Raw genomic sequence first — 136,775 nt, forward strand, 5'->3', positions numbered from 1 at the left:
TAAACTGACGTGGTTTTGGTCTTCTTTCATTAAATCTCTATCACTCTTTATTGAATTATAATATCACTAACTAATCGTGGCTTTACTGGTCATAACAGACTTTTATGCACCAGGATCGATAGATCGCGGGGCGTTTATTGTTTTTGTCCTGTCTGTCTGTCTGTCTGTCTGTTTCTCTGCAAACTTTAACCTTCGCCATAACTTTTGAACCAAGAAAGATAGAGACTTCATAATTGGTATGTGTACTCCACTTATTAAGCTCTTTCAAATGACCAAGGAAAATGACCTAGTGAGCTTGACTGTGACCTATATGCTAAAAATAGCTTTTTCGTACCTACGCCATAACTTTTGAACCATAGGAGATAGAGACTACATATGTGGTATGCAAATTCCACAAATTAAGGTCTTTCTAATGGCACCAAGTTCAATGAATGTTACCTTGACTGTGACCTGTATGCTAAAAATAGCTTTTTCGTACCTTCGCCATTACTTTTGAACCATAAGAGATAGAGACTTCACATTTGATATGCACATTCCACTAATCAAGTTCTTTCAAATGACCTTATGACCTTGATTGTGACCTGTATGCTAAAAATAGCTTTAAAAAAAAAAACAACTTTGTTGCCGCCGGGCACGTAGTGTTTCACGAACACATCTTGTTAAAAGATAATTTAGTATACATATAAATTTGATTCCGTCATTTGGCCCCACCTTACTCCTCAGGGACCGAATTTGGTATCGGTATTATCAGTAGGAAACAGGTATATTACCAATCAAGACTGCTGTTCTTGGAAATAAAAATAAGGATTTTTTTCTTTATGTTCCAGCATACATACAACTTTCAAGCCCTTATATTTCTTCTCAAAGGGGGAGGGGGGGGGGGTGTCATAATTTGAACAACCTTCAAGCTACACTATGTAATTTAGCTTCCACCTATATATTTTATATGACATTTCTTGCCCAAAGGTTTTAGAAAGATGCTATTGAATTTTTACTAATTCTTAATTATCTCCCCTTCAAAGAAGGTGTGATCCTTCGTTTGAACAAACTTGCATTCCTTTCACCCAAGGATGCTTTGTAGCAAGTCTGGTTACAATTTGGCCCGGTGAATCTGGAGAAGGAGAAGTTTACAACCAGGAAAATGACAGACAATAGCCATATTTTCCTTACTGTAAATAAAATCAAAGCGAAGCAATAATAGAGATTATCTTTAATTGTCATATTCAGCTGTTCATAATGTACAGATATTTTATTATGCCCAAGTGTAAATTATCACAGAATTATTGACGTTATTTCAGTATTAGTATTGCGACATCAACTACTGAATACAGGGAAATTTTGCTCCCATTTCATTTTCTCCCTTTTCATAAGTGGGCAAACTTAGTATGCGACAAATCTACAAAGTACACAGTATAACTGTGATTGGTTGAATTTAAAACAGACAAAATTGTTACCAAGTTTAAAAGTTTGAAAATAAGATGGGGCGAAAATAACCCTGTATAGGTATACAAAGTAAATTACTTAATCACGATTTGTACTTTCATATAGACAACTGGTATATTTTGCACAAATATTAAAGACAAAAAATATTAGGAGGCTTTTGACTAGATGCCACATAACAAGAATATCTTGTGTATCTATAAAAATGTCGTTATTAAATATATTATTTTTGTTAGCTTTTGTGACTGGAACAGGATGTTTTGGAGTTAATGATCTCTATAAGATTCAATGTCTCTTTAGATATATGTTGCTGTTTTTATGACCCCCTTTCTAACTTTGTCTCAATACCACTTCCTTTGTCTGTTTTTCTGTTGATTATTTTGACAAACCCATTTAGTCAATAGAACTTTTGAAGGACAAGATTGAGAAAGACAATGGAAAAAAAGAATTATCCCATTTTATAGTTACATGCGATGTACATTTGAAAAAATTAGACATACAGATGTAAATATGGTTTAATAAATTCCTTTTTTGTAACAAATTAAAACCAGCTGCTTTTTCTTAGCTCATACTCCCTCCCTTTATTTCTCATACAATCACTTTACACAAAATACCCCGATATCAACTTAAACCCCTCCCATTTTCACAGAAAAATCTTTACCATACAGGTATTTTCAGATTTTATATGGTGTGATTTTCAAGTGTTTTTAAAAATAATTGTAAAAAAATGCCAATTTAGTCAAACCTAAACAGCAAAACACTGTATAGAATATCAGTTGGAAAGATGAATTAGGGAAATTATTTCTGTAAAAATAGATGCAAGGATCTAAGACTTCCATAAAAAAAAGAAAGAAAGAAAGAAAGAAAATACAAAAAAAAAACCCAGCCACTTCCAGCCTTAAATTTCAAACTCCTTAAAACAAAATTAAGTACTAATGCTGTTTTTCATGAATTCTGTTGACTATTTAAACAAATCTCTCACATATTTATCAGACCCAAACCCTTGAAAATTGTAAATACCAATAATTTAAATGAGCTGAAAGTCTATTGAAAGTCAACAGTTAATTGTTTGATTTCCCCATAATATCCCTCAGCACATTTTTTTTTAATTTGTGTATAACAGTTATTATAATTGTATTCACATGTGTTCACACGTGTTCTTCATAACAGCCTACACAATGATAGCTAAAAATTAGGGTTGGGCAAAAATATCGATATTTCGGTATATTGCAATACAATGACATAAAATATCGTATTGCAATACATTTTTATATTGATATACTGACAAAATGCTTAGGCTAAGGAATTTTACCATTAATTATAAAAATAATTATAAGAAAGGTTGTTGTTGAGCCAAACAGTGAGACAGAAACTGTTTTATGGGTGTATTTCAAAGCATGAATTCAATAAAATCAACAAGAATTTTTTTCCTTTTGCTTACTTATCATAGTTATGTATATTCTGCATGTAAATTAAAGTAAAAATAACGAGAACATGCTGTTTTAATAATGTTAAAAATATTGCAATACATATCGCAATACAGGTAAAAATATCGCAATATATTGCAGTACGAAATTTTTAGTCAATACCCAGCCCTACTAGAAATCTAAAAATATAAATTTTCATGACTGACTGTTTAGGATCATCAAAAGATGAAAATAATTGGTCTTTTAGTTAAAAAAATTGGTCTTAAAATATCTGTTGTATATGCAAGAAGAAAAATCGAAAGAGCGTGTATATAAAGTTGTCCATAATATTAAAAATCAAATAGGAAGCATTTTAATGACTCTGACACATTAGAACAAAAGTACAAGTAAGTAAATCAACAAAATGCATGATATGTAAATGTGTTTGACACACTAGTCATCACTTATTACAATTACATGTACTACATGTAGTGCAGAAGACGATATTTTCATTGAGATGAAATTTCATTTACATGAGATCAAAAATTGTTTCATGGGGATTTGATTTCATTTTTTCAAAATTAAGAAAACAATATTCAATATAAAGCCATATTAAAATTTCGTTTGAGATTTCATTCACTGACAATGCTTAACAATGAAATAAAAAAAATTTAATCCCCAATGAATATTTTTGTAAATTTATCTAACGCTGCATCATTTTTATACTGCAAAGATTCAATCATTTTTCTATGCAGATATAAATTTTGAAATACTGCAGAAGTACTTTTATCCATGTAGTTTTAATTTATGGTATGCATCTTACAACAAATTTTCTGAGAAAATGCCATCTAGCATACTTTAAGTACATTAAGGGCATATACATGTAGTAACAATTTAAGAAATCCACATAATTTTCTACCCACAAATTGAATAGAAATTGTGAATTCCACAGAATTTTAATCATGTGGAAAAAAAAAATCACATTTATAGTACATTATTTAACGATACTTTATGAAACCCAAAAATAAATCTCAGAAAAACAGTTGATTTTTCAAATCCACACAAAACAAAAAAAAAATCTTGCGGAAAAAACTTGAAATATTCAAATGAAACTAAAAATAATCTCCATGAAATATACTAATCTATAAACATTATATAAATAAAACTATGACCTATCACCTATGTGGTATAATTTCTGAAAGCATGTATATGGCTAAGCTGCTAATGATGAAAACCCCTCCAGGAAATGTACTGAACAGGGACGGCTGGCTTCCTAATCTTGCAAGAAAAAAAAATATTCATTTAGTTCGTCAACAGTAAAAAGACAAATTTTCAAATCTACGTTTATTCAATTTACTGTAAAACCTGTCTTATCTGACATGATGGCATTAAGAGAGAAAGTTTGTGTCAGAAAAGATACGATGTTGAACTGCCACAAAGTAAAAACTAGAGGTATTGTGAGCAAAGAGCTCACTAAATGATACCCCCCGCCTCCCATGGTTACAATGGCAAAGTCCATGATTTGCTGTGTGCTGTGTTAGACAAATTTTAAATCATATTTTAATTTGTTTATGATAAACTGATTAATGCCTTTTTTTTTAACCATTTATGATTGCTCTGAGTAATCGATTTACTTGTTGCAATCCAGATTTGTGATAAATTAATTATCACCCTCCTTGTAGAGGTTAACCAAACACTCCTACAATATGGAAATAATTTACAGCTTACGCAAGGAGATGTTTTTTGCCTAATTCGCTGACAGTAATCGATAGAGAAATGTTTTACCGGTTATTTCCTCGGCTGTTTCCCAGTGCATTGATCTCTGGACGGCTAACTTCCAGCGGCTATATCTGGCATCTCGCTCTAAATTATAAACAGGAAAACAAATTTAAAGAAAAAAATAACTGGCAGAAAAGATATCATTTTTTATAAATTTTTTTTACCGAAAGAATTGAAAACAAAACATTACATTATCCACTTAAGAAATTGCATCAATTTTGTGAGACACTTCTCTGGTCTTTTTAAGCTTACTTGAGCTTTGAGCTCGTATGAGCATTTTTATTGGTCTGTCTTGTTTTCTCTGCAAAGTGAAACTTGTCACATCTGTTACTTTTTCTCAAGAAATATCGGGCCAAGTTCACAGAAAAGATATGCCCCCCTTTTCAAGGGGAGATAATAAACAAATTGTTAAATAAGAGAGGGCATTAAAAAAATCTCCCTGGAAACACTGGAACAGAGAAGACTACAACTAAAAACTAAAGTGGAAGTACACAATACCTCAGCATCCGATACCTATGAGTGATCTTACCTTTGGGTATCCGACAATGACCTTAACTTTCTCCGTAATACAGGGAGTAAATGTGTCTGTGGAAACTAATGTAAAACTTACCTTTCTCTCTGATACAGGGGGTAAACGTGTCTGTGGTTATGGTACTAAGGTTCTTAGGATCAAGGCTCCAAATCCCCACCCCCTCAGCAGCTCCGGCAGCCATGGCTGCTCCTAATGCTGTTGTCTCAGGCATGGAGGGTCTTACTAATAAAAAAATAAAAGAAAATCAATGTCACATGACATTCAAATCTAAAAATATCAGTTTGCAAACTACAGGGTAATCAAAATACTGTTTTCATTCCAGATGATGTTTACTGATGTAAGCTGTAAGAATGTGTTCTTTACATGTGGAAATAAACAATGACATGCAATACTACATAAAAGTCTTGTATATCTCAAGAGTGCAATGTTGTAAGTTAATCATATAAAACAAAATAAAGATACAGAATTTCAAACACATCCAAGTACTATCAGTACTTTGATTTTCCCCTTTACGTGCTGCAGGGCATTGAATAAAGGTAAAATGAATTTTTTGAGTGCTACGGGGTGCTTACCTACATTAATGCCCAACAAATCTGCCTGTAACTGCATCAACAGCTGATTGGCCGTCATTCCCCCGTCTACCTGTAAGGACTTCAGTGGGATCCCACTGTCCTCCCCCATGGCCTCAAGAATCTGAAAATTACAGGATGTTTTGATGGGATTAGCAACCTTGTAACACAAAAAACATCCTGTGTTTATTACAACACCATTAACAAATTTTTTATAGAGATAACATGTATTTATCAATGCTGCTAATAACACGTGCTTGTGTTTACAGCAAAACTCGTTTATTACAAACACGGATATTGCGAATTTAGGGATATATCAAAGTCATCTTGGATCCCCAGCTAGTATATAAATTTAATGAATTTCTTGTACGGTTATAACAAATTACGGATAAAGTGAGTTATTTCATAGGTCCCTGTGTCACTTCGTTATAACCGAGTTTTGTTGTGTTTATATCTGTAATCTATTGGCTGTAATGCTGGTCACCTTGTCAGGTGACATTTAAATATTCATATAAATATTCGGGTTTTAACTGACCGCTGTCAGCACAGAATATTCTAAAGCCATTCGAAGGCTCTTTTCAGTGCAGATAACTGAATCCCCACCCATCTGCCCTTGCTTTATATGTTTTAAAAAGATTTTACATTAAACATCTTGTTTTGTTTTGTAGAAAGGAAGACAATTAAAGAAGAGATGTATTTGTAATGATTTTGTACTTTAAGTAAACTGCACTATCAGAGCGCTTCACATCCTAATATACATGTTTGTATTTATTCTATAAATTATTTACTGTAAATGTATTTTATTTAGCGTGTACGATATTTGGCGGAAATTGAGTTTTGAACAAGTTAGCGAAGATTTAATTTAGCGCATTTCTTATCGTTCTTATTTACGTATATAAGTACAAAACATTTAGCGTTGTACTTGGAATTAGCGTATCTCCTTTTTCATGGAAGGGATGTTGATTAATTTTCCGCCAAAAATTTTTTACCTTTGGTAAGCCAATGGTACCAAAGTTTACGAAAAAAGAATACACAGCCAAATGTAACTTTTTTAATGACGTTTACAGTATGTTACAAAACGTTACCGGGCGGTATTTGGTAAATTCTAATAAATTTTATGCATAATTGAGTTCATTTTTACTCTATAAATCGTTTTCTATCTATAGAATTAATATTAACAAGATTATTCTATGAAAGTTTTTCATCGGGGAAAAAGTTGAAAAAGGAACAAATCATGTAATGTTTTTACTACACCTAATCACATAAACTCTGTGTATATATGTGTGAAACGTCAATGAAAGTTTCAGAATATTTATTTTAATAACTTTAAAGTGTATTTAATGTAAAATCAAAATTTTACATTTGACAATAAAGACAAGTTGGAGAAAAATTCATGTGGAGAAGTTCTTACCTGACCAAAAATTATAGCATTCTCTTGCTGCAAAATGATGCACGAAGCAAGAATAATAATCTTGGTTTGAATTTTTAATCTGTCATTGTTAACAATGGTAGTAATGGTGCCATTGTTATGATCAACTCTACCCAAAACTCGTTTTAAATTGTTACCATTGGCCAACGCACCCCATCAATCCACTTGAAATCTATTACAAAAAATAAAGCAAATGTCGAGATTTTATGAGAGTGGCTTATGGATACCCAAGCGAACCAAAAATACTTTAGACGTAGCTTTTGTAGAAAAATAATATTTGAAAATATAAATCGGGAGAGTTAACATGTATGCTAATTTAAAACAGTAAAGTTATATCACTTATTTTTCGTGGAGAACAAATGTGATATCAAAGTTGAAGAAGTGTTAAGTTTGTTTCTTTGCTGCATTTAAGCAAGTTGCAAAGAATCTGGGGGAATAAGACAGGCGAAATGCCCGTGCTCATGTTGCAGCTATGCAAGCCATTCGTTTAACAATATTTACTCGTTTGTCTCTCTGTTTTTAAATCATTTTTGGGTCATTGCTATCTTTATTGCTGAAAATTTGAACTATGTTTTTCATACATGTGATATATACCGGCTGTACAGGAAATATCCCGTATTTTCGACCCCCATCACGGTGTCCCGGCCATACACCACAGTGGCATAGCATCGTTTTTGAAAGTGGGGGGGCCAGCCATAGAAAAAAATTTTTTTACTTACCTGAAAAAGTTGACAAGCAAAAAAAAAAAAAAAAACTTTTTCTCAGTAACAACTACTTTCAGTACCAATTCTAATACTACATTTTCGGTACATCACTAAAAGCTTAAAAGTGGGGGGGGCCAACCAGGCTTTCAATTAACATTTCGTATAGTATAAGTAAGGTTGGGGAAAAAAGTGGGGGGGCCAGGCCCCCCCCTGCCCCCCCCCCCCTGTTGCTACGCCCCTGCACCAAAATTCACGGGAAATGAGAATGTGTACCATAGTTTGAAATGTTTACCGGAAACCGCCTCTCGCAACACCGGAAATCTCCAACTATGCGTGGCTTACTGCGCTTGATTAATGTAAACAAAACATCATGAACGAAGGTGTGAAATATTCCCATGATAATTACATCGTAATTAGGAGATATCAAAGCGTTTTGTTTGACTGATTGCTTTTTAATTGGATCTTTATCAAGGATTTTTAAAACTGTAATTTATTAAAACTAAAGACATTTCAAAAAAAATGCCATTCACAAGAATCGGAGACATTTTGTGACAGCAAAACAAAATTTAGTCCATTATTTCATGAGGCATACGTATTGTTTATCAAACACAGATTAAGAGAAATGTTTTTTTTAGTACAATTTAAAAATTGCAGGCTGAATGGAAATGACCAGACTCATACAATAAACTGTTTTTATAAACACTGTACTTTTTACTAAGTTCAACATTTATAGCATAGTTTAATGCCGAAATTCAAAATTCTTCAAGAGTTTCTTGAAATGAATAATAAATCATAATACATGTTATGCAGTGGTGCACCTGTACATTGATTTGAAATTAAAAAATAAACACCTTACATTAGTTTTTTTTGGTCGATATTTTGTACCGTTCTTGGTACAGTTTTTTTTATTAGCAATGTACAGTATTTTCACCCAAATTCCAGTATTTTGAAGGCTGCGCTGTACAGTATCTGGGTCTAGAAATTATCACATGTATGGTTTTTTGTTTCATCTTGGCTTGAACAAGGATTCAGAACACTGAACATAAGCTTCTATCCTGGAGGTTTCTATGTAGAAGGTGAAAAAAAGATTTCTATTATCTGACCTCTCTGGTCTGGAAACACACGGCCTCCAATGCTGCTCTGGCGATATGTTCTTTAGTCGTAAACTGGGTCAGTCCACAAATAATGCTGAAAAAAGTTAAAACTTCTCTAATAATCTGCACATAAGTACAAACAGTGCAATTGATTACATAACTGATTTTTTTCTTCATTTCATTATGTAAGAATCTTTAAAAACAGTTTCAGTTTCATAAAAAGTAACTTTGAAAAAAAAAAAGTACCATCAGAATACCCTATATGCATGTCAGGGAAAGGTTCAATTACTGTACCGTACATGTATCTCAAACCCACAGAGTACTCAAAAGGAATTCAGTTCAACCAGTTCCAAACATGAAATCATTTATGTTTACAATTTCACACATATACATGCTTAATATACAAAAGTTCAATTAAAATAAAATTTTTACAATGGTTGTCCAGTTTTAACACTTAAGGGGGCCGACTGTAGTTTTCATTGTGCAATATTTCGCGCATCATAGTAAAATGACGCATATTTACTGTTTTAAAGCAACTTTTTTTTGCTTGATTCATAAAATTAAGCAAAATTAAGAAATTTCAGGTTTAAAAATGTAATTACAATTTTATATAACTGAATTTTTAACCGATTTTGCAACTGATAGGTAGTTTGACGTTGTTATAGTGTGTTTTTGACGTTATATGATAAACTGAAGCCCTTTAAGAAAGGGGTTATAAAAATGTTATTAAATAAAAAGTAATAAACATACGTTCTTGAAATTTAAAACATAAAAATTTTAGAATCTCTCCATTATTCTTATCATTTTATCATATAATACCTTTGTGCCCGACATAATTTGTAGTACTCTATAAAAACAGGAAAATTCGTTAATTTTTTGCCTTTTGAGATGCCCCCTCAGGTAAAAATACAGTAGAATTTTGTGTTTCTTACACACAATGTACTATATAGTATTACTCGTCATATATTATAGTTTGAACAAAAACGCTATTGTAGTATTTGTATAATTTGCGTTAAAGTGCTAAAAATTGGCTCTTTCCCATAAAATCCTATAGTAAATATACCTATATTTTGAGATGGTCCCTTAAAAATACCTGTAGTCCTTTTCACAAAAAATCTTAAGTTTTTGCTTATGATTTTAACTTACGAATTTCTTAAGACAAATCTTAAGCGCTTTTCACGAACGCATTCGTAGCAGATTAAACTTAAGATTTTACTTACGATAGACTTCGTCCTTAGCAACAGTCTGAATATGCTTTATAATTAAATTAGTAGATGATAATAAAAATATAGTCAGTTTTCATCATTTATCAGCAAAAACAAATGTTACTGACAACAAATAACGAGTGCAAGCAAGAAGTTTGAAATGTGACGTCACAATCACAAGTCTGACGTAAGAGTAGGTCGTACGAAAATCTTAAGTGAAACATAAATCGTAAATATTTTGTAGTGTATTTCCTATCATTTCTCCAAAATAACCGTGAGAAAAATATAAAATAATATTGGAAGTCACTTTTACAAGTTCTATTTAATGTGTATTTTGATTTTTGTGGTTATATTTTAACATTAAAATCGGTTTGAAAAAACTTAAGAGAGGGTACGTGCTCTCGTAAAGTTACGATAGATTTTGAACTTAGGACTTTCTTAAGAATTTTTGTGAAAATGACTTTTATCGTAAGTTTTTACTTAAGATAAAAATATGTCGTAAGATTTTTTGTGAAAAGGGCTACTGGCCAGTAGATTTCGCCCAAACTTTGCATGTACACTTAAGTTAATGTAAGTTATATATGGTATATAAATGAAGAGTTTCGCTAATTGTAGTTTTCACGCAATAAAACCCCAGTCGGCCCCCTTAAGACTGTTTTTAGCGATATTAGTAAATGATTATTTTCATTCAAACTTTTTAAAACACCACAACGACTTGATATTTTTCCAAATTATACTCAATAGTAAATAAAACATGCTCACAACAATTAGAGCTTTTTATTTCTCTCTCTTCAATATAAGGCCCAACGACCCTAACAGTCAAAGGAGCATTATGTGGCAAAATCTGTTTTAAAATTCCTTATTTTACACAAAAGTTCTTAATTTCACAAAATGAATTGTAAACATCACATATCAAGAAAATGAACTAGTAAATGGCAGTTAATAAAGAGTACTTACATGTTTTTTCAACAATGTCAATTGTGAAATAAATCAATTTAGATGAAAAACAAACATTATTAAATTCATTTATTCAAAGTTGATCCTATGAAATTCTACAATAACAATATGTCAAAAAGCCATGACCCTCATTATAACAATGTAATTAAGAGAGTAATATGACATCAGTTTCCTCCAACAGAGAAGAAACCATCCACTTGGGAGAGAAACCTTGTAAAAGCCAAGTCAGACAAAAACACAGACAGACATCCACAAAATAATTCTATTTTGCAAATGATCATGTTTTGCAAGCAATCACAAAAAAGTAGGCCTGGATCATTACTATGTTTATGACATTTAGGAACTGCCTTTCCCTTCTTGTAATTTAAGAAACTACAGTGTAGTATAATTCAAACAAGCAAAGAAAATTCATACATTAGCCGTTTATGTTTGATTAAAGTCCTCATTTTTTAATTATGCAAGTTTTTATGTTTTATACAATGACCTTGTCAGCAAATACAATCTATCTAAGCCAAATACTGTCCGATGTTTTTCATACCTATTGTTAAACCATTTTTTACACACTGAATTGTTTAACAGATTTTTCTAACCCTTGCTGGTTTGTCCCGTTTTGCACACATTTGAATTTCAGGCATAGAAAAAATGTGTGATCATGATAATTTGCCAAGGAGGAGAGGTGAACATATATAGGGTTTGTTCCCGTTTTGCACACATCTGAATTTCATTTCAGAAATCCTCCATGACACCTGATTCCACCTCTGATGTTTCCGAAGTCTGTGTTTGCTCTGCTACTGACTTGTATTGTTTCAGTGAACAGGGGATGCTTACTCCTCTATGGCACCTGATCCCACCTCTGATGTTTTAGCAGTCTCTGTTTCCTCTGGTACTGATTTGTATTGTTTGAATGTTCTTTTTGAGCTTGAATGCTGTTCGTTATCTCCATGTTTCATATAAACTGGATCTCTAAATTCAGGTGATTTAATATCTTTCTCTTGTTTAATTAAAACAAAACCATGTCATATAAAAAGAAAATATTTACCCTCTAGCATCCATTTGCCAGTAGGGACAGAACAGACCAGAAAAGGCAGGAACGAAGTAGCAGCCATGTGTACTATCAACTTTGGCAGCCAGTACCTCTGAAAAAAGCCTTTACATATCAAATTCAATTGCTTCTGAAATCAACATCATTTTTGATTTTAGTGCAATTTTTCAAATTCAAAGTAAAATGGTCAGTCAGGGTCACTGTAAATAAAATGGATCACTCATTTAAAAAAAAAATCTATTTTTTTGTTAATAGCTGTATTTCTATATCACAACTCAGTCTAGTAAATCACTGTTTCATTTTGTAAAATACCATTTACCAGATTTTGGGTCATCTAGAAATAAACTGTATACAGGGTTATTTTTGCTCTGGTTAATTTCACCCTTTGATATTTGGAAACAAGTTTGTCTTGTTTCAAATTTTAACCAGGAAGATTGCTGTTTAAGATATTATACTGTTTACTTAAAATTTGCCCCGTTTTAAATTTGCCCATTTTTGATGAGGGCGAAAGGGGCAAAAATAAAACAAGGGCAAAATTTTCCCTGTATACAGTAAATTTTTTAAACTTTTCAATAGAACTCCTTTACCAAATCCCTAATTTCTACAGCACTTCATGTTTATATACACAAAATTTGTACCCACCGACTTCCTCAGATGTCTTGATGACCCCGAGGTTGTCTCTCAGCCACCTAACACAAGCTCCAGCGATGGCCACCGCTCCTTCTAAGGCATACACCACAGGCTTGTTCCTACCCAGCTGGTATCCCACAGTGGTCAACAGCCCCCTCTTGGATTCCACAGGCTAAACAAAAATAGGTGGTTAAAACGGCAAGTATTATTTTTTCAGAATACGGAAAATTGCTTTTTTTGTTGGAATAACATTTTGGTGATTTGTTATTCAAAAAAGGTTTTGTGAGCATTAAATTTCGATGTTTTGAAAGTAAACTAAAACCATGTGTAGTCATGTAAAAATTTTGTGTGCAATTTATTTTCATTACTTCTTGTAAATAATGAGAGAAACAAAATTTAATCCCCCACAAATACTGTATGTCTGTTTTACAGTAAAATAAAAGTACATGTACTACAATGAGAGAAAATAATATAATTAACTTCATTTCCTGTCACCGTAGACATAAAAGTTCAAACGTGTGAATTGAAAGCCGTCACAACAACACAGTGACTTGCTAATTGTACAACTTTACGAAGGTGAAAATTAGAAATAGTCTCAAAGAAAATGTGTGAATTTAAGTTATTCTTGATAAGCAAACAAATTCATTATTTCAGTGAAACAATTTTCTTACATTAACAGCTTTTACTTTCACTAGTCTTGTGTCAAGAAAAGCATTTATTTTTATTTTTTTAAATAATGAGAGTTCCATTCTATAAAAGGGGTTCCAAATAAATCATGGATAGAAAAAGTGCACTTAAACTAATGAACATACTGTAGATCACTTAATTTTGTGACACCTTTTTTTTCACAAGATAATCATTGGCTCTTTAACAAATTTTTTTTTAGGAATTGTGGTTATTGCTCTATATAATCTATAGGAATATTAATATAAGTGAAAATGATATTTTCGCAACTATACTGTCTCGCGTAATTACACAAAAATAAGGTTCTTGCGAATAAAAAGTGATAAACAATAATAAATTTGCCTGACTTTTGGTTTATTTTTTCATTTATGTTAGACAGAATATAAAAATGATCAAAATGATCATGATTTGGAATTCATTCAGAATATGGCAGACAGTGATAATTAAACATCCAGTCTGGTTCTGATGTGTCACGGGGCCCTGGGCCCTACCCTTAAAACACGTTAATTTACGCGCAGAATAACAGTGATATTCATTCATACATGTACAGCACAGGTGCCTGACGTTTTTAACCTTTCTTTTTTAAATAAAACTATCCCCAATACTATAATACAGGGGATATTTTTTATTTATAAAAAGAAAGGTTTACAATGTCAGGTGCCTGTGATGTACAGTAACAAAGAGCAGGTAAACAAAACTCTCTCAAAGATTTTCGAAAATATTGCCTTAATGTCAGAAAATTAAAAACATTTATTAAACTCATTCTTATCAGAAAATTCATTTGGAAGTGATAACAAAGGATTATTTACATGCAGTACAGAAAAGTTATATAAAATGTTATTCTCTTTAAAGTAATAAAAATTCAATTTGCTGCATCTTTTTCGCAAGAATTTTCTTGAAGCTATTATAACTTTCAATGATCAGACGATCTTTCTGCACATTAATTAATTATCACATACCTCGTTACCAGTATTCATTAATAGGAAACACCCTGTTCCATATCTAAAATGAAAAAAAATTACCAATAAGTCTAGCAACTTTATTTTCCATGAACTGTATGAAATTAAAACACATTATCTAAATGCCAAGCTTTTCTAATGTCATTAAGAGGCCAACCAAACTTAAATAAGTGCACAGTGGGTGAGTGTATAGCATGTACGTAGATGTTAAAAACAATAAAAGTACTGAGACAGTGCTGAAAGACGGGGTCAAAATAATCTTCATGCTAGATTTCACAAATGTGATTTTTTTTATAAAGTTTTGATAACAACTAAATTTTAATAATAATCATACTAAAAACAAAACTGTGAATAGTTTATCACCACGTTTTTCATTTACTTTGAAGTAGAAAATTCAATAATTACTAAGTCTAGAAACCTTTTTGGATTGTCCGAATTTCACCGGGTCTGAATTAATATTTTTCCAGAAGTAAACAATGGATGATGTGTATGCAGTCGTAATAATACGCAGGAGAGTACTTTGTTTACTAGTGTGATTTACAATAACTATTTTCAGTTTTAAATTGTCAAAATGCTTCATTAATTTGAGTAAAAAAAAGGTTTATATCACTTTCGTCAGCTTGATACAGAATGTTTGTGTCTTGATCAAAACAATTTCTGCACTATTTCATTTAGCGTAGATTTAATTCATCTGTTCTCCCCACGGCTTCCGTTTTGAGGCCTCAGACAGTAAACTAATAGACAGGGTCACATGACCCCGTCTAAAAATTAGACCCTCTTTTTGAAAATGCAGAATACTGTAAACCAACTTTTATTTTGATGACTTTATTTCGCGATTTACTGGGGGTAATCTAGTTTGAGATGATTAATTTTCGTGATCAAGCTTATGTAGGTTCTCTTGTTAATAGACACAAAGACTTTAAGAACCGGTCCACGGTGAGGAATATTTGCAATGACAAGGCTCTCGCGAACTTTGCAAAAATTTCTTGCATGCCAATAAAAGTTGGTTTACAGTATCAGAAAGTTAAATGATTCACACAATAAGTCTAACCAACGATGTCACATTTTATAATTCATTTGGTTTTGGAAGTCTGTTTTCATACAAAATAATGTCAGGGGATCAGCCTTCATAGACAAAATCCAATAGTATACATTTATTGAATGATAGTGAGGGAATAATGAAGATTACTTCAGCCAAGAAAAATCATATTCCCCGAGGGCTCTGCCTGCTTCGTCGGGGGACATAACTGTTTCCGGCGAGTGACATAACTGTTTCCAGTGTGATTCAGTATTTTTCAGGGTTTATAGCGAAACTTATTACATTTGTGACATAACAGGAAAAACTTATATAAAATTGTTTTATCATTTATTATCGACTGCTGTTGGTAATTTTCCTTATTTTTACCTCACGAAAGGATGTGTGTTTTTTACAGTTTCCTTATCTATTATCCATAATGATTTTTTATCATACAAGATGTGTCATCTACAGAAACTGCAGGTTTATGTCAAAATCATAGTTCACTTGTTCACTGGATATTGTATTATAAGGAACACAGAAAACTTAAAAGTATAAAACAGATCACCAACACTTTGTGTAAATGCAGCAGTAAATTTATTTTGTTGACCGGTTTCGACCTGAGAAGGTCGTCATCAAACATAAATTTATCTATTGAAGTAAAAAATGCAGATGACGTTGCTATATATACAATAAAATGCGGATGACATTGCTATATACAACATGAAATGCAGAATGTTTTGAACATAGAAAAGTTTACTCTGTATGTAGTTGCATAACAAAAGCCAAAAATATGACTTTGGGCAAATTTAAAAATGAAACACATTTAATGTGTTTAACAAAAATAGGCAAAGAAATGGAGGATTAAACTTCAGTACATGTATACAGTATATAAATGTTTGTCTTCCATTTCAGGTCCAAGTGGAGGTGTCTTTTTTTGTCCAAATTTGCCCCGCAGGCTATGCTTTAATTGTTTGTATTTTACTTAAAAAGTGCTTTTCATTAGGAAAATCATTAAGGTTCTAGCAACATTATAAATATAGGAGCGGGCAGAAGGTTTATGAACCTTAAAATCATCAATATGAGAATTACTAACGTGTTTTTGGCTTGGCCTGCATTAAAACACATCTGTCCAACCATTGCTGACTGCTGATCACCCAAAATCTGTGACAAAATTATGAATCAATAAAGATTTTTCTACAAAGCCATTACCAGAGTGAAATAATTCATAACCTCATCACAATATTTAGTTTAATACCAATAATTTATATCCAAAATATTTTCTTTATTTTATCCTCTTTTGAGCACAACTTAGGCTTTCAAGATAAAGAAAAGTATAAAAAAAATTAAAAAATTTAGATGCAATTAGAATAAAAAATCATGTATGTAGAAAATCATGTATGTAGAGACTACCGGGTACTTAAACCCAAATGTTAAAGATCATACCCTTTCATACATTGCAACTAATTAACTAAAAATATTCAACTCAAATACCCCAGAAATAGGCAGATTCTGCAAAGGACCTGTCTTCATTGAACCATAAACCTCTGAAGAACTTCGAATTTCTGGTAACACAGAGACTGGGATTTCAAAGAAGCTGAAAAAATCGAAGAATTTAATTAAGAAAATAACTTATGGAGGCTGGAGGGTCAACAAATTAACCATCTGATATAACTTATTTTCTTTTATTAACTTATTTTCTTTTATGATATCTTTAGCTGTCAACCACCATTTGGCAAAGAAAATTTCATACATTTTAGTTTTAAAATTTCATCACTTTTGTATATCTTTATATGGAGCTCTTCTTCTAAAGGAGATCAATATAGTCTAAAAATGGCCACAACCACCCTGCCCTCTTAAAACACACACAAAAAAGAAAATACTTCAATACAAAATTTTCCGTTTCAATTTTATGTAAATTTTATACAATAAAATTACCCATAAAGCTTTGGGTCCCATTTCAGGCTATGAATATTCATTAACATGGTACGACTGGCATTAGTAACATCTGTAGCATGTATACCTCCCTTGGATCCTCCCGTCATATTCTACAGAACATCAAAATTATTCACGTTACGTCTACGCTTAAATTTAAGTCAAGGTTAAAGTTTGTCAAAGATTATCTTGACTCCATTTATTTCAAAATCCAGTAATAGTCTAGCATGCATTACATATCCTAATATTAAAGACAGAACAGATCATCCAAAGTCTCAAAAACCTCAAAACTACCGTGGTACATGTAAACCCTATTCTCTGCACTTCCCCCGGAAAACTGGGTGTATTTTAACAAGGTAATTACTTATTGTGAATAAAACTTAGATGCATTCGTAAACCATATTTATATTTTTCTCCAATAAAATCAAATAATTTACCCATAATAACCATGAGTCGACCGTCCCAAACAGGCACCTGTCCTCAGCTATGGCTTTCCTGACTGCTTCTACATTATCCATCAACCATCTTAACTTTACGGCACTAAAGTATGTTGTTATTGGCAGACCACAATATGCCTATTCAAAGAAACAGAAGATTTTTTTAGCAAAAAAAAAAAAGAAAAAAGAAATAGTGGTAACAAACTATAAAAGTATATTTATAATTACCATATCAAAAATAAATTATCAGTTTTAGACCAATATCTTTTGTAGACTAATATCTTTCGCAGCCTTCATATGAAATATAGGTCCAGTTAAAAAAAAACGCACCCTTAAATGGTCTTTGTCTTTCTGAGGGGTTTTAGCAATAAGCTTGTCAACTGTTGAAGAAGTCCTTGTGTCCAACCAAACTATAGCAAATAGAGTGACATTTTCAGCATTAACTCAGACTATACATAAATTGAAAGCCTCCGTGACCCAATTTTTGCATTTTTAAATCTGGATAAGTTCAAAATAAATTGTGATATTTTAAAATTTTTAAATAATAAATCATTGTAATTTATTGTTAAAATATTTCTATCAAATTTGGATAAGATATGACTTCAAATAAAAAAAAGATATGACAAGTTCACGATCTTTCCGAACAACCCTTGTATACTTAAACATAGTCAAGAAATCAAAATATAAACACATACTGGTATATATGAAAGGTAGAATGAGAACGAGAGAAATTATTTTAAAAAATATTTAAAGAAACAGACATACAATGAAAACTTTTCAAACTTATTTGTCATGTATTTAATATAATTACAGACAGACAGACAAAGCACTACATGTGTGACACTGGTAAAATCTATAGGTGCCTTGCTCTTATAGTAAAATATGTACAAAATATGAAAGTGTCATTGAAACTGGTTTAGAATACACAACAAAGGTGTTGGAAGACAGATTTACAGATAATATGACCACTATAGACCTCCCATTCCATTTGGGGGACCCTAATAAGATAAAATCTTATCAGCTGGTCTTCATACAAATCAACTCGGCATGAGTTTTTATATAATACCTATTGCATTGTATAGGGGTTTCCCTGTTTTCTTGTCCCAAACAACAGTTGTTTCCCTTTGGTTGGTGATACCAATGCCTGAAATTCAATAAAGGCACAATAAAAAGAGATTTGTATAATATAATTACATATCATGGAAAGAGAACACTGTGAAATCACTTTCCTGGTGGTTTCATTTTTCATTGTTTTTGAGGTATAAAGAGACCCACAAATTCATGTCCACCACGAAATGTAAAATGTTACATACATAACTACTAAACAATTCTTCATCCACGAAATCAAATCCCCACATACCAGAAGTTTTTCCTCAAACGATGAAAATTTGACCCCATAAGCTAAAAATTCCTGATGATTTAATTTTCTATATTTATTAAGGTTTAGCCATGTGAACTTTAAAAGATGCATAATTATAGCCACTTGTTAATTGAATTTGCAAAGTATATAAAAAAAAAATTCATTTAGACGCATGTTTGTTAATAAATATGTCTTTAAACCTCAGCAATATGTCTTTAAACCTCAGCAATTAATCCCTATATCATACAAAACATGTTTACAGCAAATATCTCTTATTAGTTATTTCCTATCAACACAGACAAAATTGAATTTTATGAATGGGTCATGGCTAGAAAGTTTGTGATAATCCTGTTCGCACGAAGGGACCTTACACTTGATGTCGGAGACAGAGAGATTGAGGGCCTGTAAGTTTTCGACAGCTTTCTCCATGCAGAGGTGGACAGACTGTAGGATTTCCTGGGGGTCTTCCTCCACCCACCTATACAAATGAAAAAAATATTCATTAAAAAATTAGCAAAATTAAATTTAAAAAAAAATTAACACCAAAGATCTTTATCATTCTATTAATTTTACCTTACATGATAAATAAAATGTTTGTTTATTGCAACCCATAAAAAAAATTGTTAATGAGGGTATCCTGAATGCGAGACTTATTATATAAGTTTATGTCTGGATGTCTTTCTCAAAATCATGCATGTATTAAAACAAGAGGCCCAGGGGCCACATCGCTCATCTGAGCACATCAGCTAGGAAAAAGCACATATCAGATCAGAACTGAAAGTTTATTGAGGTGGGGGGGGGGGCTTGAATTTTATTACTTTTTGAGAATACCTTCATATCAATAGAGCATATGACTTTGTTGTTCTTGATAAAAAGATTTCTTTTTAAACATTTTGTTCCTATATATTACTTCGTAATAAGAATGTATTCACTTTAACAAAAGAATTGACGTATAGGAGACAACAATTTCCCAGAAAAAGTGACATTTTAAAAATCAATCTTTATTTGTTGTTTTCTACCGTATAATATATGTCTAAATTTTTCAAATTTGTATTTTATACCTAAAATTTATTATATACAACTTTACAATAAACCTCCAAAGTTGATCGAAACACCATTTTGTCCATAAAAGCGTTGATTTTTGCATGAATTTTGGCCTTGAAGTCCATCAGGGCAGGCCTGCCCCTAAATAAAATTGTGATATTTTGATAGGTTAAGATGTAAGGAATAATTTAAGATAAGATTTTTTTAGGGGCACCCCTGCCCTTGGGTCGAAATTCACAAAAAACCTATAAAAAATAGGGAAACCTGATTTTCATAACCTGCTTTTAGTTTATGCCTTTCATTATTAGAGTCAGACTAGCTCAGTTGATATATGTGCTGACTTTCACACCTTGGATACTTTCTTTTTAAAGTCTGGGGTTCGAATCCACCTGGTACAACACTTTTAAAGTTTTAAATTTCACCTTTTCAAAGACTATTTTGATTTTTTTTTTATAGACTTGTGTATATCTATCCCTTATGCATGCCCATTCTTGATATAAGAAACACTAAAGAGATATCAAATCGTAACAATCCAATGTACAGTTGTCAGTCAGGCGGAACGAACCTAAGTATAAGCACACTTTCTCCGAGGACAAGAATAACTCACTATGTGTTTCTCAATACAGGTATTCTTGGCAGCATTGAGTTGCGATGAATTTCAATTGCATATATTCCTTAGAATTTAATCACACTGATTTTGGCTATATATTTCAGTAAATGCACTCACTTGGATTTCATTTAGGCCTATATAACATATTAATGACATGTTTTATTATATGCACAGATAAATACCCTAGACATAAAGAATAGAATTTCAGAGACAGCAGACATTACCTTTATGCACAATGAGAAGCAAAGACAAATATCAATTATTACATCTGGGGATAACAAACTCAGAAAATCAATGAAAGGGTTCCTCCTACCTCTATTCACTGAAATAAAGATTTAGGAAAAACAAATTGTTATATGTATTCAGCCTAATGTCATTAATTGGAACGGAAATTGACAAGATTTTTGTATAGAAAAAAAAACCAAGCCCGGTCCTATAGGTCAAATCCCTATTTATAATGAAGTGACCCTTTGAATTTGATCCCCCAATGTTTCCCTCCCTACCCCAAAGGGCCATGATTTGAACAAATTTAAATCTTCAATACATGAAGATGCTTACATGCTAATATGACTAAACATAGTATTTCTGTTCTTGGGATTTTCCCCTTTCTTTTTCTTTGTAAAACTTTGATCCACCATTGTGGTCTCACCCTACTCTGGGGGTTATGATTTGAACAAATTTAATTCTACACTACCAGAGAGTGCTTCCATATAAATACTAGTATCACTAACCATGGCTTTGCTATTCTTGAGGAAAAGATTTTTTTTTAATATTTTCAAATGTAAAACTTGGATCCCCGGTGTGGCCCCACCCTATCACTGGGGGTTATGATTTGAACAAACTATAATCTACAATACCTGAGGATGATTCCATATAAATATTATATCAGTATTAAATCATGGCTTTGAAGTACTTAAGAAGATGATTTTAAAAGATTTACCTATATAATCCTACATAAAACTTTGATCGGCCATTTTGAACCCACCCTTCCCCCGATTAGAACAAATTTGAATCTACACTACCTGAGGATGATTTCACATGAGTTTCATCTTTCCTGTCTCAATTGTTCTTGAGAAGAAGATTTTTAAAGATCTTTCCTATTTATTCCCATGTAAATCTTGATCAGACATTGTGGCCCCACCCTACCCCTGGGGGTCATGATTTGAACAAACTAGAATCTACACTACCTGAGGATGATTCCATATAAATATCACTAATCATGGCTTTGAAGTACTTGAAAAGAAGATTTTTAAAGTTTTCCCTATATATTCCTATGTAAAACTTTGATTGACCATTTTGGCCCCACCCTACCCCCGATGTTATGATTTGAACAAATTTGAATCTACACTACCTGAGGATGATTTCACATGAGTTTCATCTTTCCTGGCCCACTTGTTCTTGAGAAGAAGATTTTTAAAGATTTTTTCCTATATACTCCTATGTTAAACTTTGATCCACCATTTTGGCCCCACCCTACCCCCGATGTCATGATTTGAACAAATTTGAATCTACACTACCTGAGGATGATTTCACATGAGTTTCATCTTCCCTGGCCCAGTTGTTCTTGAGAAGAAGATTTTTTAAAAATGCCATTAATTTTTCCCTAATTCATATTTATCTCCCCTTGGAAAAGGGTGAGGCCCTTCTCCTTTACCCAGGGATTCTTTGTAGCAAGTTTGCTTGAAATTGCCCCAGTGGTTCTTGAGAAGAAGATGAAAATGTGAAAAGTTTACAACGACGCCAACAACAACAACAACAACAATGACAACGATGACAGACAACAGACAAATTTTGATCAGAAAAGCTCACCTCAGCCTTTGGCTCAGGTGAGCTAAAAATGTACACTAGCTGAAGATATATACACTGTATTGTTATAAAAATGAAACAATGCAAACAGAAATGTTGTTTCATATCATCATTTTTTTTTAAATGTTGTGTTGGTTCAGTGCAGACTTCACAAATTAAACCAAATCTAAAATTATAAGCTAACATGATTAAATGAATCCATAATTTTACATGTCAAAATGTTTGCACATGTACATGTATTTTCTCAATGAGAAGAAATGAGAGATATGACATCAAATGCAGGTACACAAGTAATACCTGTATAACAGTGGGAAAAAAAACTTTAAAATTGTGTTTGAATTTCAGCATAGCATAAAAGCAGTCTGCATTCCACCTCTAACATTTACCCTTCTTTTGGTAGCAGTTGTTTGATCTCAGTTTGATGGTACGTTATCAATTCCCCTGTTTTGCTGCAAAATATCTAAAAAAAAAAAAAAATGAAAAGAAACATTTAAATTAAGATCTTTACCTCAACAAGATCAGCTTATATTTAATTATTTATCATTTATTTTAATGCCATACAAAAATTACATTATAAATACTTATCTTTATAAGTGCCTATGAAAACATTTCACAATTATACCATGTATTATCAAATACACTTGTACTACACTGGCTTGCAACATTCAAGTCCTAATCAGCAACAATCAATATTGTATTTAATATTCAAATCTGTGTATAGTTTGTGTAGACAAGTATAGAAAATCATCATTCTTTTGTATTCTGTATTAGTCTAATTAAGTTTTATTGAGATTATCCCACAAGGGAGATCGGTTTGTTGGGGAGAGATGAGGCAAATTTGTTAATCTTTGCCCCCCCCCCCCCTTCCCCCGTCCATTGCAGGAGTAAATAAAGACTGAGAGAAAGCTTCATCAAGTTGATGAGAGCAGCTGGAGGGGGTGGGGTGGGTGGTTCCAATTTTACTATGTTTATCACCTGTCTTACTTGTTAGTTTAAAGCAACACCGAATTTTCAAGATCTTTGAATCTCGTCTCTGAGACTCGCGATGAAATAAGATGGTGTTTTGCCTTATCAAGCACCCAAATGTTGAAATTTATGAGTTTTTACACCATATGTTGTTTTTTTTTTCATCGCACGTCAAAGACCTTAAATTATTACAAAGTCTGGAAAAAAATCAGATATTTTGGAAAAACACTATAGTAGGCCTACAGTTACAAAACTTTACAAAGATGCATTTTTTGCTTCAGAGAAAATTTACCAAAAATCTAGAACTGCTTGTTCCCTGATCAATGGCTCCTACAAGGGTTCTACTTGACGCCATGGCTGCTCGTTCTGGTTGCTTGGCTAACAATGTTTACATTTTCCCTATCTTATCTGCAAAGTTTCTGCAAATGGATCGCTTTCTCGCTCTGAAAATCAGTAGGTCAAGTACATCAAAATCAATCACCGGAATATCCCTTAGGCTCGGGACATACTAAAGACCTGATATACTAAAGACCTGATATTGACCTGATGGAATTTTTTTTAAATAATATTAGAAAATTATGAGTTGTTTATGATTTTTCAAAACTAATTATTGATTATTAACCATAATTCAATGATAAAACGTGCTTTATTTAATAAAACATGCATAATTTTATGAAATATTCACTGAAAACGTTGACCTGATAATTTTCAATTGACCTGATAATTTTTGAATGACCTGATAATTTGTATTAACTTCATAAATATGCTTGAATTTATGTTTTAATTGACCATATATATTTTAATTACATTGTTTTACTATAATATAAGTGTTTTATTTCAAATAATATAAAATATTGATGCAATTTTATGAAATATTCGCTGAAAACGTTGACCTGATAATTTTCAATTGACCTGATATTTTTTGAATGACCTGATAATTTGTATTAACTTCATAAATATGCTTGAACTTATGTTTTAATTGACCATTCATATTTTAATTACATTGTTTTACTATAATATAAGTGCTTTATTTCAAATAATATAAAATATTGATGCAATTTTATGAAATATTCGCTGAAAACGTTGACCTGAATAATTTTCAATTGACCTGATAATTTTTGAATGACCTAATAATTTGTATTAACCTGATAGATATGGTTAAATTTATATTATAATTGACCATATATAATTCAACTGCATAGTTTTACTATAATATAAGTGTTTTATATCAAATCATATAAATATTTGATGCAATTTTATGAAATATTCGCTGAAAACGTTGACCTGATATATTTTAAATGACCTGATTATTTTTATAAATCTGATTAATATGGTAAAATTTATGTTATAGTTGACCATATTTAGTTCAACTGCATAGTTTTACTATAATATACGTGTTTTATATCAAATAATATGAAAATTTGATGCAGTTTTATGAAATATTCGCTGAAAACGTTGACCTGATATATTTTAAATGACCTGATTATTTTTATAAATCTGATTAATATGGTAAAATTTATGTTATAGTTGACCATATTTAGTTCAACTGCATAGTTTTACTATAATATACGTGTTTTATATCAAATAATATGAAAATTTGATGCAGTTTTATGAAATATTCGCTGAAAACGTTGACTTGGTAATTTTTAATTGACCTGATAATTTTTGAATGACCTGATAATTTGTATTAACTTCATAAATATGCTTGAATTTATGTTTTAATTGACCATATATATTTTAATTACATTGTTTTACTATAATATAAGTGTTTTATTTCAAATAATATAAATATTAGATGCAAATTAAGAAAATGACATTATTTTTTATATGACCTGATCATTATACTAAAGACCTGATAATTCCAATGCCCTTATATTATTGGATTGCCTGATGATTTTAAAATGCCTGGTATATTTATTTTTTTTCTCCTAGAATTAAGACTTATCTAATTATTATCAAATATATGCCGATTATCACAAATTATATTTTTTTACGGCATGACCTGATAATAATACTAAGGACCTGATATTTTTAATGAATGGCCTGATATTCGAGGATAATCTGTCGATAATTATTAAGATTTTATAAAATGTAAATTAAAACGCTTTTATATACAGACTAGCAGGAAATATAGAAATTTCCTGATATTTTAATCGACTTGATATTTCTTATAAACCGAAAATTTAGCGAATGACCTGATAGTGATAGTTTAAATAGTTGACCTGATGGTTTTAAGTGACCTGGTGGTTTTTAATTACCTGATATTTTTTAAGTTACTGTAAAATCTTGATAGTGTTTTTTCAGATAAGAACTCTTAGCCATACATGTAGGGAATATATGGATTTTATTTTTCAATTAAACCGTGTGAAGAATCTCCAAATAAAAGAAAGTGAATAATATAGATTGGAGAATCTAGATCGTTATAAACTTAACATATTTATTTTTATTTTTTACTAAAGTGAAAAGAATTTTATATAGAAAACTTCACCAATATTGTAATGATCACAAAGAATTTTTACTATCAGTGTTTATGGAATCATTTTTTTTCTTAATTATAGAGAGAAACATTGTTTAATCTCTTAATAAATTTTCAATTAATTTCACATTCCTCTGCTTATCAAAACATGTGGGGGCATTGTTAATTGTCAGAACACAGGTGTGTATATCTTATCACTGTATATACATACCCTATCGATTAGGCAGTGTGTATATACAAACAGCAGGAGAGAAACCCTTTGACACTCTCGTCAAGATAGTATTAAATTTTTACTACCAAAGTAAATATATTTAACAAATTCTGAATAAGACATAAAAATATATCTTTGTTATTATCAATCTTTTACGATCATAAAATCCATATTTTGAGTTTCAAAAATTTATTCAATTACATGTAAGCAAGCCAAACTTGTCAAATATGACCCCGAACAGCAGAACTTATACTCATTCCAGAACGATGATATTACAATGATAAATATTGAAATTATTTATTACTTAAAAAATAGGAAATTGCACGCTGCGACAAAAGCAAGATAAATACGATAACACACAGTACTCATCTTGAAAAATCAAGAGGAAATGAAAAATCTAGATATTTTATTGCCTTATAGTATTTTAAGACGATAATTAGATTTATTTCCTCCCACGTGAATTGAAAAACGCCAATGAATTTGTTTATTCTTAATTACTAATTATTCTTACCATTAATAATAAAGCAATATGTAATAGAGAGAGTTTAATGAGGTTAAAATTTTTGTTTGCAACTTCAATCAAGCGGCAGTTTTTTTTTTATATGGTTTCTTGATTATGCTGATCACTGTATCAATCAATCCATAAACAATTAGTTAATGAGTTTGCGAGTTTTGAAAAAAAAAATACTAACCTGCACACTATGATTAATGATAGTAAAAAGTAGTTTTTACAAGAATTATTATTCATAATATTTAGTTCTATGCAAATAGCCATGATTACACATCTATCCATTTCAGAAAATAATTGACATTAAAAAAAAATTAATTTCCAAAAATTTAATACAAATATTGAAATACAATTTTTAAAGATATATTTTTTTTTACTTAACAATAAAGGTGTACATTAGTTTATGAAATGTATACAAATACAATGCTTTGAGTTATTATCCAATACACCATTCATAGAAAATATCAGGTCAATAAAAATATCAGGTCATTACTTTCACATAGTTTACTATTGAACCGATTTATAACAATATCTTTAAAGAAAAACATCATACTATAGACATACCTATCTATATACTTATCTGCACTTTCCCCCAGAAATAAAAGAATAAGAATAAGAGAACAACAAACACAGAAAACAAGGAGAATTTATAAGTTTTTATTTCTATCAGGTCAACGGAAAAATCAGGTTAAACGATTTTCCTAGTTTATGTCTCGTTACACATAATTATACCAACATTTTTAAACATAATTATGCTTAAAATATCTGTCCTATACCCCAAAAATATAAAAATAACCAAAACATCACGATTCGGAAAATTTATTTCTATCAGGTCAGTGGAAAATATCAAGTCAATACACTTTCTTACTTTACAGCTCGTTACGTACTCATAATTATACCGATATTTTATAACCCAAACATACCTAATGTATCTGTCCTATACACTAGAAATATACGAATAACCAAAACTTAACGATAAACACCAGAGAACACGGAGATTTTATAAGTTTTTATTTCCATCAGGTCAATATCAGGTCATTAAAAAAATATCAGGTCAAGCCATTTCCGTAGTTTATGGCTCGTTACGCATAATTATACCAATATTTTTACAAATAAGTATGCCTAAATATCTGTCCTATACCCTAGAAATATAAGAATAACCAAAACATAACGGTAAACACCAGAAAACACGGAGATTTTATAAGTTTTTATTTCCATCAGGTCAATATCAGGTCAATAAAAAAAAATATCAGGTCAAGCCATTTCAGTAGTTTATGGCTCGTTACGCATAAATATACCAATATTTTTTCAAATAATTATGCCTAAATATCTGTCCTATACCCCAGAAATATAAGCAAAACCAAAACATAACGATAAACACCAGAAAACACGGAGATTTTATAAGTTTTTATTTCCATCAGGTCAATATCAGGTCAATAAAAAAATATCAAAGTAGTCAAATATTGCCGTCCAAACCATTAAAATCCGGAATACTTTACCGAGTGGGTGAAAAAATCCAACTGTTCTACTGTTCGACGTCACGATTTTCCTACTGTTCGACGTCACGGTTTTCACAACGAAATAAAATCCCTTGAGCCATTTATTTTTCCTAAAAACAGGAAAATTGACCCCAGAAAAATAAATGCTTTACCCAGATACAGAGTCAGAGTATTGTTTTTGAAAGTAGGAGGGGGTGGGGTTTCTTACCTTTTCAATAATAATAAAAAAAAAACTTGGAACTTTGATAAGCCAAAAACAAGATAATTTTCCAAACTTGAAATACCTATTCATATTTCAAGATTGAAGAAGACTTTTTAAACTCTCGTTCACAGTTGTATTATGTTCATGATTCTTAAAAAAATAATGTTCGTACATGTATAATTTTTAAAGTTATTTCAAGGTCATTTTAAGGGCCAAGGTCATTAATCTTTTTTCAGAACTGTTTTAGTCCACAATTTCTTAGAGTCACACTTGATTTAGTGTGTGTGCCATAATTTATATGATTTAAGATCAAGAATATATAATAATGATTTTGAATCCGCAGAATTATATCCTGGCCAAGGACAACGAATCAGTCAAAGAATTCTGATTTTGAGATGAGTGATTTCAATGTATGTCCAAACAAAATTGCTTAATAAAAATGATTTAGGCTTTAGTTCAAATTTTCTAGGTCAAAAGTACTCACATTTTATTTATTAAAAATTAATCAGATCGTCTGATCCATATTTGTGAGGTTACAAATGCAAATGACTTGATGCACATCAAAGCTAATATGATCTCATATATCTTTAAGGCCAAGAGCATGCATTACTGAAGTCCAGCTTAATTAACATTCAATGAGAAACAATCTCTATAACATCAAAATTAATGATTCTGCTCAGTAGATATTTCAGTTTCTGTTTTATTTTCTGGAATTGAGTTTTTTTCATTCACATTTATGTTGGGTATGCAGGGAAATTCTCATCTGACCAATCAATGCCAAGCTTTCTTGTTCACTTCACAATTCAAGTGACTTGAACATGGTAAAATGCTTCAATAATTCAAATACAGCTGAACTCTGGAATCTTGAATATTGATATTTAAAATACCATGGCTATGTCACACTCTTCTGAAAGTCCCAACCACTTTATTCTTTTACCCTGTAAATCTCAATTTCTTGGATACTCAAGGTATTTTCTCAGTCCCATTGAGTTCAATATAAAGAGATCTGTCACTATGATTACCGTATAATCCCTATTAACCGCCCCAGGCACTTAGAAAATTGCAAAAAGGGGCGGTTATTTTGGTATTCTCTTTCTAATATTTAATATCATATTTCAACTTTAAAAACATGAGGCCCATGGGCCACATCGCTCACCTGAGTAACTTGGGTGATGCAGTTCTTTACCAGATTTCCCCTCTTGTTATACCTATCGTGCCCCCCCTACCCCTCCCCTTACATGATTTTAATATTTTAGAATCTACACTACCCCAGGATGCTTCCAAATAAGTTTCAGCTTTCCTGGCCCAGTGGTTCTTGAGAAGAAGATTTTTAAAGATTTGTTCTATACATTTCAATGTAAAACTTGGATTCCCTATTGTGGCCCCACCCTACCCCGGTGGTCATGATTTTTACAATTTAATATCTACATTACCCAAGGACGCTTCCACATAAGTTTCAGCTTTCCTGGCCCAGTGGTTCTTGAGAAGAAGATTTTTTAATGGCCAAATTTGGTCCATTGGTTCTTGAGAAGAAGTTGAAAATGTGAAAAGTTTACAAACCGACGACGGACAAAATGTGATCAGAAAAGCTCACTTGAGCCTTCGGCTCAGGTGAGTTAAAAAACTGAAAAAAAAATACAAAAAAACACTAAAATTAATATGTCTAACTTTACTTTAAGTGAAGATAATCTACCCAAATTATGCTAAATGATTCATTTTCAGCCGAGAAATAGGATAATAGACAAGTTTCATTTTCACTTTCTTCAAATTTTGGCAGACTTTTGATACGATTCTAGATGATTTTAATCACTGTACAGGGGGCCCTTATTTCCTGATAATTAAAAAACAATAGGGGTTTATACGATTTCTAGACCTCACATAAAAAAACTGCCAAGTTAACATATGAGGCAAACATTTTTATATAATTTATTTGTTTTTATTTGTCTTTCTTACAAATATCTACAATATTGATACAATTTCATATATTTGAATAAAAAAGCAACTTGTAACAATATAATGAAATCAAGACATTGAATTCCATAAATTAAACAATATAACTTGTTAAGAAGCATATTTATGATTTTTTTTTTTGGTTACAAAAATGCAAGTTCTTCTTGCCTTCAAGGCACAAGATGATAACAAAATGATTTAATCAAATATAAAGTATGAATATCAGTGGCTAAGCTGTACAGACAAATTGACTTTGATCAACAAGACATATAAAATATGTACAAAGTAAAATGAACAATAGTCATATATGGTAATTTGATTCAAAACTGCAGTCTATATTTTTTGTGAAACAATGTAAAATGTTGACCTTTTTTTTTTTAGTTGTTAAGTCCTCATTTTACCACAACCTTCAACATTTTTTTAAAAAAGTTTTGTCAAAGAAACATTGAAATTTTTCTTCTCCTTTTCTACATTTCTTGTTTCACTTTTTTTTTTAAAATGACTGAGATTATACTACCTCAACATTCATTTTGACCGATGCTTTTTAAATTGCTTTTGGAAAGAAATATGACTTAAGGCACTAGAATGTACAATTAAACTACTGTAACAATAAGAGCTTTTGATTCTTTCAAATAATTTTGAATTTCTTAAGGGAATAAAATGAGAAGGCAAATAAAAATGAGTGATAATAGAATAAAAATATCTAAAAATTGAACACATCTTTTAATATATTTCAGGGGAGAAAACTAAAAAGATCTTTGAATTAAAAAGACAATTGCACTGAGAATTTTTTTTTCAATGCTTTCATGAAAAATGAAAAGCATAAAAAAAAATGCAAATGAACACAAAAATAAAGTGGCTAGAAACATTCCAGGCCACTAAAATCTCTAGAAATGTAAACACTTTCCTTTGTTCATATTAAAACATGAGAAATGAAATTAAAAAAAAAAATGAACACATTTGGATTTTTTTCTGTCACATCTTTCAAGATATATGCAGAGGAAGAAAAAATACTTGACTAGGGTAACAATAAAAATGATCAAGGACCTGTACAGAATTATCTTTAAAATTTCACTGTCTAAAAATATGCAATAAAACCTAACTGAAATCTTTCTCCTACATTTAATGTTAGATTAATAAAAAACAGCTTCTGTTCATAATAATAACATAATACACAACAACTCTGATGCTAACAACATCATTATTATTATTATCTCAGCACTATATGTAAAATATATCAAAATGTAACAAATCTGTGTATGATTTTTCCAGAAAGGCCTCAATATATACACATAAATAACATGCACATATAATAAAAGAGCAAGCAGTGCACGAAATGTATTGCTTTTACATGGCATCCTTCTCAAAGGAATAGAAAAATTCATGAATGGAAAAAAAAATGATTTTTTAAGTATTACATAAAAGAGCCTGGATGGACTGTATAGGCCGGCATGCATCCTTTTTGCATAAGTATAGAATCTTTGCAAAAAGAAGAGAATGGTGCCTATTTTATAGTCAAATGGTAGCCATGTTAAGCAGTGGAATGCATCAACAATATGAAAAAAATTATATGCATATCATATTTATTGAGAGTACATGTACTTACATGTCTGTTCACTAGATACTAGCTGCCTATTGCAATTTTATTTCACCTTGAATATAGTTTTTGTTTTTTATCTTTTCATATGTGAGACCTGTTTCTGTACAAATCACTTCATTATTTGTTGCTGCTCATAAAGCAATAATATAAAAGTAGTTTCTTTCCTAGAAAAAGCGAACAGATATATAACTATTTACATGTAATGTTGCTGTAGTTATCCTGGCCTTTTATAAACATCAACAAAAATAATTCAAGGCCTTTTTCAGAAAAAAAATAATATAATAACATGCCATTTTTATAGGAAAAAAACATCCAGCTTGAAAAAACTGAGATCAACATATTAAGAAAAACAACAACGTGACAAAGACGTTTGTTGACAATCCCGACCGATATCATCACATCTTTTTAACTTGAACATCACAAAGATGACTTTTTTCTCAACTCATCTGAAATTTTATCACAAGTCCTTTTTAACATGACCATCTGAAAACTCTACTGCTTTACAACAAAATGGGAGATCTCATCTACAGTACCACAACAAGTGCCATCAAGGTTTTAGAAAAAGGATTTTGTGAACCCAGAGGTTAAAAAGAGCTTCCAAATGAAGCATCATGGGTAAGTGATTTTGACTCACTTCAAAATTGATTTCCAAGCACCTCAATGACTTGGACTCTCACTCATCATCTTTGTCAGCTTGAGGTTTGATATCACATGCTTCGAAAAGTTCTTCTGGGGTATAGCCGAGAAGACTCTGCAGATCACACACGAATCGGTAAACATATCGCTTTCCTGCTGTTTTGTGGATGATATTTTTGTCATAATAATAACGAAGTCCTCTGCTCAGTTTCTCATAATTCATTTTAGGTTTGTTTTTCCTAATGCCCCATCTCCTGGCTACTTCGTCTGGATCGGACAGTTTGAACTCCCATCCGTCCCCAGTCCAGCTGATGAAATGTTGACAATTCTTGTCGGTCAGCAGCTCCAGAAGAAACTGCCACAACTGTATTGGTCCACTTCCTGTAAAATAAAAGGAATTTCCAATTTACTTATCTTTGTAATATATAAGAAATGTAAACATAGAAATTTTAAAACAGTTGCACTCTTTAGTCAATAATCTATGATATACAAAATTCTAAATGTATGTACGTAACTCAATTTCTCTAGACAACTTCAATTTCATGTTATGTTTATGAAATTGATACTGCATGCAAACATTTTATACCATATACTGAAAACTAGGATGATCATATGCTTAGAAAGAAGTGATGTCATTTATTTATTAGAGATTTACTAATTGTGAAGAAATTATCTACTGCTTTACATCACCAATGAAGGGATAAATAAAAGGGAGGGGGCATATAATTTTTTTTTTCAAAATATTTTTTGACTTACAGTCCCTGAAACGTTCTACTTTCCCACCTGAACGGTGAACGCAAAACTGTGAATGGAGAGCTAACGCACACTGAACGAACGGTGAACGAATGATGAGCGAACAGAAAAATGGGAAAGTAGAAGGTTTCAGGGACTGTATCAGACTTCAGAATTTTAAATATGAACAATATAAATACCCTATTGGCTCTTTCGTGATAACTTGCATTGTTCTTTTGCAAGGCAAATTAAGAATGTTTGGCAAAATTATTGTAGGCTGATAATAAGAGAAGGTTTATTTGACAGTTGTTAATCATATATTTGACCTAACTTTATCATTTTGATCTGCAATAGTGCATGAGTACCTCATTTATATTGAAAAAGTCTATTGGAATTTAAAAGCAAACTAAAATTATATTGTTTTTCACAAATTCCCTCCACTCATGGTAACATTCAAATGAAATCAGTAGCCAATATCTTATCCCTGCTTCACTCCTTACCAGAATAGCCCACCATGGCTGGGAAGTTGCTGGGCTTGACCTCGGACTGGGGGTAGGAGAGATCTGTGGGGGAAGATTGGAGGCTCCTGGACACCCCTATGTTGATTCCCCCGCGGTACTCAGATGACCAGCTGTCATTAAGGCTGCTCTCGGAACAGTCGGACCACAGGTACTCCTGTTTGATGCTAGGGACCATCTGGTTCTGATAGACCTGACTGTATTGCTGGTACCGGTTATCCTGCCTGATGTACTGACCTAAAATAATCAAGAATTGGTCCATAAATTTATGCTAAATGGGAAAAAGCCATGAAATTCTATTCTTTTAACATCTGGGTATCTGGAAAAAATATTTTAAAGGGTACGTTTAATCTCATTTTTTTCATGTTTAAATACTGGTATATCAAAATTTTTGGAGGCTTTGATTGGTGGAGAATCTTGCCCCATCTTTGACACAGTGTTTAGATTTGAAAAATGCATTCTTTAAATGAACATTTTCTACATCTTGCATAACCTTATTGCATAACACTGTAAATTTTTAGATAAATAACTCGACAAGCATTGCTGTAAACTCTTACCATGACAAATGTCTGGTATGACTGGGGGCTGGAATTTTTGTTCAGGGATGGGAGGATAGAATTCTGTGGTGGGGCTGTTGTCGGAGGAATAGTAGTGAGGGACCGTCTCTAAACTCTGGCAGTCTGAGTGGTCGTCAAAACTTCCACTGTTTGGGGAATCGCTCACGTCATTCAGCGTTTGCATGGATTCTGTTATTGCTCCATATGCACCTGTAAACCAAATGGGAAATTGTTTTTAAAATTTGTAGAATACATCTGCTTTTCATTAAAGATTGTACTAACAACAGGAGGTTTTTCTTCTTTGGAATTAAATGAGAGATTTCTTACATGTTTGGACTTTGACATCACTGAGACCTGTGTAAGCTGATACTTTATTATCACCACCATGACCAGCAAATCCTGAAAATGGGGTAAAAAAAAAATGTAAATCCTGGTTGGATGAACTATATTTAATACTATCAAATGGTTTCAATGGAAGATGCAGTTCATGCATATAAATAAATACAACACACAAGGAGCAAGGTCAAATAAACCAGACAAATCAAGTTATCATTATAATGTTATGAAATTGTCCCTAAATGGAGTCATTTCTGAAATTGCCATGATGGGTTACCTTGGGCAGGGAAGCGATCTCCGAATTCTGGCATGCAGACAGGTTCGCTATAACTACTAGGTGCACTACCGAGGCTGGGGTGTTCATGTGTAAAATCTAGAGAGAACACATAAAGTAAAATTATCCTTATGCCAAGTTTATTTGAATTCATCTTAGACTTTTTGTTGCTGATGTTTTGATGTGGAAATTAAAAAAGTAAGTTTTTCCTTCACAGTTTACATAAAATGTCTACCGAAGTGAGTGGGATAATTTCAAACAACAGTAATATGTTAGCATCTTCAACTACAACTGTTATACATGCGAAATACAGGGAAGTTTGAAAAAAAAAGAAATTTATGTAACAACCAATAGAAGCAACACCCCTCACCTTTCTTGAGAATTTCCAGGTGTTCCCACATGATTTCTCCCAAATAAGGGGGAGCCAAATCCAAGAACTGGTCACGCTTCAGTTGACAGAGGTCCTTGCCCCTCATGGAAAAATTGGCGGGGTTGATGCCCAGAATGTTGAATTCTTGCGCAATCCATTTCAACCAGACCATCACGTGACTTTCTGACCAATGGGCAGGATCTGTTAAGAAAATAAATTCAACAACTGATTTGAATGGCTAATTAAGGTTCATGGCCCTATGATAAGAAAGAAAACTTGCATGTGATAAATGACTTGTTTCCCTTTAAAAAGAATTTTCGTACTAAGTAGATATATGTGAATTTTTTATGCATATGTATTGCAGAGTCAACCCTTGTTATCTTAAACTTGATGGACCAAGAAAAAAAAACCCTTTAAAAATAAGTGGTTGTGACTTCCAATTGCAAATGATTTGACATATCCATGTTATTTCAGATAATGGTGTTCAACATTTATTTAGAAAAATCACTACTGTATTATAAATGAGTTAATAATGGGATGATAAAATTTTGAAGTGTTTATCTTTTCTCTCACTGATGAGTACCAGAATATTCAAGATGATAATTAATTAACAATAAGACTAATTGTTGGTCTGATCCATTTGTGGATTAATGGTAGTTGGTAAATATCTTATGAACTTAAAGTAAGATTTTTTTTAAAAAAGCTACACAAATTATAAAAAAAACAACAAAAAACAAAAAAAAAAACTTAAAAGAAAAAATCATGATCTCAAAAACAGTTAAAATGATTCTTTGCAAGATCGAAAGTTCTGTTCTTTGAAAATGTCAGACATATGTTAATTCACCAAGGGTGTTTGTCATTGAAATTTAGTTCACTGCATGTGTTAAATAATTTCAAAATGAAAAACATGTCTGTTTGCAACTTGAACCATCATAAGTATGCCATGCCAATTTAGCATAATGACTGGATTAGACCCTGCATTTAAGTCTACTGACCCACTTGAAAATACAAGACTACATCAAAATGTCACAGCAATTAAAGTCAGGTCTTCAGCAACCCTTAAATTTATGAAACCTGTCATCTTAAAAAAGATTTATTTAATGCCTAAACCTTAAAGCCATATGATATATAATTTACAGAGAAGAAAATTATAAGGAAAAGCTGTAATTATTTACCATTAGAGATATGGTATTTCTGCTGCTCCCTCTCAAAGGTCTTGAAACTCTCGTGGACTGCTTGGGACATTTTCTGTGTTGTCCCAGGTGTTAATGGTGGAACAGTTGTAGTGGAAGGAATATCTGTAAAAAGAATTAACACCTATGAATAAAACTGTCAACATTCATACTTTCTATATACTTCTACCACCTGGACCAGGTACTGAAACTTAAAGACTTAAAGTATAGATCAAACTGAAATTCTGCAATACCTTAAAAATTACAAAAAAAAAAAAAAAATCCTTCCTGGAAATGAAAAATGCATACTTTTAAAGTAATCCAACCTCAAATGACCAGTTAATTAAAGAATTTACCCAAGGCTTGTAGCCATCCAAGGCCTCTTCTCCCTAACATTTTGGGTTGTGGAAAAAAAAAATTCTATCCACTGGAAGTCATTAACAAATACTTCTCGAATAAACCTGTATGAATTTAAAGACTTTTTTTCTCTCTGTATATCTATATATGTATTTTCCAACTAGAGTGAGAGGCGGATACATATGACTAAAAGCATTATGATGGGGAGTTTTTCAATCAGTTTGGCACTGAAAATTTTTTTAAATTCAATTAACACATTAAATATCAAACATAACTTCCTACGTGATCTACACATCATTAGATAATTTAAAGAAGTCACGTGTATTTCACGGGGATATGGCAAACAAAGTTTTTCTCGAGCTCTCATTTGAAAGTTTTCCTTTTCCAATAACAGTTTTTTTTGATGATGTAAATCACTTATTGAATACTTAGACTATTAACTTTTAATTATGAAATGCTTAAATTTGTGTCTCAAACAAAAGAAGACCAAAGTTTTGCTTTACGAAACAAGGTATATTGCAAACATTCAGGTATTTTCTATCAGGATAAACGAGAGAAAAATCAGAATTCTGCCTTTTAAAATAAATCCATATTGAAAGATATTATTTTAATTAATTTTCTTTTTTAGAGGATCTCAATAATTTAAAGTAAAATTGACACAAAATACTTTACCTCTAAATAGATCTGCAACCATGTTTGTTTTTAAAAAACTCTCCTTGGAACACTAATTGCTTTTCAACTTTACGCAATTGTTGAAAAAAATTTCAATTCATAATGCGATATCTAAAACAGTTTGTAGTATCTCTAGAATACGTTAATTAGATTGTAGAATGATAATCAAGCCTCAATACATTCACTGACAGTACATCAACCCAATCCTCGCAGACAAGTTTTTAGACATCAGTATAGATCAAAGTGCAAGCTATCATTGCTCTAATGGCCCATGAAATCACAGGGTTGTTCAACCCATTTTTGAACATCTTTAAAATTTCACTTCAGCCAATCAGAGCCGAGCATTAGAAAGTTTGGAGAGGCAATTGTGTGTGTTTGTGCATTAAGACATTAATTAAATTCACACATAAAAGTGTTATGTTTGTCTCAAGGATTAAATGCCCCAAATCAGTTTCCATTGTAAAGCCTGTGTCATTCCTTATCTCGAATCCATTGTTCCACCATAAAAAGAGATATAAGTATATACTTAACATCTAACTCCTAATAAAATAGTCATCTAATGGCTGACCAGTTGAGGGACAAGTGCTAGATTATGGGGGGTCTTTATAAGAGGTGAGATCCCATCTTAAGATATCATCTGTGATAAACAAACTCAGTAATACATTTAGCAAATAAGGAAAAAATCTCTTAGACCAGATTAGAATGTTATTAAAAAATTAATACCAATCTCAGACAATGGAACAGAAAGTTGTTTTTATACAAAAACAAACATTTAAACCTTTAGGAGAATTGTTAATGTTACACAATTTAATGTACATACGTCTAATCACATTGCAAAATCAGCAATTAGCCGATTAAATCATTCAATTATTAATTTGTTCAATGAGTGATTGACCTTTCTGTTTATACATATAATCATTAAGTTTATAGCCCGAATTAACAGGTATATGAATTTAAAAGGGGGGCTATGAAAAAAATAAATAAAATAAAATAAATTGAGAATTTTAAGTACTTTTACTTTTAATCTGATCATAATATAATTATATAAATGTCAAACTTCTTTTTCCTCTCTCTTAATTTTAAAAATATTTTGTTTATTTCTTAAAACTATTTCCTTCCTCCCACACAAGTTTATATCTACAATACCAAACATGCTAATGTTTATGCACAATATACCTACAGTCAGGTTTACCTCTTGCAAACTGTAAATTAAGCTCTATAGATCAGAGAGGAAGGAATTGTGGAAGACAGTTTTATTTCAGATAATGGGGGTGAATTACTAATGAAAACCACACAAACTGACCATCTTCAAGTGATTTAATGGATGACCATTTAATTTCACTTTTATCTTCCCATATCTGGGCTCTTTTTGTGTCCAGTTTAATGGCCCCGCATCAAGATGAGAATTTTGCGATAAGCATCGCCATGACGTTAGATGTGTTGGCATCTTCATATCAGATCACGTAACATGAAAGGCTTGGACAGAGAGCAGGCAGTTGCATCAGTCCGTTTATCTTGAAGGTTATCGCCAAATCTTCAACTGATTGTAATCGAATTAAGGGAACAGCTAGGGGCTTTGCTTGATAACAATGCACATGTTAAATGTAATTCAACATCAGAAACTTCAGAGCTTCTTTTTATGCAATTACTTCAACAAGCAAACTAAGGGATGCAAACCAACCCCTCAAATAGACCATGAATCTTTTTTAAAAAGCTCAACTTTATTTCAAAAGCAAATTTTGCTCATTTTTAATATTTAGGAAAAAAAATTCTCCCCTTTAGCTCAGTATTTGATGTTTTGTAAAGGGAGAAATTTTGTCCAAATTATTTACAGATGAATTCATCATGTGGCTAATACTAGATATGAACCTGACTTGTGCGGCATAAATATTTACTATTACCACGGGGGCTGGACCTGAGGTTCCTTCAGCGAAAAATGTGTGCTGCATGCACCGACTGTTAGAAACTTGACATGCTCCCCACTTCTGCACTGAGTCAGAGGCATAAAACTTGCCAAATTCAATTCATCTTTTTAAATTTTTTTTCTTCTTTCAAATATTCGTTCATTCAACAAGATTATGATGTAGAATATAGTTTATGCATCATCCAAAAAAGTTGAATTGCTGTATGCTTAGCTTAAAAACATTAAATTTTGTATTTTTTTTTCTTAATGCTATTTTTTTATTTGATAAGATTCATTCACAAAAGCACTTATAGTAAATGTCATTCTGGGCCCCATATCATCTTCCCGACATCCATCACTCAACGCACACTGTGTTCTCATAATCTGACAGAAAAAACAGTTTTTATAACAATTTATCTTCCTGGCGTAGGAGATATCTTATTCTTTTTCGCAAAATAAAAAATATATAGAAGAAAACTGGCAGATTTTCAAAGTAATCCACCTGGATTGTATAAAGATTGTTACTCAACTTTCTTTTTTTAAACTTTTTTTTAATCTGTTTTTTAACAAGGAAATACAATGAAAATTTAGAAAATGGTTTATATTGTGATAAAATCAGAGATAAAAGGAAAAATAACAAGTCAGAAATGGTCTAAATAATGAAACCATGCAAACAAAAGTGCTAAATTCGAATTTTCCAAAATCACCATTGCCCAATAAATTTTTATTCTCTTTTTCTTGTTTCTGTTCCCAAAGTTATCAAAAGAGCTTCAAAAAAACTGAAAGTTGTTATGTAACATGAAATACAGTCCAAGACAAGATAGAGAGAAAAAAACACCTGAAGAACACCATTAATTTGACGTCTGACAAGCCTTACTTCAGGTAAAGAGATGTTGCCAGTGTTAAATCAGCAAAGCTGAAAATTGTACAGAATTAACAAATTAAACATTAAAGGACTTGGCTAAAATGACAATGGTCCTTAAATGATTCATTAAAGTGACTTTCAAGTGTCACGTCTCTCCACAAATGAGCCTACATTATGCAGGGTATATTGTGCCTCTCTGGTGTTTGCTCTTTTGGGGATTATAGAAAATTTAGTCCAACAAGGGAAATCAAGTTAATACTATATTTTGAATTTAATTGTTACAGAATGCTATTATGAAGAAATTTGATTGTAACTTGAATTTTATGCAATATTATTACAATGATTATCTCAAGATATTAATTAATTAATGAGATATCAAATTTGCATGGACAGGTAAATTGTTACCTATGGAATGCAAATTATCATCAAATATGAAAAACCAATTTTCAAAGCTTTTTGGACAGAAAATGTTACATAATATAATACATATACTGATTTATTTTTCCATTTTTTTTTTTTCATTCAAAATCATTTGCTTCATTTAAGACTTCATTCAATGGGATATATTTTTGAGAGTCAATCCTACTTACTGATACTAAAAAAACTACTGTACATATACACTTAACTAAGTACTTAAAAGAACTCAACCAGTACAATACATCTGATATCTCTAAGTTAAGTAATGACATCCTTTTAGCCACTTGACAAGTATGACAAAATACAGGATAGAACACTTCAGCCTCCGAGAACAAAATATTTAGAGTTGTATGAAATCGTACGTTAATGAACGCCACTCCACTTTTAATGAGGGCAGAATGATTCAAGTTGCACAATTATTAAAAAAAATCTACTATTTCAATCATGCATGTGCTTGTTGGAAGTCCATGCATATAAAAAGTCTCAGTCATGTTTTTAAACAAAGAAAATTTAAGTACTTGAACTCTTTTCTTTCTTTTCTTAAGATAGAGAGAAACAAAAGTCAAGCCCTTTTAATTCAATTAAAAAATAAAATAAAATAAAATAAGACTGCAAGGGGAGATAATGCTCTTGCCATGAAAGGTAACTCTGAAATGTACTAGGAAATATTGTTTTGCGTGTTTAAAGATTTGATATCAGTAATTCTTAATCTTACACCTGGTTGTCAGGGTATTTAGCAATAAATAAATCCCCCGATATTTCCAAACGGTGACCTTTCACTTTAAGGAAGTATATTGACTTTGAAATATTAACCATGCTCCCTTCAATCATTTTAGGATAGAAATGTATTTAAATTAACAAAATGCAATAATTGTTATAGTCACATGGTTCTCTGATCTCTATATGATTGGTCAGTTAATATAAAACCCATTATTGCAAAGAAATTTGAAAATATAGAGGTTAAAGACTGGCCTAATAACTTTTTTTTTTTGCAACACAACAGCTGCATCAGGGCTGTCATTTCTTGAGGGATTTTTGAGTTTGTACCTGTTTCAGACAACTCTCTCAATTTTATGGCCTTGTTCGTTCCTTGTTTTTTTTCACTCTTGATTTGAGAGCATACATGAAAAAACATCTTGAAATGAATGAAATTTTATTTTTATTTGACCCCCATTTGACACCGTGGTTTCTGTTTTAACAAAAAAGAAATTGTGTTTTAGTAAATTTTTATTATTGGGCGATAAATCGTCCTTGCTGTGAGCCGTTATGATAGACATTATACAGTGTCCTAACCTATAAAAATGTAATTCAAAACTAATCTTTTGACATCTCGTGATGGCTATATGCAGCACACTAAGTGCTATACAGATGTCCCCCTCAGTTCTGAAGTTTTCAAACTTTACCCAGTCATATTTCTTGACAAGGCATAAACCTGGGGTCATAAAATATTAATAAAAATTGACATGGCGATGTATTATTACGGTAAAGTGGATGGATGATTAATACAGGGAACAAAAAACCTCTGTATTTGCTTTTTAAATTTTTTTCAATAAAACCTTTATAGGGTATTCAAAACATGTCAGTATGCCCTTAAACTTTGCAAAACGATATGCCACAAAAAAAAATTGAAAAAAAAAACAAACTTAAACATCAAAAGCTATTGTTGCAATATTCTTACCATTTTTCACAGATTCGTTGCTTTGGCGACCGTTAGTGTGCCAAGAGGGCAGGAGAAAGATGCCCTTATTCTTAGTTTTGGTTTGCATCTTATGGGGGCACAACATCTCGCTCTCTAATTTTTCCTTTATCATTTTGTTTCGGTACAGCAGCACCTCCGACTGTATCTTTTTTTTTTGAAGTAATATATTTAGCAGTGATGAATGGAAAATGATTTTTTTGACTGATTGATGCTCAGGCCTGGAGTACTTAACAAACTTTGATCCACATCAAATGCGAGCAATTAATGTAGAAGTCTTGCCATGCCATGCGAGATGGTTTATGTAAAAGAGTCTGCATGATACAGCATATGGGATTTATCGGAAGAGTAGAAGCTGCGGATATTCCAAGTTCAAAGTCACTCACAGAAAACTATATTTTTCAAGCAATCCTTTAGATGCACAAAACACACCAAGAAAAAAATCTTCAAGATGCAAATCTTTGCAGTTCAAAAAAAAAAAAAAATTCTGACATCCACTGAGCCTTGTACTAAAATCTTCCACACTTTGGTACAATGGGAGTGATTAGGCCCTGATGAGGTGTGCTCCAACAGAAAAGGGTCCCGACGGCTTTCTTAATCTTCTACTGTTTCTTCTTATTCAAACATCAACACCTTCCTTATATCGCATGGTTAGCAAGGTAACAGAATTTTCTTTGACAAATGTAATTATACACCTTTCAGGATTATCAGTGTTGCTTCACAAAGTAAACGCACACCTGAATGACCAGAAGAAACTCAATGGAAGCACTGAATGTTCTCACAATGCTTTACCCATGTTAAGCAAACTAATGCTATTGTAGAACCAAGCTTTCTGCCTCCATTCTAATTTCCAATTTACACATTCGCTTGCTGCATGGATGACTTGGTACCTGTTCTAGTTTCTCGATTGATAAAATAACCCCTGGGAAAACTTTACACCAGGCTAACCACTACAGCTAATTTTATGAATGAAACTTCTCTGCTGGCAAGTGTCCCATAAATCACCTGCACCAATCAAAATCAAGCTCATTTACATAATGCCTTTTTGAGCCCCTCCTATATAGTAAAGCGTACAGATTTTATGAATGAAGGCCTCTTATCAAGATTTCCCTGCCAGCATATAATTTGAAGCGTTACTGACCCAATTTTAATTTTTTTTCTAAACAGAGTCAATTTTCAATTTAAATTCATTCATAGACCCAAGGTTCATTTACATTCAGCATTTCTTTTCTTTTTCTCTATTTTTAAGCACTTCTGTAAAGAGATCTGGTGATCTTTGGACTTTTTCAAAGACTTTTTTGTAACTCACAATTACAACTTTTTGACCACAAAACACCACATGAATCATCTGTTTGTATAAGAGAACACTATCTAAAATAAGGAAGAGAAAACGGAGAATAATTTATAACAAAAAGATATTTATAGTGGCTTACAGATTACATTACCGTTTTATCCTTGGAGTGAACTTGTAAAATTAAACCACATGAATGGAAACTCCCAGCAAATGAATGCAGAAAATAGAAAAAAGAAGAGGGAAAACAACTTTACTGCATTAATTTCACAGTTCACTTTTTTTTGGTTTGATGTCAAGATTTCCTGATTACTACTTACATGAAGACTACATTTTAACATATCCTTTATAAATTACTTGTATACACAAATTAAATCCTGTAAAAAGTTTTATCATTTCCAAATCACATCAAAGCTTGTTAACACCTTGTACAAAGCACTAAACCACTATCTACATAGACAATTTATTCAACTCTGTAGTTCTACCCTTATCAATTAATAATCTACAGCTAAATCTAAAAATGCATCCAATTAGGGCCTCCGAGACATAAAATAAATGAAATGATGATATTTTTCACAATTTTCAGCCATAATCCATTTCAGGTGTGATAATTGACTAGGTGCCTTGGCCCAGAATATGTAATACTCCCCCTTTAGGAAATATGACAACCCTTTGTTCCAAGCAGCAGCAAATTGTACCTTGACATATAGCCCATGGAGAAGAGAAATCATTCATAATAGAGATGTATACAAAAAGCTAGCTATGTCATCCCATAATTCTAATTCAGAGGTGTACAGACAGACATGGGGAGGGTGGTGGCACTTGTGTTAAAATCTCTGAAAAATCAATCAATGCCTGTTAAGTATTGGCATGAAATATCATGATGAATGGGACAGGCAGAATACTGGATTTGTATCACTGTGATGAGAATATTAATTAAACTTTTTTAGCAAGAAAACTTATACTTCACATTTGAAGAGGCTCTATGAAATATTTCTTGTTTAGAATTTCTTGACACACAAGATTTTCAGTCAACCTTCCCCTCTTTTAACTATAGTGTACTATCTTCACACTAAGTACTAATGACTACTAAAGTAATTTTCAACTGAGCCCCCCCCCCTCCCGCAACACAATTTGTGCTTTTATTCTTTAATTTCCATACTCATTCAATTGACAAATCTAGATTTTAAAGCATTTTATGCCTCTTATGTAAATTAATTAATGAACAGTTTTCTTAATCTACTAACCCTGAACAAATCTACAAGAAAACAATCAATATCAATTAAATTAACGTTCTTAACTCTACAAACATTAACTAGCTTAGAATTATGATTTTGATCAATTGAAAACCTTGGAAGTTTTTAACTTCATGATCTATAAATACCTTTTTTTTCTATTGAAAATAAAATTGAAGAAGAAAAATGTGGAATTGCATATCTCCATTAATCAACAGAGGTTTAAAGAAACTCTGATTATTAAGTGCCTTAAATTGTTTATCAAAAAAAGTTTCAAAACAAGTAGATTACAATGTCTTGAAGATTGAAGAGTAGTATGTTGTCACAATCCTCATTTTATATTAAAAAAAAAAACAGTGATGGTTATCAATCTAATGCAAATAAGAAATCAAAATTTTTATACAGAAATTGCCCACTTTGATATATTGATTTAACATTTAATGTAATATTTTCCCACTAGCATTTTAGACCAATTCATGATTGAAAATTGTGATAATTTTAAGAATTTACAGCTTTATTTTCTACCACACTTTTATTTACCCAATCATTTACTGTACACTTTTGAATTGCAGCAACAACCAGGTTTTATATTAATTTCAAGTGGTAGTGGTACTTAATTTTTTTTTAAATTTTAATATGTGGAGTATTTTGAGTTAGAATTGTTTTCCACATCCAATCAAGTGGACAGTCTCCATTTCAAAGACCTTATTTTGAGACTTCAGTAAAGATATGGACTGAGTTTCTGTTTTACATGCATTTTTAATTCAGAAACAATAATTAGTGAGAATTTCATTGTAATTTTAATCTTCTTTCACCCAAGGTACACATGCAATTGCTTATGTTTCAATAATGAAAGTTACAAATAAATACATGTATGTCAAAAGGAATGGTTTATATATTTTTTACTAAATGATGTACAATAGGTGCAAAAAAATCCAAATCAAAATCTTTTACAATAAACCAATGTACCTTTGACAATCCTTTGGTTATTTGAGAGTTCAAATCTAACCATTAAATGTAAGCTCTCAAAATATACAGACCCCCATTTAATTATAAAACTCTAGTCATACTGCACGAGCTGTAACATTACGGAGCATGGGAAAAATGTCTAGAACCTCTTGTGACAATCATTTCGCTGTAGAGGCACTTTATAATCGAAGTGCTTCAAACTTTGTTCAAAAATTTCATTTTTTAATTTCTCGTCCATGGGAAAGCTCTGAGACTTGGTAAGTTGACTTGGGTTGGGAGTCATGTGACTGGCCTCATCCCTTGTTTCCTTTGTGTCAGAGGCAAACTTCACCCTCTAGGACCTGCCATATATTTCAGAACAATTACAAACAACCACCACTGCAATTTAGCAAGGTGAAAACTTCCTCTTGATTCCGACTTTCTGTCTTTGGGGCCTGACTTTACAATGGTGTTTTACATAAAATCAATTAATTTCCCTTCAAATCTTCCTCAACTTCATTGGAAAGCCTTCAAGAATAATCATGTTGCTGCTTATTTCAGGACCCTGTATAAATTAGGCTTTCATTACCGACATGGAGTTGTGCTTCTAGTTTTTCAACAAGTGAGCTAAATGTGGTCTATATATAAAGTTTAAACAGGCAGTGGTGCGGTTCCCCAGAGCAATATCCCACTTGCTAAATTAAATTGCGCACACACATCTACACTCCACATCTTGATAAGTGTGCTTTTTTATATAAACCAACTTCTGAGGAGATATCTAAATTTTCATCTGCCTTGGCAAGTCTCTAGATTCATATTTCTGGGTTTTATGAATGAAAAATTGGTGGGAACCATATGGCTGAGGCTCCAGCGGGTTTTTTTGTCAGTCTGCCATTAGCTAAATGGCGTAAGGTGAGCTCATACACATTAACAAAAAAGTCTCAGTTTAAATGGGGATGAAGTAGATTAAGTTACTAATATTATATTCTGACATACAAAAACATTTACATCTGAAGGGTGCAGAGTGCCCTACATTACGACACACAAGTTAGCATCGCTTCAGACACAAAAAAACTGATGAATAGGGGAAAAAAGACAACAACTTGGTCGTTGTGGAGACAGTGTGATTTATGGAAAGGACCCCAAGGGACCGTAATAAGCTGCCATACAACACATTTCGGAGGTTCCCTATGAGGAGAGAGAGAAATTACAGAGCCCTCGCTTTTTTTTATATTAAACAAAAAAATAAGCAGGCGAACACTCTTTGTAACTCAAGACTTGACCTTGCCTTGACCTACATTAGCAAGCAGGTGCTTTTATCATCGGCAAAACTACCGATTACTATAAACAAGATGTTGAGGAAAAAGTGTGAAAGAAAATATCATTCACTCATCTCCTGAGAGATTACTTGGACATTTTTAAGATCCATCTGGATTTAGGAGTATCCAAATCATACTAAATAAAATTTTGTTCTCAATGCCATTTTGTAAATTTTTTTTAAAAAATTCAAATAAAAAGGTAAATGTTATTACAGTAAAAGTAAAACATGCTTATAATGAATTGACACTTATAGCGAAGTGATTTTCATTCCCCATGACATTAAAACAAATTGTTAACTTAACTGATAATTAACAAATTATACTTATAAGGATGCAAAATCGTCCATCCCTGAAACTTCTTTTAATTCACATGTTTTATTGAAGGTGTTTACTAACTGATAATTAAGGCTGTTAATTTCAAGACCTTATAATCATTTGAAATTTCACAATTGTATTTTATGGTATTTCTTGTGGGGGTGGATGCAATTGGCTCACAGTAGTCTGACATTTTCATAAGATTAATTAAGTATTAAAAGACATACTAATTAGTTCAGTTAATATGAAATATTAAAATGAAATGAAATCAAGACATTTCTTGAATAAAAAAGCCAAACAGACAGACACATTTGAAATGAGGACATTTTAATCAAGGATAAATATGAATGGAAAACATGCTGCACTACACATTTATTTTAAATGGAATAAAAAATATTTGAAGCTTTTGGCAGAAGTGACGGTTTTAAAAGTTTTAAGTGTAAAACATGTGGATTTGATAAAAAAAAAAAAAAAAAAAAAAAAAAAAAAAAGCACAAGCCAGTGCAATTTTAAAGGCAGACCAGATGCCTATCTTTTATAATGCTATTAAACAAAAACTGCCTTTCTAATCACTATCAATCAACTAGAGAGAGCAAATGGCTCTAGTAATTTAGGAGTGGTAAAAATCATATAGGACAATGTCCCTTTATAAAAATGCCCATTTCAGTCCTTCCAAATTCACTTAACTGCACTAATTTTTCTTAATTAAAAAAAAAAATCTTAAGACATATATTTTTTAAAGCTTGAAATTTGCTTTGGTTGAAATCAAACAAATCAAAGCTTAAAGAAATATTACAACTGCTGGAATTATTTTGTTTGTATATATTTTTTAAAGTACTATGCAAAACAGATAACCCAACCATAAGGTAACATCATTCAAAATTTACCATTCATCAAAACATAAATCATATTTGTTAAGACATTCACAGCTGCATTATTTTTCAGCAATCTTGATTTTTATGTCCAAAAATTAATTGACTCTTTCCGCTCCTCACGTACTGTTATATTGCAAGTATAAAACTAATGTGTTTGCAATGTTTTGTACATTCTATCTTTGAACTCAGGACCTTCAGACTCTAAGCCTGTCTTCAATATACCCACTCCAATTAACACTCCCTAAATGACCCAGACATTGGAATTATTTCTTGTCCAATACATTTTCTATCTTCAATTATATGATACTGGCATAAACCAATTAGAAATCTCATTTTCATTTTTATTTTACAATCATCGTTGCAAACCACGGCCAAAATGTACGCTCCTCACCCATCATGCCCATCTGGCCGTGGTTGAACAAGGAGAGAATTCTTCGTAGCTCATGAAAATATTGACCAATGCGAGTAAGATAGCCGGATGATGAACTTTATCGTGACCTTTCAATACCCAATCGCAGTATAGGAAATATTTCTTGTATTCTGTTGACGTCAGTTGTTGATTTCGATTGCGATGGAAACAAAACTTGTCACTGACTGAATATGACGTCACAACAGAGAGGCGTAAATATTCAAGATTACGACACTTTTTGTGACCAGGCAGCCACGGGTAGGAGAGAGCTATAAATGCGGATTCCGGACCGTGGCTTGAGACGATGTTTTACAATATGCTGCAAGAAAATAAATAATTTTTTTTTTAAATCTAAAATGATATCCCATTTTATTTTGCATGTTGGTCAAAATCTCTACACAGCTTATGCTACTTGTTTTAAAAATCTGCCTTTAAAATTTTCTGATTCTGATGGTCCCAAAATTAAGGCATAATAGTTACTGGGATTTTTTAAAAATCTGTCCACAACTTTTAAACTAAGAGGAGACACTAAAGAGACAAATCTTGACAGATGCTTGGTATAAAAAAAAAAATATTTTTTTTTAATTCAAACCTAGAATCTTATCTAGAATTATTTAAATTTTGTGCCATACATTGTGACATTTAATAATAATAGTCCCTTTGACCTTGGAGTTGAAGTGTTTACGTCAGTGTTTAGTGTCACAAAAGTCCCCCAGAATTATTTATCGCTGCATTACCTACTTCAGAATGTAAAAATGTACATGAATATGCAACTTGCAATTTCTCCGGTTAATGATCTAAAATGTTAATTCAGCTTTAAGAAGCAATATTTTATTGGACGCATGTTGCAAAAAGAGATGCATGTAATTTCAGAGTTAGTAGGACTTTTTCTTTTTTTTTTACATAAATTGTTGGAAATAAGCACAACCTTGCCAAGTTCAGTAGATTTATATGTTCATTAAGAAATTGCTTTATCCTCCCAAATTCAACAATCTTTTTTTTATGAAAGTCCAAGATTCATAATGGCATATGTGAGAAGATCCAAAAAAACTTTAAAGGCCTGAAAAGAAAACTGTATAATGAAAAGAAAGAAACGGAAATGTAATTGATACAGGTTAGGTTCCTAAAATCCTCCTTAAAATCAACATTTGGTTCTAATAAATATACAAGAAAATTACAAATTATCGTCAGTCAGCTGAAAATAAATTGATAATGAATTGTCCTTAAAGCAAAATGTCTAGTGGTGGAGAAAAGTTTACAACATTCAAATGATGAATTGCAAAGCTTGTAGTGTATATCTAAATATATATCTAATCCCTAAACACATAAACATTTTTTTTTATCATTTTAACATTTTTATGTTATATTTATGTAACCAAGATTGCAGTAATTAGTTGCAATAACCCTTCAGCTCAATAAATGAATCAGAGATGCACTATTCTAAAATCCAACAAAGAAATTTTATTTACATAACAACTCAGTGCAAATAAATCGAATGAAAAATTTTGTATCAGAGAGTTCAAACAGTAGCACATGTGCTAGCTTAAAAAACATGGGTAAAGCCAAACTTGAAATTCATTGTCAAGAAGCTAACCCTTTCAAAGTAGCCGAGTGCATCCTAAACTCTATGATCCATGCATTGCTGTTGCCAGCCACAATTTTTGCATATAAACTACCTTTTTAAACAGATATGTCCCTAACACCCCCACAATCTCTTGATACAGGAGGACCCCCCTGACCTCCTCTCTACTTTTTCCAGTCCCTAGCTGCCATTTCGATTCTCAGGGACAACCAATTGGCCAAAAACCAATGGCTTGCAAAGATTATCATCTTTGCAAGCCACTGGTTTTTGGCTAATTGGTTAATATTGAGATGATGACTAAAACAATGATTTAAAAAAAATTCAGATGATGAAATTAGCAAACCTTGAACTTCAATGTCTAGAAGGCATACACCTAATGCTTCCAAAGCAGCCGAGAATGCATCTGGAACCTTCTGATCTTCTTTTGCAGCAAAGACCAAAGACAGAGCTTCTGATGAAAAGACACTCATTATTTCAGCCAAAAATCGTAAATGTGGGCCAAAAAAGAAGTGGTCACCATTATATATAAGATTTATTTGAGATCATTTCTGGAAATCTGGTTTAGGTGACGTCTGCAAACATTAAACAAAAGTACGGACAAAACTAGAGTCATGCACATCCTGAGTATCACCATGGCAACGCAAATCTCTTTAATGCCCCGATTCATTTAAATAAAATTATGACGTCAAATTTGTTTCTTGATACAATTCTTGACTCCTTGAAGGACATTTAAATCTTTCGATCAACAGTTAATCTCAAAAGCTTTATTGACAAACTCTTATTTAGCAGTGTAAGTTTCACATAAACAATTTAAGCTGCACACAAAATTCTGCGAATTTCCAAAAATGAAATATTTATGACCTTCACCTTGGACACCAAGTCAAGAAAATTATGCTATTTATTGGGAAAAATTTACATCAAATGATCATTATTTTTCATTTGCAAAACCTCATGCATGGAAACGCATGAATTAAAAAAAAAATCAATAGTGCTTGATGTTATAATCTGTCATGTAAAAAAAAAATTGGGATTTTTTTGCAGTATGATCAAAAAAATGTCTGCCATAAAGACTAAAAGTATGCAGACAATTGACAATTAAAATTTTTAAGCAATTTACATTCCAGTATAAATTCTGAAACATTCTTCACCTTGCAGTACTTCTGACCCTGAAATTTATTATAATCTGTTTCATGTCATTAAAGATGGCATTATAGTTTTTGGTTTTCAATTTTTTCAGAAACTTAAGTTGCAAAGTACTTAAACCAAAATACTTAATCATTTCAAAGTTAGGAACAAAAACACGGAAGGCACTTTGATTAGAAATTTAACCTAGGTCAATAAATCGAGGACATATAATGCAAGGTGCTGATTCATGTAACAAAAAACTCATTGACAAATAAAAAAAAGAAAAGAAAGAAAATCAAATGTTAAAATCTTAATTGTATTTCAATGAAGAACACTGCAAAGCCAACACATGAGTAATCAGTAATCACAAAGGAAACAAAATATTGTGATTTCATTTCCTTGTCAATATTGCTCATGTTCATTCTAGAGGGTTTTTGATTTTTCACAATTCAAAGATTTAATACTGATGATAACAATCATGGGACTCAAGTCACTTATTTAGACAATATAAGTCAGTTGTATAGCATTCAAAGTACTAAGTATTTGTATTCATTGATGCATCATAATAAGAGCTATTTGGTCTAGATTTAAGATTCTTATTTACTTGCAACCTGGACATACTTTACAGGGGCTATTGCAATTGTCACGGTTTGTAAAGTAACAAAGGTAAAATGAGCTCATCAAAATGAAAAAGGCAAGGTTGAAAAGGAAAGTAAAATTCAAAATGATGAGGTCAAGGTTGTAAGGGAGAAGTAAAACCAAAGGGTGAGGTCAAGGTCGCAAGGGAGAAGTAAAACCAAAGGGTGAGATCAAGGTTGTAAGGGAAAGTAAAGACCAAAAAAAGTCAGGCCAAGGTTATAATGGAAGGTTATAACAAATGGATAAGGTCAAGGTTGTAGCTAAAAGGATGACGTCAAAGTTGCAAGGGAAAGTATATCTCAAAAAGGGTTAAGTTGAGGTCATTACAAGGAGTTTTACAAGGCTTGGCAAAATAACAAAACAAAGCATACTAGCTGGGCCTTGCACCTTCATTTGCCTAATTTAATTTTTTGAATAAATAATTTTCAGTAAAGTGCACCTTGATATTGCTTATTGACCTTCCTTATTTTTCCTTTAATAATAATACATTTAAATCAAACACTAGAATGCTAAAAGAAATGTTTTTTGTTGTTTTTGTCTCTTTGTAGCTGCATCTTTTAGCATCATTGTAAACATGGCAACCACATAAAGCTGTTTACATAAAACTTTTGTAAGGTACATTTATCAATTTGGATATTTTTTTCTAGATTTCTTTATTATTAAAGCAGAGTAAAAATACAGAATCAGAGGTAATGAAATCATAGTTCGACCTGCAAGCACATTTGCTATACAGTGTATATTATATAAATCATATCTAGGCATTATTAAAAAATACCCTAAGCTATATCATTTTAAAGATACCAGTGTGTTATCATACTATTTCATTTTTAAAGGTGTCTCCAACCCTTGTTAACTCAGAAAGTACCACTTTGCCTATACAATTGAAAAAAAAAAAAATAGAATAGAGTGAAAAAAATATATTGGCTTTCAGATCATTCAATTATAAAACAGAAAGCATCAAAAAGTGGTTTAGATTCCTTGCCATAATCTAGCACTCTAAGCAGGCTAATCAAGCCAGGACAACAAGTTATGCAATGTTAAGACTCCGGCACTCCCCGGCATATGATAGAGTCTGCTGATAATGAAATGAAACTGTGAAATATAGGGGCATTACTTTGATAAAAATCTCTCCCAACTACAAAAATATCAATAAATGCTCTATCTCCTTCAGAGCGTTAACTACCACTTTGCATAATAAACCTTTTCTTTATGACATTTAAAAAAAATATGATCAAGAGAAACAATATCTTTTTTTTTTTTTACTAGAGTTCTAGAAATGATTGTTGCTTTGTGAAATTTGAAACGCTGAATGAAAACAATATCGAAATAATGAAACTGAAATAGAGCATATCAACAATTACATTATTTCATCTGATTCAGTCTATGGAAGTTAAAATTTTAATGGATTTGCCTCAGTAAAATAATCATGAGTATATGCTCATAAAATATGCAGCGAATGCTATCGTTCACATAGATTAAGTCATTTATCAGTTCTTTTTTTAGTGACTCCAGTTGCCATTTAATGATCTTATATTCTTTCTGTGTCATGACATTTTCATAAATAATAATCGACATAATGACATTGTTAGAACTTTTCTGCACTGATCGATTTAATTCTTGAACCAATACCATAATATTAACCTATATATAATCTCTTTTACGAAGGGAAAATGGTGCACTTATCTTTTAGAAGTCAAAATAAAACCGTTTACCGTATAAGTGGAAATTTTAGCGAGAGGCAAACTTGTCCTTAAAAACTGGTATTTTATTTTTAGTGAGATATAATTTTAGCGATTTTAAAATGCTCACTAAAGAACCTATTACAGATAAAAAGCAATAAATTTTTAGCGATATTCAATTTCAGCGATCTCAGCACCCTCGCTAATAATGCCAAAATTATAAATCCTCGCTAAAATTTCTACTTATACGGTATCTAATATGATATGCTCCAAAGTTCTGATATACATGCATTTTAAGGACATAAACATTTAGGAAGCATTTAGAATAAATAATTAAATGCATGATATGTATTTAATAAATGTCATAGTCTCTAAATAGGATTTAAATGACATAGCTCACCGGACCTAACATCTTTTTTTTTTTTAGAGTTCTGAAGTACAAATTATTCTCTGCTTGGAGAAAAAATCCCTCTCTGTAAATTTTATCATTTGATTTCTATGATTGCTAAACTTAAAAAACGATAACCTGATATTTTCTTGTTGATAACGGCCCTTTAATAATTTACACACACTTTGCGATGCATGTTTACTTCTGAAGTTGTTCTAGAAGAGACCCTTATAAACGGCACTCGAGGGAGCAGAACTTCAGTCTTTAATTCAGAAGGAGAAATTGCCAATTAATACAAATTAGCTCAAAGGCTTGTAAGCCAAAATAGGTTATCAAAAAGATCTTTTCAGAAAAACTTATGTTGTGAAAATAACTTCAAGTTCCTCTTGATCCTGTTTAGTGTTTATACGGCCTTCAATTTCAATTTTTTTTTTTTTTGAAATTTCAGAAATGAATTTGTGCATTTGTAATTTTTAGGAAAATTTTTCATAACTTTTTAAAATTTTGACCCTAGTAAATACTTCTCTATCACATACATATAGACACCCACAGAAAAATCTCATGAGGTCTTCTTTGCATGATAAATATCAATTAACAAAATTAAAGTGTAACATTTAAAGGCAACAGATTACTGTACAATAATTGCATTATATATCTATCAATCATTACTGTATTTCTAAAACATAATTCTAATAATTTAGATCAAGGAAAAATTAAATTAAAGCATAACACCAAAGCAATAAAAATATCAAAGATTTTTTAAGAGCCAAGAACATTTTGTGCATATGGAACTTCAGTAAATTTATTTTGTCTCTAATGCAAAGTAAGCATTTAATTATATAAAAGTATTAAATATATATTTATTTCTTCATGCAAGGTTGTTTCCACACAAAGAAGTTGCATTTTGGATTTTAAAATTTTAAATATTTTTGAATTGCCCTTTTGAGGCCCCCTCCCCCTCACTTACAACTTGAACTAAAACCTGAATGAATCCATGCAAGCAGCTGCCATTCAGTGTTTAAGTGAACTATTCTGTGATGTAAAAATCTAAAAAAAAAAATTTATCTTTCTACCCTTTATCATCTGGGACGCAAGAAACATTTCCAAGGAAGACTTGATTGCATAAGGAACTAGAGTTATCTATCTTGAAACACAATAAAATATCTTACATCTTGGAAAATAAAGGCTAATAAAAAATCCTTTAGTGTGCATTGAATGTCAAAGCTAATCATTTCAAATGCAATCTGACAGACATGGTTGCAAACAATTCTCAAATCAATCTTCAAGAAAAGTGCATCTTAAACAGACAAAAGAATATAGGCTTCTGCCGTCTGCTAAGTGAAGGTTACGACCCCGGCACCCTGCAGTATTTAAACCATCTCACTTCTAATAAATCCATCATATGCTGCCTCAAGTTTTTACAATCACTTTTTTTTCAGAAAAAGATCACAATAGGCATTTGATGTATATGACTCAACAATCTTTTTGTTTCTCTGGATAGTGAATAAGGGAATAAATCAGAGAAAAATCATGATGACCAGTTCCTTATTATCTTAGCCGTATTTCTTATTAGTCACCATGCAGTCACTATTACTTATACTATTACCTACATATACTGCTGAGGCTTTTTGGACATTAATTGAACATGCTAACTATTGGAGACACTAACAGCTACATAACTGTCAATATGGGTATAAACCTGCTCAGTGATATCATTTGGTCAGCCATTTATTTCTTTAATTATGAGGTTTAAGTCTCCAGTTTGTCTTTCTTCTGAAATTCTTATTTGGGAATCAACACAGGATTACATAAATTTGCAGCTCCATGTATTTTTACATGTAAATGCATATGTTTATACTATAATAGCAGTACAAATAAATGTATTTGGAAGATGAACAATAACATTCTGCTTATAGGGGAGCACTGTTGACTTAAATTTATAGTATTTTTGTTATATCTAAATTTCTTTATATCTAACAAGCAAGTTTTGTGATTGAAGAGATAGGGAAAAGATTATAACTTCCTTATAATCGAGAGTTCCTTACATCCAAGTTCCACAGAATCTGATTTTACTGTATCTGAATTAAAATTATGCTATTGAAAGAAAATATATGGTAAAAGAAATGAAGAAAACAACTACAAAACAAATAATTAAAAGAACAAGACATTCAACACAGAAAAATCACCCCTTCAAATCTCTCTTACAATACTTGCTAAAATGTTCTTTTTATTCTATAAAAAGAATTAACAACACTTTGTGGAATATAAACCAGAGCTAATTTAGCTTCAAAAGAGGAGGCCAACTAAATCAAAGGACAGATGAAATTTTCAAGTCATTGTGAACAACACCATGTACTTTAGGGTTACTGAAATCCTACATCTGACACAGGGGATGGGACAATTTCAATGAAATTTACAACTTCAAACAACCATTTAAAACTTCTAAAATCAACAGCTAAGAGCTTTACTAGTTGTAATTTGATGTACTGCTCTGGGCAATACACAGTAATTAATACCCCGCTACAAACAATTACCGTCAAGTTAAATTAAAATCATCTTATTAAGGTTGACAGTCATTTAAGGGTCTTATTTCGTTTTCCGTATACACATGCACTGTAAAAATCATGCTACCTTTTCTGGGTTAAAACTTGCCACTTTGCAACCTTACATAGATTTTGTATTGCGTCATACAAAATAAATGACATCCAATAAAATGTTCCTATTGAAATACCAGTATAATTTTTCTAGGATTGTATTTTAAATACTTCATTCACTTTCTACGTGTACCCAAACTGGCATGGAAAACAGAAGTTTGCAGAAAAGAATGATAGATATTTTTAGTGCAAAATTCAAAATTGCTTCCCAAAGTATATTCTTATTTAAATTGTGACATAGCCAACACTGCGAAATCTTAAAATATATATAAACTAATTTTTCAGCAAATCAAATTATACTTATAAACTGCCAAAATTAAACTATTTTGGCATATCTACAACAGAACACTGCATAAATGCAGTTATTTTCAGCCCCGTTTATTTTGCCTACCGGTAATAGCACTTGCAAAGGATTTTTTCCTGATTAAAAATTGCAGACACATCTGATTTGAAATAAAGATAATTTTGTCTTATAATATTTGCCCCATTTTCAACTCATCAATTGCAGTAATGATGAAAGTTTCAGGAGAGAAGGGGAGCAAATATTTCTCTTTAAAGATTTTAATTTGAGCAAGATTTTTTTTACATGCTCAAAACTTGCATTTTTTTATGCATTAGGTAAAATAAAAGAGTCATTCAACAGGTTTTTGAGAGAGTGTCAGAATTACCTCAAATCATGAATGAATTTGATGTAAGGAGAGGCAAGTAATATGATAATGGGCATTTTCATATGATAAAGGCAATGATTAAATGTGTTATTTGTTTTAAATTCACACACAATGTGAAATAAGGAACTCTTTTATTACAACAGCTGCTTCTCCAAATGTAAACTAGAACAACCTGGGTTTTTCAAAAGTTTTTGTATAATAAAGATATGTATCAAACACAAATTATAAAATTTTTCTTCCAGTGACCTTGAACTTCCCCACATGACCTTGGGTCAAGGTCATGACACACCCTTGGGTCATGGGTAATCTTTGTATGAAATGAAAACCTACCAAGTTTATCCTTAAGAAAGATATGGACCGGACACGAATTATTAAATTTTTCTACCAGTGACCTTGAACTTCCCCAAATGACCTTGGGTCAAGGTCATGACACACCCTTGGGTCATGGGCAATCTTTGTGTGAAATGAAAACCTACCAAGTTTATCCATTAGAAAGATATGGAACGAATTATGAAATTTTTCTTCCAGTGACCTTGAACTTCCCCAAATGATCAAGGTCATTGTCATGGGCAATCTTTGTGTGAAATGAGAACCTACCAAGCTTATCCATAAAAGATATGTGTCAAACATGAATTTTGAAATTTTTCTCCCAGTGACCTTGAACTTCCCCAAATGACCTTGGGTCAAGGTCATGACACACCCTTGGGTCATGGGCAATCTTTGTGTGAAATGAGAACCTACCAAGTTTATCCATAAGAATGATTGACCGGACACGAATTATGAAATTTTTCTTCCAGTGACCTTGAACTTCCCCAAATGACCTTGGGTCAAGGTCATGACACACCCTTAGGTTATGAGCAATCTTAATGTGGAGTAGTAGATTCTAATGTCCCTCTGTAAGAAAGATATGATTGCTAAGGGACGGACAGACGGACATACAGACAGACGGACAAGGTGATTCCTATATACCCCCCCAAACTTCGTTTGCGGGGGGTATAAAAATGTACTTGAAAGGACATAAAATGGCACAGAATCATACAGCCTTACCATCATCTGTCAAGTCTGATATGAAAGGCACTTTCTGGATGTTGCTTAGGGATGGAACTTACATTCTGAATGTTGCTTAGGGATGAAACTAAACATTCTGTATGTTGCTAAGGGATGGAACTTACATTCTAGGTGTTGCTTAGAAAAGGAACTTACATTCTGGATGTTGCTTAGGGATGGAACTTACATTCTGGGTGTTGCTTAGGAAAGGAACTTACATTCTGGATGTTGCTAAGGGATGGAACTTACATTCTGGATGTTGCTAAGGGATGGAACTTACATTCTGGATGTTGCTAAGGGATGGAACTTACATTCTGGATGTTGCTAAGGGATGGAACTTACATTCTGAATGTTGCTTAGGGACAGAACTTACATTCTAGATCTTGCTTAGGGATTGAACTTACCATCATCTGTCAGGTCTGAAATGGAAGGCACTTTCTGGATGTTGCTTAGGGATGGAACTCGGTGGTCATCGCTGCTCTCTTGTCTGGACAACAGAGGGCGCTGTTCATCATAGCTATACTGCCGAGTCATTACCAGGTGGTCATCGCAGCTGTTCTGCCTGTAACATCATAGCAGATGATTTCTATATTTAGTAGAGAAACTCTTATGCAACCAAAAAAAATTCTGTTTGGTGCTATTTCACATTAACTGTAATCAAAACATTAGTTTTTCTAGAAAATTCTATTTGAGATTACTTCCTTGTTTTAATATATGCATTCTGAAGGTCTAGGTATCCTATTTTTTTAATGCGTATTTGTAAAAAAGAAACAAAAAAAATAAAATAAAAGAGTTTCTTTTTTGCACTTGTTTCTGGAAGTCACATAAAACCACTTCAATCAAGCCCAGCACTCAAACATACATGCAAATCTCAAAGAACATGGAAAACCAGTCAGTTTATGAATGAAATCAAACAAAGCAGGAGTCTAACGATCAAACAAAGCACAGAACGACTGACAAGATCCTAAACATTAAATAAATGTCACAACTTTGGGTAATGGGTTCATAAAAGTTCCAACTGACAACACAGGCTAAAGCCTAAGGTAGCAATAAGTCATTGAATCAACCTTGCTTTTTGTTTTAATTTCCAGTGAACGATCTGCTAATGATCTTGATTGGAACATGAAATGCTTATAATTGCCATTAGGTCAGATACAAATATGTCAAATCAATACCAGTAATGGCTAGGAAGAAAAAATACAGTTATCATGTGATTTACAAAATGCCTCACAATAAATGAAATTAGAATGAATGAACAGATACGTAATGGTTTTTCAGAGCTGAATTTTTCCCAAATAAATTTATTACGTCGGTTCATTCCTTAGGAAAAGTTCTCCCTTTTGTACATTAGGCTTTCAGAATGGTTCTGCAGGCAATAAAATGTTATCGACATTTTGACTCTTATATTCCAAAGCAACATTCTTACTGGCAAGGCTTAATCAAATGTGATTTTCAGTGTACATGTATGACATTACTATTGGTAAAAACATCCAATTACAATTATACAAATCAACTCAAATATCTCAAATATTGATATCTTGAATACCGTGAATATGTTGTCATAACCATTTGATATCTCAAAACCTCTGATATCTCAAAGTGATTTCTTGCATGGAAAATTCTTTTTTTTTTCCTCTGAGTTTGATATAAGCAGGTTTGACTGTACATTTAAGAAGCCTGTGGACCACAATGCTCACAGAGGATCCAAGATTTTCTCTTTTCATATCCTCACCCTTGTCCCTCACAGAGCCCACACAAAATTTAGACACATTCATAATTATACTGTATACAGGAAAATTTTCACCCCTTTCACCCTATCCTCCTTCAGCGAATGTAAACGATTGGGCAAATTGAACGAGTACAGTATAATTTCTTAAACAAAAGTATGAATGGGCAAATTTAAAACGGGAAAAAATTGTTTTCAAGTGTGAAAGGGCGAAAATAACATGAGGCGAAAATAACCCTGCATGTACACAGTATATTAGATGATGAACTTTGAATATCAAACCAAATAGGCATATTGGATTTCTTAACTTGAATAAATAGCACAAACACTCCAGATACTGAATTAGTTGCGAGATTTTTCTGGCCAAGCCCAGATCTGTTTGTTTAGGTGGGTCCCCCCAAAACATGTTGCCATCCTGGTGTTTTTTTTTGTTGAGGGTGTGAATTTTTTTTAAAATTCTTTTTTATTTTTGACTATAAAAACTTCCGACTCCTGTGGAACCACTGAGTATATTAATCTCTCCTGGTTCTAAAAGTCAACCATTTACCACTGAAAACCAAAATGATCATTTTGTACAGTAAATGGAGAAACCCCGTTCAGGGGTTCTTCAGATCCTTGTGTAGCAAGCGGATCAAAGGATCTGATTTTAATAAATCAGATTGAGTAAAACAAGAGTGTGATGCCTTTACCTGGACAAAAGCAACTGGTCATCCATGCTTCTTTGTCGAACGGGAAGCCCCAGCTCTCTTTCCTGTTGTAGAACATTATTCAAACGATAGATCTCCTGGGTCAATTCACTACTGTATGTCACCTGAAAGTATGTAAGATATTTTAAATTGATCTTATTATTAGAAATCTCTAAAGACAGTATGATTGAGTGGAAGTACCTACACCTTATATAAATAAAATCTGCAACAAAAATAAAAGTGTTTTTCAATATTGAAGAAAAATGTCAAGGCCAAGATAAATTCCATTGGCTACTACAGTAAAACTCGTTTAGTACGAACACGGATATTGCGAATTCACGAATATAACGAAGTTATCTTGGATCCCCAGCTATATAAATTTAATGAATTCCTTATACAGATAAAACGAATTACTGATATAGCGAAGTAATTTCATAAGTCCCAGCGACTTCGTTATAACCAAGTTTTACTGTACATATAAATCCTTTTTCACATATACAGTGAAACCTGTATAATCTGACATGCACTAGTGTGGGACAAACTTTATTTTGGACTAAACAGGATGCTGGATTATGCAAATGAATTAATTTACACAATTTTTAAATTCCCCCACCTGTGATTAGGTCAAAAGAGGCAAAAATATTAAAGATTGAGGCAAAAAATTCCTTGTATAGAATTAGTAAATTGGGTCCAATCTGATTTGCTTTATCTGATTAGTATAATCTATCAACCAATCAGATGGAGTAAAATGAAGTAATTACACCAAAACCTCTTGTATCACCAAAGTAAAATTTATAGGTCTCCATGTGGTGAAGTCTTTATATTAGTGAAAAAAGTATTGAATAGGATACAAAACAACATAAAAATTAATCAATAAATCTTACTACTTTGTTTATGGTTTGAACCTTTGACCAAATTGGGGAAACTTATGTTGGAAAAGTGATTTTTTAAACAAATCTTTCTCAACAAATCAATATTCAACTATCTGATATTTCAGATGGATGGAATTATAAATTATTAGTTAACATAAACTTAATGCATTTTTTCCCTCAATTCACTTATCTGATTCTTTTTATTACTCTCATATCAGTTTAATGAACAACAAGAGGCCCATGGGCCACATCGCTCACCTGAGTACTGTAGCTTAGAAAAAGTAGAAATTGGTTTATTATTGAAAAGTTAAAATCCAAAAGTAATCCCATGATCAATCATGGATTTGCTATTCTTCAAAGAATTTTCCCATATATTTCTATGTAAAACTTTGGTCGGCCATTTTGGCCCCGCCCTACCCCCTGGGGGTCATGATTTGAACAAACTTCAATCTACACTACCTGAGGATGTTACCCCATAAGTTTCATCTTTCCTGGCACAGTGGTTCTTGAGAAGAAGATTTTTAAAGAATTTTCCAATATATTTCTATGTAAAACTTTGGTCGGCCATTTTGGCCCCGCCCTACCCCCGGGGGTCATGATTTGAACAAATTTGAATCTACACTACCTGAGGATGTTACCCCATAAGTTTCATCTTTCCTGGCACAGTGGTTCTTGAGAAGAAGATTTTTAAAACATGCCACCAAATTTTCATTAATTCCCAATTATCTCCCCTTGAATGAGGGCGTGGCCCTTCATTTGAACAAATTGAATCCCCTTCACCCAAGGATGCTTTGTGGCAAGTTTGGTTGAAATTGGCCCAGTGGTTCTTGAGAAGAAGTCGAAAATGTGAAAAGTTTACAGACAGACAGACAGACAGACGGACAGACGGACGCCGGACAAAATGTGATCAGAAAAGCTCACTTGAGCCAGGTGAGCTAAAAACATTTGGGTACCACATTCTCATTAATCAATTTACTTTTTCACACTTTTTGCATCATTCAAGAGCCAACATGAATGAAAATTTTCTCACGACCCTTTTTTTATTTTTATTTTTATCATTGTTTTGAACTTCTCAAATTACCCAATTATCTCTCTAAATGATTAATAATTTGGTCATTAGTAACAATGATAGGATTTCAGCATAATTAAGTGCTTGCTACTATAACCATTTCACTAAATTGTCATAGCATATGCATAGTGCATGGGAAAATGAATGTCCATTTTTTTTTCTCTAAACAGCCAATTTCAGATAAAGAGTCAATGAAACAACAGCTGTCAAACACTGAACCATTCAAGAAAAAAAAAATCAAAAGTTTCGAGATTATACCTATGAAATCATCCAATTTCCCCCCAGGCATTTCAGATTTTTTTCTTTATTTTTTTCAGAAATAAAAATCAATAAAACTAGTTACCAATCATTAGTCTTTGAAAATATACATATGCCTGCCTAACAATGCGCATAATAGCAAAACTTAAAATTGTGTTACAAAACACAAACCCTGAAGAAATACAGGATTACTTTAAGCAAACAGTTTTGTCTGCGGTGCTGCACAACTTAATTTTTGCATGAGTCATAAATAAAACATACCTAGCATAAATTGCTGCTATTCTACCGATTCAGGTACAATTGTTTTTAATGGCTATGACATCATTTAATCTTTGTTCTTTTTTCAGACCTGCGAGATTAGGCTTTTTATAGACGTGGTTGAGATAACAGCTCAATTACAGATTCTTGTATCTTCAACAATTAAGCGTATAAATCATATATTTGAAAAGTTACATATTATTTTTAGGTTCTTGAACTGTGCATTCAATGCAGTTGTCCCTTTCAAAAGTAATAAATGTGTCAGAGAAAAAATAATGTGATAACGATTCCTGTGAACTGATCTTCCAAAGTCCTGTTAGAATTTGGAGGTTCTTGAATTTTTGGGAAAATATGTCTTTCTGTGGTGCTAAATTTGTAAATTTGTTTAAAGTTAGAATATGTATTTTAACTTTAAAATTATATGCCCTGTTCAAATAGGTTTATAATTTGAATCACTAGTAATTGTTAGTTTCAATATGAATTTTATTTAAAGTGCATAAAATTAATGGCAATAAATCCATGTGAATTAACACTAAGCAAGGTAAATTAAAAGTCTTTAATTAACTGCATATTCATCTTTAAAATTTTGAAATTATATATTTCAATTTACATACAACATATAATTTTGTAAAAACAATCAATATCTGATAGGATTAAAATGAAATTCAATAATAAAAATTGAAATTCGAATGAGATCGACATTTCGATATTTTTTTATTCTTAGCAATATGTCATAAAAATAGTATAATTTAGACAAAATATTGTTACGTTTCACGAAGTGTACCTGTGAAATTCGGGTTAACTCTTCTTACAAGTTTGGAATATATGGAACTTGAACCTGATGTTTATAAACTCCGTAAACAATTGTCAATGAACAGTTAACGTAAGAAATGAACAATAATTGATTTAATGACTTTATTAATTTAACATGTATGATTTAATGACAAAGTGGTGTATTTTGTATGTTTTGTATGGGTACAACGTTATTAATTTAGTAGGTAATTTTGTTGGTCAAAACCCGCTAACTTATTGATTGTATTGATTGTGACGTAATATAGGTATCTGATTGTCTCTTACGTCATCATAACAACTTTTGTCTATATAAACCAGCTGTTTTGGGTTTAGACTTCAGTCGGCTGTGGGGAGCGACTCGCAGCACACAGCCTTCCCTGGTAAGTCACTTTGGGGAACGACTCCGTATACTTCGGTTATAAGACGGTACCAAGTCTATGTATACGAAACCATTAAAGGGAACCAAGTTTTTAGGAACGTCCTGGATTGACCATCGGTTGGTCACCTTTTTGTTAACCAAATAACGTTGTACCAACCAAGTTACAGTGTACCATTCTGTGTGTTTATAAGTGAACCATTTGATCATCCTAATAAATGTTATAAACTTTTAACAAGTGTTATTCCTAACAAACATTATTTAAAGTGACCAAAAATTGGTCATTACGTCAACCAAAGAAGTGACCAAAAGTTGGTCATTACGTCAACCAAAGAAGTGACCAAAAGTTGGTCGTTACGTCAACCAAATAAGTGACCAAATGTTGGTCATTAACCATTATATAAACTGTGACCAACGGAACCATCAAATCTCGACCAAGTGACCAGAAAACCAATAGCGGCCCACGAGTTAATTATAACACGATACCCTCGGTTTCGTTACATTGGTGGCAGCAGTGGGATCAGCTATTCTGTGAATTGTGAACCTAAACCATTACAAAGATGTCTAGGAATGAAAAATTGATTGAGGAAAGTGACCATAATACAGAACCAAAAGAACCACAGTTTATCGACGGTACTCCAAGCAAAGAAGTTCTTTTGCGGGTTAATAGCAACGACCAGATAGGAGACGGCAGCGCAGTCAACGCATGTACCAACGACAGTCTACACATAATTCTACAAGAATTAAAAACTTTTAAGTCCCAAATGAACCAATTACAATCTCAAGTGAGACCAACGAGTGCTAACAACCAATATGTAGACCAAAATTGCGTTCAATCCGGTACCAGTACTACGTCCAAAGATGACCAAATACACAGTGAACATCGACCATACAGAAATACTTCTCTACAAAATGCGTATGACGACTTTCGTGATTACGAACATACTAGGACAAGTTGGTCAAACCCGACGTTACCACGAAGTTACACTACCAATGCTAGGACCAACGAATTTCAGCCGACCATGTGCAGCTTTGATTACGATGTACCAAATTATGGTCACACAAGACAAGTCCATGACCATGGATTCAGGCGTACCCCGGAACCTAAAGGGAGAAAACCAGCAACGTTCGATGGTACCATGAACTGGAACGACTATATAGTGCATTTCGACATGATCGCCCAATTGAACCACTGGAATGAGGAAACAAAGGCATTAGAGTTAGCTACCAGTCTACGCGGCCCAGCACTAAGCGTTTTGAGTGACCTACAACCAGAATATCGGTATAATTTTCGTCACCTTGTTACCGCACTAGCAGCAAGATTTGACCCAGAAAACCAAACAGAAATCTATAAGACGCAACTAAAGAGCAGAATACGGAAGAAAAACGAAACGATCACAGAATTAATGCAAGACATAAAGCGACTTACGAGGATGTCATACCCGAACGCACCCCTAAGTTTCCGCGACCAGATAACCAAAGATTCGTTCATCGGAAGTTTAAATGACCAAGAAATGGAATGGGCAGTGTTTCAAGGAAAACCTACAGACCTAGAAGACGCAGTGCGACTGGCATTGGAATATGAGGCCTTTCAACAAGCACGGGGGAGACGAAATAAAGTTGCAGTGCGTATGCAGACAGAGGAACCAGCGCATACCGACAGAAATAATTATGAAACAGACCTAGTAGCCATGATCAACCAAAACACAGAGAAGAAGTTTTACAAGAAAGGTCCCTGTTTCTATTGTAAGAAAGATGGTTATCAAAAGAGAATGCAGGTTACTACAACGGCACCTAAAAAATGAAAAATACAGAAACCAAAGAAAACCAGAATACGTAAAAGACGTGACGACCAGAGAACCCGAGAACCAGGAAAACGCACAGTAGTTGACGTCGGCGGCCTAACGTCAACTACAAAGCAGAAAAGGCCACATGTTTTTGGAATAAAGAACTCAAATACTCGCAGTACTAACTTATTAACAATTGATGTGCTTGTTAACAATGTGAAAATTAATTGTGGCATTGACACGGGTTCAGCTATAACAGTTATCCACCCAAAGAAATATTACGCGATAGAAAGATGTGTGAGACCTAAATTAATTCCAAACTGTAGTAACTTACAAATGGCCAACGGTGATTTAGTTGTACCAGAAGGTCAGACTGAACTTCAAATTTGTATCGATGAGGAAGTTACCGAACATAAAGTGATCGTCGCTGACGTTGAGTCAGATATGATTTTAGGTCTTGATTTTCTGAAACAGCATAATTGTCAATTGAATTTGGGTGAAGGAACTCTTACATTGGGAAAGAATAAATTACCACGTGACCTTAAGAGTGAACACAATCCTGTGTTCAAAATTTGCGTACAAGAAGCTTTACACCATGATAATGATGACCGACAACTATGTGAACCTCGTGACGAGAAGGAGACAAATGACGCTGAGAATCATATCAGACACTGTACCGTTGGTGACTCAAAGAAGAATCAACCAAGGGAAGTCGGAGGAAAACCGGGTCAATGTTTAGCTAGGGAACCACTGGAACAAGTGGCCAACGACATCCTTGGTCCTTTACCACGGACCAAGAAGGGTAACAAGGATGTTGTTACCAGTTCAGATTATTGCACCCGATGGATAGAAGCAACAGAGAACCAGAAACGAAAGTATGGCACCAAGTCAAACCAGATTAAGTACACCCCAGGACAATGTGTGTGGATTGCGTCAAAGTCAAGGACCAAAGGAAGATGTCCTAAACTTAAGGTTCATTGGAATGGACCTTACACAGTGTTAAGTGCCGTGTCCGATTCGGTATTCAAAGTGAGAAAGTCTACAGCCGAGAAACCAAAATATGTGAATCATGACCAGATGAAGCTGTTTTGTGGTGAAGCAGATGACATTATGTCCGTGTAACGCGTATCTTGAAAGACATTACCAGTGAACTTGTATTAGTTATTGATAAAATACCCCGAAACGAGGACGTTTCGACTTAAGAAGGGGGTAATGTTACGTTTCACGAAGTGTACCTGTGAAATTCGGGTTAACTCTTGTTTACAAGTTTGGAATATATGGAACTTGAACCCGATGTTTATAAACTCCGTAAATAATTGTCAATGAACAGTTAACGAAAGAAATGAACAATAATTGATTTAATGACTTTATTAATTTAACATGTATGATTTAATGACAAAGTGGTGTATTTTGTATGTTTTGTATGGGTACAACGTTATTAATTTAGTAGGTAATTTTGTTGGTCAAAACCCGCTAACTTATTGATTGTATTGATTGTGACGTAATATAGGTATCTGATTGTCTCTTACGTCATCATAACAACTTTTGTCTATATAAACCAGCTGTTTTGGGTTTAGACTTCAGTCGGCTGTGGGGAGCGACTCGCAGCACACAGCCTTCCCTGGTAAGTCACTTTGGGGAACGACTCCGTATACTTCGGTTATAAGACGGTACCAAGTCTATGTATACGAAACCATTAAAGGGAACCAAGTTTTTATGAACGTCCTGGATTGACCATCGGTTGGTCACCTTTTTGTTAACCAAATAACGTTGTACCAACCAAGTTACAGTGTACCATTCTGTGTGTTTATAAGTGAACCATTTGATCGTCCTAATAAATGTTATAAACTTTTAACAAGTGTTATTCCTAACAAACATTATTTAAAGTGACCAAAAATTGGTCATTACGTCAACCAAAGAAGTGACCAAAAGTTGGTCATTACGTCAACCAAAGAAGTGACCAAAAGTTGGTCATTACGTCAACCAAATAAGTGACCAAATGTTGGTCATTAACCATTATATAAACTGTGACCAACGGAACCATCAAATCTCGACCAAGTGACCAGAAAACCAATAGCGGCCCACGAGTTAATTATAACACGATAACCTCGGTTTCGTTACAATATATTAAAAATTTATGTCATAATATTTGTTGGCATAATCCCATTGCATGTTTCAACTGTTAAACAATTTGGAACTTCAAACAAATCTAATGTGCATCAACATTACATATTGATGCCCATTAAATGTACCTTTCATTAATTTGGTTTGTGAATGCTTTATGAATCCCATTTACGGTATTAAAATTACATTACTTTACTTTTCAAACAATCTTTAAAGTTGGCCTTATTTAAATTAAGGTAGTCCGATCCTCAGGTTTATAAAATTAGCAGTTAAGTAACTAAAAATACTCATAAAAGTATCTCTGAATCCACAAAGTTATGTAAATTTATCCACAGTATTTCTTTAAAGTAAAAGATTAAAGTTAATCATATTATATAGGGAAAATTGTCAAATCTTCAATATTTTTGCAGAAAAAGCGAATTGGAATATCAGCAATAGATTTTCTATTTGCAAATTGATCAAGAAATATATTTTAGGTTAGAAAACGATAGGTATCCAGGCATTCAGAGAAATTGTCATTATTTTTGTATTTATTTGGTATTTTTAGTCTTCTATTTCCATCATGTATTCTAGAATATATAGTGTAAAAGGCTTTTGCTATCATTGCAAGACTCCAAAAATCACTTCTCATTTCATATCATGCTAATAAGGCTAAGCATTGGTATCTAAGTCTGGATTAAGGAAAATCTTATTTCTCTAAACTGTATTATTTTTTCTCCTTTTATAGGGTACAAATATCAACTTTCACATATCTTTTCTAAGACTTCCAAAGACCTTGAATCTTATAAAGATGAATAAAATGAAAATTGTTGCATGAAAAAATTTCATTTTCAAGCTTCATTTTGATGCATTTCAAATTAAATATTAATTTTTGGAGTTATCCTTCCTGGCTGAGGATCAGATATCCTTAAGTGATATTTTCCAAACATTGAAGTTATAAGAGGAATGCTTATTCCCTGCTGAAGGTAGGGAGGAAAGCACAGTGGCAGATCCAGAAATCTTTAAAAAGGGGGGGGGGGCAGTTTGGGGTCAGGGTAGGGGTCCACAGACACACCAAAAAACATCGTTTGATCAAATCTTGTGTATTTTTTTTTTTTTACATAAAAAGGGGGCCTGGGCTCCCTGTCTAAATCTGCCAGTGAAGTATACAGGAATGATTGGGCTTTTACAGGGATGAATACCGTGTATAGACATTGTATAGATTTCTCTCTGTATCTTCCTGACCTATCTGTTATGGTAACTTTGGGATATAAGTTTATACATAATTTGTAATATGGATGGTGCTAATAATTATTTTATTGCTTTGTGAATAGATCTACCCTCTTAATAAAATTTTGTTCCAGCTTTGGTCAGACAATTTCTACAATAACAAATGATTTATGTTGGAAAAGATAAAAATGGTAATGTATGGGAAGCAATGCTCTACAGAACAATTTAAAACACCTACATAAATGTTTCACTGAATAATGTCCATTTAGGCTGAAATTAGAAATTCTTGTACATGACTCTTTGCGATAAAAATAAATTAATCCTTGTAATAAAAGAGTTCTCTTTCATAAGAAGCAATATAGCTTTAAAAAATTTCCACAATTTCATTCAGGAAAATTTTTTTTCTTCGTGAATTCTTTGTCTGGTCCATTTTCTAAACTTCTTTGCGTGATTTGCGTTAATGAAAGACCTTTTTTTGCGTTGTTGTTTTTTTTTTCTTCTCGTACTGCTGGCTGTTTTATCTTGAATCACTCCGTAGTGCCCGTTATGCTGGCATTAATGGTTGGAAGGCTTCTAGACTGTCCATTGAAGTTTAGAGTTAAACAATTATGTATTTAGGACATAATCAATAATCATGTCAATAATGGGCCCTCCTGTGAGACCCTTAATTTGAAATCAATACACTTTCCCTTCACAAGGCCAGTTGCAATTATACTTGTTTAAAATAGCAACTGTACCACAAAGTCAATTGATTGCTGGGTAAGTCCTGTAGAACTAGAAACATTACTTTGGTGCTCTACTTGGCCACAATGGCCAGATAGTGGTTTAATTAGGATTGCTTTGATGCACCAACAAAGCCTTCTAAACACTGGGTAGCCTAACATATTGGCTAGTGCATTACATATATACACAGTACTGACTAGATTTTTAACAGTAGCTTTGTTGAATAAAATACACAAAAAATGCTAAATATATTTTGAATTACATCATTACATGTATACACAGTCAAACCTTATTATCTTAAACTCAATGGGATCCAGAAAGAACTTCGAGATATCAGAGGATTTGAAATATCTGGGGTAAAATACTTGAAGAATAAGGGGTTGGGACTTCCAAATGATCACTTCAACATATCCATGGTATTCAAGATATTAGTGTTCAAGATATCAAAGTTCAACTGTACTTGTCAATTACATTATTACATGTAATACAAAATGGTTTATTGCATTAAAATTTCACAGAGGAGCAGTTTTAATAAAACAAGTGTGATTGAGGCCTGTTTACATCATACCATCTCTGACAGTACCAAATCTACATTAAAATTTGATTTTAAACTTTAAGTAAAAACTCCTCTTTAGACACCAGTGATTCATTACATCATCGGGCCATATACTAGATGCAATGTTTGCACAATCAAGAGCCATTTTCTCCTCCTCAGAAATCTAATTAATGCTGGGTGATGATTATGTTCGTGTCAAAACACTTGGTGTCACTTGGATACACAGAAAATGACATTCAACTGTTTAATATACAGTGTCGCAGGTAAAGTGACGTGGGATGGGCTGATTCTAAAATCAGGAAAACGGTACAGCCAGAGAAAAACTCGGGAGACATTAATGAGATCGGGAAAATTGTATTCTCTGATGGGAGCCTCCGTGATGGCCAAATCTTGAAGCTATCAATTAATCATCATTTTGTACTTTAATTTTATAAAAGAACTCATTTTTTTCCTGCAATTTTATTTGATAAATTAAATAATATTTTTATGGATTATATATTGGTTGTAAAGAGAAAAAATTGGACAAAAGCTATGCAAATATTTTGATAATTCCAATATTATTATATTATTTATTTAATCCATAATTTATAAACCTTTATATTGCACCAGCAGTGTTTTCAATCATTCAATCTATTAATACAAGAGTTGAGTTATTTTACCTCATTCATGTTTTTGAGTCAGAGATAAGACGAGTCTTGAGTACAATTGTTTCATTACAGATTTAATAAAAACATTTATTTAAGTCTTTTGTTTTAAGAAAAAAAGGGGGGTTATTCTTGCAGGCCAAAGAATTCTTTCAATCTGAACACAACAGCCTTTTAATATCTGTCAGCAATTTCACCCAACTGGAATCATGATTATACCAGTCAAAATATTTGACGAAGAAAATTTCATATTTGATTAATATCGCTTTAACAAAGTAGTTTTGTAAAATTACAGCATGTTTCTTTTTTTTTTTAATCATTATTTTATTTATTTATTTACTTTTTGGAAAGCCCTGAACACATAAAAGATATCAATTAGTTATACAAAACTTTTATTGAACTTTTTTTAAGTCTTGAAAGAAGTTTGGCCAAGTTATAAAGTGAAACAGAAATATTGTAATAAAATAAGACCAAATGCAAAATTATTAATCAACATTCTGTTTCATTCTATAGATTAATAATAAAATGCTTCTCCTATTATTAATTATATTTATTTTTTATATAAAAAAGTTTATTTACTGAAGGTGCTCAACGTCAAGTAATTGGTAAAGCCTACATTTGAAATAGATCATAAATGGTATTTTTCTTTAAATTATCAAAGACAAAAATACTTAAATTTATTCTAATATTTCTTTATCTAAATAAAGATTGTAAAAATGGACATATTTCTAACGCAAATTTGAAAATACATCATCTAATAACAATATATGTTATCTTTCATCCCGTCTGGTGCCCCTTTAAATTTATGAATGAAGTTGACTTATGAATGGAGTCGCTTACCGTTTTTGGTATTCTCAAACGGGCTTTTTGCATTTTCCCCGGTTTGGACATCTCTGGGCTGAAGAATTCTACGTTTTCGAGTCCAGCATCAAATGCACATAACTCTAGCTCCATATCCTACAATCAGCTGTAAAATATAAACCAAGCAAATTTGAATGCGAGACCGAGGTGTACCATTCATTCATAATAATAAAGAAGCATCATGCGTACTGGCCTACTTACTACGACGACTGAGTTCTATGTTAAAAATAGGCAGTCATGTAAAATACCTCACCTGAATATTCCAAGAAAGGTGCTTTCACCGCGCTAACACAGGTGTCAAATGCAGTACGCGGACAGCAATCATTTTATGTTTTAGTAAATGGCATCAATCAATTTTTCGTGACCTCACACCTATGCAAACGAGGTGTCCCGAACGGGAAGAAAACCCCGGATGAAAATATTGAATACGAGTTGCACAGAAAAGAAACTTGGAATATTGATAAATTCCATATCATAGACCTTAATTTACATCACATAAACATGATGACCACAATCATTAAATTAAAAAATATAAAAAATATTGTTTAATTATCAAAATATAAGTATTTATGTCATATATTTTTTCCCACTCTGAAATAAAAAAAATCTGAGAATGAGTCAAAACTCACATTTATTGAGTCCATTTTACTTTAATAGTGTATATTGTGATTTTATCTCTGAAAAAGTCTCGAGTATGTATTACAAGGTTGAACACTGGCAAGTTTCAGGATTTGAAACAAAAATGAATTAGATGTATGTGCAAATCATAATACGGGTACTACTAAACAGAGTACGATAGAGTACTTCAGAATACGATAGAGTACTTCAGAGTACGCTAGAAAAATTGTGTAATTTAATATAATTAGACTGTTAATTTATGCATATACAACTTGATTAAACAGTATTATAAAATAATATTGCAATATTTGTCTCAAATATTTGAGGTTTTTTAGTGACGTTTTGAAAAGAAAACAAAATTCATGATTGAATGCATTAAAGGATATTAACTTCTCAATCTCGATTACTATTTGTTTCAGACTTATTATCAATTAAATTTTATTTATCAAAAATGAAATTAATTGCATTACATGAAATGTAATATTATATTTTTCACATTAACAGTGAAACAAAATAAGATTGGCACCGGGATCAAGCGAAAAACCGTAACCTGAAATTAAAAAAATTAAAACAACTTCTAAAATAAGGAAAACATACATATTTTATTTTTAAAATATATTTATTATGTTAAACTAATGTAGAAAAACATATCGAAAGCAGTTTAATTGCATTAAATTATAAAATTCTACTAACGTACTCTAAAGTACTCTATCGCATTAGCGTACTCTGTTTAGTATGACCGTCATAACACCCACCCACCCCCCAAAAAAAACAACATATGATGGAATATATTATACAAACGAAACGAAAAGATCGGGAAGATCATAACAGTTTTGGGCTTAGATAAAATTATGGATATATTCAACCATAATCAGAATCCCGATCAAATTATATAAAAAAGTATTTTTTAAAAATCCTTTGAAGGGCATGTACATAAAGTTGGCTAAACTGAATTTATTACAGGTATTAAATAAAATGCATTCGATTGGGATACCTTAAATTTACCTTCCATCATAGTAGCTGCAGAACAGTAGCTCGCTGGTCTGATATAGGGGTACCAGAGAGCTACAGTATCACCCAGAAAAACCTTTTTTTGAGCAAAAAAGTTGCGTTCGGTTCCGGATTCATTTCTGCAAATCTTACCTTAATTCACATGCACTTGTTTCGTATACAGGGCATCCCCTACTTATTTTTACCACCAAATAACACCAAATAACAAGTAGGGGTACCCTGTATACGAAACAAGTGCCTGTGCCTTGCTTTAAAAACTTCCTTAGACCTCAATCAACCATACTCTATTGAGGTAGCTGCACGAAGTGTATTGCACCAAATTATTTTGCCGTCCAATATTTATTACACACTTAGTAATAAATACAGGTTTTTTGCATATGCGATATGGCTGACGTCACAATAGCCGTATCAACCCTGCAGGGCTGATATGGATTTGCGGGGCTGATATCCATATCAGCCCTGCAAATCCATATCAGCCCTGCAGGGCTGATACGGCTATTGTGACGTCAATATCACACCCTTAGTAAATTAAACCACAATAACAGTACTTGTGATCATACACAATTTTTGGTGGGTTCATATTCTCTTCATTTTAACTTGTTGAAAATAAGGTTAATCTTAATTTACAAATACATGTAATACTATAGAATATTTTCAAATTACGGATCAAATGCATTGAAATAGAAGTAGAAACAAACCCAAATCTTATGAGACATTAGACTATGTACATGTATGTAAGAAGTCCATGCATGATTATTTACTTATTTTCTTCTCAACTGAATGTGTTCTGTATTTTATTACTAAGTATGTAATAAATATAATAAAACATACCCTTTTCCACATCACATCCTGTATCAGCCCTCGACCAATATCAGCCCTCGGGCCTTCGGCCCTCTGGCTGATATTGGTGTCTCGGGCTGATACAGGATGTGATATGGAAAAGGGTATGTATTATTCTCTATATAAACAGGCGAAATTTTCGATGGTCTCAATATTCCAGGCCTATGAGGACTTTTTATTAAGGTCAGATGACATGTTCCTCAAAAATATATAATTTTTCCTAAGAATTTTTCTTTGAAGTATATGTACTTAAATAAGTTTTCACACAAAAAATTAGGGTACCTTACCAGGCATTTGGACAAGATACCACAGGGTCATATTTCTTGTATAACCTTTATGGGTAATCTTTTAAGTGGCCTATATCACAATTTTTGGTGTATTTATATTTAAAATCATTTTGAAAACAATGTAGAAATCAGAGGAGAAGGACAAATATGAATTATTTTTATATAATACCAAGAAATACAAAACATATATTTGAGGAACGTGTCATCTGACCTTAACTACAATTATAAGAATGTTTTCTTGTGGAAATAGTAAAAGAATTAATATGTTGGAAACACGGTTAGTTATACTTTTAGATTGCAGTTTAAAAACACGGAGGGAATAAATCGAGATTCAGCACACCTTTTTTTAAATAAATAAATATACAGTTTCTTCAATGGGTGGCACTGCACCCCACCAGTTTGTCAATTTTTTTTTTTGGTTGTTGTTTTTAATGGAAAGGTATGTACAGTTCTGTACTTTGTACCTTTCATGTGAGTAGTGTTACTGAAAAGATGCAAGTAAACCTTGCTAACTATAACTTGACTTAAAGTTGCACACTCTACCACTAGCTGCAGCCAGTGTAACTTCTAACAATTGTTTACGTATTCACAAAAATATGGAAAATAGATCAATATGACAAAGCTTACGACACCTGTAACAGTGGCGGGTCCAAAGGGGGGGGGGGTTACGGGGGTTGCACGCCCTTTGGATTTTCAAAAAAAAAAGAGAAAGAAGAAAGTTCCACATTTTCGTTGTGTTTTTACTATAGAAAATGTTCAGTGAAAGGCTAATGTTAAATATATAAAGAAATTCGGTTGTGAATACAAAATAAAACCCAACCCCTTTTACAAATTAGGATTTTCGGGTTCGGAGATATATTTTCCTTTCTTTTTCAAAAAATTTCAAGTAATTCATGCAAGTACTTTTTCCTAGGTTGATCAACCTCCCACTTTTAAAAACCATACTCCAGCCAGTATCCTATTGAGTTATCTAACTACTTGTATATGTGTGTAAAACGTTCGTTACAGGCACGTAGCAACAGGGGGGGGGGTAGGGCTGTATCAATATATCGATATATCGATACGTATCGATATTCAAGAAAAAAATCGTATCGAAAAGTAACTTCCAATACGTATCGGACAGACATTTTTTCTTCATATTCTGTTTAAAAGATGGGAATTTCAATCACCAAAGATTATATTTTACTTTTTTGAATTAAAACCTTCAATAATTATATAATTTCTAAGCAAATAACACAGTTTTTATAATTATTACAAAATACATAGAGAAGTTTTTTTGAACATGTTGATTTTACTGTCATCAAAAGTTTTAATTGAAGTGTTATTTTTAAAGACAATGAGACAAGAACTTTAAAATGGGTAATAAAACACTTAATCATGTTAATTGTTATGAAATGTATGCATTAAAATGATTTAGAAACCTTTTCTGATGGATTTGTTTCAGAATCCAATATATCGCATATCGTTTTAAAAAATATTGTATCGTATTGTATCGAAATTTTTGGCTCAATACACAGCCCTAGGGGGGGGGGGGGGGCAGGGGGGCCTGGCCCTTCCACTTTTTTCCCCAACACTACTTTTACTATTGCAAATGTTCATTGAAAGGCTGGTCCCCCCACTTCATACTACGAAGAAATTGATATTGAGGGAAATGTAGTGTTGAATACAAAAAATGGTACTGAAAGAAGTTGGCATTGAAAAAATTGGCTTCTACCAAAAAAGAAAAAAAAAATCATTGCTTAACGGCTGCGTAACAATGCCTCTTTTCCCCCTTCAATCCCCCCTTTGAAAAATCCTTCAACACCCCCCCCCCCCGTTTGAAAATTTTCTAGATCCGCGCCTGTGTAATCTATATCTAAAATATCTCTAAATCATTATTAATTTTAATCCCCTTAATTTATATTTGGTTATTCAATTAATCATTAGTGTAAATATTTTTTATCTGCAAAGAACAGTAAAATATGACTGATCAACTTTTAACTATATGTATATTGAAAAGGTGGGGATCCCCTTTTATTAATTGTTAATTTAATTATTATGATTTAAAAAAAAAAATCTTTTTCATATCCATGCATTATAAGCAAGGTTTTTTTGAAAAAAATTATTTTTGCCGATGTCTTTTCTTATATGACAATAGGCCTTTACCAGGTGATCCAACAGACTGGTACAATTTTCAGTCTAATTTAATTCCCTTTCAAGTAAAAGTTTGGTGTTTAATAAATATCATATGTTCTTGTTATTACCATGATTACAGGGATATGTTTTATCTAAAATCTAATTTTAAAAATATATAGACAATAGACAATAGACAATAGACAATATTTTATTTCCAATTAAGGGCCCCCAGAGAGGCATGAAAGGTATATGTGTAGACAAAGGCAATCAATAAGTAGATGAACCAAAAATACAGTAATTTGAGTTATCAATGGACAGTCGAATCCACAGCCTAAGGGCGATAACTTAAGAAATCAGTATAGGAACTCTCTTCTGTTTGAAGGTTAAAAAAGTAGGAATGATTATCTCAAGGTGTGTTGTCTGTAAGCACTTAGAATCATTAATTGCATGTTTTATCTCGTGATCTCACACGTGTACCTTTTTGTATTTGTAATTCACATTAGTTAGCGATTATAAACTATACAGTGTGTTATTGTAAAGCAGTATATGTACAATTATTGTATAATAGAGTTATATGTACAAAAAAAAAAAAAAAAAAAAAACGTCATCCAGGATATACACTCGTTGAAGCATAGTTAAATCTGATTATCTCTGACGCATTTACAAATATAGAACTGTACGGAAGTCGATGAGAACAAACATTCGTGTAATCTATTGTTTGTTTAAGAAGAAATGTTCATCTTGAAAAAAATTGAAGTGTATTGCATTCTAGCTGCAAAATATTCTAGCTCTCTTGTTGAGAAAAGTAGGATAGAAAAACCAGAGAGGTGCAGGTTCAATCATTATAAAAACTGTAATTATACTCTTCCTTGATTCTAATTCCTAAAGATGTGATATCTTCCAAAGTTAAGGGATAAATAACTGCAGGATAGATGCAATAATGCAGCCCTCTCCTTTATTTTTCACTCTACGAAAGAGAAAAATCAGAGGAGGTTAAATTATTCAATTGCAGTTTACTTCAGGGCCCTGTCATGTCCTTAAGATATTCTTATGTGGGTTAATTTTAACAATTGTCTAATGTGATGAATTTTCTTGGTTATAGAATCTAAAACTGATGATCTGGCTGTGAAATGTAATTGATGAAGGGACATGCTTCAAGCACTGAAGGCCTATGCTGCTGTGAATATGAGAACAATCAGGGAGAGAAAAGCCACATTCTGGCCTGCTGTTGTGATTGTGAAGCCTTCGATCAAGCTGCAGACAGGTGAGGATTTTATTAAAAAGTAGATGGGGTAGTTAGAACTTTAGAATAAAGGTTCCATAACCGATTAGAGTTGGTAACCATTTCTCAAACTCGCAACTCTAAACTGATTATAATTTTCAAATAATATGAGGCTTGTCAAGTTAAATGCATATATCTATGACCAGTGCTAATAAGCACTGGTTATGGATTCTTCCCTATTATACAAACACCAGACTTGTGTGTTTTGGTGAAATACATGTAAACTTGGCACAGAAGAAAGTGCCAATCTCATTAGTATATACATCTCTTGTAATATTCCTCAATGGTCTGTCAAAATGAAATAAGCAAGGGAAAAATTCAAAGAATAAAGATTAATTATAAAAAATAGATATTAACATTTTCATGAATACTTAATTTCAAAGACTAATTATATATTGTTTTAGTTTAAAAGAAATTTGTATCATATATTATTGAATAAAATAGGAAATGGTATATATGCTATGCATATTAAGATTTTACTATTGGAAATTACAGTAAAAGATTATCAACTAATTACAGGTGTATAACTTGTCAACAAGTGCCACCAGAGACAATGGAGCGACTATTCAAAACCCTCGAAGACCGCTGTCGAGTGCCAGGAATCCTGGGCCAAGGAGCCATCAAGTTACGATTGGACGTTATCGTTCCTGTGATCACCATTCCAATCTGTCTGTTCTTAGCCACCATTGGCCCAATAATGACCACATTAATGTTAACCCTGATGCCAATATTCCTGTTGTGGTTTTATCGTATGTGGAAGAGGAATACGAAAAAAGACAGGACATTGTTTTTCTACTCCTGGGGACTGATGTCTGTTGTGACTATTTTTGTTGTGTTCGAGTCGTGTGTGGTGGGTTTCCGTGAGATTCTGCTTTGGGAGCATTTGCTCCTTCTAACTGCTATGTTTCTGATGCTGTATAATTTTGTGCGAACTAAACTGAATACGCCATACCTTAAAAACTTAAAGAGGCAGAGAAACTTTGAAAAGATGAATCAGTCTGACAGGCGAGTGGGGAATGCTGATGATGCTGTCAAAGTTCCAATGAGTTTGGAAGAAATGACTGCTGGAGAATTGCCGGAGTCGGATGTCAAATGGCTGGATTCTAGGCCCATCACAGGTACCGGTATCTTACTACAGTTGAACTTTGTTATCTCAAACACTGATATCTCAAATACCAGGTGTATGTCTTAGTCAGTTGTCAGACCCAAATAATTTTTGTTTTTTACCCTCAATATCTGGAATCCTCAAATATCTCAAAGTTTAAATTTGGTCCCATCAAATACAAGGTAACAAAATTTGATTGTAGTTTATTTTAAAAATATGATATTGTATTTATAGTAAAATTTGTTATTGTATCCATATCTTGATCCCATTAAGTACAAGATAACAAGGTTTGACTGTATTTCTTTTGATTTTAGTAATTCTATTTATAGTGCAACTAATTCTGAAATAAAACTGTGTTTAACGTATAATAACCAGTTTTTGTTGAATTCTTAGTACTGGTAAATCCAACACTCCTCCGATGATTTGTATATAAAGAGGTTATCATTTTGTTTTTTAGATGGAAAACTTGTAACATGGTGTCAGCATTGTAATCTCAATAAACCGCCCAGGTCTGGTCACTGTAATCTGTGTAAAGTCTGTGTGTCTGTCAGGGATCACCACTGTGTCTGGTAAGTCAAAGAGTCTATTGTAACGTTGATGGATCCAGGAATTTCATAACGGGGGGGATGTCCCAGAAGGCAGGGGGAATGGATCTGGGCACTTCATTGAAGTCCCTAGTCCAGGGCAAAGTGGTTGTGGAGGTGACAAATTTTTTACAAATAACAGGAGGGTAAATGCTTGTAATACATACAAAATTTCAAACTCTGGCCATTGCTGGATCAATCTTTAGATAATGGATTGTTTGATTTTGATTTGGGAGTATTCCATAGAAAGTTTTCCTAGGCCCAAGTAGGCCAAAGCTGAAGTTGGATTTTTGGGAATTATCTGTTATCTATCAGTATGTTTTCAATATCTTTTTATATTTTCATCTTCTTTTTTTTCTAGAGTCAGAGTAATCATACTTAAAACTTAATAACCAATGAAAGGAGATTCAAGAATGAAAACAAGTGTAGAACCTGAAATACAACATTGGCTTAATTTGGGACCCACTAGATTATAAAAAGAACCCCCCTCTCCCTCCAAACAAAATGCATAATGATTTGTGTTGTTCTTTACAATTTTTTAATGTAATGCTTATAATATATTTTATGTTAAATTTAAGTACCTCAGTACAGTGTGTAACATTGCTAAAATAAGGGGAGGACTGGGGAAGTTTTCTTTGTTTCTCTTCCCAAAACTAAATATCTCTGTCCACAATATGGAAAGGTTTGTAAAATATTTCTAAAAGTAAAAACAAGATTTGAATATTTTTACAGGATTGACACATGCATAGGAGCAGATAATCATCGCAGCTTCTTAATATCCATGATGTTGTTTGTGTTCTGTGGTTATTATGGATGCCATCTCTCCATGACAACGCTGTGCACACCTAAGATGTATTTTGATTGGTTCTTATTTCCAAACGACTGCAGATTTCTGTACATTGACTTTCAGTAAGTTTTACAGAAAGGACATATACCTTTTCACTACATGATGAAAATTTAGATTGTTACTTTTGTGAGAAGTTTATTGAAATATTGAAAAATGATAGCTTTGGGGATAATTCAATTAAAAAATGATGTCACATGCTTTATCTTGTTAAGTAATTATTAGAATACAAATATAATTTGTGACAAGCAATTAAAGTATTTAATTTATGATGGTAAATCAAAGCACTAATTTTTTTTCTGGGGGTTTATTATGGCATGAATTGACTTACCATTCCTGTTATATCACAGTGTTAAAAGTTTTATACTAGACTATGATGTTTCTCCTTAAACCACAAAACCAAAACGTAGCTGAATTTACAGCATAACAGTTTTAGAGGTGATTTTTTTCTTTTAGAAGAATATTACAAATCAATTTTATCAATACCTCTTTCTTTTCAGGACATCTGCTAGTTTTGTTGGTGTATGCTATACATTCCTGGCCTCCACTTTTATGCTGTTTGGGTTGATATTCCAGTTCTTATTGATCAGTCAGAACTTAACTTCCCAGGAGTTCCATGTAGCCTCTCAGAGAAATATGTTAAAGCATGGTCTTTTCGCCACCAAAAATGTATACAACCAAGGCTTTATACACAATTGGTTCAATTTCTGGCTGACGGGAAGAAAAGACACTCGGACCAGTGTTATAACATTGTAATATATCACTATGTGATGTTTTCTTTTATATTTATATTTCTATACTTGTGTTTTTTCTTTTGTGTATTTTGTTACCCATTTTCCTCATCCATATCTCAATGCAATTTATGTTTGGTTGTTAAAATTCCCTCCCTTTTTTATGGGTATGGGGGAGGGGGGTAGGTGTCAAATGATATTTTAAATATTTTGTGATGCATTTATGTTTAAAAAAAAATGAAATCATCCATATTTTTATTTTTCTACAGAAGTGTTATTTTACAACCACTTTTTGATATTAGGGAAGAAATTGATTATAGTCGTATCAAATCACCTCTACGCAATAAATTAAAAATCTCTTTAATACACAGCCTGGAGTAACTATTACTGGACTGTACAGTTATACCTTAAAGCATTTTATAACTAATTGATATAAGGTTCATTAGACCATCTGAGATATCTAAGATAATTCTTAGTATTGTAAATTAATATCTAAGATTCCCTTTTATTTAAAAATTCATTTCTGTCAAAATTTTCCCTGCAAGTCTAAGTTGATAATTATTTTTTATATATATTTTTGGATTTCTTTACGAAAATCATAAGTATGAAAGCAAAATTTTATATGATTGATAAGAGGGAGATTGAGCATTAAATCTACTGGGTACACATCATTTTGGAAAGAATACTGGGATTTTTTCTTCTGTGAGACAGGGACCTATATACTAAGTATACAAGTCCTTGTGTGAGAGGACTCATTTTGACATGCATATATTATCATTTTTGGGGCATTCACCTTCTGCAATATTGTAGCTCACTTGTCTAGAAAAGGTATAAGGTCTGTTCTTTTTTAGCAAGCAAAACTGTAATGATCTTTGATCTTAATATTTAGTGAACAAAAACAAGTGTTTGGCAATTTACCCAGGTACTACCTTCTTTGGCATATAAACACAACATTTTAACCTTCCCTGCTGGGCTCTCAGTCACTAAGAAAGTCCACAGGGAAAATTTTTGTTTATAAACTTAGACTGACTGAGAATGGGGCATTTTTCCTATTCTTCATAATTAAAACGTTCTGTTTTTTCCTTTTTTTATCAACTCTCTTTGACTTGTAATCTGTAATAAAATTTCTAGAACATATTAAATTTATCTTGCCTTGGGTGTTGTACATTTACATGTAACTGAAATCCTTAATTTCTGAAGTTATATTTATAGCTATATTATCTTATTTTTCTTTCATTTAAATAGCATTTAAATATGATTTTTAGTTGATGTTAGTTGGCATCACCTAAAGATGGTGTTTTTAATCATATAAATACTGATTTCAAGCACGGATTTGACAACAACATAAGACTACCAGTGATTACATTGGTTACATTTATTTTTATAATGACAATGCAGAAATATGATTACACTGGCACAAATTAACTTCATGCCATCATTTGTTTTGTTTAAAAACTGAATGAACATTCAGAATTATAGGCTATTTCAGCAAAGATCACTCTTCAAAAAATAAAAAGCAAAATGATGAGCATGAAAAATATTTATTTGTACAATTTATGCCTAAAAGATATTTTTTTAGTGTAGGTACCTGATTTCATTTAAGGCTTATAATAGACATGTATATAACATGAAAGATATCGATAATCCAAGCGTTAAACAACACGCGCGCAATGCTACCGCTTTTGAGGTCTGAATCTCCCTCTTTTTCATCACAATAGGTTAACATGTATGTTTAAATAGCATTTAAATATGATTTTTAGTTGATGTTAGTTGGTATCACCTAAAGATGGTGTTTTTCAAGATAAACCTGATTCACTGACTGCCCATATTCATACATTTATTTTTATAATGACATGCATATCTACACTAAATTAACTTCATATGGTGGAAATCTTTGAAAATAAAAACAAATCTTAGTGCCAGATTTTTTTGAGACTTGAATAAGAAGTACCCCGGGTATTCCTTTCAAAGAAATTGATTGCAAAGAATAAAATTCAAACTGTATGAGAGAAATAGCACAGAAATGTATCAGGTACCTAGAAACAGTCCTTAAAATACAAAAAATACATTTTTCTATAACTTTGAGACACATGATTCTATTCTGCATAATTTCAGTCATATCACATATTAAAAAAACCTATTTATTGGATTTACAAGATAAAAGATTTAATGTTGATAAAGAGTTATTCCATTTGGCCTACCTTTTCTTGTCTCTTTAAAAGAGGAGTTCTCACATGGGAGATAACTAAAAATGGCTTTTTGTTTTTCACTGTCATGCAGGGTACAAATATGAGTAGGGTACATCTTTTTTGTACCTGTACTTTGCAATACAATTTGGCTGTTATAATTTGTTACATGCACATATTTCTGCCATCTAGAAAAGATGTGTATGGTAGTTTCACTTTGTAAGTGTCTATAGCTGGTCATTTCCTTTTCAAGAAAATTGCAAGTCACCTGTAATGTTAAATTTAACTCTTGTATGCTTATGTTTTATGATTGCCATAACAACTTGCAATGCTTTTTTTTTTTATTATTATTAACTATTGAAAGAAATGTTGCATAATTAGTTTGACTGACTTTTTGTCAGAGGTTTTTACTTAGAATATAATTAAAGATTGCAATGAAATGTTACTTGTATGGATGATATGCATGTGAACATGAATATATTAAAACATAGTTTTATTGCATTGTATGATACTTACATGTATAATTGAATCCTTCTCAAAGAAGATGTTTTGAACCATAACGCACTCTGTTGAGATAATTTCTCTACTTTCCAGCATTGGTCAATCAACTATCTTTTACTTCCTAATCCTAGAAACATTATTTAACCAATCTGTGTATTTTATCCACCTCCCAACCAATTATAGTCGTCTCTACAAGCGGAAAAAAAACTTGATTCAAATTTTTTGGAGGAAGGAATCGAAAAAATAATTCAAATCAAGCTAGTTTATCCCCTGTAAATACGACTATAAAGGGTTGGGATGTGGATTAAATATACGATTTGTTAAAGAATGTGTCTTGAATTAGGAAGTGAAAGGTAGTTGATTGACCAATGCTGAAAAGTCGAGAAAATCTTCTAAACAGTTCACAAAAAAATCGTGCGCCATAAATTGCACATTTTTTGCACTAAGGGATCTGCACCTTTATGGTCAAAGACTAATGAATAAAATCATAATGCTACAGTTCTGCAGCTAGATATATTTGTAAATATTTTGTATGTCATATTTCATACTCTCATTAAAAGTCATCAAAGATACCTAAATACATGTATTCACAAGTAAATTTGGTGTTACCAGAAAAGCATCAATTTGCAAAGCTAGTCATTGCATACATAATTATATATTGGAGATTTGGTTTCATATCAATGCCCATACAAGCATGTGCTTTATTTATTGTGTGCTATATAGTAATGATGGCTTGGATTCTGCTGAAAGTGACATTTGCTCATACTCATTGTACTGTTGTATTTAGTGTGATTATCAAAAAGATAAATGCTATTTTAAATAGTCCTCAATGAATTTGCTTTCTATTTTTGGCCAAAGCTTGCCAAATCAATTTGCATTACTTCAAGACTTTTGTTTTTCAATCAATTACAAAGTCTTTGTATGCTAAATCAGTCTAAACTAGAACTGTCCAAACATGACAAAATACCACCCGCTGGGTTTTTCAGAAGTAAGTTTTTCCATAATAAAGATATGTATCAAACATGAATTATGAAATATTTATTTCAGTGACCTTGAACTTCCCCAAATAACCTTGGGTCAAGGTCATGACACACCCTTGGGTCATGGGCAATCTTTTAGTGAAATGAAAATCTACCAAGTTTATCCATAAGAAAGATATGGACCGGACTTGAATTATGAAATTTTTATTTCAGTGACCTTGAACTCTCCCAAATAACCTTGGGTCAAGGTCATGACACACCCTTGGGTCATGGGCAATCTTTCAGTGAAATGAGAACCTACCAAGTTTATCCATAAGAAAGATATGGACCGGACTTGAATTATGAAATTTTTCTACCAGTGACCTTGAACTTCTCCAAATGACCTTGGGTCAAGGTCATGACACACCCTTGGGTCATGGGCAATCTTTGTGTGAAATGAGAACCTACCAAGTTTATCCCTAAGAAAGATATGGACCGGACACGAATTATGAAATTTTTCTTCCAGTGACCTTGAACTTCCCCAAATGACCTTGGGTCAAGGTCATGACACATTCTTGGGTTATGGACAATCTTTGTGTGAAATGAGAACCTACCAAGTTTATCCATAAAAGATATGTATCAAACATGATTGATGAAAATTTTCTTCCAGTGACCTTGAACTTTCCACAATGACCTTGGGTCAAGGTCATGACACACCCTTGGGTCATGGGCAATCTTTGTGTGAAATGAGAACCTACCAAGTTTATCCATAAGAAAGATATGGACCGGACACGAATTATGAAATTTTTCTTCCAGTGACCTTGAACTTCCCCAAATGACCTTGGGTCATGAGCAATCTTAGTGTGGAGTAGTAGATTCTAATGTCCCTCTGTAAGAAAGATATGGACCGGACACGATTGCACAGACAGACAGACAGACGGACGGACGGACGGACGGACAGCTAGACAGACGGACAGACAGACAGACGGACAAGGTGATTCCTATATACCCCCCCCCCCAAACTTCGTTTGCGGGGGGTATGATAATGAATGAAGATTCTAGCCTGACTGCAAAAAAGTGTTGCATTGCACAAAGCGAATGCATCACCCGTCTCAAGTTCTTTACCAATCTGCTAAGGTTTTAGACCTCAACATTAACCCTGATACTGTAAATCACCTTTTTTTCGTGAGAACTTTATTTTTGTTTAATTACGTGAGATAATGTGCTCTTGAAAATTTAATACTCACATGTAATAGTATTCCTTAGGATTAAATAGAGCAATAACCACAATTCATGAAAATTTTCTCTCGTTTATCAAAACTCAATAACTATGAGGTGTCGCGAAAATTTAGTGATCCTCGGTATTTATCCCAAATATTTTCAAATTTCTTTACATTGATTGAAGCTTTTTTTGAAAGAAAAAAGAATGCAGGTAATGCAAATATTTAATATAAATACCATTTATCTTATTCAAAAAGTTATCAGCAGTTTTTAGCTCACCTGAGCCGAAGGCTAAATTGAGCTTTTCTGATCACATTTTGTCCGGCGTCCGTCTGTCTGTAAACTTTTCACATTTTCGACTTCTTCTCAAGAATCACTGGGCCAATTTCAAGCAAACTTGCCACAGAGCATCCTTGGGTGAAGGGGATTCAAGTTTGTTCAAATGAAGGGCCACGCCCTCATTCAAGGGGAGATAATTGAGAATTAATGAAAATTTGGTGGTATGTTTTAAAAATCTTCTTCTCCAGAACCACTGTGCCAGGAAAGATGACACTTATGGGGAAACATTCTCAGGTAGTGTAAATTCAAATTTGTTCAAATCATGACCCCCGGGGGTAGGGCGGGGCCACAATGGCCGACCAAAGTTTTACATAGAAATATATAGGAAAATTCTTTAAAAATCTTCTTCTCAAGAATAACAAAGCCATAATCGATCATATTTATATGGAAGCATCCTCAGGTAGTGTAGATTCAAATTTGTTCAAATCATGACCCCCGGGGGTAGGGCGGGGCCACAATGGCCGACCAAAGTTTTACATAGAAATATATAGGAAAATTCAATAACAAAGCCATAATTGATCATATTTATATGGAAGCATCCTCAGGTAGTGTAGATTCAAGTTTGTTTAAATCATTATCCCCGGGGGTAGGGCGGAGCCACAATGGCCGACCAAAGTTTTACATAGAAATATATAGGAAAATTCTTTAAAAATCTTCTTCTCAAGAATAACAAAGCCATAATTGATCATATTTATATGAAAGCATTCTCAGGTAGTGTAGATTCAAATTTGTTCAAATCATGACTCCCGGGGGAAGGGCGGGGCCACAATGGCCGACCTAAGTTTTACATAGAAATATATAGGAAAATTCTTTAAAAATCTTCTTCTCAAGAATTACAAAGCCATAATTGATCATGTTTATATGGAAGCATCCTCAGGTAGTGTAGATTCAAGTTTCTTCAAATTATTATCCCCGGGGGTAGGGCGGAGCCACAATGGCCGACCAAAGTTTTACATAGAAATATATAGGAAAATTCTTTAAAAATCTTCTTCTCAAGAATAACAAAGCCATAATTGATCATATTTATATGAAAGCATTCTCAGGTAGTGTAGATTAAAGTTTGTTCAAATCATGACTCCCGGGGGAAGGGCGGGGCCACAATGGCCGACCTAAGTTTTACATAGAAATATATAGGAAAATTCTTTAAAAATCTTCTCTTTAAAAATCTTCTTCTCAAGAATTACAAAGCCATAATTGATCATGTTTATATGGAAGCATCCTCAGGTAGTGTAGATTCAAGTTTGTTCAAATCATGACCCCCAGGGGTAGGGCGGGGTCACAATGGCTGACCAAAGTTTTACATGAAATATATGGGAAAATTCTTTAAAAATCTTTTTCTCAAGAATAGCAAAGCCATGATTGGTCATGGGACTACTTTTGGATTTAAACTTTTCAATAATAAACCAATTTCTACTTTTTCCTAGCCACAGTGCTCAGGTGAGCAATGTGGCCCATGGGCCTCTTGTTGAAACCTACAGGCACGTAGCACCGGGGGGGGGGGGGGGGGGGGGCTGCCCCCCTTTTTTCCTAACATTACCTTTACTATTGAAAATGTCCATTGAAAGGTTGGTTGCCCCCCCCCCCCCACTTTTTACCACAGTATACATACTATCAAGTAAATGTGGTTCTGTATGCAAAAAAATTGAAAGTGATAGGAAGTTGGCCTTGGAAAAAAGTTGGCCAGAATAATGTAGGAAATCTCTTATTTAGCCCACAGTGTCCCGCAACCTGTCGTTCCATAAAGTAATATTTGCCATCAAAGGAATAGATGTTGTAAAAATTTGTAAGATTTTTAATTTAAAAAAATAGTTTAGTCTTGCATTTCACCATATTTCAAGTTTGAAAATAGAGATCCCGCATTTCCAACAGATGTTCCCAAACCGTTGCTTCCAAACTTTTCATTTTTAAACAAACCTTACACAGTGTATAAATACCCCGGTATTGAACATCTAAAACAAAATGCTCTTAAAAGTGTTTTGCTCTTCTCCTTTCAACTACAGTCCTGCGCTGAACACGTCATTCAATTTTGTTGAAAATGAAGACCTATAAAAACAAGAGGCCCATGGGCCACATCGCTCACCTGAGAAGCTTTGACCATTCTGTTCTTTACCAGATTTCCCCCTTGTAATACATAATGCATCCCTACCCTACCTCACTGATCATAATTTAGACATTTTAAAATCTACACTACCCCAGGATCCTTCCATGTGCACATAAGTTTCAGCTTTTCTGGCCCAGTGGTTCTTGAGAAGAAGATTTTCAAAGATTTTTCCTACATATTTCTATGTAAAACTTTGATTCTCAATTGTGGCCCCGTCCTTCCCCTTGGGGTCATGATTTGAACAATTTAGAATCTACACTACCCCAGGATGCTTCCACATAAGTTTCAGCTTTTCTGGCCCAGTGGTTCTTGAGAAGAAGATTTTCAAAGATTTTTCCTATATATTTCTATGTCAAACTTTGATTCCCAATTGTGGCCCCGCCCTTCCCCCGGGGGGCATGATTTGTAAAATTTAGAATCTACACTACCCCAGGATGCTTCCACATAAGTTTCAGCTTTTCTGGCCCAGTGGTTTTTGAGAAGAAGATTTTCAAAGATTTTTCCTATATATTTCTATGTAAAAATTTGATTCCCAATTGTGGCCCCGCCCTTCCCTCGGGGGTCATGATTTGAACAATTTAGAATCTACACTACCCCAGGACGCTTCCACATAAGTTTCAGCTTTTCTGGCCCAGTAGTTCCTGAGAAGAAGATTTTCAAAGATTTTTCCTATATATTTCTATGTCAAACTTTGATTCCCAATTGTGGCCTCGCCCTTCCCCAGGGGGTCATGATTTGAACAATTTAGAATCTACACTACCCCAGGATGCTTCCACATAAGTTTCAGCTTTTCTGGCCCAGTGGTTCTTGAGAAGAAGATTTTCAAAGAATTTTCCTATATATTTCTATGTAAAACTTTGATTCCCAATTGTGGCCCCGCCCTTCCCCCGGGGGTCATGATTTGTACAATTTAGAATCTACACTACCCCAGGATGCTTCCACATAAGTTTCAGCTTTTCTGGCCCTGTGATTCTTGAGAAGATTTTCAAAGATTTTTCCTATATATTTCTATGTAAAACTTTGATTCCCCATTGTGGCCCCGCCCTTCCCCCGGGGGTCATGATTTGAACAATGTAGAATTTACACTACCCCAGGATGCTTCCACATAAGTTTCAGCTTTTCTGGCCCAGTGGTTCTTGAGAAGAAGATTTTCAAAGATTTTTCCTATATATTTCTATGTAAAACTTTGATTCCCAATTGTGGCCCCGCCCTTCCCTCGGGGGTCATGATTTGAACATTCAGAATCTACACTATACCAGGATGCTTCCACATAAGTTTCAGCTTTTCTGACCCAGTGGTTCTTGAGAAGAAGATTTTTTAATGACCCAACCCTATTTTTGTCTTTTCTTGATTATCTCTCATTGTGAGGGGACTTGGCCCTTTATTTTAACAATTTATATTTCCCTTCACCCAAGGATGCTTTGTACCAAGTTTGGTCAAAATTGGCCTAGTGATTCTTGAGAAAAAGTGGAAAATGTGAAAAGTTTACAGACGGACAGACGGACGGACGACGTGCAAAATGTGATCAGAAAAGCTCACCTGAGCAATCATCTCAATGGTCCTAAACACACGGAGCTCCCATCTTTCACTGACGACAGAACTTTATTTCTATTCTGAATTTTGCGGAAGATTATGCCCTATGTTGAGCTACCGGTAAATATTATCTTCAAAATCATATGTCAGTTTTGAATATTTTCTATATTCCAAACAACCAAAATGAATTTGACTTACCATGGCATATCTGTATTGGATATCGAAACTTCATAAAAATCCTAACTCAAAAAGATGCATAGATGGTTCCAGTAAATGTTATATCAAGCCTCTTTCTTTACTCCTAACGTATTTTAACAGTTTCAAGAGGACTGTTCAACAATATATTCGAGAAGTGGTGTAAATCAGATGTGGATACTAAAAAAATTCCAATGAACTTTTGGAACATTTGAAATCACAAAATTTTACCAAAATCAACAACATAAAAACTTACATCTTTTCAATATTACATACAACTATTCCCCAGGATAAATTAAAGTCCAGGCTTTCTTACATCATTGACAGCTGCTTTAATCTTTTTAAAGAAACTCGTATATTTACTTATCTTGTCATTGATCATTTGCAAAATTACTTTGTTAAAAAACAATTTGATTTTACACAGAAGTACATGTACTTGATATCAAAAAGATGATCGATTTCCTGATTGACAACATCTGTATGTTTTTTTGAGACCAGGTCTTCCAACAATCTATTGGAATTCCCATGGGTACAAATTGCGCCCTGTTACTAGCATTCCTATTTTATATTCATATGAAGCAGATTTTTTAAGAAGAACACACTTGCTGTGGCCTTCCAATGACATTTAGATATATCAACAACGTATGTATGACGACATGATAAATTCCGGTGCGATTGAAAATAAATTGATACCACTGAGCCTGACAAATCTGTTTCATATTTGGATCTTTTACTAGAAAAAGACGTTGATGGTTATTTAACAACAAAGCTTTATGATAAACATAATGTCTTTAACTTTTCAATCGTAAACTTCTCTTACTTATGCAGCAATATACCTTTGTCACCTGCATACGGAGCTTAAATTTCTCAATTGATTCGATACGGAAGAGTACTAGTATGTTCTACGTAAGAACAATTTCTAAAACGAGGTAAGTTACTGACAAACAAGTTGATGAAGCAAGAATATAATCAGTCTCGTTTAAATTCATCATTTCGTAAGTTCTATGGTGATATAATGACTTTGTCATCAAATATAATTTATCATTAAGTCAAATGCTGACTGACTTTTTGTATACTGATTGTTAAGCCATTATTTGCACACTAAGTTGTCCACGAATTTTCACCGTTAATTCCCAATAATGATAAGGAGCACACGGTGAGTGTGACCGGTCGGCAGGGGATACTCACTCCTCCATGGCACCTACTCCCACCTCTGATGTTTTGGAGGTCCATGTTTGTACCGCTCCTTTTTTTTGTAATGTTTAAATATTTTTTTTCAGGATGGATTATTAAGTATGTTTTAGAATTATCAATATATTAAAGAATCGTATAGGAAATGTGAACCACACATCCTTCCATTTTCACCAAAACAAAGGTGATACAAGAATAAGAAAAATTACGCGTGTTGTCTTCGTGTTGTCTTCGCAGACCAGATATTGATGCATAGAAAACGATGGTGGCATGTCTTTAGAGAAGCATAATCTTGGCTTTTTGGATGCACTGGGAGAGAAATGTTTTGTCGAAATAGACATAATGTGGGATTCTACTGTGTAGATAACATGAACATAAGTAGAAATGAGAATGAAGTTGAAAATTGTAATTGTATTTACACAGGTATCAGATTAAACAGGTTCCTCTGTAATAGGTTTAACAATAAAGCAATCTTCATCCTAATTATCCGTCCAGACATCTTTATATGGCAGTGTTTGGATACATTCCGTAAAGAATATTAATAAAACTTTATTGCGTCAGCAAATTGTTCAACTGCAAACCCCCTTTAAACTAAAATTCATTGCAAGTTTTCTCTCTTACTATTAATAGTATTTTTTTAATGAATTGTGTTCTCCACAAAGTCCATTGTTTGTAAATCAAAATGGTGCTCCTTTGACAAGAGTTGAATTTATTTCAGCTTTTAAGCATGTGTTAACTTGTATTTGTTGTGATGCGGATGTGTATAATAGACATTCTTTTCGAATTGGTGCGGCTACGACTGCAGCTTCTGTCCATGTGGAGGACCATATTATTAAAACATTAGGAAGATGGGCCTCCGACGCCTATTGTAGATATATTAGAACTCCAGTATCTGTGTTACGAGATGCTCAGCGTTCCTTAGTATGTACTGTAGATTCATAGACTGATCACACTTCTTTACTCACTACAGACTTGTAAAACAATTAAGCTTGTAACTTTACCTATAGATGTTATAATGTTAGCCTCATATATATTACTGTTTATCACACACAATTTGGCATCATTTTTGGGGCACTCAGTCTCATATCTATAATGTACATAAGTATTTACGTTATATCTATTCAACGGACTTTTGGCCACCATTTAATAAATGTTACGAATGCTGTAACAATTAATTAAATTCTAAAAATTCTGGTTTATTTTGACACTAATATCTTATTTTCCGGCTCTTGTGACTTCCCCATTAGAAATCCAACGCAACACGACGATTTCTTAAAATGCTAATACTTCATAGGAAGTTACACCGAGTTAATAAGATATCAACATCCTTCCATGGATTCTCTTCCGGCTCTTGTAGCCCGGAACTGGTTTCTCACAGCCTTCCACAGCTGCTACACCGAGTTGAGATCCACGGGAAGTAGAGCCAGTCGCAAGACAGACTAGTCACACCGAGTTGACTGGTACAATATGAGCTGTACCTTTCACACCGGCTCCTGTGACTGGACTGCTGTCTTGAACTGGTTGTTAGCTATTGGAATTAATGGCTGAGTCTGCCCCTACTGATGCCAAAGTAACGTGTATTTTTGTGTTACATTGTATTGTATATGTTTAATAGATGTGTTCTGGAATGTTGTAGTATAGATTAATAGCGAGCGCCGCGAGCGTCGCGAAGCGACGCTCGCGAAGCGAGCTCAATAGACTAACGTGTATGAACAGAGGAAATTCGGATTGAAATCTGTACATACGTCAGCGAAATTTCTCTGTGAAACCTTCCCAGAATTCCCGCACTACCCAATGACCTTTGCGCGAATAAATCAAAAATAGTGAAAAAATTAAAGGAACATTGTTTCTTACCGAAATCTTAACGAAATGATTTTGCCTTACCTTATTCAAAAATATACCCCCATGACACAACACCGGCCTTCACCTTGCCCTTCGGAAATGATACAAATGACGTCACCGGAAACTTACGAATTTTGACGAAGTTATGTCGGTTGCTTCCGTGAAACTCGGCTTCAACAAAGCAACTTACATGAAAAGAACAATTTATTAATGCAATCGTTTCTCCATAAAAATAAAGTTTGCGTTCTAAGTTAACAGAACTTTTTAGCTCATTCTGACGTCAGACTTTTGTCACTTCAACGGTTCGGATATTTACGATTTTGTCGGAAACTTCCGAGAATTTTCGAATCTTGATCCCGATGCTTGGGAAATGATTTCTTTGTTTTTTGTTTTATTCTTTTTGCTTTCTTTTTCTTGAATGATAGACAGTACGTGTGTAGGTTTATGATAGTAAGTAAACTGCGCTCGCCCCAACGGTCACACCGTAAAACATATTAAACTTTGTACATTTATTCAGACAAACACAAACGTGACTTTCCAACATAAATGGAGGCTTATGGTAGAAAGCCAGGTTTATGTTAAACTACAGATAAAACGTAAATGTTACACCTATCCGCCATTATTGTTTCTAAAATTATGTTGCTACAATTTGATTGGTTGTTTTTTATAGTGGGGATTCAGCTACAAGCAGTGTGCTAAGTTTGTAAAGAAATTGTATCGTAACCGCCACCACCCCACCACTACTCCTTTAATTAGTTATCAGTGTGTTTACATCAAGTACTTATAATTCTTAGGGTAGATTCAGCCATGGCCTTCTGGCCACCATTTAATAAATTTTACGAATGCTGTAACAAGGCCACCATTTAATAAATTTTACGAATGCTGTGACAATTAATTAAATTCTCCCCAAAAATTCTGGTTTATTTTGACACTAATATCTTATTTAAAAAATCAAATACTTCATGTAGAAATCCAACGCAACACGACGATTTCTTAAAATGCTAATACTTCATAGGAAGTTACACCGAGTTAATAAGATATCAACATCCTTCCATGGTTCTCTTCCCTCTTGTAGCCCGGAACTGGTTTCTCACAGCCTTCCACAGCTGCTACACCGAGTTGAGATCCACTGGGAAGTAGGTGCTGGCATGAAAAAGACTCCACTAGTCACACCGAGTTGACTGGTACAATTGAAAAAAGCTGTACCTTTCTTCCGGCTCCTGTGACTGGACTGCTGTCTTGAACTGGTTGTTAGCTATTGGAATTAATGGCTGAGTCTGCCCCTCAAATGATGCCAAAGTAACGTGTATTTTTGTGTTACATTGTATTGTAAATGTTTAATAGATGTGTTCTGGAATGTTGTAGTATAGATTAATAAACTTTGTACATTTATTCAGACTTCTACTAGTTTCTTTCCAACATAAATGAATTGTATCCCATGATGAAGATAAATTTACAAATGTCTCTTCACGAGAAATACTTCGCCGACTGATGGGTCGTCTGCAATTGACGTCTCTCAATTTCAAATATTTATCTGTTTGAAAATGAACGAAAACTTGTTAAAAGAATTTCAAAAAAAAGTTTTAAAAAAATAAAAAAGTGCTCTTTTTATAACTCTTCCAAATTTTCTTTTAATAAGTTTAAAAATTATAAATGAAATACCAAAAAGTAAATACTGATATGAAGATTTAGTGATGTCGGCCGCCACATAATTTATCTGGCGGCCGCTACATAATATCTGGCGGCCGCCAAATATTTATCCGGCGGCCGCCACATAATTTATATGGCGGCCGCCACATAAATTATTTTGCAAAAGGTGAGTGTTATTAGGTTAAAAAGATGGATTTTGACACAGCCACTGCATATTGATAAAAAAGTTAATTGATAAAAAACGAATTCTGAAATATTGGAACACCATTCTTAGAAAATCAAAATGCAAAACTTTATTTAATTCTCAACCAATCATAGCTTACAGCAAACACAAGAATATAGGTGACGAGATAACTCGGTCTCACCTAAAACTAACACCTTGATTTATGTCCGTGACCCCTGATGAGGCTTCTTAATAACTCTACTCTACCAATACTTGCACAATTCAAATCAAATATTAATCTGCTCTATGCAAAAACATATCTACATATATAGTTAGAAGTGTGGATTGGAGTGTTGGTTCATAATAAATCTCTTATAAGTTTGGTTGATTGTTGTCATTAATATAATTTTTAAAATGTATCCACCTCTGCAATCACACGTTAAAACATGCGCGCGCATCGGGAAGCCAGGTGTTATCTGGCGGACACCATATAAATTATGTGGCGACCGCCAGATATATAAGTGGCGGCCGCCAGATAAAATATTTTTCGTACGTGGCACCAACGGGCTTCCGTATTCAACGTCCCAATTTAATAAACTTTCTATTCAAAGAAACATATAATGTTGCACTGAAAGGGGCTGGGGGTTGTGGCCATTTTCAGACTATTTTGACCTTCTTTAGAAGAAGAGCCCCATATAAAGATATACAAAATTGATCAAATTTTAAAACTAAAATGTATGAAATTTTTCTCTGTCAAATGATAGTTGAAAGCTTAAGATATCATATGTAACAAAGTAAGTTAAATCTGGTGGTTAATTTGTTGACCCCCAGCCTCTTAATTGGGACCCAGTTTTAAGAGCCTAGCTTCAATACACTCACCTAAGGTTCCCGTGGCAGGTCCTGCAAGAAAGAGTTGATATTTCTCTGTTTCATTGGAGACCGAGAATCGATCGTACATTTCATACAGCGTTGTACCATTCTGGAGAGTGATAGACACATAGAGGAATGAGTTCTTTTCTTTTGTTAACTGGTGTATTACGTCATTTCCTGTATTAAGATGCAGTTGGAATCAACGAAAAAGTCAATCGAATACAATTAATTCTATTTTGAATATGAATATACCTTAATGAAAAAAAACATATTTTCCGAAACTATAGACATCAATGTTATTTTTTGCCTCTTAAAAACCATGTAACTTGGTGATATTACCTCTTGTTTTCATTATTTAAGATACAAATTAGCCACGATAAGTAACTATGGTCGTAAACATATAACCCAGTCTTGAAATCAGATGTTTCATACGCTTCGATTTTTCTTTTGGTCACAGTTAAGCAACTTTGTGAAATCTTGAAACGACTAAAAGTCTTTACTTGATAGAGATTTACACTGAGTCACTGACCAACCCAGACTTCCTGTTCTGGTGAACCAAAACCATTTTTATATGCTGTCCAATTCCTGTCAAAACTCAAGGACCCATTGACACGTTTTTGGATTGCCTTTAAAAGAATTAACATGTATATCAATACAAATTTAATTGTTTCGAACAATTGTATGATCAATATGTACTGAAAAGTCAAAATATTTATAATTTTTTTATCCTTTATTCTTTTGAACAAATTAAACGAAGAATGTGAATTACAGTTGTGTGCCAAAACTTAAGATAATTTTTTTTTCTCTATATATTTCATTGAAAACAAAATTTTGTAAAATAACTGGCAAATGGTCAATTTTTGTCCAATCTAATTATTTATTTCAGTACTTAAATCAGAAAATGTGTAGTTATCTTTCTTTAAAAGGTTATTACATTTTAATTTTTAGTACAAGATAGTTCATCACTTAATATCAGTTCTAAAATTCAAGATCAATGTTGACTATATAATTCATAGTGAGTATGTGACTCTAAAATCCACCTCGCACTTAAATTACAATATTTTAAAAATATCAATGCTGATCAGATAAAAACTATTGTTTTCATCAACTACAACAATTTCTTGGATTATCAAGAAATTTGTGTGATAAAATCTGTGGAGAAATGTTGTCATACCAGTGATTTTACAAAAAAGTTGTTTTCAATGAAATATATAGAGATAAAATTATCTTAAATCATCTTAAATTTTGGCGCGCATCTGTATAATATTATGATGTACTTTTCAATTTGAAATAAACAACCCACCGTCCATCCTCCGGCCACTGTCGTCATATCACAATAAACACGGAGAGGACTGGTCATGGTACCATAGGGATAGATTTCGTACACCCCTGTATCTGTGTGCCCATCTTCATGGAGATCTTTACAGTCGACAGGAATAACTACAGCAGAAAAAAAGATACAGTCTACATACTGTATATAGGGGAATTTTCGCCCCCGTTTTATTTTCGCCCCATTAGCCCTTGCCATATTTGGGCGATTTTAAAACGGAGCAAAATCAAAGAAGACTGTATACATGTAATATCTTAAAAAGAACTGTGGATGGGCCAATTTAAAGCTGGGCAAAATTTTAAGCAAGTGTAAAAGGGCGAAAATAACCCAATATACAGTATATAACTAGAAAGAATCATGTAATGTACATGTATATAAACAAGTAGCGAGAAGATACGGTACATTATACCAATATTTTCATATGTACAAGAATTTATTAAATCTTCTAAAAGACTAAATTAAGGACACTGTTATATTAAATATTCTATTAAATGCATAATTTTTTTTTTTTTAATATTTGCTGGAACATGTCAATAATATGTATACAGTTAGGGGGTTGTCATCTTTTTTTGAAATATAATATTGATAAATAATACTTGATTGTGAATCCTTATTTTTCATTATAATTTCATTGATTATCATATTCATGTGTTATTACCTACTATTGTATCTTGACCAATTATACAAGGAGAGGGTGTAAAATCATTTTTCAATAAAATATGTTTAAAGTAAAGTACATTATACCTGACAGAACAATTAAACCTAATTTATGAAGTTAAAATAAATATTATGTTAATCTACTCCCATTATCTAAAATCATTTTGCTTTAATAATTTTGTCAAATCTTTAGTCTATATTTTCTTTTTAAAAATAGGGGAAAGAGAATGCTTTGTAGTCTATGGTCAGAATTCCCATCTCAGCTTTCAGAACAGTTATTGAAAGATAGTAATTTCAAGTAAAGAGCTTGAAGTGCATCCTTTTTATACTTTAGTCAATTATAAATAACTATTTTCATATGGATAAGGTTGATATAATGTTATTATCCCTTAAATGAATTTCATTAATGTATTGTCACGATGTAAACTTTGATCTTTTTCCTTAGTATTTCCTTTGAAGTAAAAGATCAGTCCGTTTTCATCAGAGATAACACTAACAGAAAAAAACCAGGCAAAGAAACTTCAAATTCAGTTTTCATTCGAAATGAAAATAATATTTAAAAAAATTAGTAAACTGAAAGGACTATTACTAGTATTTGGAATTAATAAAACATTAATGTCTAAGAAAAAAAATACTATCGTTCATTGAAAATATTAATTAATCTTTTTTTCTAAAAGTTGTTCTATGAAAAACAATGACGATTTATGTGATTTTGGTCCGTGTATCACTTAACAATTCAAATTTCTAAAATGATTTTGAGTTTTCGAATGTTAAAACATTAATTCAAATTTCTAACTTTCAAAAACTCAAACTGATTTGGTATATTGAAATTTAATATTTTATTTCAAAAAATCTAAATTGCAAATTTCCAAACAAAGAAAAATAACAGTTATACACACAGTCATGGGAATAGTATCTCCAGCCACCCTCATTAGTAATCTCAGACGTGAAAGTCTTTTTGTGGGTACGACATTTCTTCATATTGGAATTAAATCCAAAGAAGCTACACTCCCTTTGACAGAACGCTGCACACTCTATCTCCGATGTAGCATTGTATTCTCTCAAAAGTTCATTATTTGATTTCCTATCATCAAATTCAAGTTTCGCGAGGTATTTCCGCGAAATAATAGTCGATTGAGACAACGCAAAGAAGACAAAAATAAAATAGATAGCCCGTAGAGCGCCCATATCGTATTTTGTATTTAAAGCTACTGTTGCTGTGTATACAATGTACCTGTAATAATTTGCAATATGGTATAATACCAAACACCAAAAATAAATATCAAAAACATATACGAGTTACTGACAGGTGATTGGCTAACTGTTACGTATTCCCTAAATTATTGATTTGTCGAATATGATGTGATGTTTACTTTGTAACTACAGTTCCAATTTTAAAGTATTAAAATTTAACTTTGTTTTTTATCAATTGCATGTCTAATATTTACTCACTGTTTTGTGTTTCTCAATTAGCTGTTCTTGAATACAAATTTTAAAAAAATCAAAAGACAAAGGTTTCCTTCTCCAAATAGAAATAAAATTTAGTTATCTAAAGTTCAAAGGGACAATTATCTTATTTGCCAGTAATATTTTCCATTAATTTTTATGCACCGGGATCGAAAGATCCGAGGCGTATATTGTTTTTGTCCTGTCTGTTTGTCTGTTTATCTGTTTGTCTGCAAACTTTAACCTTCGTCATAACTTTTGAACCATATGCATACACCATTAATTAAGTTCTTTCAGATGACACCAAGGTCAATTACCTTGTGACCTTGAATGTGACGTATAAGCTAAATATAGTTTTTTTGTCGACAAACTTTAACCTTCGCCATAAATTTTGAACAAAGAAAGATAGAGACTTAATATTTGGCATGCATACTCCACTAATTAAGCCCTTTCACATATTACCAAGGTCAGTGGCCTTGTGTTCTTGACTGTCTCCTATATGCTAAAAATAGCTTTTTTAAAACCTTCAACCTAACTTTTGAACCATGAGAGATAGAGACTTCAAATTTGGTATGCATACTTCACTTATCAAGTTCTTTCAAATGACAATGACAAATGACCTTGTGACCTTGACTGTCACTAATATGCTAAAAATATGTTTTTTAACTTTGTTGCCGCCGGGTGCATAGTGTTTCACAAACACATCTTGTTCATTAAGTACTTCCAAATTTATTTATGCTTTTAATTCTGAAAAATTATGTGACTAAGTTAAAATATGAAACGAAAAAAGAAAGGTGAAGATAATGTCATGTTGAAAATTTTGAATTTACCGGGTGGCAGTAAATATAAAATTTACAACATGACGTCATGTTGTAAATTTTGTATTTACTGCCACCCAGTAAATTCAAAACTTACAACATGACAATAACAAGCATTGGGTGAACTAAAAATTACTCCAGCAACACAAATCTCTAATCAGGGCATAAAACATGGACCCCTGGAAACTATGAGAGAGGATCAAGAGTCTAGCAGATAATGTTGTTCAGCCAAATCCTCCTTTATTAATAAGTAAGATTTGGGGATAATCAGTAGTCAAATGCAGAAAAACAAAGCGCACAGAAGAACGTCACAATGATAGATTGTATTCTCTAGGTACTTTAAATAATCAAAGATTTTTTAATGTAATTTTTTTTTCGACCATACTTTCTTTTTAATTTTTAAACCATTTATTTAAAGTCTTTGATTTCTATCATTTTAAGACTTCAAATTATTTTTATTGTTAGATTTTCCACAGAAGCTTTCAGGCTCTTTTAATAAAAATTCTATTTGAGTATTTTTTCTTTATGCTTTTGTGGATTGAAATAAAAACCATAACTATATTGTAATGCTGTGACTTAATTGATGTAGATTTCAACTTTGATAAAAAATTTAAAACATAAGGGTCTAAAAAATGTTAAAGTAATGGTTTCCACAAATTGTACTATGTATATTAAAAGTTAATACTACGTAGCTTGCATTTATTTAATATTAATTCTATTATACATAAGCCATGGACGCAAAATTATTATTTAGACATTTTAGGTGAAGAGATATTCCTTGAATATAGCTAGCACGTATGCATTACTCATTTTAAAGATGAAACATATGGAGATAACGAACAATAAATAACAAGGACAGAGGAAACACCGACCTCCAAAACATCAGAGGTGGGATCAGGTGTCATGGAGGAGTGAGCATCACCTGCCGGTCACACCCGCCGTCAATCTCCCATGCAGAGTTGTCGTTCGTTCCTCTCTCAGACAATGTATGTATGTTTGAGCCGATGGTAGAGAGTGACTGACCCGCAGTGTGCTGCTTATCATGATCGGGAAATAACGGAAAAATCCGTCGTCAATTCACTAACAATTCAATTATCAATTGTATTTTCCATTCTTATGTCGACAAGATATGAGCTTGAGATAAAAGATACCACAGAGTCTGACACATCTGTTTCATACTTGGTTATTTTACTTTTAAAGACATTAATGGTAATCTAACAACCATGTTCTATGATTAACGTGATGACTTTAACTTTTATATCGTCAATTTCCCTTACTTATGCAATAATATTCCTTCATCACCTGCAGACGGAGTTTATGCATCTCAGTTGATTCGAAGTAAATTATTGACAAACAAGTTGATGAAACAAGAATATTAGCAGTCTCGTTTAAAGTCATTATTTCGTAAGTTCTATGGTCGATACAATGACCTTGTCAGCAAATACAATTTATCACTGAGTCAAATGCTGACTGACGTATTTCATATTAATTGTTATTCCATTATTTATGTACTGAATTGACGACGGATATTTCCGTTATTTCCCAATCATGACAAGGAGCCTACGGCGGGTGTGACCGGTCGGCAGGGGATTGTCACTCCTCCATGGCACCTGATCCCAACTCTGATGTGCTGAAGGTCTGTGTTTCCTCTGCTCCTATTTTGTGTTGTTTAACGAACTTTTGATCGTGAATACTGTTCATTACCTCCATATATTTCACTCAGAAGTTGAAAATATGGCATTGTGTGTTAAAAGGAGAAATAAAGTTAGATGGGAAATAGTGTATAGATAGATGTATTAAGTAAAGGAATAGTGTATCTATAGATGAAATAGGTTTGAACTTGGAATAACGTACCTAAAGATGAATTACATTTAACTGTTTAAACTTGAAATAGTTTGTTTACAAATGACTTAAATTTATACGTGCAAGCAGATAATGTTTGTAAAATGAAATGAACATTGAAGCAGGTTTTTTTAACCAAATGAAATCAATTATAACATCATTTTTTTGTTTTTTGGAAATGTCCTAGCCGAAAAAACAATTAAATATTAAAGTCTTGATTATTATACTATCATATTTCACTAATAGTGTCATCATGTTATTCCACTCATGTATAACTATTTGCATAATAAACTGGCTTTATCTGAAAAATGATGTCGACATCTGATGATATGGTGATTGTACACCATATTATAAAACAGTATTAGTAGAAGACTGGGTGCATTTATGGAACCGTGGCTATTATACAAAATATAGAATATCACGAGCATTTAAATTATTTATTTTGTATTAAAAAACAACACTAATAATCATTAAATATTTATGTGCCATTGTTTGCTACATTTTTACTATCCCTGCTTAATTAATGATAAACCAACAAATGGTGTAGTTTATTTCAACCATTACAATAAGTCGTGCAGGTATTAATAAACCAAACTATTGTTAAGAATTCTCGCGAGCATTGAAAGAATAAGGGAGACATTTATAGCTTATAAAACGATATTCAAATTTCGTTCATATAATGTATATCTACATACATAATTACGGAAGCCCTTTTAGGACCTATCCAAAAACATAATTCAATTTGATTTAACGAATTGTCGAATTTATAAAAAAAAAACTGTTATAAATGAATTAAATTCGTTAAAACAAATTCTGAGATTTGCTATAACGAATTTAAAAATTGTTTATTTGACTTAAACTCGTTTAAACGAATTCTAAAATTTGTTATAACAATTTAAATTCGTTTAAACGAATTCAACAATCAAGGTCTATAAAAAACTATATATGAATTCGATATCACAATTTGTCCAAATCGTTTTAACGAATTTAATTCGTTATCTCAAAGAGAAGAATTCGTTTAAACGAATTCAATTCGTTATAACAAATTTTAGATTTCGTTTAAATCAGTTTAAGTCGTATAAAAAAAAATTTTGAATTCATTATAACATATTCAGAAATTTGTTATAACAGATAAAATTCATTATAACGAATTTAACATTTTTTTAATAACAGATTAAATTTGTTATAACAAATTCGACGATTAGTTATATTGAATTCAATTTATAGCATTGTATAGTAAGACAGTGATAAAATAGGCGTTCAGATTTTAGAACGCAGTTCGCAGTTCGCTATTCGCAATTCAAAAGTGAACTGCGTTCTAGAACGCAGTTCGCAATTCAAAATTTAAACATAAGCTGTGTGGTCTGAAATTTTGGGGGTGGGGTACTAGGGGGCAGATACCACTTCTATGAAAAAATGGTGATGGTACCATCTCTAGTTTCCGAGATATGGTCCTCTAGTTTTTAGCCCTACTATATAATACTATACGAATAAACATCGGGCTGGGGGATATCGAAGTCCCCTACCCTGGGGTCTGAAATTTTGGGGGTGGGGTACTAGGGGGCAGATACCACTTCTATGAAAAAATGGTGATGGTACCATCTCTAGTTTCCGAGATATGGTCCTCTAGTTTTTAGCCCTACTATATAATACTATACGAATAAACATCGGGCTGGGGGACATCGAAGTCCCCTACCCTGGGGTCTGAAATTTTGGGGGTGGGGTACTAGGGGCCAGATACCACTTCTATGAAAAAATGGTGATGGTACCATCTCTAGTTTCCGAGATATGGTCCTCTAGTTTTTAGCCCTACTATATAATACTATACGAATAAACATCGGGCTGGGGGATATCGAAGTCCCCTACCCTGGGGTCTGAAATTTTGGGGGTGGGGTACTAGGGGGCAGATACCACTTCTATGAAAAAATGGTGATGGTACCATCTCTAGTTTCCGAGATATGGTCCTCTAGTTTTTAGCCCTACTATATAATACTATACGAATAAACATCGGGCTGGGGGACATCGAAGTCCCCTACCCTGGGGTCTGAAATTTTGGGGGTGGGGTACTAGGGGGCAGATACCACTTCTATGAAAAAATGGTGATGGTACCATCTCTAGTTTCCGAGATATGGTCCTCTAGTTTTTAGCCCTACTATATAATACTATACGAATAAACATCGGGCTGGGGGACATCGAAGTCCCCTACCCTGGGGTCTGAAATTTTGGGGGTGGGGTACTAGGGGCCAGATACCACTTCTATGAAAAAATGGTGATGGTACCATCTCTAGTTTCCGAGATATGGCCCTCCAGTTCTTAACCCTACTATATAATACTATACGAATAAACATCGGGCTGGGTGAAATAGAAGTCCCCTACCCTGGGGTCTGAAATTTTGGGGGTGGGGTACTAGGGGGCAGATACCACTTCTATGAAAAAATGGTGATGGTACCATCTCTAGTTTCCGAGATATGGTCCTCTAGTTTTTAGCCCTACTATATAATACTATACGAATAAACATCGGGCTGGGGGACATCGAAGTCCCCTACCCTGGGGTCTGAAATTTTGGGGGTGGGGTACTAGGGGGCAGATACCACTTCTATGAAAAAATGGTGATGGTACCATCTCTAGTTTCCGAGATATGGTCCTCTAGTTTTTAGCCCTACTATATAATACTATACGAATAAACATCGGGCTGGGGGACATCGAAGTCCCCTACCCTGGGGTCTGAAATTTTGGGGGTGGGGTACTAGGGGGCAGATACCACTTCTATGAAAAAATGGTGATGGTACCATCTCTAGTTTCCGAGATATGGTCCTCTAGTTTTTAGCCCTACTATATAATACTATACGAATAAACATCGGGCTGGGGGACATCGAAGTCCCCTACCCTGGGGTCTGAAATTTTGGGGGTGGGGTACTAGGGGGCAGATACCACTTCTATGAAAAAATGGTGATGGTACCATCTCTAGTTTCCGAGATATGGTCCTCTAGTTTTTAGCCCTACTATATAATACTATACGAATAAACATCGGGCTGGGGGATATCGAAGTCCCCTACCCTGGGGTCTGAAATTTTGGGGGTGGGGTACTAGGGGGCAGATACCACTTCTATGAAAAAATGGTGATGGTACCATCTCTAGTTTCCGAGATATGGTCCTCTAGTTTTTAGCCCTACTATATAATACTATACGAATAAACATCGGGCTGGGGGACATCGAAGTCCCCTACCCTGGGGTCTGAAATTTTGGGGGTGGGGTACTAGGGGCCAGATACCACTTCTATGAAAAAATGGTGATGGTACCATCTCTAGTTTCCGAGATATGGTCCTCTAGTTTTTAGCCCTACTATATAATACTATACGAATAAACATCGGGCTCGATATTTTGAATACATGTTTTTCATTCCTATAAATAGCAGGCAAACCCCTTCTTGTCATTGTTTTCTTCGGAAAAACCCCCTGGATTTTATACGAAACTATGTTTAGCTTCCTTGTAATACTTGTAAATAATCTGTATTTACATCAGGAATTGAAAAAAAAGAGCTCGAGTTTATATTCCGATTATTTTGATTTTTATATTTTATTTCAAAAGTTGTAATGTCATTCACCTCTGAAAGTTCATTTCAACTATATTGTCATTTGGGAATTACATTTCTTAGCAAAAATATGTATACTAAAAGATAACAGATTAGATCTACATGTACATGTGTATAATTTAGTAATTGGGGAATTGGGGGTTTACCATTTTAATAAGAATCCAGCAATCCAAAAAGGGGGGAGGGTTACAGAGGAAGAATTTAAAAAATAATTAAAGTGGAAGAGGATATCCAGTATTTAGCGAATATCTTTGGATATGATTTATAGGCCCTAATAAAGTGTTCTTATAATTTATTTTTAGATTTCTTTCTCCATGAATATGAAAATTTTATTTAGCAAGATTTAAAATCTAAGTTCATTTTTTTTAAGTTGTAAAAATTTCATTATCAATTTTTGTTTGAAATTATACCGATATTGCCCTTTCATGATCATGATGATGTTTATTCATAGATATACATGTAGTTGTGTATATAGACTTCACAGAATTGCAAAATACTCTTTTTGGTGGAGTCGATATATAAATGAATTGACCGTATGAAAGTACTACCAGGTGCGTTTGTTAACTGAAAAAAACTGAAAAAAAATAAATTGTATCAGCCATAAGTTTTCTCTTTCATCTTTTTATCCACCAAACGAAGTTTTGAGGTGTATATACGAATTAACTTGTCCGTCTAGCTGTCTGTCCGTCTGTATAGCTGTCTGGTTACATGTGCAAACGGGTCCGGTCCACATGTATCTTTTGATGAAACTTACGTCTTCCTACAAAGATTGCTCATGACCCAAGGATGTGCCAGGACCTTAACCTAAGGTCATTTTGGCAAGTTCAAGGTCACTGGAAGAAACTTTTTTTCATAAATCGTGTCCGGCCCATATTCTATGTATACACTTAGTGAGTTCCCATTTCACACTAAGATTGCTTATGACTTGAGGTTGTGCAAGTACATTATTTTGTGCAAGTTCAAGTTCAACTTTAAGAAAATGTTCATAATTATATTTTCTATGCAAAAAACCTGAATCTACCACTTTACTCAAAGATTGCTAATGACCTTGATTCAAAATATTTTGTGCAAGTTCAATGTGACTAAAAGAAAAAGTGCATAATTTGTGATCTAGTCCATATCTTACTTATGGATAAATTTGGTGGGTTTTTCTTTTATACAAAGATTGCTAATGCCTTGAGGGTTTGACTTGATCTTTATTCAAGCTTTTTTGTGCACGTTCAATGTCACAGGAAGAAAATAGAAATATGTCCATAGGACATAAATGCCCCGCCGAAGGTATACCGGGGTATTAGTAATGCAGCATGAAAATTTGTATGAAATTTGTTCAGAATATCTTGAAAAGTGATACAGTTGAATACTTACATCAGTATGTATCAGCGTATGAAGTTTCAGAAAAATGAGGTCAAGGTCAAATGAAAGGTCATGGTAAAAAACTTGTGATACAGTAGAACAGCTCTCATCCGTATATATCAGCATATAATGTTGAAAAAAAAACCATTATGAATGGTTTCTTTAAAATTCACGTAAACACAATTTGATAAAAATGAGGTCAAGGTCAAATGAAATGTCAAAGACAAAATGTTGATGTAGTTGAAATGTTTACATCAGTATGTATCAGCATATTAAGCTTCACACTAATTTTGGAAAAGTGAGGTCAAAGGAAAGATCAAGGTCAAAATTTTTGGTGCAGTTGAAAAGTTCTCATCAGTATATGAAGTTTGATAAAATATCTTGGATGGTTTCTTTAAAACTGAGTTTAACACTAATATAAGAAAAATGTGGTGAAAGTTCAAAGGAAAGGTCAAGGTCAAAAATGTTGAATCAGTTAAATAGCTTTCATTAGTATATATCAGTATATGAAGTTTGATAAAAATTCTTGGATGGTTTATTTCAAACTTAGCTAAACACCAATTTAAGAAAAGTGTGGTAAAGAACAAGGAAGGGTCAAGGTCAAAAAGTTTGCTGCAGTTGCATAGCTCTCATCATTATGTACCAACATGTGAAGTTTGATAAAACCACCTTGAATGGTGTGTTTAAAACTAACAAAACACTCATTTAAGAAAAGTGAGGTCAAAGGAAAGGTCAAGGTCTAAAATGTTGATGCAATTGAAAAGCTCCCATCATTATGTATCAGTACATGAAGTTTGAAAACAAATATCTTGGATGTTTTTTTTTTAAACTGAGCTAAACACTAATTTAAGAAAAATGTGGTCAAGGTCAAAGAAGAGGTTAAGGTCAATTAAGTTGATACAGTTGCATAGCTCTCATCAGTATGTATCAACATGTGAAGTTTGATAACACCATCTCGAATGGTTTCTTTAAAACTGAGCTAAACACTAATATAAGAAAAGTGAGGTCAATGTCAAAGAAAAGGTAAAAAAAAAATGTTGATGCAGTTGCATAGCTCTCATCAATATCCATCAGCATACGAAGTTTGATGAAAATATCTTGGATAGTTCCTTTAAAACTGAGCTTTGAACTGAGCTAAAGCCGAAACAAGTGTCAGATCAAAAAGTAAAATATGAGGTGCACAATGTCATTATGTTATGAATCTGTGTAAGTATTATTAAAGAACTGCGAATGTTAGTATTGTTCTCCTGCCTACCTCCAAGTCACTTTTCAGAAGTTTGGATATTTTAATTATTTTTTTTATATTTATATTGGTATTGATATTTCATTCAACATTGTTTATTTGGCAAACCAACGAGAGAAAACTTTAACATTTGGGTAAAACTCGTGTTTTTCAATATAGCACACGGAAAAGAGGGAAAATTTAAAGCATCTACCCCCCCCCCCTCCCCGTGAAACATAAATTCCTTTTTACGGCCGGTAATATGGGCCGTGATTTCACAAATTCACACCAAAGCCTTTTTTTTGTTTTACGAGGGGGGGGGGACATATGTTTATAGACAAAAAACGACAACAATGCTTATTTTTTTTCAGCAATTTCAAAGTGCTTTACAACTGAAACATTGTATTTTTACTGATATATATGCTTCCTTTTGTATGCATAAAACATATGAAAAGATTTCAGATTTATTTATTCATATCCAAGACTATTTCAGAATATGGTGATGCTCTTTAACCCAATTTCAGTGAAAAATATCGCATACCCCCTTAATTTCAAGAGCTGGAACTAGTATGATTTACTTTTTAGCACTGGTGTTAAATAAATGGTCAATTATCATTGAACTGTTCGTTGTATTAAACAAATATGTTTTGGCCAAATGTCATCAATATTGAATTAAATGGTTTTAAAATGTAAGCAGGAATCAAGAGTTAACGTGCGTAGTTCTTTTATTCCGTGGTATAAGAGGTGTTGCGGATAAGAGATGGGTACTCTTTAATACTACAAAAAAATGGCACTGTCAATGTTTTGCCTTGGAAAACCAAAAATATGTGTCAAATCAAAAGGTAAAATAGGAGGCCACAATGGCAATATATAACAAAAATTCTGTGAAAGTCTCATTAAGGTACATTGATGCTCTGATATGAGAGATAACTCTTAATGACACAAAAGTCTATTATTCCTTCATGAATTTGTCAAGTTTAAGTGCTTTTTTTTTTAATCAAATTTTGCCCCGCAAGCCATGCTGTAATTGTTTGTATTTTATTCAGCATATATATTTCCTTTGGAAAATCATAAAAGTTAAAGAAAAAAAAAGTAAGCAGGGGGTTTATGAACCTTAAATATCATTTAGTAGTAAAAGGAGAGGTGCGGATAAGAGATAGGTACCCCAAAGCGTAACAGACGGACGTACAGAAAGACGGACATCCCGATTACTATACCCCCCCCCCCGCTTTTCAAGTGGGGTATAATAATACGTTGTTTACTTTAATTGAGTTTCCATTTTTACTCAACTAAGTTGAAAGCTCGTGTGAACTTTCCTGATAACCGTTGTCCGTCGTCTGTCTGTCCGTCTGCAAACTTTTCACATATTCAACTTCTTCTGAAGAACCACTGGACCAATTTTAGCCAAACTTGGTAGAGAGCATCCTTATTTAAAGGTACTTTAAATTATTAAATTAAAGGGCCAGGTCCCCTTGCAAGTGGGGATCATCACGAAAAGACAAGAATAGGGTTCTGGAGACTCTAACCGAAGGTCAGAATAGGGGATCAAAATTTGCATTGAAATATATGTGAAAATCCTTTAAATTCTTCTCAAGAACGTCAGGAACAGATAAAGTAAAACTAAAATGCATGCTTCTTATGGTGGATTGTCTAAATCATTACCTTGGTGGTAGGGGTTTGGTAACAACAAGCTTGAGAAGGGGTATAGAACAGCATGGTTAAAATAATTCAGGTGTGTCATATGTAACTTGTACCCAACCCTCAAAATATCAGAAGCCGGGGTAGGGGACTTCGATGTCCCTCAGCCCGATGTTTATTCATATACATGTAGTATTATATAATAGGGCTAAAATGTGGAGGGCCATATCTCAGAAACTAGAGATGGTACCATCACCATTTTTTCACAGAAGTGGTAACTGACCCCTAGTACCCCACCCACAAAACTTCAGACCCAGGGATAGGGGACTTCGATGTCACCCAGCCCGATGTTTATTTGTATAGTATTATATAGTAGGGCTAAAAGCTGGAGGGCCATATCTCGGAAACTAGAGATGGTACCATCACCATTTTTTCACAGAAGTGGTAACTGACCCCTAGTACCCCATCCACAAAATTTCAGACACAGGGGTAGGGGACTTCGATGTCTCCCAGCCCGATGTTTATTTGTATAGTATTATATAGAAGGGCTAAAAACTGGAGGGCCATATCTCGGAAACTAGAGATGGTACCATCACCATTTCTTCACAGAAGTGGTAACTGACCCCTAGTACCCCACCCACAAAATTTCAGACCCAGGGGTAGGGGACTTCGATGTCTCCCAGCCCGATGTTTATTTGTATAGTATTATATAGTAGGGCTAAAAACTGGAGGCCAATATCTCGGAAACTAGAGATGGTACCATCACCATTTTTTCAAAGAAGTGGTAACTGACCCCTAGTACCCCATCCACAAAATTTCAGACCCAGGGGTAGGGGACTTCGATGTCTCCCAGCCCGATGTTTATTTGTATAGTATTATATAGAAGGGCTAAAAACTGGAGGGCCATATCTCGGAAACTAGAGATGGTACCATCACCATTTTTTCACAGGAGTGGTAACTGACCCCTAGTACCCCACCCACAAAATTTCAGTCCCAGGGATAGGGGACTTCGATGTCTCCCAGCCCGATGTTTATTTGTATTATAGTATTATATAGTAGGGCTTAAAACTGGAGGGCCATATCTCGGAAACTAGAGATGGTACCATCACCATTTTTTCACAGGAGTGGTAACTGACCCCTAGTACCCCACCCACAAAATTTTAGTCCCAGGGATAGGGGACTTCGATGTCTCCCAGCCCGATGTTTATTCGTATAGTATTATATAGTAGGGCTAAAAACTGGAGGGCCATATCTCGGAAACTAGAGACGGTACCATCACCATTTTTTCATAGAAGTGGTAACTGACCCCTAGTACCCCACCCACAAAATTTCAGACCCCAGGCTAGGGGACTTCGATGTCTCCCAGCCCGATGTTTATTTGTATAGTATTATATGTAGGGCTAAAAACTGGAGGGCCATATCTCGGAAACTAGAGATGGTACCATCACCATATTTTCACAGAAGTGGTAACTGACCCCTATTACCCCACCCACAAAATTTCAGACCACACAGCTTAAGTTAAAATTTTGAATTGCGAACTGCGTTCTAGAACGCAGTTCACTTTTGAATTGCGAATAGCGAACTGCGAACTGCGTTCTAAAATCTGAACGCCGATAAAATAGCCTTCATGTCTTCAAATAGTAACTTTTATATTGCTTGAAATATTGAGACATCTAATTAGTTCTGTGTAATGTTTCCAAATAATGCATTTACTAATAATTTTTAGGACTGTTTGAATTTCACAAGAAAGTTTTCTTTCATCGTTTAAAGTCATTAAAATATCATCTTGTTATGAAGGAAATACAAAAAATAAAAGAATTGACGTTAAAATCTTCATTAATTATAAAAGGAATGTCTTTTGATCTAATTGATCTTAAAATAATGACGTTGCAATTGTCTTGAGTACAGAATGATATAATTATATGGAGATAAAGAACAGCATTCAAGCTCAAGAGTCCATAAAACATTACAAAAAACTAGCGGAGCAAACACAGACCTCCAAAACATCAGAAGTAGGATCAGGTGCCAATAACTATTATAAAGAGACATATTTCAACTTGTAATGTAGGATTTTTTTTTACATTGAACATTAAATCAATTTTTTAATCATATTTTAATACAATCATTTCATTTATTTATTTATTCATTTTATTTATTCATCTATTTTTTATGTCGCCCGCGTGGCGCAGTGGTTAAAGCGTCTGCTCTAGAGCCGCGAAGTAAGGAGTCAATCAATACGTCGCATGTTCGAATCCCACTGTGGGACGTGGAGACCGGTCTTTCGGATGAGACTGTATAAACCGAGGTCCCGTGTCGCAGTACATGTAGGTGCTAGCATGAAAAAGATATCTCACTGCTTAATGGTCCTGAATGCCGAACATTGGACAACATTTGTAGCTCTCCACCGGCAAGTGGTGGCGTCTCCATATGAGTGAAAAATTCTCGAGAGGGACTTTAAACAACATACAATCAACATTTATTTTAAATTAATTCATTTGATTATATTTACATTAGCTGTGTTTTTCTACTAAGCAAACCGTGAAATTGATTTGAATACCATTTTCGTGTATCCTCCACGCGTAGAAATATACGCGGAGAAACGTGCGTTAACGTGACGTCACTATGAGACTACAGCGACGTTAGTAAAAATGCAACGATATAGGACAGCGAGAAGTTCAAATAATAAGTGTATTTTAGTTGCCTCCAAACATGTAAAATGTAAATATAAGGAATGTTTTTAAGTTTAGTGTGAATTATTGGTGTGTGAATCACACAGACTTGCACGTAGGCGCTAACGCTCCATGAAATATGCCTACATGACAAGTCTGTGTGATTCACACACCAATAATTCACACTAAAGTAATTCCTTAAATAGATACTTTAAAATTAAAAGAGAAGGATTCTAAAATGCTTCAAATATTTAATCGTATTATGTCTACAGAATGTACTTGTTTGTCGATAGTTTTCATCATTTCATAAATGTTTTGTACAAAGTTAAATTGCATCTTTTTTTTTAGTCGAAACTTTTAAAAAGATTTTTGTTAACAGCAATAATATATACTGTAGAATAATTTTGTGGGCATTTAAGGTAGATCGCGGGTTTACTGTCTGCCTGAAAACATAGGCTAAAAATTTGTCAGCTAGCTCCTCTTGTTTTAAATTTTTCTTTCTGAAATTTTTATGAGATTCGTCTGCGTGGTTAAATTGTAATCGTAATTCAAATGCGCTAATGTTGATGAGAACAGGAGACGCTTTTTCAATGAAATATATAGTAAAATGCCCCTTTTCTGCTGGTATACGCATTTCAAAACCATGGTCATAACATAAAAACGAATCAGACGAATTTTATATCACTCGATACAATGAATATGAAGTAAATTTAAAATCGATCTATTAAAAAAAAATTATATGTGTTCTCGCTCAATTTCTTGCAAAAAAACTTTAAAATTTTACAATTTTCGATTAGAAGTATGATATTTTCTTCACGACGTTATATAACGTTGGTGCGACGTCATTATTTTTCGTCTGTCTGCATGACTAAAAAAAATTGAATTAATCAACAATTCACTCAAAATAAAGCATGCAATCCGTGAATTCAATTTGTTTGGTATAATCATTGCCATTGTTTACCAACAGCGTGGGACAATTTCAATGTCATGTGTTTTCTTTTTCTCTCATTAAACGCAAGTGCAGGAGTACGGAAAAGTTATAACAAATGTAAATGATGAAAGGGAACAAAAAATCTTACCGGATATAAGAACATTTTCAAACATATATGTTTGTGTATCATTTTCATTTATTGATAAAATGTACCAGATTTTAAAGCGGAAATAGTGCAACTGAATTAAAATAGCTTTACGGCCATTTCTTATCATTATTTTGCCGGTATATAGAACACTATAGAAAGCATACATTGTACTATAGAAAACAGGTAGCAATACTATATTAATAAAACATTTACAACTATATGCTCGAGTCCACTAATTGAAAACGCCTGGTACGCCCTCCTTTTTATTTTTATTATTTTGCTTGTCAAGGAATTTTTGGTTGTTGATAGGACACTAACTGAAAAAAAATGGTTGTGCCCTCTAACTAATTTTTTTTTCTACGGGCCAGCAACTTTTGCCTTGACCCCCCTCCCCCCGCCCCCCACAAAACTTCAGTTGCAGTTGTAAGCCGAATCGCTTTTCAGTGTCAATAATAAAAGGGTCTGCGTTAATGGATGCCAATTTATAGGAAAGCAGATATTTTATTTGGCGATGTTACCGAAATCAATACCGTCTCTCCTGTTGATTATTATCTAGTCCCCCCCCCCCCTGCAAAAAAAATCAGTAAAGAGAAATTTCATGTACAAATGAAAGTTCATATTAAGCATAATTACGTATCATATACTGTCCATTTCTTTCTCATTTAAAAATCTTATACCTACACTAAGGTCATAAAATATTGTTGCACATAAAAATCTTACCAATCGTAAAAGACGTACATCATCACGAAGAAAATGGATACCTTGTATATTGAGTTAGAGATGATTGTTGTTTAAAAGAAACAAAAATAAAGTAAATTAGTATGTAGGCTAAATTAAACAAACAAAACAAAATTCATAAAAGTAAACAAAACTAGAGCCGAGCTCGTTGCAAAGCAACGAGTAGGCGTTCCGTCCTGTTTGACCGGAAGTAACTCATTAAAAAAAAAAGAGTAATGAAGTCAAAAATTGGGTTAATCCTCTAAATTTATGTTAAGTATTGCAAAATTAAGCCATTCTTTGGTACTTCCGGTTTGACTGGAAGTGACGACGACGGACGGAAAATTATTATTTAAGCTTCTAGTGACACATGTTACCCAAAACCCTGTCAAAAACGGCAGAAATATGCATTTTCTGACTACTTCCGGTTCGACCGGAAGTGACGTCGCCGGACGGATTTTGACGACCCCATTTAATAAAGCTTGATATTTTGAACAACTTTGCTTCTTTGATGTATAACAATTTCTCAATACTTTTTGAGATATCTGGAAAAAAATTTTGGCCCCTCTAGGTCCCTTAATTTAGGGGTCAGCCCTTTTTTCGACATATCATTTGAAAGACCTTCTAATTCTGCACAAATTATGTTCTATATGTTTTAACAAAATATTTTTAGTTTAGAAGATAAAAAGAAAAATATTAGTAATTTTTGGTTGTTTTGAGCGTTCTAATTTTTGACCCCTATATAGCGCCATTTTGAATAGAGAAATCGAAAAACAAAAACCGATGTGCACAACTTCAATCCTTCTTTTATCTAAAATCAGTAGAATTTCTGCTCCAGCTTTAGCCGTCTCTGAGCCTTTGTCTGGAAACGAAAGCCTATAAATTTTCGTTTAAAGGGAAATAACTCAAAACCGGAAGTGGCTTTTTGAAATTTTAGACAGCTTTCTGATAGAGTTTATTAACGTCTATAACGTCTGAAAATTTGAGCGTAATCCGTTGAGAAATGAGCGAGATATGATGCCTCAAAGTTGCGGTCTAGGAAGCAGAAGAAAAAAAAGAATAACTAGAGCAAAGCTCGTTGCAAAGCAACGAGTAGGTCTTCCGTCCAGTTTTGACCGGAAGTGACGTCAACAAGAGAAAGGAATGAATTAAGACGCCTTCAGTGTCTCTAAAATTAAAAAAAATTCAATTTTACGTCAAAACCTTCAAAATAAGCTAATTTGGCTACTTCCGGTTTGACCGGAAGTGACATGATTTGACCAATTTAGACAATTTAAGCATCATTTCCGGCCGACGTCAAAGTCACAAGTACAAAAAAAACTTTGAAAAAACTCACATAAAACCATTTGTTCTATTTCTTTTGACGCAAGAGAGAAAGTTTAATTTTTCAACTACTTCCGGTTTACACCGGAAGTTATTCAAATGGATGCATTTTGTTGACGATTGTTAATGTGAACATAAGTTTTACTTGCCATAATTCAAAACGGTTAAATTTTTCAAAAATCTCGAAAATTAATGTCACTTCCTGTGTCGACCGGAAGTGACGGATGCAAAATCAAAAGATGCCATGCATAACTGAAAGAGATGTTTTATCATCACCGAAAATATCGTGATTAAATCTTGAGTGGTTAAGAAGGAGTTGCTTGGACAAAATTGCAATTTAAAAAAAGAAAATCGGACAAAAAATGTGACCGGAAGTGATTTTACAAAAAATAAAAAAATGGTCTGGAGGTATTATAACAATGCATCATTCCTGAAAAAATCTTTGAAATCGATCAAGTAGTTTTCGAGAAATCACGTGTACTATGAAAAGGGAATAATAATAATAATAGGAAACATAAGAAAAACAGTAAGGTCTTCCGAAGGAAGTCGGAAGACCTTAATAATCTTTACCAACAGAATCAGTAGAAGGTCTTCCGTTGGAAACGGAAGACCTTAAATACTAAACTGCAGGTCAGGCGTTAGACACACCGGCGGTGGATCTGTCTTTGTATTGTATCAACAATCAAGCAATACGATTCCAGAAAGTTAAGAACACATAACAAATATTGATCAGAAAGGTACATGTATGTACACACAGAAGATATCAGCGTTAAAAACTACGTATAATGTAAAAGACCGCCTTGATCAAAACATAATTTACTCTCAATTACATACAAAAAAAATATTTAAATACACTTAGCAAGCTTTAACTTTTACTGCAAACTACTGAAAATATTTTTGCTTGCTTAATATCTGAACGCAGTAAGCTTTTTTTACGTCAAATCCTATTGTGACGTCAGCAAACCCGCGATCTACCTTAATTTCGATGTTTGAAAGTAATCCTATTTAGGGACCAGGCAAAATTTATCACAATGATGGGACCGGTACAAACAGGCATGGGACAATGAGTTTTTTCATCGAAGAAAACCATGGTGCTTAAAAAAAATTTACCATTAAATACCCATGGGACAATAATTTTTTTCCCAATAATTTACAGTACTTTATCCAAGATAAATATTTTCCCAATAATTTACAGTACTTTATCCAAGATAAATATTCATTAAATTGAAAAATATTATTATTATTCCAAAAAAAGAAAGAATTCTTTTTTTAAAAAGTCATATCTTTAAAACTCAAACGAAGGCTAAAAGTAACATGAATATTCAGTTAATGGAAAATATTACAAAGTAACAAGCATTGCTAACAAGGAATATGAAAATGAACACTAAGAAAACAATATCGATGTTTAAAATATCTGTATTCTGAAAAAAAAAGTTTTTGTTGCAATAATCTCGTTAAATCAAGATGTATCAGGGGTAAGCATGGGACGGTAACTTTTTTATAGGTGTAAAGGCATGGGACAGATATTTATTTTAATACGAGTGTCATGGGACACGTACTTTTTTGAAATGGGAATTTTGTTTTGTACTGGTCCCATCATTGTGATAAATTTTGCCTGGTCCCTTAAGATAAAGTCATATAAAATTTCGTGTTGGGTTTAATTTCGTTGATAATTGTTAACAACGAAATAAACGAAATTTAATCCCAACCAATATTTGTGCTTTCACAGTATATTCTTTGTGGCAAGATCTTTGGATACTAAAAACGTTGACCCTCGGACCTTGACCTTGGATTTTGACTTATTTTAAGAACTTTAACCATGGTTTTAAACGGTAAGGGTTAAGGTTTTCATGCTTCAAATATGTAATCCTTGAGATAGAACATTTCATTTGATACCAGCAATTTTGACTCTTTGACTTTAACCCTATAGTGTGACATTTTTTTTTTTTAAACTTGGCCATAACTTTTAAAGTAGGTGGTGCTAGGAATTTCTTATTTCAAAAATGCATTTCTTGTCAGAAGACTTTACTTTGGGTAAATACAAATTTAATTTGCATTTGAAAAAGTTTACGTTCACTTTGTTGTCATACGGGGCATCGTAGTTTCACAAACACTTCTTGTTATTGAATATTCTTTTTTTTTGCATTATTATGTGTTCTTTGTTGATTCCTTACTGGTGTCCTTTTGCAGAAAGGTCAATTTTCAGATAAGAAAAGGAAGATTGAATATTTCTCATTTATTTGTGCATGCATGATAATATACTTTAATTTTTTAAAATCAAAATTGAAGGACAGGTTGTTTTCTTCAAAATGTTTGAATTACAAATGTTTCACACAAACGCTTTATTTTTATTATTCTCTATAATATATAGACAAAGTTGGAATAAATAAAAATTGAGTAAATGGAAAGATACTCATGTTGGGCTCAAGAACATCATTTGTGAAAAAATTATTCCAGTAAATGTTATAATTTAAAAGTTATAAGTTAAATGATGATAAATTTTAATAATTTGTTTTATCATTATTGCTCTATTTGAATGCATTTTTCTGTAATATTAATGCTTTCAAAAATCAGAAGATTCTTTGCACTAGAGAACTCACTAGTTCTTCCACAAGGTATGATATGAAAATTAACATATGAATATATATTTTCATTCTCAAATATTTTTTTAGTAAATAACAACATGGAGAGAATATTTTAGTTTCGAAATATAGAGAGAATATCTAGGTTTCAAAAACTATTATACAAAGATGGAATTTTCGAATACATTGGAAAGGAAACTAAATTTATTTCAAAAACTTCTTTTTTATAAGACAATAAGTATGTTCTATACAATATCTCAAAATATTGTCCTCATCATAATTTAAAAAAAAAAACCAGTGATATTATTTCTTATCCACTCAGAGATCTGTTTTTAAAACTGGTTTCATATTAATTAACCTTAAACTTGTTTTTTTCCACAAAGAATATACATTTTTTCAGATCTTGGTTTTTAAATTAATAGATTATTGCTTCCAAATGACTACCTATGAAAACATTAAAATATTTCTATTTTCAAAAATATAATATATAAACATGTAACATCTGCCACGTGTTTATTAAATTGCAATAAATATTAATGCTGTAATTATCATTTTCATGCATACTTAGTATTCGTATATCTTTCTGATAATTTTGTACTTTTTACGAACGAAATGTTTTAAAATACATTTTCATTCACGATTTATGAAAATAGAAATTAAAATTTATTGAATTTAAAAAGTAACAAATAAGTTAATTATATATGAAAGAAACTAAAATTAAAATTTCAAAACCAAAATCTCTCTCTCTCTCTCTCTCTCTCTCTCTCTCTCTCTCTCTCTCTCTCTGTGAGAATGTGTGTGTGTGTGTTTAACAAGGTTTCCATACTGCATTTACGTCTTTGTCTGTCTGATTAATATGGCCTAAATTTTTGAATTTATGCTTAACAAATCTGAGTCATTTCCCCTGTAAATTTTTGCAGTTCTCGTCATTATCTTCATTTATTATTAATAAATGGTGGGTAAAATATCTGATTTTTTACATGAAATATGTGGATATAATGAATAGTATTCGTGCTCAAAAATCCCTTAAAAATTACAAAAAACGAGGGAAGCAAACAGGGACCGCCAAAACATCAAAGGCGGGATCAGGTGCCATGGAGCGAGTAGTGAGCATCCCCTGCCGACCTGTCAAAACATGAAATATAAGACGATTTTCAATGTTCTCGTTTTTAAGACACCTGAGTAAACTAAGGTGACCTATTGCTATCCGATTTCGTCTGTCGTCGTGCGGTGTGCGTCGTTCGTCGTGTGTTAACATTTTAACATTTTCAGCTTCTTCTCTGCAACTGCTCAACCAATTTCAACCAATTTTGTCATAAAGTATCTATTTGTAAAGGGGAACAAAAATTGTGAATTTCATGGTCCCTGCCTCCCTGGGGCCTGAGGGGTGGGACCAAAACCACTAAAATTGATGCAATCTTTAAAAATCTTCTTCTTTACTCCTGGACATCAAGCAGTCAAACTGTTGGCATGATTGTAATGAGCATTGAGTCCTTTACCAAAATTGTGAAATTCATGGCCCCAGGGTCAGGAGTTCTAGTACTAGGGTGGGGCTATATAGATTATATAGTGAAAATGCATTACTTCTTTAAAAATCTTCTTCTCTGCTCCTGGATATTAAAAAGTCCATCTATGTACATAGTTATGATGAGCAAGAGTGCCTTTTCCAAAATTGTGAATTTTATGACCCCAGGGTCAGGGGTTGTGGTATTAGGGTGGGGCTCTATTGATTATATATTGAAAATGCATAAATTCTTTGGAATCTTCTTCTCTGCTTCTGGGTATTAAATAGACTAACTAAGTACATAGTTATGATGAGCAAGAGTGCCTTTACCAGGATTGTGAATTTTTTGGCCCCAGGGTCAGGGGTTGTGGTATTAGGGTGGGGCTCTATTGATTATATAGTGAAAATGCATTAATTCTTTTGAAAATCTTCTTTCTGCTTCTGGGTATTAAATAAACTAACTAAGTACATAGTTATGATGAGCAAGAGTGCCTCTTCCAAATTGTTAATTTTATGGCCCCAGGGTCAGGGGTTCTAGTGTTAGGGCGGACTCTATAATGAATAGTATTCGTGCTCAAAAATCCCTTAAAAATTACAAAAAACGAGGGAAGCAAACAGGGACCGCCAAAACATCAAAGGCGGGATCAGGTGCCATGGAGCGAGTAGTGAGCATCCCCTGCCGACCTGTCAAAACATGAAATATAAGATGATTTTCAATGTTCTCGTTTTTAAGACACCTGAGTAAACTAAGGTGACCTATTGCTATCCGATTTCGTCTGTCGTCGTGCGGTGTGCGTCGTTCGTCGTGTGTTAACATTTTAACATTTTCAGCTTCTTCTCTGCAACCACTGAACCAATTTCAACCAAATTTGGCATTTGGGTAAAGGGAAACAAAAATTGTGAATTTCATGATCCCTGCCCCCCTACCCCTGGGGCCTGAGGGGTGGGGCAAAAACCACTCAAATTAGTGCAATCTTTGAAAATCTTCTTCTTTACTCCTGGGCATCAAGCAGTCAATCTGTTTGCATGATTGTAATCAGCATTGAGTCCTCTACCAAAATTGTGAAATTCATGGCCCTGGGGTCAGGAGTTTTTTCTAGGGTGGGGCTATATAGATTATATAGTGAAAATGCATTACTTCTTTAAAAATCTTCTTCTCTGCTCCTGGATATTAAAAAGTCCATCTATGTACATAGTTATGATGAGCAAGAGTGCCTTTACCAAGATTGTGAATTTTTTGGCCCCAGGGTCAGGGGTTGTGGTATTAGGGTGGGGCTCTATTGATTATCTAGTGAAAATGCATTAATTCTTTTGAAAATCTTCTTCTCTGCTTCTGGGTATTAAATAAACTAAGTACATAGTTATGATGAGCAAGAGTGCCTCTTCCAAATTGTTAATTTTATGGCCCCAGGGTCAGGGGTTCTAGTGTTAGGGCGGACTCTGGGTATTAAATAAAACATTAAAACAAAAAATTATTGCTCTACTTGAATGCATTTTTCTGTAATATTGATGCTTTCTAACATTAGAAGATTTTTCGCACTAGAGAACTCACTTAAGTTCTTCCACAAGGTATGATATGACAATTCACATATGAATATATATTTTCATTCTCAAATATTTATAAGTAAGTACCAATAGAGAGAATGTCTAAGTTTCAAAAACTATTTTACAAAGATGGACTTTTCGCGTACATTGGAAAGGAAACAAAATTTATTTGAAAAACTTCTTATCTATTAGTCAATAAGTATGTTCTATACATTATCTCAAAATATTATCCTCATCAAAATTTTAAAAAACCCAGTGATATTATTTTTATCCACTCAGAGATCTGTTTTTAAAACTGGTTTCATATTAATTAACCTTAAACTTGTTTTTTTAGCTCACCTGAGCCGAAGGCTCAAGTGAGCTTTTCTGATCACATTTTGTCCGTCCGTCTGTCTGTCCGTCCGTCTGTAAACTTTTCACATTTTCGACTTCTTCTCAAGAACCACTGGGCCGATTTCGACCAAACTTGGTTCAAAGCATTCTTGGGTAAAGGGGAATTTAAATTGTTAAAATGAAGGGCCATGTCCCCTCATAAGGGGAGATAATCAAGAAAAAAAATAGGGTTGGGTCATTAAAAAATCTTCTTCTCAAAAACCACTTGGCCAGTAAAGCTGAAACTTATGTGGAAGCATCCTGGGGTAGTGTAGATACTAAGTTGTTCAAATCATGACCCCCGGGGGTAGGGCGGGGCCACAATGGGGAATCAATGTTTTACATAGAAATATATAGGAAAAATCTTTTAAAATCTTCTTCTCAAGAACCACTGAGCAATAAAAGCTCAAACTTATGTGGAAGCATTCTGGGGTAGTGTAGATGCTAAATTGTTCAAATCATGACCCCCGGGGGTTGGGCGGGGCCACAATGGGGAATCAAAGTTTTACATAGAAATATAAAGAAAAAATCTTTGAAAATCTTCTTCTCAAGAACCACTGGGCCAGAAAAACTGAAACTTATGTGGATGCATCCTAGGGTAATGTAGATTCTAAATTGTTAAAATAATGACCCCCGGGGATAGGGCGGGGCCACAATGGGGAATCAAAGTTTTACATAGAAATATATAGGATAAATCTTTAAAAATCTTCTTCTCAAGAACCACTGGGTCAGTAAAGCTGAAACTTATGTGGAAGCATCCTGGGGTAGTGTAGATTCTAAATTGTTCAAATCATTACCCCCGGGGATAGGGCGGGGACACGATAGGGAATCAATGCTTTACATAGAAATATATAGGAAAAATCTTTGAAAATCTTCTCTCTCTCTCTCTAGGCCAGAAAAGCTGAAACTTATGTGGAAGCATCCTGGTGTGTGTGTGTAGAGATAAATTTTCAAATCGTGAGTGTGTGTGTGTGTGTGTGTGCGGGGCCACAATGTGTGTGTGTGTGTATTTTACATAGAAATTTATAGGAAAAATCTTTGAAAATCTTCTTCTCAAGAACCACTGGGTCAGAAAAGCTGAAACTTATGTGGAAGCATTCTCGAGTAGTGTAGATTCTAAACTGTTCAAATCATAACCCCCGGGGTAGGGCGGGGCCACGATGGGGAATCAATGTTTTACATAGAAATATATAGGAAAATTTTTTGAAAATCTTCTTCTCAAGAACCACTAGGCCAGAAAAGCTGAAACTTCTGTGGAAGCATACTGGGGTAGTGTAGATTACAAATTGTTTAAATTATGATCAGTGGGGTAGAATGGGGTCACAATATGTATTATATACAAGGGGGAATCTGGTAAAGAACAAAATGGCCAAAGCTTCTCAGGTGAGCGATGTGGTCCATGGGCCACTTGTTCCCACAAAGATTTTTTTTTTATCAGATATTGGTTTTGAATCAACAGTTTATTGCTTCCAAATGATTACTTATGAAAATATTAATAATTATTTCTATTTTTAAAAATATAATATATAAACATGTAACATCTGCCACGTGTTTATTAAATTGCAATAAATATTAATGTTGTAATTATCATTTTCATGCATAATTTTGCGATCAACAAACCACTTGAAGTGTTCGTATATCTGTCTGATAATTTTGTACTTCTTATGAACGAGATGTTTTAAAATACACTTTCATTCGCGGTTTATGAAAATAGAAATTAAAATTTATATAACTTAAAAAGTCACAAAATACATGAAAGAAACTAAAATTAAAACTTCAAAACCAAAATCTCTTTCTCTCTCTCTCTCTCTCTCCCTCTGTGTATGTGTGAGGGTGTGTGTGTGTATGAGAGAGAGAGGGTGTATGTTCGTTTGTAAGAGGGAGGGTGTGTGTGTGTGTGTGTGAGAGTGTGTGTGTGTGTGTTTAACAAGGTTACCTTATTGCATCTACGTCTTTGTCTGTCTGAATATTATGGCCTACTAGATTTTTGAATTTATGCCTAACAATCTGAGTCATTTCCCCTGTAAATTTTTGGAGTTCTCATAATTATCTTCCTTTATTATTAATGATTGGTGGATAAGTTATCTGATTTTTACATGAAATATGTGGATATGATGAATAGTATTCGAGATCAAAAATCCATTAAAAATTTCAAAAAAGGAGTGAAGCAAACAGGGACCGCCAAAACATCAAAGGCGGGATCAGGTGCCATGAATCGAATAATGAGCATCCCCTGCCGACCTGTCAAAACATGAAATATAAGATGATTTTCAATGTTCTGGTTTTTTATTGAGTAAAGACAATTCAATTTGTTCATGTATTACACATATTAAAAAAAATCGGCGTGAAGCGCAGTTGCGGAGTAAGGAGTTGATCTTTATGTCGCGAGTTCAGAAGGTCGTAAGTTCGAACCTCGGCCGCGACTGACCTAAGTTGATATTTAAAACAGTGGGTAGCAACTGTTCCTTCGCCATACGCTCGGCACCTTGAAGTGAAAATTGCGGGTCATTCGATTGACCTTAAAAACCGAGGGCCAGTAGACGTTGGGATAATAAAGATCCCTTATTGCTCAAAAACCGTAAGTGCCGAGTAAAGGTCAAAATTTGAGGGCCATCACCGGTACCTGTCTCAATACGAGTGAAATACTAGTAAAACAACATTTAATTAATCAATCTAGGAGAGTGTGTTTTTTATTGATAATTTTAAGGATGTCAACGAGTACCCTGTTAATCGGAGACTCGATCGAACGTCTGACTTTCGAATAATAAAAATGGTACTCGGTTACTCAGATGTATTTATTTTTTTCTTATTTCATATTCTTATCAAGTTCTCATCAAGGAGTATGTATACGGTAATTAGTGTGTCGTCACCCACACCTGTAAAAGAATTAGTGTGTCGTCACCCACACCTGTAAAAAAATAATCGGTCTTTACGTTTAAATAAAAATTATAAGGTTATTATTTTATACTGGATTTTATTATTTTATACTATGACGGGTATGGCGTGTCGAAAAGAGATGCTTACTCCTCCATAGCAGGGTTCTCTTTTTTGTTTTGTTTATACGATTTTTTGGCTACTCTAAATTTGTGATGTTAAATTGGATTTACGAGCTTAATCAAAGTTCATTATTTACAAATTTTATTCATTAGAAAAAATAAATCGATCTTCATTAGAATATTCTATGAATAAAAATGTTCTCGTGAAAATGGAGCGTATGGTTTTTTACTGATTGGATACATAATTTTCAACCAATAAGAATACATGAAGTTATTATAAAAGAAAGTAAAACGATAATGTTGAGTCGAGATCCAGTACCCAGTTCTCAGAATAAAAAGTCCTGCAAAATGTTTTTGCGATTCTTTGTGGTAAATATATACTTCTATTTTGTATTGCTTTTAAGATGTTTGAGCTTGATCTACTGTTCGTTATCTCCATATATTTATATATAAAAAAGGTCACACACGAGTAGTGTGATGTTAAAGTCTTTAAATTGATCATGTTGGTATCAGTCCTTTAACCCATCCTTTAAATATTGCAGCTTTGTGTAACTGTTACCATCATGCATGCCGGAAAGCAAATTAATACAGGTACGGTTAATATGTGTTTACGTTTCTATATCTGTTAGTAAAACAAAAACATTCAATACTGAGTAGTTTATACGATCAACATCATGCTATGAATTAGTCTGATTAAAATTTTATGTTAGATTCGCTCGCATACTCGCTACACTAACTTAGATGTTAGTGTAGCGATTATGCAAGCGGGTCTAACATCTAATTTTAATTAGATTGGTTATTATGAATCAACAACGATAGACTGAGTGAATTAATATTAGAATTTAGAAAGGCAGGAATTAATCATTTTATTATATCAACATTATACTACTGTATAAACATAACACGTAGAAATAAAAATAAAAAAAATGTACGACTTGTATGCATTATATTTCTATATTGTATTGATTTGAACAGGGAAAAAGGGGAATTGTTATCAGTCTGATACCTACTGCAAAAGAGGTCGAATTTGTCCCCCAGGGAAGTCCTGTTCTCCTCCAAAGCCACAACAAAAATGCAGGGCACTAGGTAAGGCTTCTTTAGGATATGCGCTCCTCAGCCATGAAGGATACTAGTGACTTTAAAACTGTTTATTCTTAAAAATCCCGAAAGAATTATTTTTTTCATGCAACAATTTTCAATTCATGTATCTCAATGATTCGAAGTTCTTTGCAGTCGTAGAAACAAGCTCTAAAAGTTGACATTAAAAAGTAAGTTTTGAGAGATTCATTTTTCATTACATATTAGCCTTAGGATATCAAAGTTATTTAGTATGGAACGAAACAAAAAAATAAATTTGTGATATATTACAATATGTTCAATGATTAAAATAAATCTCTTGATGAGTTTTCAACTGAAGATTGCATTGTAGTAATCGCTAATGAGATAACGCCACATAATGATACAAATATCATTAATCGTTAAAATTGTCACGCTTAATGTCATAAATCATTGCATTAATGGTTGACTGTTTCAACCGCAAATGCTAAATCGCCGCTTATTGGAAGAATTATATCATTAAGCTGATGAACATGTACACTATTAATGCAATGGTTTATGACATTAAGGGTTGTATTGCAACGGATAATGATATTTGTATCATTAAGGCCAGCATTTTTTTATTTTTAGGTTTACAAACCCGCCGCTCGAGTTTTTGAATTTTCAGAAAAAAAATAAAATTGAGAAAAACAGATTTTTTTCTTTCCGTGTAAATATTAGTCTATTGTAGATTTCAAATTTACGAACTCGTACTTCCGGTTTCATATATTTATATATGGCGGGTCAACGAAGGTAGATTTGTCAAGTACATAGCAGCACTAAACCTTGGTTTAATTGAAATATTTATCGATAGGAGTGCCATTCAAAACGTCTCACTCATTCAGGGAACAAATAAAGTGCTGACGACTTTGTTGCACAATGACATGTTGGTGAGAAAATGTATCCGTAATCAAAAATATCTCTCAACTGTCTGTAAATTAATTTTCTAGGTTTAAAACTGCCCATAGCTCTTGTCAGAGACATTGTTTAAGTTTCTGTTATAGCTTTCAGTCTTAGCATCATTCTTCAGATTGGTTATGAATCAACAACGCATCAGATGTAATGAATAAAACTATGGGAGAGATTAATCCATTTTAAGAAATAAACAATAATTTTGCCTAAAGAAACAAGATATTTCAACTATTTGAAAACAAGTATATACAAAATTACAAATATATACAGGCAGGTAGTATCGTTTGTGGCAGCCAGAAAAATTATTTTACACTTAATTGAAAAAAAAAAATCCATCCTACTCCCCAATGCTCCCTTTCTGTTTCAAGAAAGGAATTATTATTTTAGGTCTCAAGTATATTAAGAACAATTTCAACACATTCATCTAATACATATTAAAAAATATGAAGATATATATATATATATGTATATTGAAAGAGTTTTAAAAATCTGTTCTTTTTTTAAATCTGTATTTTGTCCAACATCACAAGATTTATCATTTAAATCACTGGCCCCAACTGGTAGAAGATTAAATAAACAATTAAGGGTTCTATTTTACCCTTTGTAACCCTTGTGTGTCCAGTGGCAAGGAGCCTGTAGGAGAGCATAAAGAGAAGCAAAAATTAATGTAGAAAAATCGATAATGTATCCAAAATATAATTTTATTTTTATTTTTATTTCCTCCTCCTACGGGACTTTTTCATTCTGATGTTCGTAAACCTAAAAATAAAAAAATGCTGGCCTAAGCGGCATTATATCATTAGCAGTTGCTACACTGCATAACAGTCCAGTCCAATACGAAAAGTCGTAATATTACCGTTCATTTACGAAAAATTGTAATATTACAAGAAATCGTAATATTTGATCTTAGGCTCGAGTAGACGTGAAATGTGCTATCGTCCAGTACTGTATTGCCAGCGGGGTTACATCTGCATACGATGGAAAAAGTACACTCAATGTAGAAAACCATTTACCGGTCCTAATTGCAAGGAAATAGGTATGAATTGTTTTATGTATCTAACAATAATAGTAATAAGTCTTAAGATGGAGATACACATTTTTTTTCTTTGTGCACAAAAAAATTTGAAATAGCCAATTATAAACACGCTAAAAAGAGAATAAATAAAAGACGTGCCCTATACATTGTCACTTCTAACTTAAGTGGTGTATAACACATTTTCCGTCCTGAATCATTTACACCCTTTTATATTTTACCCCGTTTTAAGTTTTTCTTTGAATTTGAGCAGTTATAAATTTGCACACTTGCGATAAAAAGAAGAGAAACGAGGAAAATTTCCATGTACACAGTTATCTATAATATTTCGTATTTTTGACGAAAATATATTTGTTTACTTCTTTGTTGATCCAGAGCAACATTGTTTATATAGCTAGTTGGGAATTTTTAAAGAAAAATGATACAAAGAGTCAGTACCTCTTCACATTGAAACTTTTGACTGGCAAAAAATAGTCTAAACAAAATACAAAGTATGTACAGTATGTCTATTTTATAGTTAAAAATGGGAAAGCAATTGGTAATATATTTACTTTTTACATTATTTCTTTCAAAACCTACGAGAAAAAAATTCTAGTTAAGAAAGCACCCAGTTAGTCTATTATTTACACACTGCAACGACGACGGATATATCCGTCATTTCCCGATGTGACATGGAGAACACGGCGGGAGTGACCGGTCGGCAGGAAATGATCCCTCCTTCATGACACCTGATCCCACCTCTGATGTTTTAGAGGTCCGTGTTTGCTATTCTTATTTTGTATTGTTTATTGAACTTTTGAGCTTGAATACTGTTCGTTATCACCAGATTTCATTCACGTAGTCCCATCATCGGCATTGAAAACCAATTAATCCGTTCTCTTCACAAGAACCGTCTAACATGCAAAATGTTGGGTTACTCACATAAACAGAAGATTCGATAAATATGTTGACAAAATAAGTGTTTGTGGGGTAAAAATTCGTGGATAAGGGTGACCCACGACATCCTGGAACATCAGTCCATCACGAACATTGCCAATCCCACAGTACTCATCTGTGATACATAAGTGTTTCTAGGGCTCAGTTTGTACTGCTCTCTGTTTTTATTGTTTATATAGATCTAACAGTTGATTTGATATAGAAGAGCCTGTTCGACGTATGAACAATTTTTAAAACGAGATAGGTTATTGAAAAACGAGTTGATGAAACAAGAATATCACCAGTCTCGATTAAAATCATCATTTCGAAAGTTCTGTGGTAGATACAATGACCTTGTCAGCAAATACAATTTTTCATTGAGTCAAATGCTGACTCACGTTTTTCATACTAATTGTTAGTCCATTATTAATACACTGAATTGACGACGGATTTTTCCGTTATTTTCCGATCATGAAAAGGAGCACACGGCGGGTGTGACCGGTCGGCAGGGGATGCTCACTCCTCCATTGCACCTGATCCTACCTCTGATGTTTTTGAGATCCGTGATTGCTCTGCTCCTGTTTTGTTTGTTTAATGGACTTTTGATCTTCGTTTTCTCCATGTGTTTCATCCACATACTTCAGTGTTTAATTGAACCACCAACCATGATTATTTATCATTTTTTCTCACATTAACGTTGAGATATTTTATTCAATGATTGCTCTCTTTATGTGAAAGTCAACTTGTGTCAGTCGGAGCCATGTCTGAACGGAGGAACATGTATCAGTAAAGATGCATCATCATACACGTGCGCGTGTGCGGGGGGTTGGCAGGGACAAAACTGCAAAGGTTTACATACATTATTTGACTTTTTTTACTGAAATATTTTCTTTCTTCCCATTATCTTTATCATAATCTAATAGATTTGCGAAAAGGGTTGGAATTAAAATCGACTTTTATAATTTTTAAAAATATTTTGCCCTTTTTTTCTGCAGTTTAGTATTTAGTTTAAGTACAGTTTTGGTTCAATTTATTTAATATAAATTTAGTATAAATTCGTATTCATCATGCCTTATCTTTATTTAATTAGATAGAGATGCATGCTCTTTAATGCCCTGTCAAAACGGAGGGACATGCACAAACATCGAGAACTTGTACACGTGCAACTGCAACAAAGGGTGGTCTGGACAGAACTGCACCGGTAATGACAAACTAGAATCTATTCAATTTGCATTTTTACCAATGTAGATAAAGCTGTAAACGTAACATGTCATTCCTATCCATGTAGAAACACGTTCTGTATAGTTACAGGTGGTCAACCCTACCCATGTACATAAATGCCGTATAAGTACTTGTAAATGTTTCTGCTTTTTTCTCAACTTTTAAATATTTGTTACATTTGAATTTATTATTGATTTCTCAGTCATTTTCATAGGTTTTTTTAAAAATAGATTTTACAGGAAACTTCACATATGAGCACAATATGTTGATCCTGTGGAATCCAGCCTCAAGAAATATCGAATCGAAATCGATCTACCTGACAACAAATACCTCTTCAACAGTAGAAATTTCCACTTCAGAAAATCTTAATGCATCACTAAAAAATGATATTGATCAAATATTTTTTTTCACTTCCGAACATAAAATTACCCTCCCTGCAGAAATGCAAGGCAATATTTTACAGAAAGAATCAAAAGGGGTGAAAATTCGCTCCACAGATCCAATTACTGTCCTTCTCTTGGGAAACGACCCGTCGAAACCTGATGACGGTTCTCTTATTTTCCCTAGCAGACCAACAGCAGGACCATATTACAGTTACTATATGATACCATCTACTGTTTCACAACTTGTACCTAACTCTGCATACTCAACTGTATTTGGTGTTATTGCATTGAAGGACAATACAACCGTCTTCATTGAATTTCAAATACGTGACAAAGGAACACCTATAACTTTTAATGGTCAAGAGTTTGGACATTTAGAACATTTGTTCATAAATTTAAATAGTATGGAAACGTTACAGATTGGACACAACACGGACCTGACGGGAACTATTATTTTATCTTTGAATAATAGTAAGGCAATTGAGGTATTTTCGGGAAGTGGACGTAACTTGTCTCCTGACTCCCCTGGCAATCAAGTGATGGAAAAGCTTCATCCATATGCTGATTTGGACTTAACCTATATTGTACCGCCTGACTTCTGGAATAATGGGACATTCATACAAATTACATTCCCTCAATATTATTTCATAGCACCTGTACATATTTCGAAAGGGGCCTCCACGTACACTGTTACTATAGGAAGTTATGCACCATATGAAATGAGTACATTAGCTAATGAGACAACAGTCATCGTTGCCGAGGGAAAATATCCAGTGCAGGTTATCAACTATGTCAAACAAAACTCAAACCCAAACACAAGTAATTCGTACATGGTTAATATTCCTGGAGTTCATCGTTATAAAAGCCGATACCTAGTCCCTATTCCTGATGGGTACCTCAACAGCTACATTACAGTCATGATAAGAAATAATTCGATATCAGATCTTCGATTAAACGACCAAGTTATTTCTCCAGATATGGTTCGTTTTGAGAGCAAGGTTTTGGTTAAAAGTATCCAATACTCCATCGCTACTGTCGAAGTTTCCCCAGGTAGACTGAATATAGAATCAACAACTGATTCTCCGTTTGGACTGATTGTCCGCGGCTATGGAATTTCTGATGCCTATGGCTTTACAGGAAATGTCGTTGACCCATTAAGTTAATTTAAAAAATAAAAAAAAGATCAGTAGTCATTTGCTCGGCAAGATTAATTTTTTTCTTTTTGCAAAATTACGTAAAATAAACATACACTAATAGCATATATCTATTTTCTTTTTATCAAAGACTTTTGATTAAAGGATCTCTGGTCTATGAAAATTTAAAAGAGATTTAATGATAATTTGTTGTGCAAGAATTAACTTTCTTCCAAAAACGCAAAATAACAAATATTAAAAGCATATTAAGCTTCTTTTTTATTAAATCCAAATGACTCAATACAGGATCCGAGATTGTAGTCTTTACATAATACATGTACATGCATGTACCGGTATGTGTACCTCTGTACTGAAACCTCGCCGTGCAATGATACTACATTTTTTAAATTACTTACGCTGACCTAAAAAAAGAAAAAAAAAGAAAACCAAACAAAAAAAAAATTAGAAACAGACAATATTTTAAAAAATCATGAATCAACCATGAAGAAACCAAATTACAGGTACTGTGAGCAGTGAGCTCACTAAATGATACTACCCCTCCACCGCCTGGTTTTGCTCTTGGATATTTCAAAATAAGTGTCATATAAAAAAGTAGAATAAGAGTTCACAATGGCATTATGTGATAAATAATTTGTGAAAATTTCATTAAATTTTATTCAGTGGTATATAGGAGGAGTTACCCTAACAAAAAAAAAATACTATAGTTAACTATGGTAAACTATAATAAATCAAAGTTCCAAAGTTTTTACCATAGTAAACCAAAGTTCCAAAGTTTTCACCAAAGTAAATCAAAGTTCCAAAGTTTTCGCCATAGTAAATCAAAGTTCCAAAGTTTTCACTATAGTAAATCAAAGTTCCAAAGTTTTCACTATAGTAAATCAAAGTTCCAAAGTTTTAACTTTGGTACTTTACTTAACTATATTAAACTATAGTTAACTAAAGTTTAGTATGGTATTTTTGTAAGGGTACAGTTAAGAGATAGTATTATAGAATGAAAGATATGGAGGTAACCAACATTATTCAATATTAAAGTCCATAAAACAATACAAAATAGGAGCAGAGCAAACATGGACCTCCAAAACATCGGAGGTGGGATCAGCTGCCATGGAGGAGTGAGCATACCCTGCTGACCGGTCACATCCGCTGTGTTCTCCTTGTCATGATCGGGAAATAACGCAAAAATCCGACGTCAATTCAGGTATAAATAATGGACTAACAATTAGTATGGAAAACTACAATCAGCATTTGACTCAACGATAAAACATATTTGCTGACAATGTCATTGTATCGATCATACAACTTACGAAATGATGACTTTAAACGAGAATGCTGATGTCCCTGTTTCACCAACTTGTTTGTCAATAACCTATCTCGTTTTAAAAATTGTTCATACGTAGAGCATGCTCTTGTGTATCGAATCAACTGAGATATATAAACGCCGTATGTAGGTGATGAAGGTATATTGCTGCATACGTAAGTGAAGTTGACAATAGAAAAGTTAAAGACATCACGTTTATCATAGAGCTTGGTTGTTAGATAACCATTAATTAACGTCTTTTTTCAAGTAATATATCCAAATAGGAAATAGATTTGTCAGACTCTGTGGTATCTTTTATTTCAAGTTCACCAGGATATATCATATCGACATAAGAATGGAAATAACCATTGTTATTTGACAATACGTCGTCGATTTATCTAAATGTCGAGATGAAGGCCACAGCAAGTGTTTTCTTATTTTCTTATTTTTCGCAAACTCTGCTTCATATGAGTACAAAAAAGGTCTACTAATAACGGAGCGCAATTAGTACCCAGGGAATCCCAATAGATTGTTGGAAGACCTGGTCACCAAAAATTATATAGAAAGTGTTAATCAGAAACTCCTTTTTATGTCAACTTCAGAGTATTTGTGTGTACAATCAGAATGTGTTTTAACAAAATAATTTTGTAAATGACCAATTATGAAAAGATGAGTAAATTTACAAGTTTCATTCTTTTGAAAAAGCAGTTGTCAATGATATCAAAGGCCTGGACTGTATTGATCATGGGGAATGCTTGCTTATAAAGTTGAAAAGTCGTAAGTTTTTAAGCTGCTGATTTTGGTAAAAGATTTCAAAGAGTTCTTTGGAACTTTTAAAGTATTCACATCTGATTCACACCACTTCTTAAATATATTGTTGTACTGTACACTTGAAGCTTTTCCTTCACTACTGTCAATATCTTAGTGAGAAGTTAAGAAAGAGGCTTGGTTGAACATTTACTGGAACCCGCAATGTATCTTTGTTAAATATAAAGTTTTGGAATCCAATATATATATACGTATATATATGGTAGTTTAAAATAATATTGGTTCTTCGGGATATTAAAAATATTCGAAACCGATACATGATTTTGAAGATTTTTTTCCTTAGAAAGGGAACTTTGAGTATAAGTTGGATTACCCTTGCAAATATTAAAAATCTCTCGCCAAACTCGATCTACTGTTTCAACAATGCGAGCAATAACTAAAGGGGTGCCGATTAGTCCAGGTGGTCACCTGACATTCCCTGAAGCATTCTGTTCATAGACGCTAAAATATTTTCCCGAGTCTTATATTCCTTACCATGCAAGATTTGTTTTATAACATGAACGGTCCATTTGTCAGAAATGACCAAATCTTGGAAAAAAGATGGTTGGATAAGGATATCCTTTCCAAGAGAGAAAAGGGTGACTATCCCAACTCGAGATCTCTGTCATAGGAACGTCTGATTAAACGTCTGAAAAGTCTATTGTCTTCATAAACCTTGTACAAATTATGATAAGATACTTTCAAGGAATTTCCAAGTTATACGTTAAACTTTACAGCCGTTCGTTGCTCGAATAAGATTAAGACAACCATTTTTCTCACAATGATGGATTACACTTCATATGCTATTTATAGAACATGTGCATGACAATAAGTGTTTTTGAAAATATAGAGATAATTCCCGAACTTTTTGGTCACCCCTCGTAATATATGAAATTCAAAATGTGTCCAATGGCCAATAAAAGTGGATCATGCTTAGATAAACAAGAGGCCCAAGACCTTAACGGTCACCTAAGTATAATACAATATAGAGGATCATAAACTGATAAATGAAGCTATCACCATGAAGACTAGAATGAAAACAATAGTAATCTATATAGTTCGGTACTGCATGCCTTCCTAATCTCTAGAAATAATCTTTCTGTATGATATTATAAAAATAATTCTTGCCTAATTCTATATTTTACTAAACCTTTCAAATACATGTACATTAGTTAATTAATTATCAATGACGAATAGCATAGAGGAATAACTTTTCTCAGGGGAATGCAAAGTAAAAGAGAGCTTATCAGCGCCAGAACACTTGAACAAATAGTCAAGGTTTCAACAATATAGACCCATGGACACAGTGGATAGGAAGGAACAAAAATCGCGTTTTGAAAAGATTGAATCTGTAGGTGGTCTCGACCTCCCTTTAAATTTAAACTAACTAAGAATGATAAAATAAGTCTTTGATTTACTGTGGCTTTTTTTCTATAAGTTTGAATTTTCATTTTGACCCCCCCCCCCACTTCCCCCGTTGGTCATGATTTGAACAAATTGAATCTATAAAACCCAAGATGCGTCCATATAAATTTGATTCAGGGCTCTGGTGTTCTTAAGAAGATTTTTCCAATGTATTCATATATTAAAATTTTATCATCTATTATGGCCTCAGAATTAGCCCGGGGGTCAAGATTTCAATCAACTTGGATCTTCACAAACTTTTCAATAAAATTTTTGATAAACTTGTTATTTTGTGGATAGCTAATAGATATGAAAATTTCCAAAAAGTTGTCTCTAAAAATATGAAGATAATGAACATTATTCAAGCTCATGGTCCATTTAAACAGTACAAATCGGGAGCAGACTAAACATGAACTTCTAAAACATCAGAGGAGGGATCAAGTGCCATGGAGAAGTATTTAATCCCTGTTGACTGGTCTTTGCTGCCATGTGTTCCCAGATAAATGGGAAAATCCACAAAAAGTACATCTAAATAATGGCCTAATAATTAGCATGAAAAAAGTCAGCCATCATTTGACCTAATGAAAAGGTCATTATGTCGACCGTAGAACTTGCGAAAGGATGAGTTCAAACGAGACTTTTGTTATCCTTGTTTCATCAACTTGTTCGATAATAGTTTGCCTCGTTTTAAAAATTAATTGTACATAGAGCATACTTTCATGCTTTTGTGTATCGAATCAGCTGGGAGACAAAACCCCAAAGCATGTGATAAGGGTATATTGTTACATATGTAAGGGAAGTAAAAAGTTGAGGTCACCACGTTTAATATAAAGTTTTATTGTTAGATTACCACTTAAACGTCTTTTTCTAGGTAAACATCCAAATATAAAACAGATGCGTCAGACTCTACTGTGTCTTTTCTTTCAGGTTCACTAGGATATACCGGTACCGAATCGGCATATGCTAATATATTTTTTTCAGGGGCATACAAAGAAGTTTGGTAGAACAATTACTTATCCTTCTTTGTACCTT

The 136,775-nt window shown here is 33.1% G+C and overlaps 5 protein-coding genes across 7 annotated transcripts; 2 read left to right on the forward strand and 3 right to left on the reverse strand.

The window, feature by feature from the left end:
• Window positions 1-3,902: 3,902 nt before the first annotated feature.
• On the reverse strand, window positions 3,903-24,088 carry LOC134238575 (glycerol kinase-like). 2 transcript variants are annotated; one of them, XM_062720684.1, is made up of 17 exons: window positions 23,896-24,088; window positions 23,024-23,097; window positions 19,549-19,655; window positions 18,884-18,961; window positions 18,148-18,227; window positions 17,818-17,955; window positions 17,384-17,493; window positions 16,940-17,042; window positions 16,542-16,609; window positions 14,431-14,473; window positions 12,800-12,959; window positions 12,155-12,251; window positions 8,963-9,047; window positions 5,730-5,850; window positions 5,236-5,379; window positions 4,632-4,709; window positions 3,903-4,119 (listed from the first exon to the last, which is right to left on the reverse strand). In XM_062720684.1, the coding sequence occupies exons 1-17, from the start codon at window positions 23,956-23,958 to the stop codon at window positions 4,022-4,024; spliced, it is 1,647 nt and encodes a 548-aa protein (XP_062576668.1). In that variant the 5' UTR covers window positions 23,959-24,088; the 3' UTR covers window positions 3,903-4,021. The 2 variants fall into 2 exon arrangements, with proteins under 2 accessions (XP_062576668.1, XP_062576669.1); XM_062720685.1 differs by having other exon boundaries at window positions 4,018-4,124.
• Window positions 24,089-30,886: 6,798 nt separating this feature from the next.
• Window positions 30,887-73,055, reverse strand: LOC134238576 (protein C-ets-1-like). Of its 2 annotated transcripts, XM_062720686.1 has the most exons (11): window positions 72,923-73,055; window positions 72,649-72,775; window positions 61,144-61,265; window positions 59,133-59,290; window positions 36,648-36,770; window positions 35,473-35,673; window positions 35,106-35,201; window positions 34,820-34,891; window positions 34,493-34,702; window positions 33,918-34,172; window positions 30,887-33,066 (listed from the first exon to the last, which is right to left on the reverse strand). In XM_062720686.1, exons 2-11 carry the CDS (start codon window positions 72,760-72,762, stop codon window positions 32,723-32,725), a joined length of 1,695 nt encoding a protein of 564 aa, XP_062576670.1. In that variant the 5' UTR covers window positions 72,763-72,775; window positions 72,923-73,055; the 3' UTR covers window positions 30,887-32,722. The 2 variants fall into 2 exon arrangements, with proteins under 2 accessions (XP_062576670.1, XP_062576671.1); XM_062720687.1 differs by lacking the exons at window positions 59,133-59,290; window positions 61,144-61,265; window positions 72,649-72,775; window positions 72,923-73,055 and adding an exon at window positions 42,537-43,500.
• Window positions 73,056-78,607: 5,552 nt separating this feature from the next.
• On the forward strand, window positions 78,608-83,389 carry LOC134238577 (palmitoyltransferase ZDHHC23-like). The gene is made up of 5 exons (XM_062720690.1): window positions 78,608-78,804; window positions 79,342-79,940; window positions 80,385-80,496; window positions 81,244-81,420; window positions 81,856-83,389. The coding sequence occupies exons 1-5, from the start codon at window positions 78,680-78,682 to the stop codon at window positions 82,109-82,111; spliced, it is 1,269 nt and encodes a 422-aa protein (XP_062576674.1). The 5' UTR covers window positions 78,608-78,679; the 3' UTR covers window positions 82,112-83,389.
• A 13,413-nt stretch (window positions 83,390-96,802) lies between these two features.
• On the reverse strand, window positions 96,803-98,365 carry LOC134238611 (fibroleukin-like). The gene is made up of 3 exons (XM_062720740.1): window positions 98,141-98,365; window positions 97,367-97,463; window positions 96,803-97,014 (listed from the first exon to the last, which is right to left on the reverse strand). Exons 1-3 carry the CDS (start codon window positions 98,363-98,365, stop codon window positions 96,803-96,805), a joined length of 534 nt encoding a protein of 177 aa, XP_062576724.1.
• A 27,720-nt stretch (window positions 98,366-126,085) lies between these two features.
• LOC134238596 (uncharacterized) lies at window positions 126,086-132,295 on the forward strand. Its single transcript, XM_062720726.1, has 5 exons — window positions 126,086-126,113; window positions 126,498-126,608; window positions 128,440-128,565; window positions 130,568-130,678; window positions 130,929-132,295. The coding sequence occupies exons 1-5, from the start codon at window positions 126,086-126,088 to the stop codon at window positions 132,242-132,244; spliced, it is 1,692 nt and encodes a 563-aa protein (XP_062576710.1). The 3' UTR covers window positions 132,245-132,295.
• Window positions 132,296-136,775: the final 4,480 nt, after the last annotated feature.

This window comes from Saccostrea cucullata, unplaced genomic scaffold, assembly GCF_032062105.1.
Source record: "Saccostrea cucullata isolate Sc308-1 unplaced genomic scaffold, CSIRO_AGI_Scuc_v1 ctg63, whole genome shotgun sequence".
Classification (NCBI taxonomy): domain Eukaryota; kingdom Metazoa; phylum Mollusca; class Bivalvia; order Ostreida; family Ostreidae; genus Saccostrea; species Saccostrea cuccullata.

Coding starts and splice junctions, on each gene's coding strand:
- LOC134238577 (XM_062720690.1), top strand. CDS start 78,680: ATGAAGGGACATGCTTCAAGCACTGAAGGCCTATGCTGCTGTGAATAT. Junction 80,497..81,243: donor AGGGATCACCACTGTGTCTG/GTAAGTCAAAGA, acceptor ATATTTTTACAG/GATTGACACATGCATAGGAG. Junction 81,421..81,855: donor TTTCTGTACATTGACTTTCA/GTAAGTTTTACA, acceptor CTTTCTTTTCAG/GACATCTGCTAGTTTTGTTG.
- LOC134238596 (XM_062720726.1), top strand. CDS start 126,086: ATGCATGCCGGAAAGCAAATTAATACAG. Junction 126,114..126,497: donor CGGAAAGCAAATTAATACAG/GTACGGTTAATA, acceptor TGATTTGAACAG/GGAAAAAGGGGAATTGTTAT. Junction 126,609..128,439: donor ACAAAAATGCAGGGCACTAG/GTAAGGCTTCTT, acceptor ATTTGATCTTAG/GCTCGAGTAGACGTGAAATG.
- LOC134238611 (XM_062720740.1), bottom strand. CDS start 98,365: ATGGCAAGGGCTAATGGGGCGAAAATAAAACGGGGGCGAAAATTCCCC. Junction 97,464..98,140: donor CAGTGGCCGGAGGATGGACG/GTGGGTTGTTTA, acceptor ATTCTTTTAAAG/GCAATCCAAAAACGTGTCAA. Junction 97,015..97,366: donor AGAACAGGAAGTCTGGGTTG/GTCAGTGACTCA, acceptor ATCTTAATACAG/GAAATGACGTAATACACCAG.
- LOC134238575 (XM_062720684.1), bottom strand. CDS start 23,958: ATGGCGTCAAGTAGAACCCTTGTAGGAGCCATTGATCAGGGAACAAGC. Junction 9,048..12,154: donor TGGCAAATGGATGCTAGAGG/GTAAATATTTTC, acceptor AACTTTTTTCAG/CATTATTTGTGGACTGACCC. Junction 4,120..4,631: donor AACAGCCGAGGAAATAACCG/GTAAAACATTTC, acceptor TTGCAAGATTAG/GAAGCCAGCCGTCCCTGTTC.
- LOC134238576 (XM_062720686.1), bottom strand. CDS start 72,762: ATGGAGCTAGAGTTATGTGCATTTGATGCTGGACTCGAAAACGTAGAA. Junction 36,771..59,132: donor TTCAGACCTGACAGATGATG/GTAAGTTCAATC, acceptor TTCTTTTTACAG/ATATTCCTTCCACTACAACT. Junction 35,202..35,472: donor CCTGGAAATTCTCAAGAAAG/GTGAGGGGTGTT, acceptor TGTTCTCTCTAG/ATTTTACACATGAACACCCC.